Source organism: Myxine glutinosa, chromosome 5 (assembly GCF_964187855.1).
Source record: "Myxine glutinosa chromosome 5, kmMyxGlut1.1, whole genome shotgun sequence".
Taxonomy (NCBI): Eukaryota; Metazoa; Chordata; class Myxini; order Myxiniformes; family Myxinidae; genus Myxine; species Myxine glutinosa.
Window position 1 is genome coordinate 203,152,331 of NC_136265.1, and position 144,179 is coordinate 203,296,509.

General features: G+C 46.9%; 4 protein-coding genes across 5 annotated transcripts in view; 1 reads left to right on the forward strand and 3 right to left on the reverse strand.

Moving 5' to 3' along the window:
• The window catches only part of YIPF3 (Yip1 domain family member 3), a 37,998-nt gene extending 19,899 nt beyond the window's left edge, over positions 1-18,099 (reverse strand). The window contains exons 1-4 of the mRNA XM_068115103.2: positions 17,952-18,099; positions 13,246-13,479; positions 13,010-13,116; positions 12,799-12,844 (exon numbers count right to left, since the gene is read on the reverse strand). Of these exons, the coding sequence (XP_067971204.1) occupies positions 12,799-12,844; positions 13,010-13,116; positions 13,246-13,479; positions 17,952-18,014 (450 nt within the window). The 5' untranslated portion in view covers positions 18,015-18,099. The remainder of the gene's footprint in view (positions 1-12,798; positions 12,845-13,009; positions 13,117-13,245; positions 13,480-17,951) is intronic.
• Positions 18,100-28,193: 10,094 nt separating this feature from the next.
• On the forward strand, positions 28,194-57,126 carry TPP1 (tripeptidyl peptidase 1). Of its 2 annotated transcripts, none has more exons than XM_068115104.2 (13): positions 28,194-28,245; positions 32,170-32,270; positions 33,951-34,090; positions 34,208-34,358; positions 37,085-37,206; positions 47,772-47,998; positions 48,149-48,347; positions 48,709-48,897; positions 49,038-49,110; positions 52,038-52,158; positions 52,818-52,973; positions 53,078-53,215; positions 56,913-57,126. In XM_068115104.2, exons 2-13 carry the CDS (start codon positions 32,182-32,184, stop codon positions 57,111-57,113), a joined length of 1,806 nt encoding a protein of 601 aa, XP_067971205.2. In that variant the 5' UTR covers positions 28,194-28,245; positions 32,170-32,181; the 3' UTR covers positions 57,114-57,126. The 2 variants fall into 2 exon arrangements, with proteins under 2 accessions (XP_067971205.2, XP_067971206.2); XM_068115105.2 differs by lacking the exon at positions 28,194-28,245 and adding an exon at positions 28,253-28,292.
• Positions 57,127-61,436: 4,310 nt separating this feature from the next.
• On the reverse strand, positions 61,437-63,914 carry TMCO1 (transmembrane and coiled-coil domains 1). The gene has a single exon (XM_068115106.2). It carries the CDS (start codon positions 63,890-63,892, stop codon positions 63,326-63,328), a length of 567 nt encoding a protein of 188 aa, XP_067971207.1. The 5' UTR covers positions 63,893-63,914; the 3' UTR covers positions 61,437-63,325.
• Positions 63,915-90,687: 26,773 nt separating this feature from the next.
• Positions 90,688-91,645, reverse strand: LOC144892183 (galactoside alpha-(1,2)-fucosyltransferase 2-like). Its single transcript, XM_078777459.1, has one exon. It carries the CDS (start codon positions 91,633-91,635, stop codon positions 90,688-90,690), a length of 948 nt encoding a protein of 315 aa, XP_078633585.1. The 5' UTR covers positions 91,636-91,645.
• Between the last annotated feature and the right edge of the window lie 52,534 nt (positions 91,646-144,179).

Below are 144,179 nucleotides of genomic sequence, written 5' to 3' on the forward strand. Positions count from 1 at the left end.
AGGGCTCTGACCGAATCTTCAGCATCTCGTGGCTCTTCAAACTCAACAACTGCAAATCCAGGTGGGTTTCGAGCAACCCATACGTTGCGGAGTGGTCCGTAATGTTCGAAGACCCTCCCTAGCTCGGCTTTCGCTGCTCCATTGCCCAGGTTTCCCACATATACCTTAGCATTAGCGTTCCTGCTGAATCGCGACATGGCGGGAGCGGTCCCTGAGGAGCACGGCACCTGAGGGTGGCTTGACGGGAGGCTCGGGTGGACTTCAGCTGACGCAACGTCACCGTCGGGAACTGGAGTCGAGGCGCTAGGCTCCTCGGGCCAGAGTGAAGATATGTCTGACTCCGCCACTCTCTCCGCCTGTTTACTCTGGGATCTAGTGACCCCCCCCACAGGTCAGAGTCAATGACTCCTCCCTGGCCATGGCATCATTGCCAATCAGCAAGGAGACCCCGGGTATCGGGTAGTAGGGTACCACCACACAGGTCACTGGACCCTTAAAAATGTCACTCCGGACCTCGAGGAGGGCAAGGGGATACCGGCCAAGAACCCGGTCAATGCCCCGAAGGAGGGTATACTCGCCGGTATAACGCATCTGAGAGGCCGGAACTACCCCCGCCCGGAGAACACACCGTGTCGCCCCAGTATCCCGAAGGTATTGGGCCTCAAACTTCAGCATCGAATCAGGGCCACCCACTAAGGCTGTCCCTGAATAATCCTGGTACAGTGGATGAATGGAATTAGCCTCGGTGGCAGTGACCTCGGTCACCGATGCCACCGTCGTGTGCGAGGGCCCGGCGGATGAGCTCCACTGATCTCCCTCCGACTTAACAGGAGGGTTGCCTCGGTAGGCCGGACTAGCGGGATTAGAGAAGCAGCGGTTTTCACCATGCCCCACGCGTTTGCAGAAATCGCACCAGGGCCCTGCCCTGGTCTGCGGCTCGCGACCGCCACCAGTGGAGGGCATCGGAGAACCCCTCCCCTCGATCCAGCCGCCGGGCAGACGGGGGGCGGTCTTGATCGCAGACTCCTCCGTCTTACGACGCGACTGCGTGACTTGCAGCATTTTGCACGCCAAAACATGTTTATCAATAAGGTTGACGCAGTCTGCCAAGGAAACAGTGTCTTTGTCGACAAGAAACAATGCTAAGTCAGGCGGAAGCTGTTGATCGATACGGTAACGCACCAGGAGTTCCGCAACCGCTTGAGGTAACTCAACCTTGCTCCCCTTGAACCATCTCTGCAGCTGTTCCAACAAGGCCCGCGAATGTTCCTCATAGGTTTGACTGGACTCACGAGTCCAGCTGAAAAAATTTCTCCTATAAATACATGCGGACACCGCATAGGCGTTCAAAATCTCGGCCTTCAATGCCCTGTATTTGTTTGCGTCCTCGGTTGCCATCCTCGCATATACCTCCCTCGCCCTCTCAGATAGATGGCTCACAAGATGGCCGACCCACAAGCTCTCATCAATGCCACCGGCAGCCAACAACTTCTCCGCCATCTCCAGATACGCTTCTGGCTTCGTGTCTCCCGTCCAGTCCGGCAAACGAACATGAACAGTTTCCGGGACTCTTGCAGCAGACCCCTCTGCCCGCGGTCGTTCAGTCAACATTCGCAACTCATGCTCTCTGACGCGTTCAGCTTCTGCTGCTGCCGCACGCTCTCTCTCTCTCTCACGCTCTCTCTCTCTCTCACGCTCTCTCTCTGCTGCCGCATGCTCTCTCTCTGCTGCCGCAGCACGCTCTGCCTCTGCTGCTGCCGCACGCTCTCTCTCTCTCTCACGCTCTCTCTCTGCTGCCGCACGCTCTGCCTCTGCCCTGTCATTCTCCCTGTTATACATGTCAAGTTGTTGAACCGGAGTCAGCCCGGTCCAGAAGGGCGAACGCATGCATTTAGTCATGATGGAATCGCTTCCTAACATATCGGGTTTAGTGACTGGGTCAAGGCTGATTGCGTCGCTCGCATCGCCACCCACGCGACTGTCAACATGATCAGGTTGAACTCTCACTTCTCTGGTCGACATAGCTTGGCTACGAGTTATCATAAGACAAGGCACAAAACACAACGCTCAAACACAACGCTCTGTTGGGGAAATACGACACGAACTACACAATATCACCACCGCACATCAAATTGCCAATGAGAAAAATACCACGTACAAATACTCACGTTTTTTTTTTTTTGTCGGTTGTTTGGAGGGATCCGAAGCTATTCACTTATTCGGCAGTGAAGCACCACCCAAGACAGCGTCCCACGGCGAGAAGGCTCCTCCAAGACGGCGCCCGCTGGCGAGAAGGCTCCTCCAAGACGGCGTCCGCTGGTGAGAAGGCTCCTCCAAGACGGCGTCCGCTGGTGAGCAGATGCAAAGAAGATGCAGATGCAGAATTCCCGTCTCAATTCGAATGTCTCTTACTTGAATGATCCTAGGACGAGCAACCCATTTGTCGCGATCCCGGCTGTGAAATGGTTCCCAGCACGGAATACGGACGTTAATGTCCGGGCTTCAAGTAGTCCACGGAGTGGACAGAGAGAACTCAATAAACACAATTGTGTTTTAATCGGCCTTCTAGGGGTAAGGCACGATGCTTTATTGGCTCGATCACAAAAACCATAAATGGTAACAGAATGGAATACACTGCACAAAGCCTGCAGGAACTGTCGGCCCCAGAAGCTCCAAACAGGACGCAGGCAAGATCACTCGCGGTTCCAATCGACGATCTCCGGGACTCGGAGGGTAACAGAGTGGAATACACCGCACAAGGCCTGCAGGAACGGTCGGCCAGCAGCTCCAACACGACGCAGGCAATATCTGACTCACGGTTCCAATCCATGAGATCCGGGAATCACTCGTTCTCTTCCGGAGTTACTCACTCGTAAAATACAGAACGGTAAACGATCAGCCCAACGCGGCTGTCGTGAAGATTAAGGGAAATCCCTTTATCTATTTCCCACTCGGAGCCTTCGAGTCGCGTCCGTTGCATAAGATGGCGACCGCGCTCTCTGACCCTCCCCCAATCGCGTGCCGAATCGCCTCCCGATCGCGTGAGGCTCCAAGGAGGCCACGTCACGCGGTGGGCGGGGCACCAAATCTGGGTGAGAACAGGTGGTTTCACCGGTGGTTTCTCACAATATCTATTACCAGCACCGATCTTGCATATGGTATAGCGAGATGCGTATATCTATTACCGGCACCGATCTTGTATATGGTATAGCGAGATGCGTATATCTATTACCGGCACCGATCTTGTATACGGTATAGCAAGATGCATGTATCTATTACCGGCACCGATCTTGTACACGGTATAGCGAGATGTGTATATCTATCACCGGCACCGATCTTGCACATGGTATAGCGAGATGCATATATCTATCCCCTGGCACTGATCTTGTATATGGTATAGCGAGATGTGTATATCTATCACCGGCACCGATCTTGCACATGGTATAGCGAGATGCGTATATCTATCCCCTGGCACTGATCTTGTATATGGTATAGCGAGATGCGTATATCAATCACCGGCACCGATCTTGCACATGGTATAGCGAGATGCGTATATCAATCACCGGCACCGATCTTGCATATGGTATAGCGAGATGCGTATATCAATCACCGGCACCGATCTTGCACATGGTATAGCGAGATGCGTATATCAATCACCGGCACTGATCTTGTATATGGAAGAGCGAGATGCGTATATCTATCACCGGCACTGATCTTGTATATGGTATAGCGAGATGCGTATATCTATTACCAGCACCGATCTTGCATATGGTATAGCGAGATGCGTATATCTATTACCGGCACCGATCTTGCAAATGGTACAGCGAGATGCGTATATCTATTACCGGCACCGATCTTGCATTTGGTACGGCGAGATGTGTATATCTATTACCGGCACCGATCTTGCACATGGTATAGCGAGATGCGTATATCTATTACCGGCACCGATCTTGCATATGGTATAGCGAGATGCGTATATCTATTACCGGCACCGATCTTGTATATGGTATGGCGAGATGCGTATATCTATTACCGGCACCGATCTTGCATATGGTATAGCGAGATGCGTATATCTATTACCGGCACCGATCTTGCATATGGTATAGCGAGATGCGTATATCTATTACCGGCACCGATCTTGCATATGGTACAGCGAGATGCGAATATCTATTACCGGCACCGATCTTGCATATGGTATAGCGAGATGCGTATATCTATTACCGGCACCGATCTTGCATATGGTATAGCGAGATGCCTATATCTATTACCGGCACCGATCTTGCATATGGTATAGCGAGATGCGTGTATCTATTACCGGCACCGATCTTGTATATGGTATGGCGAGATGCGTATATCTATTACCGGCACCGATCTTGCATATGGTATAGCGAGATGCGTATATCTATTACCGGCACCGATCTTGCATATGGTATAGCGAGATGCGTATATCTATTACCGGCACCGATCCTGCATATGGTATAGCGAGATGCGTATATCTATTACCGGCACAGATCTTGCATATGGTATAGCGAGATGCGTATATCTATTACCGGCACCGATCTTGCATATGGTATAGCGAGATGCGTATATCTATTACCGGCACCGATCTTGCATATGGTATAGCGAGATGCGTATATCTATTACCGGCACTGATCTTGCATATGGTATAGCGAGATGCGTATATCTATTACCGGCACCGATCTTGCATATGGTACAGCGAGATGCGTATATCTATTACCGGCACCGATCTTGCATATGGTATAGCGAGATGCGTATATCTATTACCGGCACCGATCTTGCATATGGTATAGCGAGATGCGTATATCTATTACCGGCACCGATCTTGCATATGGTACAGCGAGATGCGTATATCTATTACCGGCACCGATCTTGCATATGGTATAGCGAGATGCGTATATCTATTACCGGCACCGATCTTGCATATGGTACAGCGAGATGTGTATATCTATTACCGGCACCGATCCTGCATATGGTATAGCGAGATGCGTATATCTATTACCGGCACCGATCTTGCATATGGTATAGCGAGATGCGTATATCTATTACCGGCACCGATCTTGCATATGGTATAGCGAGATGCGTATATCTATTACCGGCACCGATCTTGCATATGGTACAGCGAGATGCGTATATCTATTACCGGCACCGATCCTGCATATGGTATAGCGAGATGCGTATATCTATTACCGGCACCGATTTTGCATATGGTATAGCGAGATGCGTATATCTATTACCGGCACCGATCTTGCATATGGTATAGCGAGATGCGTATATCTATTACCGGCACCGATCTTGCATATGGTATAGCGAGATGCGTATATCTATTACCGGCACCGATCTTGCATATGGTACAGCGAGATGCGTATATCTATTACCGGCACCGATCTTGCATATGGTATAGCGAGATGCGTATATCTATTACCGGCACCGATCTTGCATATGGTATAGCGAGATGCGTATATCTATTACCGGCACCGATCTTGCATATGGTATAGCGAGATGCGTAGCTACATCTATTACCGGCACCGATCCTGCATATGGTATAGCGAGATGCGTATATCTATTACCGGCACCGATCCTGCATATGGTATAGCGAGATGCGTATATCTATTACCGGCACCGATCTTGCATATGGTATAGCGAGATGCGTATATCTATTACCGGCACCGATCTTGCATATGGTATAGCGAGATGCGTATATCTATTGCCGGCACCGATCCTGCATATGGTATAGCGAGATGCGTATATCTATTACCGGCACCGATCTTGCATATGGTATAGCGAGATGCGTATATCTATTACCGGCACCGATCTTGCATATGGTATAGCGAGATGCGTATATCTATTACCGGCACCGATCTTGCATATGGTATAGCGAGATGCGTATGTCTATTACCGGCACTGATCTTGCATATGGTATAGCGAGATGCGTATATCTATTACCGGCACCGATCTTGCATATGGTACAGCGAGATGCGTATATCTATTACCGGCACCGATCTTGCATATGGTATAGCGAGATGCGTATATCTATTACCGGCACCGATCTTGTATATGGTATGGCGAGATGCGTATATCTATTACCGGCACTGATCTTGCATATGGTACAGCAAGATGCGTATATCTATTACCGGCACCGATCTTGTATACGGTATAGCGAGATGCATATATCTATCACCGGCACCGATCTTGTATACGGTATAGCGAGATGTGTATATCTATTACCAGCACCGATCTTGCATATGGTATAGCGAGATGCGTATATCTATTACCGGCACCGATCTTGTATATGGTATAGCGAGATGCGTATATCTATTACCGGCACCGATCTTGCATATGGTATAGCGAGATGCGTATATCTATTACCAGCACCGATCTTGCATATGGTATAGCGAGATGCGTATATCTATTACCGGCACCGATCTTGCATATGGTATAGCGAGATGCGTATATCTATTACCGGCACCGATCTTGCATATGGTATAGCGAGATGCGTATATCTATTACCAGCACCGATCTTGCATATGGTATAGCGAGATGCGTATATCTATTACCGGCACCGATCTTGTATATGGTATAGCGAGATGCGTATATCTATTACCGGCACCGATCTTGTATACGGTATAGCAAGATGCATGTATCTATTACCGGCACCGATCTTGTACACGGTATAGCGAGATGTGTATATCTATCACCGGCACCGATCTTGCACATGGTATAGCGAGATGCGTATATCTATCCCCTGGCACTGATCTTGTATATGGTATAGCGAGATGTGTATATCTATCACCGGCACCGATCTTGCACATGGTATAGCGAGATGCGTATATCTATCCCCTGGCACTGATCTTGTATATGGTATAGCGAGATGCGTATATCAATCACCGGCACCGATCTTGCATATGGTATAGCGAGATGCGTATATCAATCACCGGCACCGATCTTGCACATGGTATAGCGAGATGCGTATATCAATCACCGGCACTGATCTTGTATATGGAAGAGCGAGATGCGTATATCTATCACCGGCACTGATCTTGTATATGGTATAGCGAGATGCGTATATCTATCACCGGCACCGATCTTGCACAGGGTATAGCGAGATGCGCATATCAATCACCAGCACTGATCTTGTATATGGTATAGCGAGATGCGTATATCTATCACCGGCACCGATCTTGCACATGGCATAGCGAGATGCGTATATCTATCCCCTGGCACTGACCTTGTATATGGTATAGCGAGATGCGTATATCAATCACCGGCACCGATCTTGTATATGGTGTAGCGAGATGCGTATATCTCCGTCAAGAGATATATCTCCGTCAAGCTACATACCGAGAAGACTTTAGAGGGTTGTGTACGATTGAAGCGCATCTCTAAACGCCCGTGCCTATTCAAAAATCATGACCAAAAATCACTACTTTCTAACCCAGCTCTGTTCCCTCTCCCCCTCAATCCTCCTCCTCGGTGATTTCAATATCCACATGGACTCCACTGACTCCACAATAACCACTGACTTCACTGATTTACTCACCTACTTAAACCTCACTCAACATGTCAACTTTCCTACCCATAACCGTGGGCACATTTTGGACCTTGTCTGCTCTACTGGATTAATTTTGCACCATCTCTCTGGCTCCGACCTCACCCTCTCTGACCACTTAGCCATCACTATGACCATCAACATCCCCACCCCAGCACCAAGGCATTATCGCACTATCAACTTCCGTAAGCTAAACGCTCTTTCACCTACATCATTCTCATCCACCCTCTCTGAAAAAATGTCCACTTCTCCCTTCGTTGACCTCCACACCCCTTCTGACCTCACTAACTACTACAACCACACTCTCTCCTCCTGCCTTGACCAGCTTGCGCCTATAAAAACCAAATCAGTTTCTTTCACCCATTCTGCTCCCTGGTTTACCCCTGAACTCCGCCTGATGAAAACTCGTGCTCGCCAACTTGAAAGACTCCGCAATAAAATAGGTCTCACAATTCACTCCCAAGCCGACAAGGACCACCTACAGCACTACAAAGATGCCCTCTCCCGCACCCGCTCCGCCTACTACTCTCAAATTATCCACTCTGGCTCCGGAAACCCAAATGCACTCTTCTCTACAATAAACAAACTCCTCAGCCCCCTGAACACCACCACCCAGTCATTCACAGTAGACAACTGCATCTCCTTCCTTTCATTCTTCCAAAGGAAAATTGACAACATCTACAACAGCTTAACCACCACCGCACCCGCTCCCCCTCAAACCACCTGCCCCCCCCCCCCTTATCCTGCCAACCCCTGTCTCAGTTCTCCCCAACTGACCTCTCTGAACTCCTCATAGGAATGAAAACTGCCACCTGCACTCTTGACCCCATCCCCTCCAGCTTTGTCAAGGCCTCCCTTCCTGCTCTCTCTCCACTTATCACTGCAACAATAAACTCCTCCCTGTCTACAGGCATCGTCCCACCATCCCTCAAAATTGCTGCTGTTACCCCCATTCTGAAAAAACCTGGACTAAACCCCGACACCCTACAACTTCAGACCCATCTCCAACCTACCCTTTCTGTCAAAAGTTTTGGAACGTGCTGTAGCCGCTCAACTCAAACATCACCTCTCTGCCAATAACCTGTATGAAACATTCCAATCCGGATTCCGCTCCAACCACAGTACTGAAACTGCTCTCCTCAAAATCACCAACGACCTTCTCCTCTCCTCTGACGCCGGCAACCTCAACATTCTCATCCTCCTCGACCTCAGCGCCGCCTTTGACACCATCAATCACACCATCCTCCTCACCCGACTTGAAACCACCTTTAACATTACCGGCACTGCCCTCTCTTGGATCAAATCATACCTCTCTGACAGACACCAGTTCATCTCCATCAATAACTGCAAATCCCCCACTGCTCCCCTCCCCCAAGGTGTCCCCCAAGGTTCAGTTATTGGCCCCCTCCTCTTCATCCTTTACCTGTCCCACCTCGGTCACTTAATCCGCCGTCATGGTCTCCAATTCCACTGCTTCGCCGATGACATCCAGCTTTTCATCTCCACCACGTCCATCTCCACCGCCACCCACTCTATCCTGACAAACTGCATCACTGAAATAAAATCCTGGCTTCAAATCAACTTCCTCAAACTTAACTATGATAAATCTGAAATAATCATCATTGGCCCATAATCATTGGATGATTTGCTTCAATTATGTAATGACTCGCAGAAGTACCCGGCATTGCTGGGCGGGGGAGGGGAGGGGGAGGGGTAAGGGGAGGGGAGGGGAACGGGGGGAGAGCGAGCCCCTTGGTAAAGCGAGCGATTTTTTTTTTTCATAGCGTCATAGCGTTCATAGCGTTCATATCGTTCATAGCGTCATAGCGTTCATAGCGTCATAGCGTTCATATCGTTCATAGCGTCATAGCGTTCATAGCGTCATAGCGATTTTTTTTTTCATAGCGTCATAGCGTCATATCGTTCATTGCGTTCATAGCGTCATAGCGTCATAGCGTCATATCGTTCATAGCGTTCATAGCGTCATAGCGTTCATAGCGATTTTTTTTTCCATAGCGTCATAGCGTTCATAGCGTCATATCGTTCATAGCGTCATAGCGTTCATAGCGTCATCACGTGATCGCTCTGAGCGAATCAGCGCCCACCTGCGCTGATTCCGTTGATTCCGTGCGCTGAAATGCGCTGAGGTAAATATGAATACAAAATATGGATCGTCAAATATTTTGAGTTCGGCCATGTTCGTCCCAGGCTCAATGGCCATGTCTGTGCCAAATATCAAGCACGTAAGCCTCTCCGTTTAGGAGTCTATCGGTAACATTACACACACACACACACACACACACACACACACACACACACACACACACACACACACACACACACACACACACACACACACACACACACACACAAACTGTGTTTTATATATATATAGATTAATCGATCGTGTTTCCAAGGCAAGGCACGTTTGAGTAGGCTGAAACAAAATGGCGGCTTAAGAACCCAGCGAGGTACAGTGGGCTTACCAAGATGGCGGGCCACCATATTGGTAAACCACCACATCGGTTTTTTACGGCGTCACCCATCAGGCAAAGCCGTCTGGAACAGTGTTTGTCCGTCCGTTTGTATGTATGCCCCCTCAAACGTATACCAATCAGAGCTGAGGATCTGGTCACATGACAGGGTGATGCGATTACGTCTGATGTCATTATGGCAGTATGGCAGCTGACTCTCCACATACCGCCATTTTGATTTATTTGCCGTTCATGCCGAACATATTTCCGAACCTGTTATATATCACAATCGCCATGCTCTACCTTTACCTTTTTCATTCAGTGTGAAACACAAACAAACCCATTGTTAAAATGACCATCAAATATCGAAAGCATCGGTGTTACGTCTCTTCCAGCAATATGGTACGTATAGGCCTTACGCGTTATGACTCATCTTCGGACTGCTTCGGACAAATTAAGCCCAGGTTTCTTGATACAGTAGTGTATCGCTTCAGTAATATCGTTTTCGTAATAAATGATGTTATAACACACCCAAACACCCAGTTTTCATTCTTGCAATCTGTTGGAGGTCCAGGTGTATGCATGCAAAGTTTGGGGCCGCTCGGTTTCATGGTTTTGGAGTTATGGAGGAGACAGATGGACAGACAGACACAGACAGACAGACAGAGACAGACAGGCAGATAGACGGACAGACAGACAGACGGACAGACACTGCCTTTTATTATTATAGATTTACAAACTGAAGTACTTCAACACATGATTTCCACTTGACTATTGAACCACAATTTACCACATGATTCTCTCCCGCCAATAAAAACAACAAAAACAAGGAAAAAAATATTTAAGAAAAATGAAAAACATGTCGGGATCGAATTTTTAAAAAACAAAAACACAAACAAACAAGGAATGACAAGAAAGTAATGACACCACAATCCTCTTACCGATCATCATCATGCCATCTTTTGCCATTTTTGTTATAGGTGGGAATAGACTTAGCAATTGCACGAAGATGTCTATACAACAACAACAAACAGGCATTTTAAGGCCATTTTCCCTACTAGAGCGGGGGTTAGCCTTGCGGTCCCCATGACAATCTTCTCCATTTTGCCCTATTTTCTGCATCTCTCCTTGTTAACCCCCTTGCCCGCATTTCTTCTTCCACCATCTTTAGCCAAGTCTTTCTCGGTCTTCCCCGTCCTCTACTTCCTTCTACATTAATTTACATCACTCTTCTCAACCAGTCACTTTCATCCTTCCTCAACACATGACCAAACCATCTCAACCTGTTCCTCTTCACAGCATCAATCGCAGGCTCTATTCCCATCATCTTTCGCAATTCATCATTTGTCGTCCACTCTCTCTCAACGATACTCCGCACATGCACCGAACCATTCGCATTTCCACCCTTTCCAGCCTTCGTTACTGCTCTACGTTCATGACCCATGTCTCGCTCCCATAAATCATAACACTTCTCACACATGCAGCATACACCTTTCCCTTCAGCTTCAGCGACACTCCCCTCCTCATCAGCACGCCACTCAGTTCCCGAAACTTCTTCCATGCACATCTCACTCGAGCAACCGTTGCCGAGTCTGATCCACCTTCTCCATTCAGCATGTCTCCGAGGTAGCAAAATGTTTTCACACCTTCCAGCTTCACGCCGTCTCCAAGATGTCTATGTAGATGTCTATGTGGGAGGGAATTGTACATTTGTAGTGTACGGTAATAATCAATAAAATAAAAATTCCTTTTACGCTGCGACACGCAAATGGCTGCGGTAGCAGTTCTGTTGGCCGAGGAGGACAATCCTGGAAGGGTCGAGACTCCGCCACACGATACTCGAATGGCTAAAAACCCAGGTAAGGATGGTACTCATTTTGCCAACCTCGAAAGGATGACAGGCTGAGTCAAACCACCTGGTGTTATTTTGACGGCACGACAGGGCCTCAAACCCAAAGACCCCAATATCTTATGCCAAACACCTTAACCGTTAGGCCAACACCTGGCATACATTTGTGGTGTGGGTCGGTGTAACTGCGTATTTTATTTATTGTTGAAATGGGACGGAAAATGTCAAAATACATTGTGATGGCGATCGGTAAAAGGATTACCATGTCGTTCCTTGTTACGTTTGTCATGTCATTCCAAATCCTGTGGGATTTTTTTTTTAATTTTTTTTGGAATTCAACACCGACATGCATTTTAACGTTTTTCCTGGCTTGTGATCTATCTATAATTCCAGTAATCTCTGTGTGTTTGTTTGTACGTTTGTACGTTTGTTTGTCTGTGACCGCTGTTTCTCGACAACCACGGGTCCGATATACTTTAAACTTGCCAGGTATATTGCTGGGGACCCGAGGATGTGCCTTTTCAAGGTTTCATATTAATCGGACAATTACTTACCGAGCTATGTCCAAAAAACGATTCAACCAATCAGAGAGCAGCGAGCTATCGCGTGTGCCGAACGTGGCGGACACACTCTGCCTCGGATGGCACATTTGAGAGCGTATTCATTTATTTCACGTTTGCAAACTATGTTGGCGCTATGTTGGCGTTAAACGATGTTTTAAAACTAATTAAAACCCCGGGGGGATTGTCACTGTACTCGCAAGCCGTTCGCCGTTCGCTTTGGCGTTGCGAATGGACCAAAACATTTCATGACCCAAACCATTTCATGTAAATAGAGGGGGGGATATAATTTTAGATATAGATATAGTACGGGCATGCCCTAGTATATTGAAAAGAAAGCAAACCAACCTGTGGCACCTTCATGTTCCGCTGAGGAACAAAAGATTCCAGGAGTCTACGAGGAAGCAAGCAGAAAAAGCACGCACCGAGAATTAGGCAGCTCGTGGTTTTGGTGCCACGGATAATAGGCAAAGGTGTAAATTCAGAAAGTCATCAAATGGATAAGTACTGGACAATGCAAAGTAAACTCGCAAGCGGCTCTCGTACAAATTTTCCTTACCTTTTCCTCACTTGTACAGTTTCCACGTCAAAGTAAGGACGCAGCAAATCGATGTTTGCATACAGAGAGAACGCCCGTGCGGCCTGCTGCCTTCCAGCTTCCCACACCTGCCAAAAGGAAGAGGCATTCTGATCTCCCGGTCCGATGTGATCAGACGCAAAGTGACTCGAATGTCAACTCGGTCGCGTTCACACCGAGCTAAACCCAACGTCCTGTGTTCAGCTTGGTCGGCGTACCTGTCCGGCTACTTGCTTCCCCAGCTGTCCCTTCAACCCCTTGATGCCAAGAAACTCTTCGTCTTCTTCGACTGCATCATCCTGACCGGTTTTTCCTGCTCTCCTTTCATCGCCATTAACATCTCCCAGTGCTGTCGTTCCCCCCGGTGCTTCGGCGATATCCTCAAAGCTGGAACCGGACGTGTCATCCATATTTTCCATGTCCACGATGGACGACGACCCAAAATGGGGCGACTGCAAGGAAACATGGGGGAGCCTGGTAAATGTGAGCACTTCATGAAAAATTGACAATCTGTTGCAATTGCAATACACAGGCTATTGATACATATAGATTCATGCATCAAAAGTAAGTAAATGTGACCAAAACCGCTCATTGGCGAAATCCTTAAATATCCATACATCCACTGAGCAACAAACTCACCTGCTCATTATCATCATGGAGCAAACCATGTGGAAAACAGTCGACGGCTACAACTACGAGTACTACGACTACTATTCGTCATTTGTATGCAGCACAAGGATGCGGGGTAGCATCACTGGCTGAGGGTGCAGCCATGCAGCCTACTACTACTACTACCACCACCACCACCACCACTACTACTACTACTACTACTACTACTACTACTTGGCGTTGTCATTTGTATGTAGCACAAGGATGCAGGGTAGCATCACTGGCTGAGGGTGCGGCCATGCAGCCTACTACTACTACTACTACTACTACTACTACCACCAACACCACCACCACCACCACTACTGCTACTTGGCGTCGTCGTTTGTATGCAGCACAAGGATGCGGGGTAGCATCACTGGCTGAGGGTGCGGCCATGCAGCCTACTACTACTACTACTACTACTACTACCACCAACACCACCACCACTACTGCTACTTGGCGTCGTCATTTGTATGCAGCACAAGGATGCGGGGTAGCATCACTGGCTGAGGGTGCGGCCATGCAGCCTACTACTACTACTACTACTACCACCAACACCACCACTACTGCTACTTGGCGTCGTCATTTGTATGCAGCACAAGGATGCGGGGTAGCATCACTGGCTGAGGGTGCGGCCATGCAGCCTACTACTACTACTACTACCACCACCACCAACACCACCACTACTGCTACTTGGCGTCGTCATTTGTATGCAGCACAAGGATGCGTGGTAGCATCACTGGCTGAGGGTGCAGCCATGCAGCCTACTACTACTACTACTACTACCACCACCACCACCACTACCACCACCACCACCACCACCACCACTACTTGGCGTCGTCATTTGTATGTAGCACAAGGATGCAGGGTAGCATCACTGGCTGAGGGTGCGGCCATGCAGCCTACTACTACCACTACTACCACTACTACTACTACTTGGTGGCGTCATTTGTATGTAGCACAAGGATGCGGGGTAGCATCACTGGCTGAGGGTGCGGCCATGCAGCCTACTACTACCACTACTACCACTACTACCACTACTACTACTTGGCGTCGTCATTTGTATGTAGCACAAGGATGCGGGGTAGCATCACTGGCTGAGGGTGCGGCCATGCAGCCTACTACCACTACTACTACTTGGTGGCGTCATTTGTATGTAGCACAAGGATGCGGGGTAGCATCACTGGCTGAGTGTGCGGCCATGCAGCCTACCACTACTACTACTACTACTACCACTACTACCACTACTACTACTTGGCGGCGTCATTTGTATGTAGCACAAGGATGCGGGGTAGCATCACTGGCTGAGGGTGCGGCCATGCAGACTACTACGACTACTACTACCACCACCACCACCACTACTACTTGGCGTCGTCATTTGTATGTAGCACAAGGATGCGGGGTAGCATCACTGGCTGAGGGTGCGGCCATGCAGCCTACTACTACTACCACCACCACCACCACCACCACTACCACTACTACTACTTGGCGTCGTCATTTGTATGCAGCACAAGGATGCGGGGTAGCATCACTGGTTGAGGGTGTGGCCATGCAGCCTACTACTACTACTACTACTACTTGGCGTCGTCATTTGTATGTAGCACAAGGATGCAGGGTAGCATCACTGGCTGAGGGTGCGGCCATGCAGCCTACTACTACTACTACTACCACCACCACCACCACCACCACTACTACTACTACTACTACTACTACTTGGCGTCGTCATTTGTATGTAGCACAAGGATGCGGGGTAGCATCACTGGCTGAGGGTGCGGCCATGCAGCCTACTACTACTACTACTACTAGTACTACTACTACTACCACCACCACCACCACTACTACTACTACTTGGCGTCGTCATTTGTATGTAGCACAAGGATGCGGGGTAGCATCACTGGCTGAGAGTGCGGCCATGCAGCCTACTACTACTACTACCACCACCACCACCACCACTACTACTACTACTACTACTTGGCGTCGTCATTTGTATGCAGCACAAGGATGCGGGGTAGCATCACTGGCTGAGGGTGCGGCCATGCAGCCTACTACTACTACTACTACCACCACCACCACCACCACCACCACCACCACTACTACTACTACTACTACTACTTGGCGTCGTCATTTGTATGTAGCACAAGGATGCGGGGTAGCATCACTGGCTGAGGGTGCGGCCATGCAGCCTACTACTACTACTACTACCACCACCACCACCACCACCACCACTACTACTACTACTTGGCGTCGTCATTTGTATGTAGCACAAGGATGCGGGGTAGCATCACTGGCTGAGGGTGCGGCCATGCAGCCTACTACTACTACTACCACCACCACCACCACCACCACCACTACTACTACATGGCGTCGTCATTTGTATGCAGCACAAGGATGCAGGGTAGCATCACTGGCTGAGTGTGCGGCCATGCAGCCTACTACTACTACTACTACTACCACCACCACCACCACTACTACTACTACTTGGCGTCGTCATTTGTATGTAGCACAAGGATGCGGGGTAGCATCACTGGCTGAGAGTGCGGCCATGCAGCCTACTACTACTACTACTACCACCACCACCACCACCACCACCACCACTACTACTACTTGGCGTCGTCATTTGTATGTAGCACAAGGATGCGGGGTAGCATCACTGGCTGAGGGTGCGGCCATGCAGCCTACTACTACTACTACCACCACCACCACCACCACCACCACTACTACTACTACATGGCGTCGTCATTTGTATGCAGCACAAGGATGCAGGGTAGCATCACTGGCTGAGTGTGCGGCCATGCAGCTGACTACGACCACTACTACTTTTACTTCTTTATTTATTTACATGCCCCAATTAATTAATTTATTAAACTAATATTATTTATTTATTTTACATGCCCCAATTAATCCCACACACGTGTGAGGTCAGCCAAAGGTGAAATTTAGCCCAAGTCTTTCACGAACCGACTGGCATGGACTGATGGCCCAGTGGAGCTGCTTCTGGCAGGAATTTGTGTTTTGTGCGAGGATAACTGCATACTTATAATAGGGATAACTGCAATGGGTGTCAGAGATAACTCTACCACACTTTGCGAAAGACATTCAAGGGATATTCAAGGTCCCGCCCAAGTACTGCGAGCACACAGGACACCCGGCTTAACGTCCATCCGAGGGACGGCACACTTAGTGTTGAAACATCCCACCTGCGAAGCACCAATCACGACAGGTTATAGTTGGGCCGGGAATCGAACCCCCAAGTTAACAGTTCAAAGGTAAGTGCGCTACATCTGCACCATCCTGTAGAAGTAGAAAGGAGCGAAATGCCATTTTCACATCACAGGAGTCATACCGACTACAGGTAACTCGTAAGGTGTGTGAGCGTTATACAGGTAACTCGTAAGGTGTGTGCGCGTTATACAGGTAACTCGTAGTAACTCGTAAGGTGTGCGTGCGTTATACAGGTAACTCGTAAGGTGTGCGTGCGTTATACAGGTAACTCGTAAGGTGTGCGTGCGTTATACAGTTTACATGTAACGTGTGTGTGTGCGTTATCCAGGTAACTCGTAAGGTGTGTGTGCGCGTTATACAGGTAACTCGTAAGGTGTGTGTGCGTTATACAGGTAACTCGTAAGGTGTGTGTGCGTTATACAGGTAACTCCTAAGGTGTGTGTGCGTTATACAGGTAACTCCTAAGGTGTGTGTGCGTTATACAGGTAACTCGTAAGGTGTGTGTGCGTTATACAGGTAACTCGTAAGGTGTGTATGTGTGTGCGTTATACAGGTTACATGTAACGTGTGCGTGTGCGTTATGCAGGTTACTTGTAACGTGTGTGTGCGTTATACAGGTAACTCATAAGGTGTGTGTGTGTGTGCGTTATACAGGTAACTCGTAAGGTGTGTGTACGTTATACAGGTAACTCGTAAGGTGTGTGTGCGTTATACAGGTAACTCGCAAGGTGTGTATGCGTTATACAGGTAACTCTCAAAACGAGCGGATATAAACAGCGCATAGGTAGAATGGCCTCCTGTTTGGCCCAAATCCTGTGGGATATTTAATATCCACAACATAATGTAATTTAGATAGGAGAACCGGCTTTATAACTATAACAGTACAAGTTCATACGATGGACCGAGTCGTTTTGTGAGTCGTGAGGAACCGGAGCCATTTAAAAGACAGAAACAAAGTTGAGTTTGCTGTAAACTTGTCTTGGCATTCCTGCCATCGTGTCGTCCGTGCGGCCATGACACGTCGCCCCCCGTGCCCCCTCAGGTCGATGCACACCTGTGCCGTGGGATCACGGTACGATGTCCAGTCCCCATTGGGATGACCCCGAGGATCGGCCATTTATGCTCTCGACGTCTCGCCAGCAGCCCAGATATGGCCGAATGGTGAGTACGAGGCAGCACTATCAACAGGAAATGACGTCATGCTGCCACGTACGTCATCGGCTATTTATTATTTTTTAAATAAGAAAATGGAAGCAAATAATCAAAATTTGGATGATTACTTATATTTAATCCTCATTTCATAGATACAGTATATTATATAACAACGAACGCTTTGTGCGTGGTGGATAGCTTGATGGGCGACGATCCTGGGGTTGGTGCAGCGCAGAGATGGTGGGCCGAATGGCATCCTCATGTGCCAAAGTTTCCTGTGTACATTATCATCATCATCATCATCACATCATCATCATCACATCATCGTCATCATCATCATCATCATCGTCACAATCATAAGCAAAATCATCACCATTGTCACCATCATCGTCGTCGTCGTGATCAGCATTATCATCATCATCGTCATGATCACCATCATAATCATCACCAGCATAATCACCATCACCATAATGCTAATAATCACCATTGTCATCATCATCATAATCATAATCACCATCACCATCATCGTCATGAGTATCATAATCATCATCAGCATCATCATCATGATCATCATAATCATAGTCATCACCAACATCATCATAATCATAATCGCCATTGTCACCATCATCACCATCACCATAATGATAATAATCACCATTGTCATCATCATCATCACCATCATAATCACCATCATCGTCATGAGTATCATAATCATCAGCAGCATCATCATCATGATCATCATCATAATAATCACCAGCATCATCACCATCACCATCATAATCATAATCACCATTGTCATCATCATCATCACCATCATAATCACCATCATCGTCATGAGTATCATAATCATCAGCAGCATCATCATCATGATCATCATCATAATCATCACCAGCATCATCACCATCACCATCATAATCATAATCACCATTGTCACCATCATCACCATCACCATAATGATAATGATCACCATTGTCATCATCATCACCATCATCATAATAATCATAATCACTATCACCATCATGAGTATCATAATCATCAGCAGCATCATCATCATGATCATCATCATCATAATCATCACCAGCATCATCACCATCACCATCATAATCATAATCACCATTGGCACCATCATCATCATCATCACCACCATCATCATCATCATCATCACCATCATCATCATAATCATCATACTCATAATCGTCACTATTGCCATCATCATGATCATCATCATAATTATCATCGTCATCGTCATACAGAAGTCAAAAGTAATCGTATTAAATCTCCCGATCATTTTTTCCAGTTTTAACTCGTATTGAAATGTATTTGTATTCTTTTACAATGGACTTTTGTACTTTTTACGTTTTATTTACTTTGCTCCTATTTAAATTAAATAAAAAATATCACATTAAGCGGTGTAAAATACTGCACTGTATACAAGTTTGCTAAAGAGGTGGAATCATGTCCACTGGCGGACTATAAATTCGCCTGCATATGATTACCTCCACCTCCAAAGGTAGATGGAGGTTGTGTTTTCACCCCTGTCTGTCCGTTTGTGAACAAAATATCTCAAAAAGTTGTGGACGGATTCGGACGAACCTTGGCAGAGATGCAGCGTCTGTCACAATGACGAAATGATTCGATTTTGGTGAAGTTCGGATTCGGATCCGACGACGAGAATTTTTAAAGTGACTCTTCACCATTGAGTGATATGGCCAACCAGGTGGAGGTGCTCTACCGAGTGCCGTTCTAGCTACCCTCGCCAGGGGAGAGGGTATTGCATTTGAGTCTGTCTGTCTGTTTGTTTGTCCGCACAGAATAAATGTGATTTTCTGTGCAACCGTTTGTCCGATTGACAGTAAATTTTCACCAAAGGTGCAACCCCACCTGTAGCATTTTAAAATAATTATGACGTCATAGGTCACGTGGTTCGGCCGCCATCTTGGAAAAACCGAAAACCCTTTGCACCTCTTTATCTCTGAAAGCGCTGAATAGAAAAAATTGACACATGGCTCAATGTAAAGAACTCTCCATTTGCAATAACATCTGTTCATGATGATGTCATAGGTGCCTCCGTTATGACGTCATAATTCAACAAGTACAAAAATTCATCCGATCAAGATGAAATTTATTCAGCATAATCTGGGGATAAATTGGTGGAGAAAAAAAAATGATGTCATTGGTCACGTGGTTCTGCCGCCATATTTGTTTGAACACAAAAGCCTTAAAAACCACTGAAAACACATCCTGGCGAGGGTTTGCAATCTCTGATTGCTCTTTCTTGTTATTACTTGCAAAATCGAAGATTTTTCAAGTATACGACTATTGGTCGGTTGCATTTGTTATTCTGTCTGTTAGTTTCTTTGTCAGCGGCCTTCAAGTCACAATTCCAAACCAATCATCACGAAACTTCACCAAGTTGTAGAGGTCGTCCCAATTGAGAAGCCGATTGCTTTTGAGGTCAAAGGTCATCTGGAGGTCAAATTTCTAAAATCGCCATTTTAAATCAGATTCACTTGAAAATTGAACAGCAATTGTATATTGAGTCAATAAATTTGAAAACCAACTATTTTTGAGGTCAAAAGGTCAAAGGTCAACTCAAGGGCAAACTTCCAAAATTATCAATTTTCATCTGACAAATGGTCAATTTTCTTCCAATTGACTTGAAAATTGAAACCCATTTGCATATTGCCTCACTGAATTGGGAAGCAAAGTATTTTTGAGGTCAAAAGGTCAAAGCTCAACTCAATGTCAAACTTCCAAAATTATCAATTTTCATCTGAAAACTGTCAATTTTCATCCGATTGAATTGAAAATTGAACAGCATTTGCACAGTTTTTTTTTTTTTTTTTTTTTTTTTTTTTTTTGTATACAAGATCGAGGCTCGTGAAAGAGCGAACATTAATCACACAGAAAGACAAACCGACACATAAAACATATAACAGAGGGAGCGGTAGACAAGATGGGGAGAGAGGGGGAAGGACACAAACACAACATTTGAGAGCAGGGACCGACAGACATGGAGACATCGAGAGATCTGAGAGAGGGCGAGGGCTTTGGGGGGGGGGGCGTGGGAAGGGGGCGGTGGGAGAGGTATAAAACATATGGACACTGCCAGGACTTCCAGGAAAGAAGTTGGAATTTCAAACAAGGTGGATCTGGGGTGAATTAGCGGGGGTAGAAAAGATCAAGGTTTTGGATGGGGGAAGATAAGAGATGGTGGTGAACAGCTGTTTTAAAGACCTGGAGGGAGGAGTGGGATTGAAGGGAGTGAGGGAGTTTGTTCCAGAGGCGGGAGAAAAGAGGAATGAAAGAGTGAAGGTGAGCAGAGAGCCGAGATTTCGGCAGTTTAACCATCAGAGGGTTGCTGGCAGATCTTGTGCGACCTGTAGGAATATTTGGGGGACAGAGCACAGAGAGAGCTGGGGGTGCAAGGCCGGAGAGGAGTCGGTAGAAGACAGAAAGACCACCTACCTGCCTGCGGTGAGTGAGTGAAAGGCCCTCAGAGATGGCTTCATCGCGGGAGATTCCAATAATTCTGAAAGCTTTGGTTTCAACAGCGTGAAGCCGAGCTAGGTGTGAGGCAGGAGCACCGGCCCATAGGGGAGAACAGTATTCCATTGAGCTGCGGATGAAAGCCTTGTATGTGGTGAGGAGCTCAGGTGTGCCGAGGAAGGACTTCGCACGACGGAGGATGCCCAGTCGGCGACTGGCTTTGGAGGCCAGCTTGGAAATGTGGTTTTCCCAAGAAAGATCATGGCAGAGAGTGAGACCCAAAATCTTGAGCGACAGAACTTCTTGGAGAGGATTGTTGAGAAAGTAGATGGGAGGGTTGTCCAGTCGATCTTTTCGGAGAGACATAGTAAGAGTGTGAGATTTGTCAGGATTGAAAGACATGTTCCACTTGTTTGACCAGTCTGTGATTTTGTCCAGGTCTTCAGAGAGTGAGGAGGCGGCAGACTGCCGATCTGAGGGAAGAGGAATGGAGCGGCAGAGAGTGGAGTCATCAGCAAAGAGATAGAGAGGATTTTCGAGAGAGTCAGAGAGATCATTGATGAAGACCAGAAAAAGCACGGGGCCCAGAACACTGCCTTGGGGAACTCCAGCCTGAACAGGAAGAGGAGATGAGAGAAACCCATTCAGGGCCACACGTTGACGACGACTAGAGAGGAAGTCCGCCAGCCATGCGTGGAGATTTCCATGGATACCAAAGGAGGAGAGTTTGGTGAGCAGAGCGGGGTGCCAGACCGTGTCGAAGGCACGTGATATGTCGAGGGAGACAGCTCTAATTTCCTGTTTGGCATTGAGGACCTCCATCCATTGTTGAGACAGCAGAAGCAGCATGTCCAGAGTAGAGTGACCTGGTCTGAAACCAAATTGATGATCAGAGATCAAGCCATTGGAGAAGAGGAAAGATTTCATATCCGAAGCAATGATGGATTCCATGACTTTGCTGATAATTGGGAGAAGGCTGATTGGTCTGTAGTTGCTAGGATCTGTTTTTGCACCTTTTTTGTGCAAAGCGGTGATGTTGGCTGATTTCCAAGCAGATGGCAGTTGACCTTGAGCAAAAGAGAGGGTGAAGAGAACAGAGAGAGGGTGAGATAGAGCAGCAGAGCAGGATTTTAGGACCCGTGGGCTGATGCCGTCGGGTCCAGTTGCAGAATCAGAGTCGAGGGTTGACAGAAACCTTTCCACCTTGTCAGGAGGAAAGGACACGGAGTCCAGGAGCAGCAGGGTACGACTGGGTATGGTGGGTACAGAGAGGGATGGGTTTGGGACACAAGATTTAGAGGCAAACACAGAGTTGAGGCATTCAGCTTTTTCACGTGCGGAGTCAGCTGTGTAGCCGTTTGAGGTAAGGGAGGGGATGGAGGGGGAACAAACACCAGAAACGGATTTGACCAGACGCCACCAGGATTTGGAAGAGGGAGACAGATAAGAGAGTTCGGTCTTGAGAATGGAGAGATATTGTTTCCTGGCTCTCCTGAGGGTGGACACACACTTGTTTCGGGCTTTGTGAAAGGAAATGAGATTACCTTCCGTTGGATTTGCTTTCCAGGAGACGAAGGCAAGTTGTTTCTGGGCAACAGCCTCACCACAAGATTCCGTGTACCATGGACGGGAGGAAGGGTATGACAACTGAAGACGAGATGGGATAAATCTGTGCATGAGAGAGAGCAATTTACTTTGGAAGAATTCCCAGGATGAGTTGATGTCAGAGGTGGTAGAGATGGGAGACCAGTCCAGATGATTGATGGCTGCTTGAAGACCGTGCCAGTTGGCCTGAGTGAAATGCCAGACTCGTCGACGCTGAGCAGGCTCCCTGAGGATGGTCAGAGAGATGTCCACTTTAACAAGGACATGATCAGATGATCCGATCGGAGCAGAAGAAGAGCAGCAGACATTTTCAGGGAAGTTAGTCATAACCAAGTCCAGAAGAGAAGATGTTCCGTTGACTGAGATCCGGGTCGGGAAATTGACAGATTGTGTCAGTCCCAGTGAGTCGCAGAAGTCCTTTGCTGAGGAGCCATGGCTGGTGAGAGAGGTACCCACACCCAGCCAACTGGCATGATGACAGTTGAAATCACCACATATGAGGAAGAGAGAGTTGGGATGAGTAGATAGAAGTTGGTCCATATCATCAGACAGCGAGATGTAGATGGAGTCATCACTGTTTGGTGGACGGTACAACACACATATGAACAAGAGGTGGGAGCGAAGGGGAAGCCGTAGCCAGAGGTATTCCTGGGGGTGAGGTGGAGAGAGTGCAGTGCAGGGCAAGTGAGGAAGAGAATTTTTGATAAAGATAGCAACCCCGCCTCCAGGACGAGGCTCAGGTCTATCATACCGGAGGAGGGAGTAGCCCGGGAGAGATACTATGGAATCAGAGACATCATAAAGGAGGAAAGTTTCTGTTAAGCAGATCACGTCTGGTTTGACAGAAGCAACCTGTATGGAGAGATCAGTTAAGTTTGAACGAAGGCCCCGGATGTTTGAGGTCCATACCGTTAATGAAGAGGAAGGGGGAGCATCAGATACAGAACAGGGGGGAGGAGGGGTAGGGTAAGATGTGGAAGAGGTGGAAGAGGTAGGGAGAGCTGTTGAAGGTGTGTCAGAGATTTCAGAATAGCTCGGAGAAAGGGAAGGATGGGGCGGACAAAAGGTTTGATGGTGATTGGGTGAGCCACAATGAGGTGTTATTTGAGGAGGGGGAAGAGCGAGGCAGAAGGTTGGGGGAGATGGAGGTGAGAGTTTGAAGGGGGAAGAAGCGGGGAGGACGCTTTGAGGAGGGGGAGTGAGAGGGGGGAAATTGAGAAGCAATGAGGGTGGGGAGATTTGAAGGGGAGGGGTGAGGGGGGAGTTTGGGAGGGAAGGGACAAGGGGAGGGATTTGAAAGGGATGGGATATGGGGGAGATTTGGAGGGGAGGGGTGAGGCAGGAGTCTAGGAGGGGAGGGGCGAGGGGGCGTCTTGGCGGGGAGGGGTGAGGGGTAGTTTAGGAGGGAGGGGGCAAGGGGGGAGATTTGAAAGGGATGGGTGATGGGGAAGATTTGGAGGGGAGGGGTGATGGGGAAGATTTGGAGGGGAGGGGTTATGGGGAAGATTTGGAGGGGAGGGGTGAGATTGGATTTTTGAAAGTGTACGATTTATGGGAAACGAACATTTATTGCAAAATGAGTTTCTTGTGACCTTCGAGTTAAAAATACGTTTAAGGACGCTGGATGGAGGATGGAGTGCAGGAGAGTTTAGGGAATGTAGAAAAAAGGCACTATAGGAGATGGATTTTTTTTTGGGGATGAATTGATTTGGTGAGCAAGTCGAAAGCAGCCTTTTAAAGAAGAAGAAGAAAAAGGTGTTATAAAATATGACGGAATACATAACTTGAGGGGAAAGTGTAAACATTGAAGGTTAATGAGTGAAAACTATCTGGGGAAATGGGGGAGAAACACGTGGTCGAAGAACGAACGAACGAATAAGAATGAATAAACGAATGAGAACAGAGAAGGAAATATATATATATATATATTTATTTTTTTTGAGTTGAGATTTACACAAGGAAGTATGGGTGAAAAGACTGGGAATACAGAGAACGAAAGTTATTGGATCACAAAACGACGGACCGCTGAGAGAAAAACAAAGCCTCAAGGTTGTACAGTGCACACTGTACAAGGCCTCAAGACACGACACGGCAAACAGACGATCAATTTATGAAAGATAAACACCGAGAAACAACCAGTTCCTCACTGAATTGGAAAACCAACTACTTTTGAGGTCAAAAGGTCAAAGGTCAACTCAAGGTGAAACTTCTATATTCAATTTTCATTTGAAAAATCGTCACTTTTCATCCTATTAACCAGAGCTTTGATCGAGATTGTCAATTTTAATCTGGATGAAATGGACAATTTGATGGATCAATGGTATTCTTTTGGGAGGGAGGGGGTGGATTTTGCAAGTATCGTGCTCTGCATGACGTCTTCTTGTTTTATAAATGAATTTTTCCATCCAATTTTTCCAATTTTCCAATTTTTCCATAAATGCAATTTTCCTATTTTTTAAATCCATGCATCTTGAATAGAATTATAATACATATTACATTTTGAAATTAGTTATAGAGACGTGTTCTGAATGTTTCAATATCAAATACTACTCCCTGATACTGTAGGTGGATGTTTTTGTGGAGCGGTGTATAGTCAAAATATAGTGCAGCTGCTTGGTTGAACTGATCGGAATGGATTAGCGACTTATCGGCAAAACATCTGCAGAAAGTTTAATAAAGAAAACTGAAACATGTTTTAAATGCTTCGGAGATCCAAGTGTAAACCCTGAAATCTCAAAAAATTTTCCTCTTGACCGTTTTGTAGATATAAATAAGGAAGTAGCTTTTTTTGTAATGCAATGGATTGACGCGACCTTGACTTACTTCCGGTTAGCAACGACCGCCGCCATGTTAGCGCGGTGTTAACAACTCCTTAGCAACGATTGCAACGCCATTTCTTTATGTGATCGTGTTGGTAATAATTGTTGTTGTGCAACCTGCCCAAATGTCGTTCAATTACCTGGAAAATGTTATTAACGATGCTAAACATCGTTGAGGTGAAAATTGATGCGATTGGGCTAGAAATGTCTCCTTATAAACATCCATTGTATGTCAGCATTGATAATCCCAGGTTTATGGCCTCGCATTAAGTCTGGTGTTGGATTAACGGTTAAGATCTTAGGGTCTTCAGTTTGAACCTCGGTCGTGCCGTTAAATAACACCAGGTGAGTTGACTCAGCCTGTCATCCTTTCGAGGTGGGCAGAATGAGTACCAACTTACTGGATACAGGTGGCGCTGTCAACATAAAGTAAACAAGCATTCTGAGTATTGCGCTGCAATACATGTCCCCTACCGGCAGTCTGTCGTCCGGAAAACTGTTGGGGAAATTACCAAGGTTCAAAGTGCCATAACTTTGTCAAAAATGATCAAAACGTCGTGAAGTTCGAACTTGATCTGTAACGTATCATGAGGAAACCATGTACCAAGTTTGAAATCATTAGCATTAAGAGTTTAGAAAAAAAGTCCGGAAAACTGTACTTTGCGTGACGGACTGACAGACTGACAGACTGACAGACGGAGGGACGGAGTGCAAACCTGTAGTCCCCTCCGGTGTACACCGGTAGGGGACTAATAAACGAACTACTAACTTATAATCTGGTGTGTGGGTGTATCTACGCATAAGGAAGAACGCTATTGAAAATTGGGTCGCCACATCAAAATCCAAGATGGCCGCCGCCATGTATGTCTGAACCTTGTGAGTGGAATATCTTGAAAAACAAGCATTCTGAGTATTGCGCTGCAATACATGTCCCCTACCAAAGTTCAAAGTGCCACAACTTTGTCAAAAATGATCGAATATGCAAATTTATGCACGGTTGATGCTGGTTTTCAAACTTGATCTGAGGTGTGCTGAGACACATGTGTGTCATGCCTCGCCTCGTTGATAAGCCCGCAAGGTCGCTCCGTGGAGCGGCCTGCACGTATTGCACTGTGTGAATTATATAATTACCAACTCATGGTCTGAGGTACAAGCGATTCAAGAGATATCCATTTTTTTTTCGTTTAATTAATGATATCCGCGTGCCCTATCGCAAATTCCAAAAGGACATTTTAGTAGACTGACATGCTGAACAGATCTGTGAAGTTTCCCCTCGAATGGATCAAAAATGAGGGAGGAGCTCGGTTTTAAAGGTTCATGCTTAAAACCGTCATAACTCTGAAAACATGTGATGCATGACGTCATGCTTGCTGACTTTTTTGTTCGTCATGGGGGTGCGATTCTGCCTGCAAAGTTTGGCCTCGATCTGTTCAGCCATTGCAGAGAAAAAGGGGTTTTCGTGTTTTCACGAAAAACAATATGGCGGCCGAACCACGTGACCTGTGACGTCATAATTACCATTAAAATATTCTACAGACCGAGTCCCCCCTACGGTGAAAATTTGATCTCAATCGGTCCAATTATTGCAGAGAAAATCTTTTTTAAAGGAAATTAAAACTTAAAATGGCACTGAGTTATGGGTCATCAGAATTATCAGAATTACCAAAGTTCAAAGTGCCATAACTTTGTCAAAAATGATCGAAATGTCGTGAAGTTCGAACTTGACCTGTAACTTATCATGAGGAAACCATGTGCCAAGTTTAAAATCATTAGCGTTAAGCGTTTCGACAAAAAGTCCGGAAAACTGTTCTTTGCGTGACGGACTGGCAGACGGACAGACTGACGGACTGACTGACGGACTGACGGAATGACAGACGGAGGGACGGCGTGCAAACCTATAGGCTATCGTCCCCTCCGGTGTACACCGGTAGGGGACTAATAATATCGCATAAAGCAATGGCGTTTAAATCGTTGCTAAGGGATTATTTTCACCGCGCTAAAATGGCTGCGGCCGTTGCTAACCGGAAGTAAGCCAAAGTTGCTTCCGCTCATAAAAATATATAATTAAATGAAAAAGATAATTCCTCATTTATAAAGCAGAAACCTTCGTACATTTTCGAACTCAACGTTTAATCATATATCTGAAGTGTTTCTTTGTTGCTTTAATCTTCGTTTTGTTGTTTGAGGGATTGTTAGAACGTTGACGCAAATCGTGCTAGCATTTCGTCATTACGTTACGCAGTTACGCAACATTTTCGCGTGACATTCATTAGCTGACGTGCTGTAAGTACCGTCCTCCTGCGTTGTATTTTTGCCATCAAACGATAAAGGTAGATGAAATATGAACAAGGGTCTCCTTGTCGTTATTCAGCAGACACGTGACTATGAATATATCGTCTTGTGTTTTTACATATTTTTTGTTGGAGTTGCGCCTTTTCCGTACAAGTGAATGTTTTCTAATAAATAACCTTGACAAAGCCAAATGTACAGTGCTGTCTACGGTTACCAAGTTTCTTGAGGAGCGCTCGCCAAATGGCTCAAGCACTCCACGCGAAACCGTTGATAAGGAACGGCCGGCTTGGCAAGCGCTAGCTAGCTGCTTGGTAACTGAACACATCCCTGGACGTAGTTGGAAAAAGTTCGATGCTCATTCTCTATTGATCAATATCAACGTACGTATTCAGCCAAACACTCTACCGGTAAAAATCAGTAGCACACTATTTTACCGGCAATACCTGTCTTGGTATTATTTTGCCGGTAAACATTCGCTTGACCTCTGTCCTCAGTTGTGGATACTATTCCATCTGTTTGGAAATCAGCCAAATTGCCGCTTTACACAAAAAATGTGTAAAAACAGATCCTTGAAACAACAGACCAATCGGCTTGCTCCCAATAATCAGCAAGGTCAAGGAATCCATCATCGCTTCCGATATGAAATCCTTCCTCTTCTCCAATTTGGATTCAGACCAGGTCAATCTACTCTGGGCATGCTGCTTCTGCTGTCTCAACAATGGATGGAGGTCCTCAACGCCAAACAGGAAATCAGAGTTGTCTACCTTGACATATCTCATGCCTTCGATACGGTCTGGTGCCCCGCTCTGCTCACCAAACTCTCCTCCTATGGTATCCATGTTAGGCACACACACATCAGGTACCCATTGTTAGGTTTGGCATACACGCTTGGCTTGTGGACTTCCTCTCCTGTCATAGTCAATGTGTGGCTGTAAATGGAATTCTCTCATCTCCCCTTCCTGTTCAGGCTGGAGTTCCCCAAGGTAGTGTTCTGGGCCCTGTGCTTTTTCTGGTCTTCATCAATGATCTCTCCGACTCTCTGGAAAATCCTCTCTATCTCTTTGCTGATGACTCCACTCTCTGCCGCTCCATATCTCAACCCTCAGATCGGCAGTCTGCAGCCTCCTCACTCTCTGCAGACCTGGACAAAAATCACAGCCTGGTCAAACAAGTGGAACATGTCTTTCAATCCTGACAAATCTCACACTCTTACTATGTCTCTCCGAAAAGACCGACTGGACAACCCTCCCATCCACTTTCTCAACAACCCTCTTGAAGAAGTTCTGTCACTCAAGTTTTTGGGTCTCACTATCTGCCATGATCTTTCCTGGGAAAACCACATTTCCAAGCTGGCCTCCAAATCGAGTCGCCGACTGGGCTTCCTCCGTCGTGCGAAGTCCTTTCTGGGCACTTTTGAGCTCCTCACCACTTACAAGGCTTTCATCCGCAGCTTGATGGAATACTGCTCTCCCCTCTGGGCTGGTGCTCCTGCCTCACACTTAGCCCCGCTTCATGCTGTAGATACCAAGGCTTTTAGAATCATTGGTATTTGATCGGTAAAATCATATCTTAGGAGATATGCTTTAGGTAAAAGCAAAGGACCCTATGAGTGTAAGAGCACTGATAAACCAAAAAAACAACCTTTCTTGGCCAGGGAAGAACAAAGCAATATTACCGTGCACGCTCACGAACAAGTTACTTTGATTCTGTTTTGGAACTCACATCGGAGTGCTTGGTTCAGGTCGCTCCCAAGTCCCTGATTATTATTTGCGTAAAGTGCATTCAATACTAGAAGGGATCTTAAGCCACGGTTGGACTTAGTCCGTCCATCCGTGCGTCTGCAACCATATCCGAGATGTATGTCCCAATTTTGTTTATACTTGGCAAAAAGACAATACATGATGGTATACATAGGCACATCATATTATTTTGCGATGCGATCAAAGATGGCCGACTGGTGGCCATTTTAGTTGTAAAAAAATCCCGATGATGGTGAACACGTTCTCAACCATTTCTCAGACATGCATTTACCGATCTTGTTCAAACTTGGCACACAGAAAAGGAATGATCGGTTACATAAGTACATCATTTATTTTCGACATCAGATCCAAGATGCCGGCGGCCATTTTGTTAATTAAACGTGTCCCCAACCATTTATTGACCTGCGCAGACCGATTTTGTTCAAATTTGGCACAAAGACGATACATGAGAGTATACATATGCAGAAGATTTTGTTTTGCAATCCGACTAAAGATGGCCGATTGACGGCATTCAACTGCGTACAGCAAAATTACTAAAAACCACGGGGGAGATGACATTTTGTGTCTTTCTCTTCCTGTTTCTGATGGAAGAAAACTTCAACCACAATACATTGTCAATCCAGGGACAGAACTCCACAGGGCATTATCATGGACCACCACTCACTCAGGGTGGTGTGCAATGTTCATATTGATTGTTCCAGGTTCACGTTTAGGCTCGTTCGCACCACATCTTCAAAGCCACTTGGGATTGGGGCCACAGTGACCGTGAAAATGCATTTGGCGCTCACACTTGAGTGTACCAGACCGACAATAAATAACATACATCACACGGATTTGTTGCGTGTAACATCACGTACTATTTTAGCTGGTGGTGTACAGATCGTCCAATCATGCCAAAGCCAACAGCTGTACTTGCCATGGTTTGCCAGGAACTGGGATGACCTATTTCCTTGCGCAGATTCGGGAATGTCTGCGATCGTTTTTTCTCCTTCTCTGAAATCGAGTAGCGTGATGACGTCACCACGATGTGGCGCGGCTCAGATTGACGCGGCTCGATTCGGCTGCGTTGGCCCTGGTATTCCTGCAGGTGACTCTCGCCACACAACTTTGGTTGTGAACGCAATGTCACTCGGCGCTGCCCCTCTCCCAAATGACCCGTAAATGAGCCGATGGTGCAAGACCTGGACAGCACCGATTCTGCCTCGATGGCTTCACCAGCAGAACAAAATGTCCTATCGGGTATTATACGACTTCGAGATCTGGTTATTCTTTTTAGAAGACCTCTCTCACAATTGTGTTCGCTGTACTTTGTATTATCAGCAAAAAGGTCCACTCATTGGGCGTTTTGTACATTGCTGTAACCTTGTACACATGGAAATAGAAACATGTAATAATAATAATAATAATAATATATAGCGCTTTTCAGGAAGCCCAAAGACGCTTTGACAGAGTGCAAAACATAAAAACAATTGCAAAAAACAACAATCAATAGGGAAATATTCAAAGCACAAAGGAAGGAGAAGGAGAAGAGATAGTCAGGGGTTAAATGCTGTGGGTTAAATGTTGAATGCAGTGTTGAACAGGTGGGTCTTGAGTGATGTTTTGAATGTGGTGAGTGAGGAGGAGTCTCTGATGGTGTGAGGTAGTGAGTTCCAGAGGGTGGGAGCAGCGATGGAGAAGGCCCTGTCCCCCCAGGATCTGAATTTGTTCCGGATGGGGGGGGCGGGGGGGGGTCAGGAGGTTGGTAACAGCAGAGCGGAGGTTGCGGGTGGGAGTGTGTCTGGAGAGGAGGTCAGCCAGGTAGGATGGGGCCAGGTTATGGAGGGCTTTGTAGGTCAAGAGGAGGATTTTGTACTGGATTCTCTGGGGGATGGGGAGCCAGTGAAGCTTGTAAAGGACGGGGGTGATGTGGTCACGGGTCCGGGAATGGGTGAGTAGACGGGCAGCGGAGTTCTGAATGTATTGGAGTTTATTGGTGATTGTTGAGGGTGAACCATAAAGGAGGCTATTGCAGTAGTCAATGTAACAAGTGATCCAAATTCTTCTTCAGTAGGAAACATGTGATCACTTGTCACTGCACATGTGTGTAACTAGATTTCCTTAAATGCTATGATCGTAAAACCGGAATCTGATGCTGTGTTTGCGACCTTTACAGACAGCCTTCCAGATGTGGCCCTTGTTGATCTCTGTTATTCATCTGGCTGTTGTCTCTGCACAATTTTCTGGCACGGTTCTGGAACCGGATCAGCCAACGAAGTGAGTTCGCACTGTTTTGATTGAAGCGCACTGGTAAAAGGCCCATGGCTGTTTTTGTCCCCCGTCGCACCGCGGAGCGAAAGGGGGACTATGGTTTTCCCCTCCGTCCGTGTGTCCGTCCGTCCGTGCGTGCGTACATGCGTAAGCGAAGGATCGCATTCGAATTTGGTGTGAGGGTGCAACCCACCTCAAAATCCAAGATGGCCGCCGCCATGTATGTCTGATGTCATGTATGTCTGAAACTTGTGAGCGGAATATCTTGAAAAATAAACGAACTACTAACTTCTAATCTGGTGTGTGGGTGTATCTCGGCATAAGGAAGAACGCTATTGAAAATTGGGTCGCCACGTCAAAATCCAAGATGGCCGCCTCCATGTATGTCTGAACCTTGTGAGCGAAATATCATATCATAGCATGTTTTCTTCGTCTTCCACTTTGTCAACTCACATTACTTCCCCGACGGGGGACCGAGGCGTAACGCTTGTTTTTCCAGCAATTGCTGCCTGTTTAGGTTCCTCCTCTTCTCCATGTTGGACTTCTTGGTTATCTGAATTTTCTGTTGTATTATTGTGTCAAAGCTATTGATGCTGCTAATCATGGAGCCTTTAACATTGTGTCATGCTATTTCAATTGTCCACTTGGTACAGCAGAGGAAGTATTGCAATTGTTTTTCTAATGAGTAGGAGCTTGCAGGATGTCCGAAAGGTATGCGCACTCATCTTTGAGCCATATAGTCCGAGTTTGAATCTCGACACAGCTCTAAAACCGTCGCCCTAGTGTTTCACGTGTGTGCCATCCATTGAAGGGCGTTAAGCTGGAGGACCGTCTGCCAACACTGGTCGTTGGTGGACGTGAAAGATAGCCTAGTCTTTCATGAAGACGATGCGAGTTAGCACCAGCACCTTGAACAAATTCCTGCCACCTTCAATCGAACGTCAGGTTTGGCCAGCCAGTTTGTGAAAGTCTAGGGCCAAAGAGGTTCTCCAGCTTACCTCACAATACAACAGGCATTTTAAGGCCATTTTCCCTGCGAGAGCGGGGGTTAGCCTTGTGGGCCCCATGACAATCTTCTCCATTTTACCCCATTTTCTGCATCTCCTTGTTAACCCCCTTGCCCGCATTTCTTCTTCCACCATCTTTAGCCAAGTCTTTGTCGGTCTTCCCCGTCCTCTACTTCCTTCTACATTCATTTCCATCACTCTTCTCAACCAGTCACTTTCATCCTTCCTCAACACATGACCAAACCATCTCAACCTGTTTCTCTTCACAGCATCAATCACAGGCTCTATTCCCATCATCTTTTGCAATTCATCATTTGTCTTCCTCTCTCTCAACGATACTCCGCACATCCACCAAACCATTCGCATTTCCACCCTTTCCAGCCTTCGTTGCTGCTCTACGTTCATTACCCATGTCTCGCTCCCATAAATCATAACACTTCTCACACATGCAGCACACACCTTTCCCTTCAGCTTCAATGACACTCCCCTCCTCGTCAGCACGTCACTTCAATGACAATTACTCAGTAACCCTAACCACTCAGTCACTCAGTTACTTACTCAGTAATCCTAACCTCACAATAAGATGGCAAAAATTGTGGCCCGTTAGAAAAGTCATAAAGTTTGTCTGGTTTTGGTTGTTCGTGTTTTGATGTTTGAGTCGGTGCTCTGCTGGTTGCAGCCCACCCCCTGGTTGGAAGGAAGCTGGTGTTCCTGACCCTCTTGCAGAACTACATCTAACATTTGCTTTGACTCAGCATGACCCTGACGGCCTCGAGACCCTGCTTGAGCATGTTTCTGCACCGACGTCCCACGGCTATGGTAGGAGGCGGGTGGGGAGAGGTCTTCAAGGGTAAATGACAGGGTGGATTTTTTCTTGGTGCAGTAGTTACTGTAAATGTCAGGTAGTGGCATACAGAGGTGTTTTGTGTGGTGCAGGGAATTATCTCTCTCTGGAAGATGTCTCCAAGCTTGTGCAGCCGAGATACGAGGTGGAAAAGGCCGTGCGTGGCTGGTTGAAAATGCATGGTGTGACCAACTGTGATTCGGTGGTCACCCGTGACTTCCTTGTGTGCATTGTGCCAGTGCGGTGAGTGTATCACACAACTACCAATGTCCATTAGCAATATAACGATTTTTTATCGGGGTGTGTGCTAGGGAGTTGTGATGAAACAGCAGGTCAAGGCATTTCAGGATGACCTTGAGGCAATTGCCATGTGCTCCTTAAAATAGAACCAATTATATCCTGCATTTAGTCACATGATATGGGGTCTCACTTCAAAGGAGTGGTGCCAGAGGGGTTATTATGCCCTTTATTTTTGATGGTTGGATGGATGGATGGATGGAGGAGATGGGGGTAGGGGAGGGAAGTGGAGAATGTAAAAACATTTTCCTGGTACTTACATTTGAGGCAACTTTCTTTTTTACCTGCGCCACCAAAGGTGAACGGAGGTTTTCCCTTCACACCTGTCTGTTTGTTTGTCTTTTTGTCTGCTTGAGTAGGACATCTCAAAACGTTGTGGACAGATTCAGCCGAAATGTGGACGTTGCGGACAGAAACCGATACATAACGTGATATCTCAAAAAGTTGTGGATCTATTCGGACCAAACTTGGTGGACAGGTTGGTTGTTTGACAAGGACGAAACGATATGATTTTGGTAAAGATCCGAATCTGGATCTGGGAGCGACAGTTTTTATTTAATTTTTAAAGCGGTTCTTCACCATTGAGTGATCGGGCCAAGAACATAATATAGCATGATTTTTCAAAAAGTTGTGGAAGACTAATGACAAAACTTGGTGGATGAGTTGGGTAAGTGACAAGAACAAGCAGATTCGATTTTAGTTCAGGTGCGGATCCAGTTCCGACCTATCGGTGGAAACAAAACATAAACTGTTCATCCTGGTGGACGTTTGTGCTCTACCAAGTGTCATTCTCGTTTATCGCGACATCATAAACTAACTGTTGCAATCATGCCGAGTGTTTCCTACAATCTTTTTCTTTACCTATCCGCAGATAATATATATATCTCCTTTCTTACCTTCTCTTTTACCAGACTGTTTAACCCCCGAACCAATCATCCCACACTATCCCTGAGATTGAGCATGTTTGTTTGCTTGTGCGATTTACAGCAGCGCTATAGTAAACACGTACTCCAAGTGTTGCTTTCTCTTCCTCCCACCCGTAAGGATGGCCTCTTTGATTAGTGATTAGCTTAAAGCGCGGTGTTACGCGCGCTGCTTGTAAGCAAGGAGGAAGCGGACAACGCGGTAATTTGTAAGAGTCTTTATTCAAGAGCTCACTGTAACACTGAGCTGCTCAGGGCTGCGCGCCCCGTGTATATCGTGAGGCCACGCCTCTCTCCCGGGCGTGGCCCACCCCCACTTGGTGTGCGGGGTGATGTCACCACGTCAGTGCTTTCGTGTCCGCCACACGCGCCCCCCCAGAATCCCCGCGCACCTGAAGGGTCAGTTTGCGGGGCAAACGGATGACCCGGCCGAAGCGCCCCCTGGCGACTGGCGGCGTCTGGGATGCAGGGATGCCATCTGGGATGCCTCCGGCTGCCCCTGGGATGGGTGCAGGACCGGGGGGCGGCGTGGCGGCGGGGCTGGGCGGTGCCGGGGTCCGCCCGCAGGGGGGCGGCCCCGACGCGGGGGTCGGGCCACTGGCGGTGGATGGTCCACGTCGAGGTGGGCCGGCTTGAGGCGGTCCACAGAAACGCGGTCGGGGGTACCGCCGATGTCCAGGGTGAGGTGCTTCACCCCGGTCTCCAGCACGCGGAAAGGCCCGTCGTACGGGGGCCGCAGTGGTGTCCGGTGGGCATCGTGGCGGACGAAGACGTACTCCGCCGTGCGAAGCTCCGGGGCGACGTGCGTCGGTGGGTGCCCGTGGCGTGCCGTTGGCACCAGGGCGAACCTCTGGGCGGTCTCCTGCAGAGCGGAGCGCTGCTGTGCCACGGACCATGGTGCCGTGGAGTCGAGGAGGAACTCGCCCGGCACCCGCAGCGGTTGCCCGAAGACCAACTCCGCCGCGGATGCGCGCAGGTCCTCCTTGGGCGCCGTCCGGGGGCCCAGCAGGACCCAGGGGAGCCTGTCGACCCAGCCGCCGTCGCGGAGGGTGGCCCGGAGCGCGGCCTTCAATGAGCGGTGAAATCGCTCACACAGGCCGTTAGCCTGGGGGTGGTAGGCCGTGGTTCGGAGCTTTAGTGCTCTGCTCATGGGTGAACATACTCTCATTGCACCAAAGAGCTCCCGAATATGCTCCGCGAGCAGAGTTACCCGGCGTTGCCCGGAAAATAAAGTCAGTAACACAATTTGGTTTTGATATTCTGTTTATTATACCCTTCTGTTAAGTAACACAACATTCTTTCAGCCCTTCATGATAAACTACATTTTGTGTTCTTCCGCAAGGTGCATAGACAATTTATAGTCAGAGGAAGCCACGCCCCTTGGGCACACCTTGCTGCCACGCCCCTAGTCTAAATCTGATGCGCCCATGTTTTTTCTCGTGAAAAGTTACCCCCATGTACCCCCTCTTACCTCTCCAAGTCGCTTCCTTAGGCTGTCCATGAGGCACAACCGAACAAACAGACGTTCACAAATAGGGATAAAAAAATTAACAAAATTAAAAATCAAAAACTAATTAAAACAAAGTAAAAATTAACAAATTAAGGGATTAAAAATTCTCAAAGTTCTTTTGAATTGCTTTCCTTTATTTTCCCATTTGTTCGAAAATGAGCTGAAAACATTTAAATCTTTGCAACCCTTCAGTATTTGTTTACACGCTTAGACATAGATCCTGTACTTTCCTGCATTAGGCTGGCAGAGAAACTGCTGCCAGGTGCACGCTTCCGGAGGTTTGAAAAGGATGACCGGTTTACCATCCGATCTATTTCGCCATACGCTGTGCCAATTGACATCGCCCGACATCTCGACTTTGGTGAGCTGACTGCTGAATAATTGTTATCGTTGTGCATGCACTGTCACGAGCCTTCGCTCAATGATAATGTGTAAAAGCTTTGTTGTTCCCATCACAGGTAAACTTCATCATCATCATCATCATCACAGGTAAAGGTAAACCTCATCATAGGTGATGCTTGTCATTCAATAACACTCCGATTATAGGCAACATGTTTCTGCTGCTGGAGCCTTACGATAGTGATGTGAAAGTGGTAGAGAATAAAGGTACGTGTTATCATCGGCGCCCTGGGTTACTGTGATTTGCATTTTCAACTATGTGTTACCATACCGGTATATTGTGTTATTCAAACTTGTTTTTGGTTACATTATGGCACTTGTTAACTAGCAGGTGATAAAAATACCTATTTTTTGCAAACTACGCCAGCCATGCTCAAATGTGTCGCAGAAAGGTGACATCATATACCCGACCTGCATGCGTAATAACACACGGCAACAGGTAAGATGGCAGACGACGATGAAGTGGTAAAAAAATAATTTGAGGAAAAAGCTGATGTGTGGAGTCGTTTTGGGTTAAAGAAGCGCAAGTGTGACATCATTGAAGAGAACATTGCAGTTAGTCACCTTTGGAATACAACAACAACAACAACAACAGGCATTTTAAGGCCATTTTCCCAGCTGTAGTGGGGTTAGCCTTGCGGTCCCCATGACAATCTTCTTCATTTTGCCCTATTTTCTGCATCTCTCCTTGTTAACCCCCTTGCCCGCATTTCTTCTTCCACCATCTTTAGCCAAGTCTTTCTTGGTCTTCCCGGTCCTCTACTTCCTTCTACATTCATTTCCATCATTCTTCTCAACCAGTCACTTTCATCCTTCCTCAACACATGACCAAACCATCTCAACCTGTTTCTCTTCACAGCATCAATCACAGGCAATATTCCCATCATCCTTCGCAATTCATCATTTGTCTTCCTCTCTCTCAACGATACTCCGCACATCCACCGAACCATTCGCATTTCCACCCTTTCCAACCTTCGTTGCCGCTCTACGTTCATTACCCATGTCTCGCTCCCATATATCATAACACTTCTCACACATGCAGCACACACCTTTCCCTTCAGCTTCAACGACACTCCCCTCCTTGTCAGCATGCCACTCAGTTCCCGAAACTTCTTCCATGCACATCTCACTCGAACAACCGTTGCCGAGTCTGATCCACGTTCTCCATTCAGCATGTCTCCTCGGTAGCAAAATGTTTTCACACCTTCCAGCTTCACGCCGTCTCCAAGATCCAACTCAACATTTCCTCCATCTGCAGCTCCCTCTGTGCACACCTTACACTTGAATGTAGCTGCCACACTGGTTAATGACCCTTTCAGACCACTACATTTTTGATGAACCTACTCAGCGCACATTGTACATTGAATGGAGTTCACCCCGACACCCTTCCTGCACACATCCTACACGGCCACTTCCCAGTTGTTTCCACCTCACCACATCCTTTACCACTTGCCTTCGTCTTTCCGATATTCACCTTCAGACCTTTTGTCTCCATACATTCCTTCCACTTGTTCATCTTCTCCTCCAGTCCATCCATACTCTCTGCAATCAACACCAGATCATCTGCATACAACAACTCCCACGGTAAACCCTCCTTTACATTCCGAGCCAGCACCTCCATCACAGCTACAAATAGTAGTGGACTTAGTACCGACCCCTGATGCACTCCCACCTTCACATCAAACTCACCACTGTTCCCGTCCTTCGTCCTTACAGCTGTGCGCGCTCTCTCGTACATTGCCATCATTACTCTGATCAACCATTCCTCCACTCCTAACTTCCTCATTGCCCATGTCACTACTTCGCGTGGAACCCTATCGAATGCTTTCTCCAGATCAACAAACCCAAGAAACAACTTCTTCCTCTTCTCCATGTACTTCTCTTGCAACTGCCTTACAATAAAAAGCGTGTCTGTCGTTCCTCTTCCTGGCATAAATCCAAACTGCATTTCGTCGATCTTCACTTTCTTCCTTATCCTCCTCTCCAACACCCTTTCCCAATACCTTTATTCCATGATGCTCCAATAACTTTATCGCTCGGTACGAGCCACACTCCAGAGGGTCACCTTTCCCCTTGTATCGAGGGGTGAGGGTACTCAGTTCCCAATTCACTGGAATGCAGCCTTCTTTCACCACCAGATTACAGATCTCTGTCATTCTCTTCATACCCCAACTTCCTGCTGCCTTCAACATATCTCCCACAACTCCCGTCGGCCCTCCCGCTTTTCTACTCTTCATTGCTTTTATCGCTTCCTCAACTTCCTTCTCAGTTATCTTGTCTGCCGGTCCTAAAACTGGGTTAATCTCTATGTTGCCGTCCCATTCATTCTCTGCATTCAACAGCATTTCCATATATCTCTTCCATCTTCCTTTATTTACTCCCGCCAGGGACTAATGCATTAGATCGTGTGTGTGTGTGTGTGTGTGTGTGTGTGTGTGTGTGTGTGTGTGTGTGTGTGTGTGTGTGTGTGTTCGTATGTTCGTGAACAAGATATCTGGAAAAGTTCTGAACGGATTTGGATGAAAGTTGGTGGGATGATTGCTCTTGGGATAAGGAAGAATTGATTAGTTTTTGGTGAAGCTCAGGATATTATTCCGGATCCAGGAAGTTTTTGAAGGATTTTTTTACCATTGGAAGATCGGGCTCCAACTTGACCCGTGGCGGGAGTATGCACTCTACTGAGTGGCGTTCTAGTTCCATCTGGGTCCACAATGATTTGTCCCACTTCATCCTTCGAGCAATTCACCCCCATCACATCACACCTCTCTTTCGCTATCTGCTTTGCAATCCTGAATACTGCTCTCTGACCCTCTTCCGAATCCAAGCGTTCTCCAAACATTTTCCTACATGCCTCCTGCGCCTTTGCTACCTCTTTCTTTGCAGCCTTCTTGGCTGCCTTATAACTTTCAAGCTCTGCTTTTTATGCTCCCGTACCCTTCACCTTGCCACTCCTTGAACTTCTTCCTCTTCTCGTCAATCCTCTTTCCAACTTCATCATCCCACCACCATGTTTCCGAGTGCCTCGGTGGTCCTTTTGTCCATCCACATACCTCACCAATGGCTCCCAACAGACTATCTTTCATTGACATCCAACCACTTTCAAGCTCAACCACATCATCCTCCACCCTACTCAGCCTCTCTTTTAATGCCTCCCTCACTGTCACCTCTTTCAACCTCCACACCTTCATTCTCGGTTGGTACTTCACCCGCCGAGCTCTCCTCGCACCTTTCACCCTTATGTCGCAGACAACCAAGTGGTGCTGTGAAACAGTCTCCTCCCCCGGGATCACCTTTGTGTCCCGGAGGTGCCCCCTATCTCGCCTACGCACCATCAGGTAATCAACGGTTGCCGTCGACCCACCTGACGTGTATGTAACAAGCTTATTATCCTCTTTCTGGAACTGAGTATTACAAATCAGCTCCATCAGCAAACTCCAAAATCCTTTCACCTTCTCCATTTCTCACACCATATCCGTAACCCCCATGAACTCCCTCAAAACCATCCATACTCCTTCCCACATGTCCATTTAGGTCTCCTCCCACCACAACAACTTCCTCATCTTTCACGTTTTCCATCAGCTTCTCTATCGCACACCAGAACTTGTCCTTCTCTTCATCGCTCCGACCAACCTGCGGAGCATATCCCGAGATGACGTTCACCAAGAGCTTTCCAATCATCATTTTCACCATCATCAACCTTTCACTCACTCTTGTCACACTCACCACACTGTCTACAAACTCCTCAGGAAACAGGACACCAACACCATTCACGCCCTCCGGGCACCCTTGCCACACAAACTTGTATTTCTGTCCCTGCCTACCCTTCACCATTCTCACACCACTTCCCTTCCATCTCGTCTCTTGCACACAACATATGTCCACTCTTCTTCTGACCAATACTTCCACCACTTCTCCTGATCTCCCTGTCATTGTCCCTACATTCCATGTCCCAAACCTCAGAAACCGATCTCCACTTCGGGCTGTACCCTGCCCATATGTGGTTGTAATTGACATGGTTCTCTTTTTGAGGCATGTTTTTATGGCCGGATGCCCTTCCTGACGCCAACCCTTTTAGTCGCCTCTTATGACACGCAGGGATACGGTGTACCTATTCTAAACCGGGGTACACACCGGGATAAAGCTTTGGAATGTCTTGTACAAATTTGCGCCGGAGGGATGATACGTTCATTGACTCTTCCGTCCACTTTGGCTGTCACATAGTCTTTACAAAGTCGGAGAGAAACAAGGACAAATGCCGTTTAAGCATTGAATTACGCAAAGGTCAACACTTGATCAAGGGTTCCACCTCTCAATCTGTGTCATGTCCGATCTCAAAGGTTCCATGGGTGTTTCCCTTGACAAATTAATGCCAGAATCGTTCACTCATGACACTGCCATGTCTCATAAATCTTAGATGACACTGCGATTTTTGTCATCAAAGGATTAAGCAGTCAACTACAAGGAATTTGGGGATGTTGCCAATTGTCTGCACCCAAAGTGCAGACAGAGCATTGAGAAAATTGTTTTCTTCTGTGATAATCTGGATATTGTGCAATGAAGTCAAAACGGTGAATACAAGAGCTGCAGGATGCAGAACAAGTAAATAAACCTCTTGGCCTATATATATATATATATATATATATATATATATATATATATATATATATATATATATATATATATATATATATATATATATACTGTAGTTATATATATATATATATATATATATATATATATATATATTTAAACAAAAATTATTGATTGCAATGCATTGTTTGGTACTTATGGCAATGCATGCTTCTGCACTACAGTATACTCCAATACAAACTGGAGTTAATGGAGTGCCCTTCCCCACATAGTCTTGAGAAAAGGGAAATGGGAAGAGGCTTTTGAACTCTTGTTTTGCATTTCAAGCACCATCTCGATTAGCTTTGTCCGTGTACTTTGAATAGCAGTCACGATGGCAACCATGTGTAGCCGGTGGGTCTAATGAAGTAGTCCAGAGCTGAACATTCTGCCAACTCTTCTCAGAGAAACTGGTCATTTTGTAAAAAAAAAAAATCTTTATAAAAAAAGTTAAGGTTATAACTTCAAATAAAATAACTTTTACATTTACTTGGAAGTACATTGTGTGTGTGTGTGTGTGTGTGTGTGTGTGTGTGTGTGTGTGTGTGTGTGTGTGTGTGTATATTGTCATATCCTGCTTCCCTCTTGGGACTACAGTGCAGTAATTGGTCTTCATTTTGATTAGCTCTGTCATTTGCATCGCTGGGAGCTGCCATTTTGTTTGCGCTCTGTTACTCCGCCCTCGGATTGTGTGGCAACTTTAATCCGGTATTGTACTTCCAAGGTATTTTTTTGCCCAGGTATTGCTAAACTGAAGGTGTTTGGATATATCATTTTCGTGTTTTCAAGTACATCATTCATTTGAAAGAAAGTAAAAAAAAAAAAAAAAAAAGCTGTAGGAAAAAATAAAAAGGATGACATTTTCAAGCGTTTAACGTACACCCCTTTATGAATAACGTGCACCCCTTTATGAATAACGTGCACCCCTTTATGAATAACGTGCACCCCTTTATGAATAACGTGCACCCCTTTATGAATAACGTACACCCCTTTATGAATAACGTGCACCCCTTTATGAATAACGTGCACCCCTTTATGAATAACGTGCACCCCTTTATGAATAACGTGCACCCCTTTATGAATAACGTGCACCCCTTTATGAATAACGTGCACCCCTTTATGAATAACGTGCACCCCTTTATGAATAACGTGCACCCCTTTATGAATAACGTGCACCCCTTTATGAATAACGTGCACCCCTTTATGAATAACGTGCACCCCTTTATGAATAACGTGCACCCCTTTATGAATAACGTGCACCCCTTTATGAATAACGTGCACCCCTTTATGAATAACGTGCACCCCTTTATGAATAACGTGCACCCCTTTATGAAGAACGTGCACCGCTTTATGAATAACGTGCACCCCTTTATGAATAACGTGCACCCCTTTATGAATAACGTGCACCCCTTTATGAATAACGTGCACCCCTTTATGAATAACGTGCACCCCTTTATGAATAACGTGCACCCCTTTATGAATAACGTGCACCCCTTTATGAATAACGTGCACCCCTTTATGAATAACGCGCACCCCTTTAGGAATAACGCGCACCCCTTTAGGAATAACGCGCACCCCTTTATGAATAACGCGCACCCCTTTATGAAAAACGTGCACCCCTTTATGAATAACGTGCACCCCTTTATGAATAACGCGCACCCCTTTATGAATAACGCGCACCCCTTTATGAATAACGCGCACCCCTTTATGAATAACGTGCACCCCTTTATGAATAACGCGCACCCCTTTATGAATAACGCGCACCCCTTTATGAATAACGTGCACCCCTTTATGAATAACGTGCACCCCTTTATGAATAACGTGCACCCCTTTATGAATAACGTGCACCCCTTTATGAATAACGCGCACCCCTTAATGAATAACGCGCACCCCTTAATGAATAACGCGCACCCCTTTATGAATAACGCGCACCCCTTTATGAATAACGCGCACCCCTTTATGAATAACGCGCACCCCTTTATGAATAACGTGCACCCCTTTATGAATAACGTGCACCCCTTTATGAATAACATGCACCCCTTTATGAATAACGTGCACCCCTTTATGAATAACGCGCACCCCTTTATGAATAACGCGCACCCCTTTATGAATAACGCGCACCCCTTTATGAATAACGCGCACCCCTTTATGAATAACGCGCACCCCTTTATGAATAACGCGCACCCCTTTATGAATAACGCGCACCCCTTTATGAATAACGCGCACCCCTTTATGAATAACGCGCACCCCTTTATGAATAACGCACACCCCTTTATGAATAACGCGCACCCCTTTATGAATAACGTGCACCCCTTTATGAATAACGCGCACCCCTTTATGAATAACGCGCACCCCTTTATGAATAACGTGCACCCCTTTATGAATAACGTGCACCCCTTTATGAATAACGTGCACCCCTTTATGAATAACGTGCAGTCGTGCACCCCTTTATGAATAACGTGCACCCCTTTATGAATAACGTGCAGTCGTGCACCCCTTTATGAATAACGTGCACCCCTTTATGAATAACGTGCACCCCTTTATGAATAACGTACACCCCTTTATGAATAACGTACACCCCTTAATGAATAACGTACACCCCTTTATGAATAACGTGCACCGCTTTATGAATAACGTACACCCCTTTATGAATAACGTACACCCCTTTATGAATAACGCACACCCCTTTATGAATAACGCACACCCCTTTATGAATAACGTGCACCCCTTTATGAATAACGCGCACCCCTTTATGAATAACGCGCACCCCTTTATGAATAACGCACACCCCTTTATGAATAACGCACACCCCTTTATGAATAACGCACACCCCTTTATGAATAACGCGCACCCCTTTATGAATAACGCGCACCCCTTTATGAATAACGTGCACCCCTTTATGAATAACGTGCACCCCTTTATGAATAACGTGCACCCCTTTATGAATAACGTGCACCCCTTTATGAATAACGTGCAGTCATGCACCCCTTTATGAATAACGTGCACCCCTTTATGAATAACGTGCACCCCTTTATGAATAACGTGCACCCCTTTATGAATAACGTGCAGTCGTGCACCCCTTTATGAATAACGTGCACCCCTTTATGAATAACGTGCACCCCTTTATGAATAACGCGCACCCCTTTATGAATAACGCGCACCCCTTTATGAATAACGCGCACCCCTTTATGAATAACGCGCACCCCTTTATGAATAACGCGCACCCCTTTATGAATAACGCGCACCCCTTTATGAATAACGCACACCCCTTTATGAATAACGCGCACCCCTTTATGAATAACGTGCACCCCTTTATGAATAACGCGCACCCCTTTATGAATAACGCGCACCCCTTTATGAATAACGTGCACCCCTTTATGAATAACGTGCACCCCTTTATGAATAACGTGCACCCCTTTATGAATAACGTGCAGTCGTGCACCCCTTTATGAATAACGTGCACCCCTTTATGAATAACGTGCAGTCGTGCACCCCTTTATGAATAACGTGCACCCCTTTATGAATAACGTGCACCCCTTTATGAATAATGTACACCCCTTTATGAATAACGTACACCCCTTAATGAATAACGTACACCCCTTTATGAATAACGTGCACCGCTTTATGAATAACGTACACCCCTTTATGAATAACGTACACCCCTTTATGAATAACGCACACCCCTTTATGAATAACGCACACCCCTTTATGAATAACGTGCACCCCTTTATGAATAACGCGCACCCCTTTATGAATAACGCGCACCCCTTTATGAATAACGCACACCCCTTTATGAATAACGCACACCCCTTTATGAATAACGCACACCCCTTTATGAATAACGCGCACCCCTTTATGAATAACGTGCACCCCTTTATGAATAACGTGCACCCCTTTATGAATAACGTGCACCCCTTTATGAATAACGTGCACCCCTTTATGAATAACGTGCACCCCTTTATGAATAACGTGCAGTCATGCACCCCTTTATGAATAACGTGCACCCCTTTATGAATAACGTGCACCCCTTTATGAATAACGTGCACCCCTTTATGAATAACGTGCAGTCGTGCACCCCTTTATGAATAACGTGCACCCCTTTATGAATAACGTGCACCCCTTTATGAATAACGTGCACCCCTTTATGAATAACGTGCACCCCTTTATGAATAACGTGCACCCCTTTATGAATAACGTGCACCCCTTTGTGAATAACGCACATCCCTTTATGAATAACGCGCACCCCTTTATGAATAACGCGCACCCCTTTATGAATAACGCGCACCCCTTTATGAATAACGCGCACCCCTTTATGAATAACGCGCACCCCTTTGTGAATAACGCGCACCCCTTTGTGAATAACGCGCACCCCTTTGTGAATAACGCGCACCCCTTTGTGAATAACGCGCACCCCTTTATGAATAACGCGCACCCCTTTATGAATAACGTGCACCCCTTTATGAATAACGTGCACCCCTTTATGAATAACGTGCACCCCTTTATGAATAACGTGCACCCCTTTATGAATAACGTGCAGTCATGCACCCCTTTATGAATAACGTGCACCCCTTTATGAATAACGTGCACCCCTTTATGAATAACGTGCAGTCGTGCACCCCTTTATGAATAACGTGCACCCCTTTATGAATAACGTGCACCCCTTTATGAATAACGTGCACCCCTTTATGAATAACGTGCACCCCTTTATGAATAACGTGCACCCCTTTATGAATAACGTGCAGTCGTGCACCCCTTTATGAATAACGTGCACCCCTTTATGAATAACGTGCACCCCTTTATGAATAACGTGCACCCCTTTATGAATAACGTACACCCTTTTATGAATAACGTGCACCCCTTTATGAATAACGCGCACCCCTTTATGAATAACGCGCACCCCTTTATGAATAACGCGCACCCCTTTATGAATAACGCGCACCCCTTTATGAATAACGCGCACCCCTTTATGAATAACGCGCACCCCTTTATGAATAACGCGCACCCCTTTATGAATAACGCGCACCCCTTTATGAATAACGCGCACCCCTTTATGAATAACGCGTACCCCTTTATGAATAACGCGCACCCCTTTATGAATAACGCGCACCCCTTTATGAATAACGTGCACCCCTTTATGAATAACGCGCACCCCTTTATGAATAACGCGCACCCATTTATGAATAACGCGCACCCCTTTATGAATAACGCGCACCCCTTTATGAATAACGCGCACCCCTTTATGAATAACGCGCACCCCTTTATGAATAACGCGCACCCCTTTATGAATAACGCGCACCCATTTATGAATAACGCACACCCCTTTATGAATAACGCGCACCCCTTTATGAATAACGCGCACCCCTTTATGAATAACGCGCACCCCTTTATGAATAACGCACATCCCTTTATGAATAACGCGCACCCCTTTATGAATAACGCGCACCCCTTTATGAATAACGCGCACCCCTTTATGAATAACGCACACCCCTTTATGAATAACGCGCACCCCTTTGTGAATAACGCGCACCCCTTTGTGAATAACGCGCACCCCTTTGTGAATAACGCGCACCCCTTTGTGAATAACGCGCACCCCTTTATGAATAACGCGCACCCATTTATGAATAACGCACACCCCTTTATGAATAACGTGCACCCCTTTATGAATAACGTACACACCTTTAGTAATAAGAAACACCCTTCCATAGTTTACCTTTTGTGGTGGATGTCATCAGTGCCTGAAATGAAAGTTTTGGTGAACACTCAGGTGTTCCATGTATACAATGTGCTACCTGTCCTTGTCATGCTTAACGTCGTTCCACATCTCAAGCAACCCCACAGACGATCCGATACACTAGTCACGTGTGCTGTCCCCCCCCCTCCCCCCCCTCCACCCAACAGTTGGAGGGGTGCATCGGTTTCCACGGCGACGAGGACTGACTGTAGAACAGTCGTTGGTCGGCGAGGAACACGGCGGTAACGAGAACCTTGTTGGTAAAGGGGAAGGTGGCGCGAGAGAAGGTGCACATTTTCACCTGGGGGTCACTCCGGCAATCATTCGTGCTCGATACAACTTGAGCAGCAGTGACGTGGGGAGACATCCCAACAGCAGCCAGGCCGTGGCACAGGTTCCTTGAAATCGGATTGCTTCTTCTTCATCACATCAACAATATATTATGTGTTCTGACAAACTTTCGTTTTCCATAGATGTCGCCATGTTTGTCGTGATGCCTGTTGGTGTAAAGCAATAACGGCGGTCACCATTATCCAATCCCAAGTTCCTCGAGCAGCATTTCCACGCACTGGACCTGAAAGAGTTCATGGGAATGTTCGGCAATGGCTTTGCCCATCGCTCCAGCGTCGCCAGAGTCGTGGGGCCCGACGGAGGACTGCACGCAGGCCTGGAGGCCAGTCTGGACGTCGAGTACGTCATGAGTACCGGAGCCAACGTTTCCACGTGGTTCTGGAGTACGCCAGGTAGGTTGAATGACGTGATATTTTGGCCGAAACGAGGAACACCTGGTGGACAGCCCTGTTTTGTTAAGCGAATTTCAACTCGATATTATTATTACAGTGAAAATGTAGAATCGTTTTCTTTATTGTCAAAATCCATTCGGCCATTGTGTAGACAATGTATAGCAATCTTGTGGCCGGTTCGTCAAGTGCTAATCAAATGAGACAGAGTGGCGTTCAATTAATTTTAAGAGTAATTTTTTTCATGGAGGGGGTTACCGTAACGTACCGTAATGTAACGTACCGTAACGTAACGGTAAGTATTTAAAGTTTCGTTGTGCATGATCCGGTTCACCCACAGTGGTTTGCGGTCTCGATGTTTCAGGTCTCCGGGAAGGCCAAGAGCCTTTCCTCCAATGGCTCGTCGCTTTGAGCAACATGTCGTCTTTGCCATGGGTACACAGCATCAGCTACGGTGATGATGAAGATTCCCTGTCTGCGGTGTACATGCAGCGGGTCAATCGTGAATTCATGAAGGCCGGCCTTCGGGGCCTGACTCTACTTTTTGCTTCGGGTATGGCATCAGAGGGTGAAATGATGCAAACTCGCTGGACCTCATGCAATTTTTGATTTTACACTTTTGTTTGCGTCCATAATCGTTCGATGTTTTGATGGGTTGCGGACTTCCCCCACCCCCTTATTACATCTGCACAGGAGACAATGGCGCAGGATGCAAGGAAATGAGCAAAGAAAGGAACGTTTTCAGACCCAGTTTTCCAGCTTCAAGGTAATTGGCCGATCCTAGGGTAGTCGATCGACCATGATCGAAAAGTACGCCAACTGCCGTGGGAAGCAACGAGCTGACGTTGCGAGTGCGAAAGGTTACCACTCCAAGCGTCAGCTTTTCTTTGCTTCCGACGACGTTGAGCATACCTCGATCAACGTGCTGTGGATTTCATCTTTTGTTCTCGGTCTGTTTGCCGATGCAGAATGACATTAGCCTTCACTTCTACTACTCTTGTGTAGCTCCGCAGACCACTACAACAAATTGTGAAATATCCCCAACCACATTCGACCTGCTCACAATAAAATATACAACTGAAGGAACTGCGCTCCAACGCGAGTCGAAAGAATTGACGCGACCAAAGACGGAATTCGTCCGAGTTGCTTTATTGAAACAAAACAGCTCAGGTATTCTCACAAGCCCGTTTATCGGGCAGCAATATATATACACATTTATGTCGGGAAGTTTGCCCGGCAAAAGCTATACCGGGCATGCCCGGGTGTCAAGGGCGAGCCTTGGAAAGGCGAGTCTGGACCTGCCCGGGCGTGTTTGGCTGCGGCCTGGCAAGTCGAGGCTGGGCGTGCCCGGGCGCTCTGGGCGAGCCCTGGAAAGGCGATAGCGGGCATGCCCGGACGCTCTGGGCGAGCCCTGGAAAGGCGATAGCGGGCATGCCCGGACGCTCTGGGCGAGCCCTGAAAAGGCGATAGCGGGCATGCCCGGACGCTCTGGGCGAGCCCTGGAAAGGCGAGAGCGGGCATGCCCGGGAAAGACGAGACCGGGCGTGCCCGGGAGGTTCGGGCGTGCCCGGGAACAGTGAGTCCGGGCATGCCCGGGAGAGGCGCGTCTGGCCGTGTTCTGGCCGGTGCAAGGCGATTGTGTGCATCCAGCGGTAACCGCTACACAACCCTCTTTTGAACCACTTTCTTCTCAAACTTATTTTTTGGAAGATAATCATTAGTCATATCCACTTCCTGCACCACGATGTTCCTCATAGTCGATAAGCTTACGTAACATTTTCCAGGTTTGTCATTTTTTTGAGTAGATTCTTGGCACTCACGTCCAAACACATCCAGAAACTTCACCGATTAAGAAAAAAAGGGTGCCAGTTTTTCCATTAACATTTAGGGCCTCCATTTTGAATTTCAAAATGGCCACCACCGAAACTCAATTTCTTTAAAAATATTTGCCAATTGATGATACTATTCATTCAAATGTCATACAATATTTATTCCATTTTATCTAAACTCATATATAGGGGTCAACAATTCATTGGAAACAAAATGAGAGCACTGGAAATATTCTAAATTAGCAAAAATCAAAGATGGCCACCAAATTTCAGACTTTTTTTTTTTATGCAAAATGCCTTAACCTTTGGACCAATGGACATAGGAAGATGTTTTTGGTGTCTAAGCATGTTTTGGCATATGAGGATTCCAATAGAACCACCTTTAGAGGCCATTTTTCCCTGCAAAGCAGGGGTTGGCCTTTTTCGGGCACCGTGGTCCCCTTTTTGAAGCAATGTTTTACGGCCGGATGCCCTTCCTGCCACCAACCCTAGAAGTACTTGGTGTCCTTGTGTTTTATACTTCACCCACCCCCACCCCCTTCCCACGCCTCCTCCCCCCAAGCCCTCTCCCTCCCACACATCTCCCTGCTCTTAAATGTTGTGTGCTCTCAAGTGTTTGTGTGCTTCCCCTTCTCTTGTCTCTTTTTATATATTTTGTTTGTCGGGTTGATTTGTTTGTGAAGTAAATGTCAGCTCTTTCACGAGCCTCGATTCAGTAGACAAAAAAAACAAAAAACCCTGTTGGTCGACTCTTGCAACACCCAGGGAATTACCAGTAAGCTGGTACTCAATTTGCCGACGTCGGAAGGATGACAGGCTGAGTCAACCCCCCTGGCGTTAATTCAGCGATCGACCAGGATTCAAACCCAGGATCCTAAGCCGCACCCTAACCACAAAGCCAACACCAGGCTCATGTGATATTTGCGTCTGATATTTGCACATCAATTATCATCATATCTGATATTTGCATATCAATTATCATCATATCTGATATTTGCATATCATATTTGATATTTGCATATCATCAGATATTTGCATTTGATATTTGCATATCATCATATCATCTGATATTTGCATATCATATCTGATATTTGCATTTGATATTTGCATATCATCATATCATCTGATATTTGCATATCATCATATCATCTGATATTTGCATATCATATCTGATATTTGCATTTGATATTTGCATATCATCATATCATCTGATATTTGCATATCATCATATCATCTGATATTTGCATTTGATATTTGCATATCATCATATCATCTGATATTTGCATATCATATCTGATATTTGCATATCATATCTGATATTTGCATTTGATATTTGCATATCATCATATCATCTGATATTTGCATTTGATATTTGCATATCATCATATCATCTGATATTTGCATTTGATATTTGCATATCATCATATCATCTGATATTTGCATTTGCATATGGCTCAATCCATATGAGGATTCCAATAATAACAACATATTTATGATTCGAACACTTCACCAATCCTCCAAAACATTTAATAGAAATAATGTAGAACATGTAATTCAATATAAATTTATTTGGGCGGCAATAGAACTTGAAGATGGATAATTTTTTAAAAAGGTACAACATGTATGAATCAGGAGTGTCAACGTTACGATTAAATGTTCCTAAAAATGGCCCGAAATGTTAATGGAAAAACTGGCGCACATTTTTTTCTTAATCAGTGATGATTCTGGATGTTTCTAAACATGAATGCCAAGAATCTACCCAAAATTTTGCTTTTTTTTTTTTTTACATAAGCCCACAGACTATTACCTTTCGCTACACCTGTCCAATATTCTCCCTCTCCACCACAACCTTTCTGCTGTGCAGCCCATACGTGACGACAGTTGGGGGAACAACATTTTCAAACCCGTACAAAGTAACAGAAGAGGTGTCCGATTACATCAGCGGTGGTGGGTTTAGCAACGTCTTCGCTCAGCCACAGTATCAGGTATGCTCGAGCCTTACTGTCGATTTACATTGGGAGTTTGTGTCGGTGCAACGTCGAGCTGCATGCTGTGTTGTAACCACCAAGAGGTATTTGAAATGGTAAAAACGGGACCGTATCACTTTTTCAGCGAAGCTAGTACATGAAGACATTCATTTCTACCAAGACCTTCAGCCATGAGACAGATGGCACTAACTTCCAAACTGCAAATCGATACGTCATGCTACGGGAAATACAACACATGCGCACACCTTTTATTTGATTTTCTTGCACGTGCCAAAGCCATTGTCGTGGTTCGTATGCAGCACGTGACTGAGGTTTAGTATCAGTTTTTACAGGGGTGTGCCAGTGCTGCCAATGCAGTGCCCACTGTAGGTTAGAGCAGGAATTTGTAATTTGTTTAGGGCACCAGCGATAGCTTGCCCACTCTTCGCAGAGCACACGTAATGTCCATCTGAGGGACAGCACACACACCGATGCCTCGATCTGCCTGCAAAACACCAGGATGACAGTTTATAGTTAGGCCTGAGGTTCAAACCCAGGCTAGACAGCTCAGGGGAACGAGCACACATACCTCCGCCTATCCTGCGCATTCCAAAAGTAGTGCCGCTGGTGCTCATTATGTTGAACCTGAAACAGAAAATGATTGTGTTATGTTTCAGGAGGAGGCAGTGAAGAAGTACCTGGCATCCGGATCTCTCCCACCTGCCTCATACTACAACAGCAGTGGACGTGCCTACCCAGACGTGGCAGCCCTTTCCAGCAATTACTGGGTCGTCGCGAATCTTATACCCATTCCCTGGGTGTCTGGCACATCGGTAGGTCTATCCGGAGGGTAAAATACATTTTAGGCAATGCTGACGTGAACTTCATCAGAAATTCAAAAAAGGTTAAACCTTCATTTTTTTTTTTTTTTAAACAGGCCTCAACACCTGTATTTGCTGGTATCTTGTCGTTGGTTAATGATAATCGTTTCTGGCTGGGCCTGCCTGCACTGGGCTTCATCAACCCCTTGCTCTACCGACTTCCTTCTCTGGGCCATGGTCGTGCTTTGTTTGACGTGAGGAAGACGCAAATATCGTTTAGGCTTTTTGGCCTATTCGCGAGTTCATTGCAAATACATAATATAAACATGTATATTTTATCTTAATTTTTGTTTGACGTGAGGAAGACGCAAATATCGTTTAGGCTTTTTGGCCTATTCGCGAGTTCATTGCAAATACATAATATAAACATGTATATTTTATCTTAATTTTTGTTTGACGTGAGGAAGACGCAAATATCGTTTAGGCTTTTTGGCCTGTTCGCGAGTTCATTGCAAATACATAATATAAACATGTATATTTTATCTTAATTTTTGTTTGACGTGAGGAAGATGCAAATATCGTTTAGGCTTTTTGGCCTGTTCGCGAGTTCATTGCAAATACATAATATAAACATGTATATTTTATCTTAATTTTTGTTTGACGTGAGGAAGATGCAAATATCGTTTAGGCTTTTTGGCCTGTTCGCGAGTTCATTGCAAATACATAATACAAACATGTATATTTTATCTTAATTTTTGTTTGACGTGAGGAAGACGCAAATATCGTTTAGGCTTTTTGGCCTGTTCGCGAGTTCATTGCAAATACATAATATAAACATGTATATTTTATCTTAATTTTTGTTTGACGTGAGGAAGACGCAAATATCGTTTAGGCTTTTTGGCCTGTTCGCGAGTTCATTGCAAATACATAATATAAACATGTATATTTTATCTTAATTTTTGTTTGACGTGAGGAAGATGCAAATATTGTTTAGGCTTTTTGGCCTGTTCGCGAGTTCATTGCAAATACATAATATAAACATGTATATTTTATCTTAATTTTTGTTTGATGTGAGGAAGATGCAAATATCGTTTAGGCTTTTTGGCCTGTTCGCGAGTTCATTGCAAATACATAATATAAACATGTATATTTTATCTTAATTTTTGTTTGACGTGAGGAAGACGCAAATATCGTTTAGGCTTTTTGGCCTGTTCGCGAGTTCATTGCAAATACATAATATAAACATGTATATTTTATCTTAATTTTTGTTTGACGTGAGGAAGACGCAAATATCGTTTAGGCTTTTTGGCCTGTTCACGAGTTCATTGCAAATACATAATATAAACATGTATATTTTATCTTAATTTTTGTTTGATGTGAGGAAGATGCAAATATCGTTTAGGCTTTTTGGCCTGTTCGCGAGTTCATTGCAAATACATAATATAAACATGTATATTTTATCTTAATTTTTGTTTGATGTGAGGAAGATGCAAATATCGTTTAGGCTTTTTGGCCTGTTCGCGAGTTCATTGCAAATACATAATATAAACATGTATATTTTATCTTAATTTTTGTTTGACGTGAGGAAGATGCAAATATCGTTTAGGCTTTTTGGCCTGTTCGCGAGTTCATTGCAAATACATAATACAAACATGTATATTTTATCTTAATTTTTGTTTGACGTGAGGAAGATGCAAATATTGTTTCGGCTTTTTGGCCTGTTCGCGAGTTCATTGCAAATACATAATATAAACATGTATATTTTATCTTAATTTTTGTTTGACGTGAGGAAGATGCAAATATCGTTTAGGCTTTTTGGCCTGTTCGCGAGTTCATTGCAAATACATAATATAAACATGTATATTTAATCTTAATTTTTGTTTGATGTGAGGAAGATGCAAATATCGTTTAGGCTTTTTGGCCTGTTCGCGAGTTCATTGCAAATACATAATATAAACATGTATATTTTATCTTAATTTTTGTTTGACGTGAGGAAGATGCAAATATCGTTTAGGCTTTTTGGCCTGTTCGCGAGTTCATTGCAAATACATAATATAAACATGTATATTTTATCTTAATTTTTGTTTGATGTGAGGAAGATGCAAATATCGTTTAGGCTTTTTGGCCTGTTCGCGAGTTCATTGCAAATACATAATATAAACATGTATATTTTATCTTAATTTTTGTTTGACGTGAGGAAGATGCAAATATCGTTTAGGCTTTTTGGCCTGTTCGCGAGTTCATTGCAAATACATAATACAAACATGTATATTTTATCTTAATTTTTGTTTGACGTGAGGAAGATGCAAATATGGTTTCGGCTTTTTGGCCTGTTCGCGAGTTCATTGCAAATACATAATATAAACATGTATATTTTATCTTAATTTTTGTTTGACGTGAGGAAGATGCAAATATCGTTTAGGCTTTTTGGCCTGTTCGCGAGTTCATTGCAAATACATAATATAAACATGTATATTTAATCTTAATTTTTGTTTGATGTGAGGAAGATGCAAATATCGTTTAGGCTTTTTGGCCTGTTCGCGAGTTCATTGCAAATACATAATATAAACATGTATATTTAATCTTAATTTTTGTTTGATGTGAGGAAGATGCAAATATCGTTTAGGCTTTTTGGCCTGTTCGCGAGTTCATTGCAAATACATAATATAAACATGTATATTTTATCTTAATTTTTGTTTGACGTGAGGAAGATGCAAATATCGTTTAGGCTTTTTGGCCTGTTCGCGAGTTCATTGCAAATACATAATATAAACATGTATATTTTATCTTAATTTTTGTTTGACGTGAGGAAGATGCAAATATCGTTTAGGCTTTTTGGCCTGTTCGCGAGTTCATTGCAAATACATAATATAAACATGTATATTTTATCTTAATTTTTGTTTGATGTGAGGAAGATGCAAATATCGTTTAGGCTTTTTGGCCTGTTCGCGAGTTCATTGCAAATACATAATATAAACATGTATATTTTATCTTAATTTTTGTTTGACGTGAGGAAGATGCAAATATCGTTTAGGCTTTTTGGCCTGTTCGCGAGTTCATTGCAAATACATAATACAAACATGTATATTTTATCTTAATTTTTGTTTGACGTGAGGAAGATGCAAATATTGTTTCGGCTTTTTGGCCTGTTCGCGAGTTCATTGCAAATACATAATATAAACATGTATATTTTATCTTAATTTTTGTTTGACGTGAGGAAGATGCAAATATCGTTTAGGCTTTTTGGCCTGTTCGCGAGTTCATTGCAAATACATAATATAAACATGTATATTTAATCTTAATTTTTGTTTGATGTGAGGAAGATGCAAATATCGTTTAGGCTTTTTGGCCTGTTCGCGAGTTCATTGCAAATACATAATATAAACATGTATATTTTATCTTAATTTTTGTTTGATGTGAGGAAGATGCAAATATCGTTTAGGCTTTTTGGCCTGTTCGCGAGTTCATTGCAAATACATAATATAAACATGTATATTTTATCTTAATTTTTGTTTGACGTGAGGAAGATGCAAATATCGTTTAGGCTTTTTGGCCTGTTCGCGAGTTCATTGCAAATACATAATACAAACATGTATATTTTATCTTAATTTTTGTTTGACGTGAGGAAGATGCAAATATGGTTTCGGCTTTTTGGCCTGTTCGCGAGTTCATTGCAAATACATAATATAAACATGTATATTTTATCTTAATTTTTGTTTGATGTGAGGAAGATGCAAATATCGTTTAGGCTTTTTGGCCTGTTCGCGAGTTCATTGCAAATACATAATATAAACATGTATATTTTATCTTAATTTTTGTTTGACGTGAGGAAGATGCAAATATCGTTTAGGCTTTTTGGCCTGTTCGCGAGTTCATTGCAAATACATAATATAAACATGTATATTTTATCTTAATTCCCCCCCCCCCCCCCCCCCCCCACTCCCCGCTAAGGTTTCCAGTGGATGCCACCTCGGGTGCCTTGATGAACAAACACAGCTGCAAGGTTTCTGTGCTCGGCTGGGCTGGGACCCAGTTACTGGGTGGGGCACTCCAAACTACCCTGCGCTACTTCGTGCTCTTGTAAAGCCGATAGAGATAAAGGAGGGCAACAAAGCCAGAGAAGGAATCTCTCCGATGCCATTAATAAATTGAAATTCTAACTCTATCTAATAACTATTTCCTTCCCCCAACCCATAATACTGATCGTCTAATGGATTTCTGGTGTCCATCTTGTAATTTGCAACAATCAAAGCATGGTGGCATACGTTAAACTAAGCATTATGATCTCTCGTTCCCCCAGGTGTCTTGTTACACCGACGAACTTTTATAACTTTACCAGCATCCCATTTTCAATACTCCTCATTTTGTCCATCACACTCGTACAGGTGACAAGTTAATTGCCCCCCCAATACAACAACAACAACAAGCATTTCAAGGCCATTTTCCCTGCTAGAGCGGGGGTTAGCCTTGCGGTCCCCATGACAATCTTCTCCATTTTGCCCTATTTTCTGCATCTCCTTGTTAACCCCCTTGCCCGCATTTCTTCTTCCACCATCTTTATCCAAGTCTTTCCTGGTCTTCCCCGTCCTCTACTTCCTTCTACATTCATTTCCATCACTCTTCTCAACCAGTCACTTTCATCCTTCCTCAACACATGACCAAACCAAATGGAATATGGTAATATTTGTTGGTGTAGGTATTTGGAATCGGCCTTCAAATAGTTGTCTGGTGGCCATGATTATTTGGGTATGCTTGCTTTTTTCTTGCAGGTATCTTTACCCCAGAATGTTATTTGCTAGGTGGAGGTAACAAGACAAACTAGAACGGGCACTCGGTAGAGCGCATACCTTCGCCGCAGCTACTGTTCTGTACTTGGCATGGGAGTGTAGGGAACAGAACAGTGAACAGTTTGGTGCTGATTTCATGCAAATCGGATAAGAATTGACCGAGTTATGACAAAAAACGCACATTTTGCAAGGTCGTGACCCCCTGACCTTTGACCCCCAACCGCTAACAAGGGTAATGTCTTCACTGGGTCATGTCGTATATCACAAGATCGGGCATTGAATTCTGAACATTTTGGCATTAGTTGCATGCCAATTGGATAAAAATTGACCGCGCTATGGTAAAAATACGATTTTGACCTTTTCGTGACCTTGACCTTGACCTTTGACCCGATTGCTCCCAAAATCTAATCAAATGTGTCCCGTATAATAACCAATCATCCCACCAAATTTCATGCAATTCGGTTTAATACTTTTTGAGTTATGCGAATAACATACACACACACACACACACACACACAGACATACAAATAAATACACAGCGATCAAAACAACCTTCCGCTTTTGCGAAGGTAACAAGAAAAAGAGCAATCAGAGATTGCAAACCCTCGCAGGATGCATTTGTGTTTTTTAAGGCTTTTGTTTTTAAACAAATATGGCGGCCAAACCACGTGACCGATTTTTTTTCCCCCAAACTATTTTTCTAAACTTGTCGAATTATGACGTCATAATGGAGGCACCTATGACATCATTAACATTTTATTCCCCCTGGATAGTTCTTTCCAATGAGCCATGTCTCAATTTTTTCTGTTCAGCACTTTCAGAGATAGAGGTGAAGTTTTTCGATTTTTCCAAGATGGCGGCCGAACCACGTGACCTATGACGTCATAATTATCATTTTAAAAATCTACAGGTGCAGTTGCACCTATGGTGAAAATTTCATGTCAATTGGACCAACGGTTGCAGAGAAAATCATATTTATTCTGTGCAGACAGACAGACTCAAATGCAATGCCCTCCTCTGGCGAGGGTAATGAACCATGTACAAACTCCCATGTTGATTTTGCTGTAGTAGCGTATCCCTGCATTTTTTGGGTTTACACAATCGAGGCTCATGGAAGAGGTAGCACACCAAAATGGATCAAGACATAACAGGATGCAAAAGAAACAGCAGAGTTGAAGGCCAAGAGGGAGATTTGGATAAAGAATGAGAGGGCAGGAAATGATGCAAGGGGTGGACAAGGTGGATCCTCTTCAGGAGGGCATACTGGAAATTTGGGGTGGATGGAGGAACGAGTGGAGGAGGTTTATGAGAATATAAAAGATCATGGTTTTGGATTGGCAACGATGTAAAATGTTTTGGGTGTCTATTTCAAGGTAACATGGTAGCGCAGGTGTGAAACCATGGCCCCTACCCCCCCCCAAAAAAAATCCTCAAGGATAACATTTATGGAAATGAAGTTTTTGCCAATTCTGAATTAGCCTGGTTTTTGACAACTTATCCTTACTTTTGGAATCCTAATGATGGTGACTTGGTACCAGGGAGGCAGTCATGGCAGAATAAATCAAGACAAGTACACGTGGAAAATAATAAGCATTATGATCTTCTACCGACTCCTCTCCAGCCTTGCCCCCCCCCCCCCCCAGCTCTCTCTGGGCTCTGTCCCCCAAATATTCCTACAGGTCGCACAAGATCTGCCTGCAACCCTCTTATGGTCAAACTGCCAAAATCAAGACTCTCTGCTCACCTTCACTCCTTCATTCCTCTTTTCTCCCACCTCTGGAACAAACTCCCTCACTCTCTTCAATCCCACTCCTCCCTCCACGTCTTTAAAACAGCTGTTCACCACCATCTCTTATCTTCCCCCATCCAAAACCTTGATCTTTTCTACCCCCGCTAATTTCACCCCAATTCCACTTTTTTGAAATACCAACTTCTGTCCTGGAAGTCCTTGGTGTCCTTGTGTTTTATACTTCTCCCACCCCCCCGCCCCCCCCTTCCCACGCCTCCTCCCCCCAAGCCCTCTCCCTTCCACACTTCTCCCTGCTCTCAAATGTTGTGTTTGTGTGCTTCCCCTTCTCTCCCCATCTTGTCTTCCGCTCCCTCTTTTTATATATTTTGTTTGTCTGGTTGATTTGTTTGTGAAGTAAATGTTAGCTCTTTCACGAGCCTCGACTCAGTATACAAAAAAAAAATTGGAGATGAACACAAATATCGAAGCTTGGAAAGGGTGGGTGGGTGGAAGTGGTTTTGCATCCACAGAATAATGTAACCATCCACTGGATTAAGTGCGTTGAAGATTTACAAAACTATGGAGTACATAAAACACGATACACCACCCAGTGTTGAGGTCTACACTTCAATTTAAATAATATAATCGATTGTAAAAGTTGTACAAAAAAAAAAAAGTCATCATGGTAACAGGACTTTTACCGAACATGACCTCTGACCTTGTGACCCCAAAATCTAAATCGGTCCATCTTTACCTCTATGCATACCTGCACCAAGTTTAACTAAGATCCCTTCAGCCGTTCAGGTTATCGTGGTAACGAAAACCTATGACGGACATTGGCAGGAAACGAATTCCGGGTTTCACCACCGTTGACGCAGCGACACCACCCCATAACCATAACACGTTGCGTTAGTCGTTGGTGTCCTTAAAAACTATGTTTCCTGTTTGGATTGATTTTCAGTTCTGTTCGATTGCCAGGTAGGCACACCGAGTAAAAAATATTTTCTCAGTCCTCTGTGGAAGTGTGACCAGGACGAATTCACAGCTAAAGTGGAAAACGGCGTTTGTTTTCCGATTCGTGTTCAAATTATAAGGGTCAATATCAAGAAACTGTTCCTCGATCATAAACTGACATTTGTAGATGGACGGACATTAACCAATCGCTTAACCTTGTTTTCGCTTTGCGTGCCACGGTAAACAAGATAGGAATTCTAACAGGTGGAGTGACAGGACTTTTGGGACAACAACAACAACAACAACAACAACAACAACATGCATTTTAAGGCCATTTCCCCTGCTAGAGCGGGGGTTAGCCTTGCGGTGCCCATGACAATCCTCTCCATCTTGCCCTATTTTCTGCATCTCTCCTTGTTAACCCCCTTGCCCACATTTCTTCCACCATCTTTAGCCAAGTCTTTCTTGGTCTTCCCCGTCCTCTACTTCCTTCTACATTCATTTACATCACTCTTCTCAACCAGTCACTTTCATCCTTCCTCAACACATGACCAAACCATCTCAACCTGTTCCTCTTCACAGCATCCATCACAGGCTCTATTCCCATCATCTTTCGCAATTCATCATTTGTCGTCCTCTCTCTCAACGATACTCCACACATCCGTCGAACCATTCGCATTTCCACCCTTTCCAGCCTTCGTTGCTGCTCTACATTCATGACCCATGTCTCGCTCCCATAAATCATAACACTTCTCACACGTGCAGCATACACCTTTCCCTTCAGCTTCAACGACACTCCCCTCATCATCAGCACGCCACTCAGTTCCCGAAACTTCTTCCATGCACATCTCACTCCAGCAACCGTTGCCTAGTCTGATCCACCTTCTCCATTCAGCATGTCTCATCGGTAGCAAAATGTTTTCACACCTTCCAGCTTCACGCCGTCTCCAAGATCAACTTTTGGGACAAACTTCAGAAAAAGAAAAACCAATCATGTGATGCATGTCCAATTTCGACTCATCTTCACGATGCATTCCATCTTTATTTCTTGAGTTCAGGAAAATCAACAGGAAAGCTCCTCACTCATGCCAACGGATTTGCCCGATCATGGCCTAATCATGCATGTATCCTTTGAAAACAATTGCCAAAGTTAACATATTCTGCTGCATAATAAACTTCAATCCCGCTCGGAAAAGCCAATGTTTTAAAATGATGCACAACGTTTAGATCCTTCATATTTTTGATGAAAGAGTTCATGTGTGTGCTGTTTGCACTTATTGGAAAGAAATAAAGTTGAACGTTCAAAGATGCTGGTGCACATGGTGTGGGTACAATCCCAAAAATGGTGTGAATCAAACATTTACCCTTCCACATTAATGGCTTTTTACATCCCAGTTTGATTAATTAAAATAAATAAAAATTAGTCAAACCAAAAAAAAAAAAAAAAAAAAAAAAATCAATGAGGGAAGAGGATAGAGCAGCTCACTCCGACAAATACCCAAAGTATCAATTTCATCTTAAAATGATGGATGGATGTAAACATGAATGTATAAACAGAATAAGCTACTGCGGACTAAAGATTAATCGAAAAGTGAGGTTACATATTTTTAGGAAAGTAAATGGAAATAGTTAGGAGAGATGTGATGAATTCGACATCTAGGTCAAGGGGTCTTTCATTTGCAGCAACGGAGAGGTCAAACTATTCCCATCTTTAAACCACAGCTACAATGAGGTGAGGCCACGTTTGACGACCCCCAACCAGTGAGGTGAGGCCATGTTTGACCCCCAACCAGTGAGGGAACCATGTTTGACCCCCAACCAGTGAGGTGAGGCCATGTTTGACCCCCAACCAGTGAGGTGAGGCCATGTTTGACCCCCAACCAGTGAGGTGAGGCCATGTTTGACCCCCAACCAGTGAGGTGAGGCCATGTTTGACCCCCAACCAGTGAGGTGAGGCCATGTTTGACCCCCAACCAGTGAGGTGAGGCCATGTTTGACCCCCAACCAGTGAGGTGAGGCCATGTTTGACCCCCCAACCAGTGAGGTGAGGCCACGTTTGACATCCAACCAGTGAGGTGAGGCCACGTTTGACATCCAACCAGTGAGGTGAGGCCACATTTGACCCCTCAACCCCCAACCACAGTGAGAGGTCAGTGTCTGACCCCAAAACCCCCAATCACAGTGAGGTGAGGCCATGTTTGACCCCCAACCACAGTGAGGTGAGGCCGTATTTGACCCCTCAACCCCCAATCAGTGATGGCAGTCCGTATTTGACCCCCCAACCACCAACCAGTGAGGTGAGGCCATATTTGACCCCTCAACCCCCAACCACAGTGAGGGGGGCTGTGTTTGACCCCTCAACCACCAACCAGTGAGGGGAGTCCGTATTTGACCCCTCAACCCCCAATCACAGTGATGGCAGTCCGTATTTGACCCCTCAACCACCAACCAGTGAGGTGAGGCCATATTTGACCCCTCAACCCCCAACCAGTGAGGGGAGGCCATATTTGACCCCTCAACCCCCAACCAGTGAGGGGAGGCCATATTTGACCCCTCAACCCCCAACCAGTGAGGGGAGTCCGTGTTTGACCCCTCAACCCCCAACCAGTGAGGGGAGTCCGTGTTTGACCCCTCAACCCCCAACCAGTGAGGGGAGTCCGTGTTTGACCCCTAAACCCCCAATCATAGTGAGGTGAGGCCATGTTTTACCCCCCAATCACAGTGAGGTGAGGCTGTATTTGACCCCTCAACCCCCAACCACAGTGAGGGGCCGTGTTTGACCCGTAACCACAGTAATCGAAAGGCTCTTTGAACCACAGCCACATGTACGACCACCAGACGAAGGGAGGGTCTTTAATCCACAAAGGGCGCCCTCTCAACGCGTCTTCTCGGCTCTAGGAGAATTTTGTGCCCTGTGTCGGTGAGCTCAAAAAGCCGCCAGCCTGTTTGGCAGCAGCACGAGAGGGGGCGAGGCCGAGGAGCTTCTGAATGTTCTGGCGGATGGACATGGTGCACAAGATGTAGAGAAAGATGAAAGAGCAGTCTGTGGGGTCGTCACCCAGCAAACCCCGATGCGAAAGACCTTGTAGCCAACCGAGCGGCTGGAAGGGCAGCTTGGCCACGACCCGGCCCTCGAATATCGAATTGAACATTCCCATGAGAGCGGTAAAACAAAATCCAATGGCCAACATGGATTTCATGCGAACCATGGACAAGTCCCGACTGTTCATCTTGAGCTTTTCCTCTTCACGCTCCATCTTCTTCTTCTGCAGCTTACCCGCAAACTCGGACACCGTTTCCCTCCTCTTCTCCAAACGCTTGCTCTGCCGCTCTACCTCATTCTTCAGCTTCGTGTACTTTTCCGTGCGGTACACGAGCAACCATGTTATACCCTCGGCAAGCAAAGCTGTGCACACCGAGATGAATACAATGAGCAACGTGTCCGCAAACATGGTCGCCATCACAAAACGCCCTGACGGATTCTTCCTCTTCTTTTACTTCTTCTTCTTCTGATAATATATGCTTCAAAATATAATCATTTATTAGTCCTACAGATCTGTTTTTAATAATATTGAATTGTTCGTGTCTTTGGAAATGTTTGTTTGTGTTAAAATATATATTAGTTTTCAAAAATTTCCATTGATTTTTTTGAGATCAAGTTTCTCCGCGCACATAATAATACCAGTAATTTACAGAGAAAAGAAATAATTATTACTGTACGACACAAGATTTTAACGCGTTTTTCAAAGATCGGTTGAGATCGCTTCAATAACCTACAACACACCGCCCAGCTATTATCAAGGGAACGTATGAACAGCGGAAGTGACGTAAGGTCCCGTCGCAAAGCGACAAAGCCGTTATGTGACGAAGCCATTTTTTTCGACCAACATTTTTATATCAATCGATTCGATTCTGTCTTCATTTCACATTATAAATCACCAATGTTCCAGAAAGCCGATCGCGTTTGCTGCGGTGCTGACGCATCTACTGTCTCGACCAATCACAGTTCGCCCATCCACGCTGTTTACAACCGTTGCCATGGAGACTGAGGAAAGATGGGAGACATACGTAACGGCGGCCACAGGCTGGACGTGTCACCTTTTTAACCGATTTATCCAAGCTGTTAGAATGCTGCCAAAGAAATAACACTGCGAAAACGTCTTATTTCGACACACCAGATTCATATTTTAAATAATTTTGTGTTTTTAACTTTACTTCCATTACCCAAGGTGGAGGGTGCTTGGTTGCGTTTTCACCTCCTGTCGATTTGTTTGTGAAGAAAATATCTCAAAATATAGAAATTGTGGACGGATTCGGATGAAATTTGGTGGAGAGGTTGAGTGTGTGACGCAGATTAAACTAGAACGGCATTCAGTGGAGAGCATACCTCCACCTGGTTGGCCATATAACTCAATGGTGAAGACTCCGTCGACTAGCTGGATACGAATCCGGATCTTCACCAAAATCGAATCATTTCGTCCATGTGATATACGCCACCTCTCAGCCAAATTTCGTCCGAATCCGTCCACAACCTTTTGAGATATTTTGTTCACAGACAGACGGGTGTGAAAACATAATCTCCATCCACCATTGGTGGCGGAGGTAATGATTAGAGTTTGGTGAAGATTCGGACCCAGATCTGGATTGAGAATTTTAAAGTGATTCTTCACCATTGAGTGATAGGACTAAAACCGACATATATAATTGTAATCTCCAATGGCTTGATCTCTGATCATCAATTTGGTTTCAGACCTGGTCACTCTACTCTGGACATGCTGCTTATGCTTTCTCAACAATGGATGGAGGTCCTCAACGCCAAACAGGAAATTAGAGCTGTCTCCCTCGACATATCACGTGCCTTCGATATGGTCTGGCACCCCGCTCTGCTCACCAAACTATCCTCCTTTGGTATCCATGGAAATCTCCACGCATGGCTGGCGGACTTCCTCTCTAGTCGTAGTCAACGTGTGGCCCTGAATGGGTTTCTCTCATCTCCTCTTCCTGTTCAGGCTGGAGTTCCCCAAGGCAGTGTTCTGGGCCCTGTGCTTTTTCTGGTCTTCATCAATGATCTCTCTGACTCTCTTGAAAATCCTCTGTATCTCTTTGCTGATGACTCTACTCGCTGTCGCTCATCCGTCAGATCCGTCAGATCATCCGTCAGATCGGCAGCCTGCAACCTCCTCACTCTCTGCAGACCTGGACAAAATCACAGACTGGGCAAACAAGTGGAACATGTCTTTCAATCCTGACAAATCTCACACTCTTACGATGTCTCTCCGAAAAGACCGACTGGACAACCCTCCCATCCACTTTCTGAATAATCCTCTCCAAGAACTTCTGTCACTCAAGCTTTTGGGTCTCACTATCTGCCATGATCTTTCCTGGGAAAACCACATTTCAAATCTGGCCTCCAAAGCCAGTCGCCGACTGGGCATCCTCCGTCGTGCGAAGTCCATCCTTGGCACACCTGAGCTCGTCACCACATACAAGGCTTTCATCCACAGCTCAATGGAGTACTGCTCTCCCCTCTGGGCTGGTGCTCCTGCCTCACACCTAGCTCGTATTCACGCTGTTGAAACCAAAGCGTTCAGAATCATTGGAATCTCCCGCGATGAAGCTAACTCCAAGGGCCTTTCACTCACTCACCACAGGCAGGTCGGTGGTCTTTCCGTCTTCTACCGACTCCTCTCTGGCGTTGCCCCCCCAGCTCTCTCTGGGCTCTGTCCCCCAAATATTCCTACAGGTCGCATAAGATCTGCTTGCAACCCTTTTATGGTTAAACTGCCAAAATCAAGACTCTCTGCTCACCTTCACTCCTTCATTCCTCTTTTCTCCCGCCTCTGGAACAAACTCCCTCTCTTCAATCCCACTCCACCCTCCAGGTCTTTAAAACAGCTGTTCACCACCATCTCTTATCTTCCCCCATCCAAAACCTTGATCTTTTCTACCCCCATTAATTTCACCCCAAATCCACTTTTTTGAAATACCAACTTCTGTCCTGGAAGTCCTTGGTGTCCTTGTGTTTTATACTTCTCCCACCACCCCCCCCCCCCCTCTCCCTTCCCACGCTTCCTCCCTCCAAGCCCTCTCACACATCTCCCTGCTCTGAAATGTTATGTTTGTGTGCTTCCCCTTCTCTTGTCTTCCGCTCCCTCTTTTTATATATTTTGTTTGTCTGGTTGATTTGTTTGTGAAATAAATGTTAGCTCTTTCACGAGCCTCGATTCAGTATACACAAAAAAAAAATAAAAAAAATTGTAACCTTAAAATATTTTTCACAACTTGTTCATTGCATGTTCGTGTGTAACAACTGTGTTATTTTTCAACGTAATCTCCATTGCGTTCATTGCATTTTTTCCAGCGCTTTACTAAGGCCTGGATTCCTCTAGAAAAAAAATTATTTTGGCTGCTTGTGTCGCCGCATTCGTGCACCGCCTTCTGGACCTCTTCGTCGGATCGGAAAGTGGTTCTACCATGCGCCTCTTTAAGTGGCCCAAAGATGGGTAATCTGAAGGGGTGAGGTCTGGCGAGTAGGGTGGATGAGGAAGACACTCAAAATGCAGGTCCTCAATTGTTGCAGCTGTGGCGTGGGCAGTATGGGGCCGAGCATTGTCATGCTGCAGCAAAACACCGGTAGTGAGTAGTCCACGGCGTTTTGATCTGATTGCTGGTTTCAGATGATTTTTAAGGAGGTCGCAGTATGATGCACTGGTGACTGTGGTCCCTCTTGGCATGTAATGCCCTACAAGTGGGCCTCGGCTATCCCAGAAGAGCGTCAGCATCACTTTTCCAGCGGACGGCTGTGTGCGGAATTTTTTGGGCTTTGGTGAAGTTGAATGGCGCCACTCTTTGCTTGCCCTATTCGTTTCTGGCTGAAAGAAGTGGACCCAGCTTTCATCCCCAGTCACTACTCACTGTAAGAAAGTGTCGCCTTCTGTTTTGTAACATCGCAGAAGTTCTTCACATGCATCCACTCGCCGTTCTTTCAGTTCGGGTGTGAGTTGTCCAGGTACCCACCTTGCAGACACTTTGCGGAACCCCAGCACGTTATGCATGATATGGTGTGCTGAACCATGGCTAATGTTCAATTCGGAGACAACTTCATCCAGCGTAATGCGACGGTTTCCCCTTAGCACACACTCAACTCCCGCGACCATTTCTGGTGTGTCGGTTGTGTGAGACCGACCTGAGCGAGCAGCGTCTGCCACACTGGACACTCCACGTTTAAACTTCCTGTCCCAGTCGTACACCTGCTGCAGCAATAAACATGCATCACCAATTCACCATATTGCATGTAAAACCACAAGGCCAGTTTTACATGTTGTATCCCTAAGGAATGAAACGAACGTTTTCCTGGTTTACTATTTTATTTGAAGTCACACGTGCCTCAAAATACACTCACTTATATATAATTGAACGCTGAATCCGAAAATGTAAGTGAAATTGCCTTGTTTTTTTTTTTTTACATTATCTTCTATATATTCTAAATATATATATCTGTGCAGTGTCTTGTCTTGTGTTGTCTTGTCTTGTGTTGCCACTGAACTACTCCCTCAAACTTCTGTGAAATCGTACTATTCTAACTCGACCCACGGCGGGAGTATGCGCTCTATACATAACGTTCTAGTTAAACTTGTTTTGGTGCCCAGGTATCAATCTGTCTGTTTTTTGTCGAATTGATTTATTTCCTCCACCACCAAATGTGAACGAAGATTACATGTTTTAACCTGTCTGTTTGTTTTTTCTTAAGATCGGCCAGGATATCTCATAAACTTCTTGATGGATTCGTATGAAACTTGGTGGGCAGGTTTAGTGTGTGCAGGGGCGCTGTAAAGGGGGGGGGGGGGAGGGGGGTGGGAAGTTAGGATGATTCCAAGAGCCCTGCACTGACAGGGGCCCTAAAAATTATTAGAACATTAAGTAAAAATTCTCAATATTAAATTATTAACCAGGCTTTGCAGTCTTGCCCTGCTGTCCATTGAAAGTCAGTTGGCTAGAAAGCTGGACTTCAAAGCCTTGATCAGTGACTTTGCTAGCAACAAGGCCCGGCGCTGGGCTCTTGGTGTGCGAGGCTGAGCGAGGACCAGTGATAACGAAATGGCGTGGCTGTGGATATTGGATCACTACACTTGGTGTGTATACTTGTATGTATACTCTGCTGCTAATGTTATTATTTTGTTTGTTATATCATTCTATACATGATAATGTTAATTTATTTTAATTGAAGAGGTTAATGTATGTTGTAATTCTTACCATTAAAATTACATTTAGACTGTAAAAGATGGCCTTCAGCACATTTCTTGTGGGGGTATCAGTCTTGCATCAAATAGTGAATTCCATACTATATGCAGAAATATATGCATTGTTTCAACCTCCTGGCAAACATGTCGGGGAAAAAATGTGCGTGCGTGCTTCATGGGGGCCCATTGTGATATCATTTCATGGGGCCCAAAATCCCTGGCGGCGCCCCTGCCTCTGGGCTGGTGCTCCTGCCTCACACCCAGCTCGGCTTCACGATGTTGAAACCAAAGCTTTCAGAATCATTGGAATCTCCCGCGATGAAGCTAACTCCAAGGGCCTCTCACTCACTCACCGCAGGCAGGTTGGTGGTCTTTCTGTCTTCTACCGACTCCTCTCCGGCCTCGCTCCCCCAGCTCTCTGTGGACTCTGCCCCCCAAAATGTGCGTGCGTGCTTCATAGGGGCCCATTGTGATATCTTTTCATGGGGCCCAAAATCCCTTGTGGCACCCCTGAGTTTGTGAGAAGGATCAATTGATTCGATTTTGGTGAATATCTGAATACGAGAATCTTAAGGGTGATTCTCGGATCAAGAGCTAGAGCCAAAACGATATATAGCAGGATATCTCAAAACCTATGGACGACTTATGACAAAACTTGGTGGAGGAGTTGGGTCGGTTACAAGAACAAGCTGATTCGATTTTGGTTCAGGTCCGAATCCAGATCTGGCCTATCAGTGAGATACAAAACGTAAACTGTTCAGCCAGGTGGAGGTTAACGCTTTACCGAGTGATGTTCTAGGTGATTCTGCGACGATCAAGTCACACAAGACTGTACAGCATCATTCTTGAATATCGCAGTGAACTATGGGTAATTGGAGGATCTATGATTTACAGTATGGAGGATCTGGAATGACAACCTCTGCCAACATGTAAGTTGGCCACGTGGGTTGACAGGATGGCCTGGAGGTATGTACACGCCTCTAAGCTGTCTAGTCAGGGTTAAAAGCTAAACTTAGCAACAAACTGTCATCCTGGTATTTCACAGGCTGTTGATTCATCAATGTGTGTGCTGCCTTTGGATGGACGTTAAACGGTCCAATCGGATGTACCAATCATTCATTGGTGGACTTGAAAGATCCCATGGTGTCCTTCGCGAAGAGTAGGTGAGGTATTGCAATCACCATGACCAAATTCCAATTTCCTGCCCTAACCAGCAGAGGGTGGGTGGCACAGTCGTGCCCTCAGCCAATTATAATGCTGTGGCGGACACAAAAGCCCACTGGCGTGGTGACATCATTCCGCGCACCAAGTGGGCGGTGGCCACGCCCGAGCGGTAGGCGTGGCCTCATGATATACACCGGGCACGCAGCCCGGAGCGCGCCAGTGTTACAGTGAGCTCCTGAAATAAATACGCTTATAAGTTACCGCTTGTCCGCTTCCTCCTTGCTCGCAAGCAGCGCGTGTAACGCCGCGCTTTACTGGTGACCCCCTCGACGTTGGATCTGCCGGAGCGATCCTTCCACACGCGACGCCATTGCCATGGCCAACTTCATCAAACTTCCCGAATTTTGGGAGGCTCAGGCCGAAGTCTGGTTCGTCCGGGCCGAAGCCCAATTTCAGCCTCGGCGCCTCACCGGCGATGACATGCGCTATTGCCACGTCGTCGCCTCCCTCGGGCCCGGCACGGCCGCTCGAGTTGTGTCCGTCCTTCGCCACCCACCGGACGGCCACAAGTACGAGGCACTCAAGCGGCTACTCCTAGCCACGTTCGGCCTCACGGATGACGCACGGGCCGACCGCCTCCTGGATCTCCCCGAGCTCGGTGACACGCGCCCGTCGGTCCGAATGGACCATATGCTGTCACTGTTGGGCGACGAAGCCCCCGGTTCTCTATTCCGGGCGCTTTTCCGTCGCCAACTTCCAGCGCAGGTTCGCCTCGCGTTGGCCGGGACCGGGCTAACGGAACCCCGAGCATTGGCGGCCGAGGCGGACAAGTACTTCTCCGCTTCGGACACGCGGGCGAGAGTCGGCGTGGCCGTCACGGCCCTCGTGGCTGATGCTGCTAATGCTGCTGATGCTGCTAATGCTGCTGATGCTGCTGATCCACAGCATCAGCTTATACAGCATACGCAGCATGCTGATACGCACCTCGTGACCGCCGCCACGCCCCGCCCACCGCCGCGGCGAAAACCGCCACCGCGGGGAAACCCGCCAACTCCACCGGCCTGGCAGAGCCAGCCGCGCTCCTCCAGCTCCACCACCTGGTGCTGGTTCCACGCCAAGTTCGGCCACGAAGCTCGGCAGTGTCATCCGCCATGCTCCTTCAACAGGTCGGGAAACGCCCGGGCCGGCGCTCAATAGTGGCGATGAGCGCCGGCCGTTCGAGCAGCCTGCTGTTCATAACGGACACCTTCTCCGGGCGCCGTTACCTGTGCGACACGGGAGCGCAGGTGAGTGTCGTTCCCGCCGGCATGTCAGACAAGCACGCCACGGGTGGGGGCCCCGCGCTGCTTGCCGCGAACGGGACGCCCATCCGTACGTACGGAAAACGCTGCCTCTCTCTGCGGTTCGGAGGGCAGGTTTTCCGATGGACGTTCGTCACCGCCGACGTGCCCATGGCACTGCTTGGCGCGGACTTCCTGTGCGCTAATGGGCTCCTGGTCGACGTCAAGCGCAGACGTCTTGTCCAGGCCGAGACGTTCAGCTCACTCGCTTGTGCGTTGCCCAGCTCGGCGAGCAGCTCAACGAGCTGCTTGCCAAGCGGCTTGCCGAACGGTTCGGTTCCGGCCACGTTGGTCTGTACGCTTCCGGCAGCGGACGCATTCACCCGCCTCCTCGCCGGCTTCCCGGCCCTCACGCGGCCCACCTTCTCGGCGGGGGCCGTCAAGCACGGGGTGGCCCATCACATCCCCACCGTCGGGCCACCGGTCTATGCCCGGGCACGCCGCCTCGAGCCGACGAAGCTGGCGGTGGCAAAAGCGGGGTTCGCTACCCTGGAGCGACTCGGCATCGTTCGGCGCTCAGAGAGCGCTTGGGAGTCGCCGCTGCACATCGTGCCGAAGCCCGGCGGGGGATGGCGACCGTGCGGGGACTATCGCCGTCTCAATGACGCCACGACTCCCGACCGCTACCCCGTCCCCCACATTCAGGACTTTTCCGCCCGTTTGGCGGGCATGTCCTTCTTCTCGAAGGTGGACCTCATACGCGGCTACCATCAGGTCCCCGTCAGGCCGGAGGACGTCCCGAAGACGGCGGTCATCACGCCATTCGGACTCTTCGAGTTCCTGCGCATGCCCTTCGGTCTGAAGAATGCGGCTCAGGCGTTCCAGCGACTGATGGACAGCATCCTGCGCGACTTGGATTTTGTCTACGTCTACCTGGACGATATCCTCGTCGCCAGCGCGTCCCGCGAAGAGCACCTACGCCACCTCCGCACGCTCTTCGAACGCCTGGGCCAGCATGGCCTGATTGTGAACCCCGCAAAGTGCCGGTTCGGTGCCGCCATAATCGATTTTCTGGGGCACCGTGTCACCAGGCACGGAGCCGTCCCCCTGCCGGCCAAGGTGGAGGCGGTGAAGGGGTTTCCGCGCCCCCGCACGATCAGAGGGATGCAGGAGTTCCTGGGCATGGTGAACTTTTACCATCGGTTCCTGCCCTGTATCGCCCAGCTCCTGCGCCCCCTGCACGAAGCTCTCCGAGGTAAGCCGGGCAAAGGCGACGTTACCTGGACCGAGCAGATGGACACGGCGTTCACGGGCGCGAAGCTCGCCTTGGCTAACGCCACCATGCTCGCGCACCCGGCGCCCGATGCACCGATCGCCCTCACCACCGAAGCCTTGGACTACGCGGTGGGCACGGTGCATGAGCAATGGGTGCGTGGAGCTTGGCAACCGCTGGCGTTCTTTAGCCGGCAGCTTCGCCCGCCCGAACGCCATTACAGTACCTTCGACCGCGAGTTGCTCAGGCTTCACTTGGCGGTCAGGCACTTCCGCCATCTGCTCGAGGGCCGTGTGTTCACTGCCTTCGTCGACCACAAGCCGCTGATCTTTGCGATGGGCAAGGTCACCGAGCCGTGGTCGGCCCGGCAGCAGCGTCACCTCTCGGCCGTGTCCGAGTACACGACGGACATCCAGCACGTCGCGGGGAAGGACAACCCGGTGGCGGATTGCCTTTCCCGGGCCGTCGCCCACGCAGTCCACCTCGGCATCGACTATGCCCGTATGGCAGCGGACCAGGCCGCTGACCCCGACGTCCAGGCCTTGCGGACCGCCGTCATGGGCCTCCGCGTCACCGAGGTGCCGTTCGACGGCGTGGGCGTGGCCCTCTTGTGCGACGTCTCCCTCGGGCGTCCTCGCCCCATCGTGCCCGCGGGCTGGCAGCGCCAGGTGTTTGACGCCATCCACGGCCTGTCCCACCCGGGCGCGAGGGCCTCCCAAAGGCTGATCGCCGACAAGTTCGTCTGGCATGGCCTCCGGAAGGCCGTCCGCGGCTGGGCCAGGACGTGCCTCGCGTGCCAGCGCGCCAAGGTGCACCGGCACACCCAGGCCCCGTTGGCCCCGTTCACGATGCCGGAACGCCGGTTTGACCACGGCCACGTGGACCTGGTGGGACCTCTGCCCCCCTCGCGGGGTTTCACCTACGTCCTCACCATGGTGGACCACACCACCCGGTGGCCGGAGGCCGTGCCCTTGGCGTCGACAACGGCGGCCGATGTCGCGCAGGCTTTCATCGCCACCTGGGTCGCCCGGTTCGGCGCCCCCTCAGACATCTCGTCCGACCGCGGCCCCCAGTTCACCTCGGAGCTCTGGGGGGCAGTCGCGCAGGGGCTCGGGGTCCGGCTGTGCCGAACCACGGCCTACCACCCACAGGCTAACGGCCTGTGTGAGCGATTTCACCGCTCATTGAAGGCCGCGCTCCGGGCCACCCTCCGCGACGGCGGCTGGGTCGACAGGCTCCCCTGGGTCCTGCTGGGCCTCCGGACGGCACCCAAGGAGGACCTGCGCGCATCCGCGGCGGAGTTGGTCTTCGGGCAACCGCTGCGGGTGCCGGGCGAGTTCCTCGCCGACTCCACGGCACCATGGTCCGAGGCACAGCAGCGCTCCGCTCTGCAAGAGACCGGCCAGAGGTTTGCCCCGGTGCCAACGGCATGCCACGGGCACCCACCGACGCACGTCACCCCGGAGCTTCGCACGGCGGAGTACGTCTTCGTCCGCCACGATGCCCACCGGACACCACTGCGGCCCCCGTACGACGGGCCTTTCCGCGTGCTGGAGACCGGGGCGAAGCACTTCACCCTGGACATCGGCGGTACTCCTGACCGCGTTTCGGTGGACCGCCTCAAGCCGGCCACCTCGACGTGGACCATCCACCGCCAGTGGCCCGACCCCCACGTCGGGGCCGCCCCCCTGCGGGCGGACCCCCGGCACCGCCCAGCCCCGCCGCCACGCCGCCCCCCGGTCCTGCACCCATCCCAGGGGCAGCCAGGGGCATCCCACCTGGAATCCCTGCACCCCGGACGCCGCCGATCGCCAGGGGGCGCTTCGGCCGGGTCATTCGTCTGCCCCGCAAACTGGCCCTCCAGGTGCGCGGGAATTCTGGGGGGGGCGCGTGTGGCGGACACAAAAGCCCACTGGCGTGGTGACATCATTCCTCGCACCAAGTGGGCGGTGGCCACGCCCGAGGGGTAGGCGTGGCCTCATGATATACACCGGGCGCGCTCCGGGCTGCGCCAGTGAGCTCCTGAAATAAAGACGCTTATAAGTTACCGCTTGTCCGCTTCCTCCTTGCTCGCAAGCAGCGCGCGTAACGCCGCGCTTTAATGCTACGATTCCAGGAGCCAACTCTCAAAAGGTAGCTCGGAATAGGGCAACATAGCACAGACTCTGTACACAGAAGGTTAGGGTCAGCACTGGATTTCTGGTGGTGGAGGCCCCGGAGCACACATGGGTGCTGGTGGCCCTTTCTGCCACCACAATGAAGTAAAGCAGTGGTTTTCAACCTTTTTCACTGATGGCACCATAAACTCTTATACTGTATATTATTCTGTGACACACCTATTCAATTTTCTATTTGTATAGTTGCCTTAAGAACGTTGCAGGCATATTACCTTCCGAACAAAAACGATACCTCCAATAACAGTATCGCTCCAGAAATCCAGGATAGACAGGACGTAAAACCTCAAAAGGCCCTTATATAAAATGCTTGAGGCATTTCTTGTTAAAAGTTGGTAACAAGTGTTTTTAACATAATTTGGGTATGCTGAATCCGAATCCGGTTGTTACCAAGCTGGCAAATGCTTTATAGTGGCTCAAAATCGCAATTTAAAAATGGCCGCCAAAATCACACATATTTGATGTGTCAAATTTTGTTATTTCATGCTTTAGGTTAAAACTATGTTAGCAGAGTAGGTATTTGGTCTTTTGAAAACACTTTCAGCATGGATAATTCAAACTAAGTTGATACCAAGCAAATACAAGCTGCTGGCACCCCGCCAGAGGACAAAATCCAAGATGGCCGCAGTAAAATTTGAAAAATGCATATATTTGGTTTCCCACTAGCCACAGATATGTTATTGGTGTCTGAATGTAGTACTTAAGGTTTAGAGTTAAAACAACTCATTAATCACAATACTGACTATTTCTACAACACAAACATATTGGATGATACCTGGAGTAGTGGTAGTTATACTGCCTCATTCATGTTATTGCTTTTCATAAGTTCTCTTTCAGATTATTGGAATCATTTTATGCTGGACGACAATCCGTGGACTTAGTTAAGGTGTTTAACATACTTCATCAGCGCAATGGCATTAGGTAAGATATACATGCTAACATTGTTGTCTAAGCTACAGTTTAAATGTGTACACTCGGAGCGACTTATTTAAGACTTAATTATAAGTATAGTATTATAACCTGTATATTTGAGAACATGCTTATTGGGTACGAGTGTTAACCATGGCTTATCTCTTTTCAGAAAAATGGACCCAGTGCTTAGTCTCAAGAGGCGATCTTCATCACCATCCCTGAGTCTCTGTATCATTTGTCAGAAGGACGACAAGGATGTGCACCAGGCTGGGAAGCAGGGTTTGCTGACACTCCGAGATGCCGTAACCGCACGAAGTAAACTCAGAGATGATAGCAACAGAGATGTTATTGATAGACTCGAAGTTGTGCTTCAGTCAACAGATGCAGAGTCAGTTGTGTGGCATAGACATTGCTACGCACAATTTACTGACGAGGGAAAAATTCAGCGGTTGCACCAGCATCAGAAAACATCAGGATGTAGTATGGACACAGATAGAGAACAAGCATCGAGCAGCAAAGAAACATGCATCTCTTCCAGATCAACACATATATTGCGAGGATCTGTCCTGGGTACTGACTGGGACAAATGCTTATTCTGTCAAACTGTGCATATAAAGCATAGACTTGTATCTGTAACAACACAGAAAATGAGTGCGCAGATAATCGAGGCGGCACAGTTTGATAAAGTGTTACGTATTCGAGTTGCATGTGTCAACGATCTGATTGCGTCAGAAGGCAAATACCACCTTCAATGCCATGTGAACTTTACGAGGTCCACACAAGATATTCAAAGCATTAGTCACAGAACTGATCTAGCCATGGCGTGGCTATGTTCAGACCTGCAAGTCTCAGCTCAGAAAGGACATGTATTGGAACTACATGATGTTTTCAATCGGTACTGCTGCCTGACCAAGGATGCAAACATTGAGATTCCACCATCGTTTCTCAGCCGCAGGGCTTCTTTCACAGAAAAGCTAAAACATCATTTGACGGAGATCTACGAGTTCATCCCTATGCTAGATAGGGCACCCTCGGGAAACAAAACGCTTCTCGTTCCCACAAAATATCGCCATATTCCCATTTCACAGATGGAAGATCAAGACAACGACGAACTATTCACGCCAGTCCATCAACCTGGAGATGACATTTTCCTTTCATTAGTCCACGTAGCCCTTAAGATTAGAGGAGACCTCGTGTCACAGCCAGGCCACAAAGGATTCAACGTCAGTGAAGATGATGCAGCTGCATGTATACCAGATTCCCTATATATGTTCCTTCGTCTTCTGTTTGAAGGCCAGTCAGCTCTTGATGGTGACAATGATGAAAATGACGACGAAGTACTTGAGGCAAAAGTTCGGTCAAACGTCCTAAACATTGCACAAGATATTGTATTTGCAGTCAGCCATGGGAAAAAGTGGACCCCAAAGCACATTGGACTTGGAAGTACATTGCACCAGGCAACGAGGTCCAAACATCTGGTGCAACTGTTTAATAGTGCAGGTCATGTCCTCAGCTACGATTCCATCCTACAAGTGGATAATGCTCTGGCAGAGCATACCATCCAGAACATGGATACTGAAAATGGTGCAGTCATTCCCCCTAATTTGACACCGGGAAAATTTGTACATTTTTCCACAGATAACATTGACATCAATGATTCATCGATGGATGGAAAGAACACGTTCCATGCCACTCAGATGGCTGTGTGGCAACGAGGTCCTGCTCCAGACTTCAACTTCCTTGATCTTGTACCATCGAAGCATAAGTCACTTTCAGTGCCAGATGCCATGAATAACATAATAGAAGCCAATGTCAGGGAAACACAACGTACACCAGCGTTTACTGCAGAAATCCAGCCAGAATGGCACACCGAAGTTGAACATGAAAGCGCAACTGGCGCGAGCTACAGATACGTCTTTCTTCATGAAACGGCAAAATGAAAATCCACAGTTGGGATGGACGCAACACAATCAGTTTTGCAGCACGACGGATCCAGAAATGACAACGATTGGCTACTTACCAATTATTCAAGCCCCGGCGCATGAGCTTGACACTCTTACTACGGTCATAAAACGCTGCATGCACATCAGCTCAGAGCTAGGTCAAAAGTATGTAGTACTCACTGTAGACCAAGCATTGTATTGCAAATTACTGGAGTTGAAATCTGCGATACCGGAGTCCAAGGAAGTTCTCATCCCTCGCCTCGGTGGTCTTCATATCTCCTTGAACTTTCTCAAAGCTATTGGTCAGCACATGCAGTCGTCGGGGTTAGCAGATATCTGGTCCGAGAGTGGAATTATGGGACCGTCCACCACAGAACACTGTATGGCAGGCAAGTCATATTCTAGAGGAATGCGAGCTCACAAACTAACATTGCAGGCACTTTGGCAAGTGCTTCTACCACAACTTACAAGCTACCTTGAGGAGCATGACGAGCAGCTGAAAAATGAACTGGACAATGCATCAGATTCGATTGATGATCTTACCGCAATTGTCAGGAGGACTCCTTGATCGTAACAGAATTCCACCAACAGATTGAGAATGACGAACTTTTATGAAATACCAATTACACAGATCTGGAGGAAAACGAAGACGTCTACAGCACGAAGGAACATCATGCCATGTCAACCTTCCTAAAAGCACATCGATTCACAGTTCATTTATATAGGGACACGCTTTATCAGAGAATCTCCGCTAGAGTCCGGGAGGACAAAGGAACTGGCAAAGGGTCCTCCCACCGTCATCCCCAGTGGGCCATGTTCCCCACCGTCATCCGTCCTTTCGTCTTGGAGGAGTGAAGCACGCACCGTTAGGATCCGGACCAGATGTGTTTTCAAGGCTCCGAGGTGACAGAAAATATAACTCACTGAAGGGGGATTGCATTCCTGGTTCTGATAAGGCCATAAAATGTATGAGGGCGTTCTGATGAGTTCCAGGTGTTGAATGTACCTTTCGGCTCACTTTCTCATTTAAACTTAAATCCAGAGCATATTTATCGTAACTCAAGCGTCACTTTGATTATACGAAGTATTAGTTAATGTCTTAACAGTCTATCAAAGGAGGTCTATGTCTACAATTCAAGCATCCTACGTAAGGTTCACAATTCACACATATATAATCCGCCTTCCTGCCCGCGGCTCGAGGCGCCGTCTGCGGATCAAGGAGAGAGTTTACGACTAGGCTATCTAGCCTGTAAGGAACGCACGTATACAACAAAGCCATCTGTTCTGCACAGATGAAGCGAGTATTTTCTCATTTTAAACTATGGCAAAGCGAAAACCTTTTTATTAACTATGAAATAACATTTTCCAACAGCATTTATAACAGAGCTTATGCAGTAACAAATCAGTCAAACGACCTTTATAACAGAGCTTTTGCAGTAACAAATCAGCTACCTGACAATTAACCTTCCTCTTGTCTCGTCGAGACAAAGTATCTCAAGAGACAACATGCCGCATCGGGCTTTATTGAAAGACAATCGTGTAATGCGGGTATCTCCCAAGGGCATACCGTGCGCCCATAGCGCCTCGCCCGTGCATTTGGGGAACGTTTCGTGTGGTGCGTGCTTGGAACCTGAGGGCTCAGAACATGAAAGTCCATTAACGTTTCGGATCCACAACGAAGGCGTCTGGTCCAGATGAGGTTCTGCCCCGCCAGGGGGCCCGTTACCTCCCCTGCGGAACTTGCTCCCCCCACCCTTTGCAGACGCGGTCCTTGCAGATCTTCGAAGTTAATCAACGACCATGCCCATGAGATCTCTCACGTGCTGCTGTTCTGGGGAATACATAATATTGTCAGTATCTTGTGTCTCATGTTCCTGGTCAGGGTACAGAGCGTTAAAATCCGAATCACTTGAAGCAAAGAGATCCGAAACATTTGAAGCAAAGAGAGGGACTTCCTTTATGTCAAAGTCTCCCATGGACGCCTGGTCGGCTTGCGGGTCTAAGATATCCACGTCGGGTCCCTCGACTGCCAGACCCAGCGTCGCAATCAGATCCATAGTTGGGTCGGAAGGGGGTGTACCGCTGTGAGCTTGTAATACATAAGAGGCGTTAGCCAGTACACGCAAGGGGTTTACAACACAAGTATCACAGTCATCACAAACATCAATACAGGCAGCAGCCAGTTCCCACAAGGGATTTTCAACACAAGTATCACAGTCATCACAAAAATCAATACAATGTTCTGAAGCGCCGGTCACATCTGCCTTGTTGAAGGACCCATTCAGGTCGACGGCCTCTGTGGTCAGAACCATAGTCGTTGTCGGCGGCTTCTTCATTTTCCATCCTGTAAAGTACTTTCTCATACAGAGGAGGACTAAAGATTTCATTAGTGCCCCCCAAATTACTACCCCGATTATCACGGCCAGTGCGGTCAATAACCACTTCACTATAGTGCCCGTCCATCCCCGGAACCAGTCAGTGAGCCAGCTAAATTTATAAGAGTTCTCGCGCGCGATCCGATCGATCGTCAGGGCGTGGCTAGTTTCCCTTAGTCTCACTATTGCGGCTGACACTCCTTTGGCTGGATCAGGTATGTAAGTGCAACATTTTCCCTCTATTATTCCGCATACCCCTCCTTTCTCTGCCAGGAGCATGTCCAAAGCCACCCGATTCTGCATCACCATTGTACGCATGTGAACTACCGTGTCCAATAGTATGTCATGAGCCGTAGCGGTGTCGTTTGCCACCTTTTCTAGGGCCAAAGCCAATTTATCTATCCGGAAGCTGTTCATGGCTGTGCCCGCACCTGGGAAGAAGAAACCTAACACCTTTTCCCATAGGCTCCCGTGTAGTTTAGTGGTTCCATCTTCGTTCATGACTGACCTCTTATGTCGCCTGTCCAAGGACTTTGGGTCTAGCTCATCCAGTATCTCAACGTCAGGAAGGACTGAACCAAGATAACATGTGCCCCCCCAATTATTTGGTAAATAGGGGTAAGCCTTGTCGCCGCATATAAACATTGTCCCATGGGGTGGGACCAGGTGGGTGGATAAGCACTGGAGTCCCTTTATCACCCCATTAATCCTACTAACCCCCCTAGAGAATGTTATAGCCGTTATGTTGTGGTTGTGTTTATCTTGCAGTACTATTCGTAGTGTAATCCCAGCGCTCCCTTGTCCCAGCTTCCCGGGGAGAGTGTAGGCGCATTCTGATTCTCCCATAAGCAAGTGGCCGGAACCCTGGAGGCAGACCATCCCTTTCTGTGGTTTGACCCAGACGGGGGCAGGCCTCTCGGCCACATGCTTATGTGGAGGGCGATAATCATTGAAGGGCGATAATTAAATTGTCGATTGCAACTCTTGCCGTTGCCAACCCCTTCTCTTTCCAGCGTGGTGACTAAACATGGGGAATCGATAGGTTGTGAGCAACGGTCATTGAGGGACAGAGGTAGCACTATCATGTGTATTCCTGTGGTGCCTGCTTGGGGAAAGTGCATGCACGACCAGCAGTGTGTCCTATTTTGAATTGTCGCCACCTCTCTTGCCACTTTCCAATATGTGTTTTCACCCTTCTTTGGGGCCTTGTCCTGGGGTTGCGGCGTGAGTATGTATTCGATGCATGGTGTGTATTTAGTTTCGCCACTGGCCGCACCAGGGGTCCAGACGCTGCACTGGATCTGCATAGTCATGCCTTTCTCTAGGCGTGTGCGTGTTTGTAGCTTAAAATCAGGGGTTCCCCATTTGTATCCTGGTTGGGCCAAGGTCTTAATGCTAGCTTGCCCGTTCTCCCGGAACTCTCGTTGCTTTCGTAGTACAATGCCAACTCGTCCAGGCCCTGCCGACAGTGCTAGCCATCTTACGCTTACCCAATTTGTGTGCAGGGCTTTCTGTTCGAAACATGGTAGTGATACTCTTTGTCCCCATGTTACGGTGAGGTGTCGGGTTTCGTTTTCACATCTATTGTAATCGGAGCTTCCCCTAGCTGCTGTCGCTATCAATAGTATCGTACCTATGATTAGGCCCATCCTTACTGTGGTTGCTGTGGTGTAGTGTCTGGTGCTTGTATGGCCAACTTACAGTGCGTGGCGTGGATCCACGAGGTCTTGCCCTCGCAAAAGACAGCCGTTGGTGTAGTCAGCAACACCTGGACTGGTCCCGTCCACCTTTTCCAGGGCGTTCTTGCGGGTGAAGTGCTCCACGAACACCTGGTCTTTTTCCTCTGGTGGAACACCTGGTCACCAATTTCCTAATCCACTTTTTCCAAGTGGATCCAATTTTATCCAATATTCGATTTTAAATTCAATCCAATTTTCTCTAATCCTTCTCTCAGCATCCCATTTGCCTGTTTCCTACATCAATAATAAATAAAAATAAAAAATAAACGAAAATTATTTCAGCTAGAGTTTCAACTAGAATTACCACAACCAAACCACCATTAACCTCCATGAACCTCCCCCTATTATTTATTTATTTTCGCGAATAAACAAATAATAGAAATAACCTGGTCTATTTATTGGAAATATGTCTTACTGTCTGGTCAATTCCAATTCCAATTCTGGTCAGTTCTGGTGTCTGGTCACACACAATGTTTTTCTCACCCACTGTGATTCGCTCAAAATAGATTCTCACTGTTGTTATGTCTGAAATTCGTCTCATGAAAACCCATTCAAGAGTCCGGTGTAACAGACAGACAAACACATAGACACGCCGAAGACCCCAGGGTACCCATCAAACTAGCTTGTCCCCAGATCCACAACACAAAACTTGTAACTTACTCAATTTTTTTCTTTTCAATTGTCATCCCAATTGTCATTCCCTGTGCAAATTAGAGCACTCCAGACTATGTCAACAACTGAACTTCCAAGACAACAACGATAACACACACCACCCGTCATTCACAGTAGACAACTGCATCTCCTTCCTTTCATTCATCCAAAGCAAAATTGATGACATCAACAACGGCTCAATCACCACAACCCGCTCTATCCTGACAAACTGCATCACTGAAATAAAATCCTGGCTTCAGATCAACAACAACCAACAACGACCTCAACCACCCATAACTCTGCCCTCAACATTGATGGTTTCCCAGTATCCACCTTCCCTCACATCCGGAATCTTGGCATCATCATTGACCAAACCCTCTCCTTTGACAAATACACTAAACAGATCATAAAGACAGCCTTCTTTCACCTTAAAAACATCGCCCGTCTCCATCCATCCCTCTCCTCCACGGCTGCAGAAACCCTCATCCACGCTTTCATCACCTCCTTCCCACACACTGCATCATTTAAGCTGACTACTCCCTTCTGAGACTTGCGCTTCCCAGTCGCCTCTTATACTATTGCGCTCCCCCGTCATTATAATCCACCAATCTGTTATGTCCCCTACTACAGGTAACTCTTCCTCAGCGAGCTTACACTGCCATATTTACCTCCATGGAACAGTTGGTGGTCCTCCCAAAGGTGCATTCCGATGTTTAATACAATGACACCTGAGCACTCAATTAGCCCTCCATCGTACCACAGACTTACAATCAGACAGACAGACAGACAAATAACAGAGGCGTGTCACCAGCCTCAGCACAGGACATCACCTCTCCAGACAGGCACAATATAATCCACAGTATCGAAATGCCAACTTCTATCTGGAGCCTCGCAAATCCAAAAGTCGGGCATGTTCACTGCATTTCACGCAATTGCAACCTCCAACCACACGGGGTGTTCCACCCTGCTCCATGCTCCATGCATGCTCCAAGCTCCACGCTCCATGCATGCATGCTCCACCATGCAACCCGATCTCTACTTGGTGCGCCCCCCATAATCAGCAAGTTATAATAACCACAATACACCTGGGCACCCACCTCTTGATACCACAACTTAATCCATGTTACTTGCATCTCTTTGCATCCTCCCAAATGTCCTCCATTTAACATGACTATCCCCAGAGCTCGATCAAACACGTCACTGTACTCGGCCCGGTTAAATTAAATTCAAAGCATACTGTACCTGACGCTTCCGGTCGGCACCGGAAATCTGTTTATTTCTTGAGTCCCCTGAATCACCTATTGAGACGTCAACGACAACCACAACAACAAAAAACAGAACTCGATATTCTCTGTTCACTAATTACGTACATAATTTCAGTTTTAACCAACAATATATGTCCTTTCTTTCCAGATTTAAGTTCTATATCCTGCCGTTAAAGCAACACCCAGTAGATTGGCTCAGCCTGTCGTTCTTCCAAGGTTAGTGAATTACCTCTGACCTCTTTCCCTTGCATATCTCGAACAAAGGTCAAATAAACTTCAAAAGGTCAAACTTCAAACGAAGAAAGGTGGTACAAACGTCGAATTGGGGTAACCAGCGCTTTCATCCGACAAATAATACAAGTCCGGCGACATCCCGCCCCTGCAAGAACTCCACATCCGGACAGACAAACGACCATTATTGAGGCTCCACATTGCAAAATGCTAACACCCTACGAATCAAACAACCGTCAACAATCCGCCCAGGAACTTCCGTGGGAGGCATGCTCTACCATGCAGCACCCTCACTACCTGGTGCACACCTTTCGCACATCCCTCCTCGTTCGCACACTTCATCAACACACCTCCTCGCGCCCACTCCCCCTGCACTCTCCTGTGCGCCCACACAACTACAGCCCCCAGTGCCCACCCAGAGTGCCCAATCCACGACCCACAATCTTCTCAGGGCATACACCTCCTCCTTGAAATCCATGCCTCAGAAATATAACTCCACAGACAGACACAGCAATGAAACCACAACCTCCGCTCTCCCTTCAGATCAAAGGTGTGTATTTCGCACCTCTGACCGCATTTCACACCATGACATAATTTCACACCAGCAAAACTGTAATCTTTCTCATTACACGACCCCTTGACTCCCAAGGTCACATCGGCCTCAGGGATATACTCATACAATCCACAAGTCACCAATACACAATATAATCGTTAATCGCATAATTCCTGCAGGCAATTCAAGAAACCTTTTGTCAACCATTCACGGACCTCCCACCGTGCGGGGCACATCCTTTTTGAGTAGGCAGGTTATCACCTGCACTCTGAGCAAACTCCGTATTCTAAATTCAACTTCTGAATTCAGTTGAATTGACTGAATTCTTCAATCTGTCATTGAATGAACTCTTCAATTCAAGTCAAACACTCATTTCAATTCAAATTCTGGATTTAATTCAACAAATTCCAAATTTCTGCCCGACTGCCGCTCGAAAGGCAAAGGCAGCCCATCTTGTAACCATCTCCAAGAAACCGCTTCATATCAACGTTCCTCCGAGTGCTCTCCTGACCCGATTTATATCAAATCGCTCCCAAACACTCCCAAACAAATGAAAATCCGGACTCAGTTAAGGACCTCACCTGGTCCCTCGGATAGACGCTAAAATCGACATTCCCGGCCTGGATTTCCTGCACGTCAAGCAGACCACTTACAAAGCTTCACACCGAAACCCTCTGCTTTGCATATGTCATACAGACAAATACATTGGCCAGATACACACGTCAATTAATATCCCAATATACATTCATTCCTCATTCGTATACCAGTGAGTCTCCCAGACGTCGCGCGAACACCAGATCGACTCAAATCATGCCCCTCCTCCAGCCACTCCCATGTACAATCTTTGTTCATTCATATTACGTCTCTCATTCAAGGAAAAAGGATTTTTGGGACGGGTTGGACGGGGTGGGTTGAGGTGGAAAGGGTATGGCAGGGCGGGGGTGTTGGGATGTTGCCTAGAGCCCCGGGACTGAGCTCAGGTCTTGGGGGGGGGTGGGGGGTCTTGGTCCGGATCTTGGACCAGAGGCATCAGCCGCTTATTTGCTTGCTTAACTACCTCCCTCATTGTTTATCCTGAACTTTGTCTGCTTGCTACCTTTGGCTCTGAAGCTTCAAATTCCTACAATGCAGCTCCTGCTTCAATTTTCAATATTTCAAAACCCACTTCCGTTCTTTCTACCTGAATTTCTGCTGCTTATTTCCTCTGTCCCTAAAGTTTTAGCTCCTTTCCTGCCCTCCTGTCTAGAACCTTGTCTAGAGCTTCCTGGCTTGACCTAGTAGTCGTCACTACCCTCCTGTCCAGCTTGTCTGGTACCTGCGCGTTTCCCTATTCCTGGCCATGTTCCTTTGGCCCTCTACGTTAGCCACAGCCCTTCTTTCCCTGGCATGCAATGGCATACCCCATCTTGTCTCTGGGCTGATCCTTCCTGGAAAGTTCTTGGCCACCGGCGCAGCCTTATGGCTGTCCGACCTCACATTTCCCCCTCCTCCTTGCTAACTGTAACGTTATCCTTACTGTTATCCTGCGCAAATTCTACCCTTAACGTTAACCTTAATGTTATCCTGCGCAAATTCTATCCTTAACGTTATCCTTAATGTTATCCTGCGAAAATTCTATCCTTAACGTTATCCTGGTGAATTTAACAAAGGCTCGTCATTCTGAGGCTTGAAAATAGCCTTTACTTACAATTTTCGTTCGGAGAGCAGGCAGTGGCAGATGGCAAGGAAGCGGACTGAGCCCGCTCGAGGGAGGGAGGTTCGAATTTGGAAAAGTAGCCCTTTAATACAAGACAATGCTCACCTTAAAACAAATCAGCATGCCGGCGCCGGCCTCAGGCAGCCTCCCTCCTGTCGTTCAGGGTCCGCTCCTCTTGTCCTCCTCTGCTGCAATCCGAGTCATGGCACCATAAAATGTCGGGAGGACTCCTTGATCGTAACAGAATTCCACCAACAGATTGAGAATGACGAACTTTTATGAAATACCAATTACACAGATCTGGAGGAAAACGAAGACGTCTGCAGCACGAAGGAACATCATGCCATGTCAACCTTCCTAAAAGCACATCGATTCACAGTTCATTTATATAGGGACACGCTTTATCAGAGAATCTCCGCTAGAGTCCGGGAGGACAAAGGAACTGGCAAAGGGTCCTCCCACCGTCATCCCCAGTGGGCCATGTTCCCCACCGTCATCCGTCCTTTCGTCTTGGAGGAGTGAAGCACGCACCGTTAGGATCCGGACCAGATGTGTTTTCAAGGCTCCGAGGTGACAGAAAATATAACTCACTGAAGGGGGATTGCATTCCTGGTTCTGATAAGGCCATAAAATGTATGAGGGCGTTCTGATGAGTTCCAGGTGTTGAATGTACCTTTCGGCTCACTTTCTCATTTAAACTTAAATCCAGAGCATATTTATCGTAACTCAAGCGTCACTTTGATTATACGAAGTATTAGTTAATGTCTTAACAGTCTATCAAAGGAGGTCTATGTCTACAATTCAAGCATCCTACGTAAGGTTCACAATTCACACATATATAATCCGCCTTCCTGCCCGCGGCTCGAGGCGCCGTCTGCGGATCAAGGAGAGAGTTTACGACTAGGCTATCTAGCCTGTAAGGAACGCACGTATACAACGAAGCCATCTGTTCTGCACAGATGAAGCGAGTATTTTCTCATTTTAAACTATGGCAAAGCGAAAACCTTTTTATTAACTATGAAATAACATTTTCAAACAGCATTTATAACAGAGCTTATGCAGTAACAAATCAGTCAAACGACCTTTATAACAGAGCTTATGCAGTAACAAATCAGCTACCTGACACAATCATTGGATTTTGATTGGATTTTGTCCTCTGGCGGGGTGCCAGCAGCTTGTATTTGCTTGGTATCAACTTAGTTTGAATTATCCATGCTGAAAGTGTTTTCAAAAGACCAAATACCTACTCTGATAACATAGTTTTAACCTAAAGCATGAAATAACAAAATTTGACACATCAAATATGTGCGATTTTGGTGGCCATTTTGAATTGCGATTTTGAGCCACTGAAATGGAAGGCATAATGATTGTAAATACTGTATACCGCCTCCCCAGATGGCTTGGGTCGACCCGAAAAAGAACATGGTGGCCGAGGCCAGCTGTGCAGCCAATGGGGGTAAGGCAGTCCTTCAATGGTCTGCCTACTGATTTACTCACACTAATACATAGTCCATCTGTCCATCAAATCAAAAACCACAGTTCAGCTATTTAGTATGTACAGTATATGTATATACAGTGCATTCAGAAAGTATTCAGACCCCTTCACTTTTTTCACATTTTGTTATGTTGCAGCCTTTTGCTGAAATCGTTTAAATTCATTTTTTCCCTCATCAATCTACACTCAATATAATGACAAAGAGAAAACAGGATTTTAGAAAGTTTTTCAAATTTATTAAAAAGAAAAAACTGAAATGTCACATTTACATAAGTATTCAGACCCTTTCCTTTGACACTTTGACACTCAGGTGCCTCCCACTTCTCTTGATCATCTTTGAAATGTTTCTACACCTTTATTGGAGTTCACCTGTGGTAAATTCAATTGATTGGACATGATTTGGAAAGGCACGCACCTGTCTATATAAGGTCTCACAGCTGACAATGCATATCAGAGCAAAAACCAAGCCGTGGAGGTCGAAGGAACTGCCTGCAGAGCTCAGAGACAGGATTGTGTCGAGGCACAGATCTGGGGAAGCCTACAAAAAAAATCTCTGCTGCATTGAAGGTTCCCAAGAGCACAGTGGCCTCCATAATTCTTAAATGGAGGAAGTTTGGAACAACCAGGACTCTTCCTAGAGCTGGCCGCCCGGCCAAACTGAGCAATCGGGGGAGAAGGGCCTTGGTAAGAGAGGTGACCAAGAACCCGTCGCGCCACACTTCAGTACTGTATATCTATACTATAAGAGAGCTGTTTGCCTGTCTGTCGCTATTTTTCTCAGAAATGGCTGAAGAGATCTTCGTCAAACTTTCAGAGGTTCATGAGTGAGTGTCGGGGATTGTTTTGGGCAAAAAAAAAAGAAAAAATCTTGAAAAAAAATTGTTCATTTTATTTATTTATTGCTCTGTAGTGCCTAATACTTTGTAGCTATAAGAAAGGTAATAGTAGATGGTCCCCAACCACATTCCATAGTCAGAGTGGGTGTGTGTTGCAAAGTGTTTTAGGCACCCACAAAAAAATAGAAAAAAAACAACAAATTGATTTCTTCAAAATGCCAACAGGATTAGAATATCACCGGGATTAGAATATCTAATGCCAACAGGATTAGAATATCACCAGGATTAGAATATCTAATGCCAACAGGATTAGAAGCCGGTTCCTCCTGCTAGTTGTTTATAAAAGAAGTCATTAGAAAAGCACTTATGAGTGTTTAGTTGATAGTATTGTGCTGAATGTGGAGAGGTTTGCATGTTTTTCAGGATTTCCATGCTACTTAGCAAACCCTAAATAATAGTACCAATGAAGAATCGATTCTGTGATTGCGAGCTATAATGGTCATCCACAGAATAATATTTTGCCATCTGTTTGAACCAAGTCAAGAAGATCATATAACGTTCTGGCCATTTGGTGAGACGTCCACTCTTATTCAAAATTCATTAAAGTTACGTTTTCCGAGCTCGATGCACTATTTCATAAAAAACAAGTTTTATGACAATTAAAATGTATCTTAAATTAACAATGCAAACAATGCATGATGTCTATAATATGTGTGTACACATTCAATTCATTAAATGAGAGAACTTGTTCGATAAATGTCTTACAAAAGTTTTAATAATTCCCAGAGGCGGACTGAGGGTATTCTGGGCCCTCGGGCAAAATGGGTCTTGCCCCTCCGCCCCCCCCCCCCACTTCTTCCTCCACCCCCAGATTTCAATGACACTTTCTTAAATTTGTGCATTTGTGCAGTTCCTAAAACAAACAGTTGTGCATAAATATGCAGAATAACGAGACTCTGAATGAACAAGAAATACATTGTAATTTACGAACCAGAAACTGGTGCACCTCGTGTTGCAGGTACAGTAAAGGTCTTACAGGTCTTAAAGGGTTTTGGGGTTGGTAAAAACGGTCAAAATGATCTTGCGGTGTCTTGAATTGTCTTAGAGAGGTCTAAAGGATTTTAGGGGTACTAGTGCGTGCCCGTTGCCCGTACGTGCGGGGAGGTAAGTACGTGGACATACGTACGTACCAAAAATAAGGCCTCACTGTCCGGAAGTTCGCATATCGCAGTTACGATTAATCGCAAATTAGTTTTAATGGCCAATTCTTCAATTAGCGCCAACATATTTTGCCATTTTGCAATTTCATCGCAAGGAAAAGCACAAAGAGAAGAGAACAACAAACACACACGGTTCCTTCGCTGTAGCTTGACCGTACGTGCAAAAAAAAAAATTTAAACTTTCATCGTTCCTTCGGTCTTCGCCCTCGTCCTTCGCCGTTCCTTCGCTCTCGTCCTTCGCCGTTCCTTCATTCACGTGCGTGGCCGTACGTGCAAACAAAAAACGTATGTGTTTGCTAAATAAATGGCCATAACTTGGTAACCACTTGTCCGATTAATATCAAACCTTGAAAAGGCACATCCTCAGGTCCCCAGCAATATACCTGGCAAGTTTCACTTAGATCGGACCAGTGGTTGTCGAGAAACAGCGGTCACAGACATACACATAGACAGACACACAGAGATTGCTTGCGTTATAGAGAGATTAAGGATCTTCAGGTTTTAAAGGGTTTTATGGGTCTTATGGATTGTGAGTGTCTTAGGGATCTTAAAGGGTCATGGGGGTCTTAAAGGAGGTTAGAGGTCTAAGGGGTCTTCAAGTATCTTAGGATCACAGAGGGTCTTAAATGGTCTTTGGGGTTTTAGGAGTCTTAAAGGGTCTAAAGGGTCTTGGCGGTATTATGGGTGGGTCTTGGGGAGGTGGTGGAGTAATGGAGGGCATAAGGGTCTAACATATTTTCGGGGTCTTCAAGTCTCTTAGGAGTCTTAGGGTTACTAAAGGTATTAGGGATCTGAAAGGATCTTGGCAGTTTTAGGGGTCTTCAAGAGTCTTAAGGGTCTTGGAGTCTTCGAGGTCGATTCTAAGTCGACGATTCTAAAATTATCATGACACCGTTGGATCCTTTGCATTCGTTAACTGTTGCGAGGAAATAGAACATCCAGCTTACGGTAAGTCTCTCTCCAAGGGACGGCACACCATGCGACGCAACGCCTACATGCAAAGCACTAATCCGACAGATTATAGTCTGGTGTGGAATCCAACCCAGATTAGACACCTGTAAAACTTTATGTCAAAAAGCTCATGGTAATCACTATCAGTTAAACTTTGCTCTTCCATGAGGCTCGTTGTTGTATTAAAATAAATAAATAGAGAATTTGACTCAAGTTCATCAGGGTGATCACAAGAACCTGAATATGCAATACTGCACTTCAATCATTTTTGAGAGCTAATGAATTGGCTGGGATACCTTTGCAATGAGGGAGGTAAAAAGCTTCATACCGAAAAACTTTCAAAAATCGTGAATTTGGCAGGACATATTTGTCCAGGTATATGACATCACCACCTGATAGGTACCCAGCCCAAAACCCGAAAGTTCCAATTGTCATTATGGTGTGATTACAGGCCGCCAGGACTGCAAGGTCCTGTCCTGCGCTTGCGTTAGGGATGCCATCAGCTGCAAAGTACACATCTCCTCGTGATACGTTGATGTTTTGACGACACCACGTTACATCATCACTCGCCACCACAAACACAGAGTCAGGGTGGCGCCCGCGCATGTGCGTCATTGCCTTGATTAAGTACTGTGCATCTGCTACGACACCTTTCCATACATCTTGCATAGTCCTCACGTAGTCTCCTCTTCGTACATGCACACCTACAAAAGTCATATTAGCACCTGAGAGTTGGCTACTGCTTTTTGCTGCAACACTCCTGAGGAATGTGTCTGCTGTTTCACGAATCACCGGGCGGAATGTGAATTCCCGAAGAATTGCATCGCGGTAGCGGTCATAGAATGTCCAGGAGTTTGGATACCCTGTCAAATGAACACGCATTGGGGAGATATGTTCATACGATTCCTCCATCCAATCATGGAGCAAGAAATTGATAAAATCCTTGTTCTCGTTCTCAGGTAACCTCGGTAGTGTCAGCTGAAAAATTTCTCCCAGTTCATTGGCTGAATTAACTGACAGATACGCTTGACGTCCATTCATTTGTGCAAGTCCATAAAGTGCTGCATATGCACCCATCTGGTTTCCAAGTCGTCCATTTGTTGATGAAATCCACACTCCAGGCAGTGGGTGCAGCATGGAGTTCTTGAAGCTCGTATTTCTACGCCATGGCACTGAAAGAAAACGTGGGATTAAAAAAGGGACCATCTGTGCAGAACTACATAGTGTAGCAGCATAGCAAACCTGTTGTGCATTTTGTGATACAAGCACCAAATTTGGCACAAATGTACATTAATATGTTGCGAACATTTTCAGATATTGGGCCACTTGAAATTCCGTAATTTTTTTTTTCAAATTTTTTCAAATTTCGTAATTTCAAATTTTTCGGGTGACACCGTCACAATTTCGGTCTTCGAGGCCGGCCGATATCGTGGGGCGGCTTAGCCCAAATATTCAAAAGAATTGTGCATTTTGTGATACAAGCACCAAATTTGGCACAAATGTACATTAATATGTTGCGAACATTGTGTGGTCAGCAATGAAGACGAGAGTCTGAATTACATGTATGCAAAAGACCTTGTGAACCAGTGAAGCAAATACACGGGTAAGCATGAATTAAATCTAGGGCATGATATAATTTCCATGATGTTTACCTCTACACTCAATGGTGGAAGGAGGTAATGTTTTGATCCCAGCTTGTCTGTATGTCTGTTTGTCTGTTAGTCCACAAAATTCCAGACAAAGCTTGCAGTAGTGGTAGTTGTAGTGGTAGTGGTGATAACAGAAATTGTTATATAGAACTGAACTTATATTATTATTATATGCAGAAAATAACTTCATTTCTATATGCCCTGCAGAGGACAGGTTAATTGGTTTATGCACTGAAGGGGTCACCCTGGTGTGCACTGCTGTGTTCTGCCTCACTGAGTTGTTCAGGTATGATGTACTCAGCACAAGCTTCCGGTCGGCCCGGAGGTGGGGGTGCGGGGCCTGTCACGGAACGTCAAAACAAACGGCCTGCCGGGGCCGCCCAAAAGTCGGGCGTGAGGGGCGCGTCCACTAATGGAACGCCTCTCGCTTCCCAGATCGAGGGCCACGTGGTCAGGAGAACCTCGTCCCTTCCGGTCACGCTTTGCCTATCGGCCGGCCTCGAAGACCGAAATTGTGACGGTGTCACCCGAAAAATTTGAAATTACGAAATTTGAAAAAATTTGAAAAAAAAAATTACGGAATTTCAAGTGGCCCAATATCTGAAAATGTTCGCAACATATTAATGTACATTTGTGCCAAATTTGGTGCTTGTATCACAAAATGCACAATTCTTTTGAATATTTGGGCTAAGCCGCCCCACTAACAGTACATTACTCTTTATACTTGTTACAAAACGAATGAAGTCGGTCACCTACCCTGCTTCTCCTGGTGTCTGCCATGCTCCTGCCTGCCTCCCCATCTGCCTATGCCATCAGCCAAAGCGGCTAGAACAATGCTGCATTGACATAACACCTACCTGCTCTCAGGTCTGTCGTGCCACCTACTTGCCTGTCAGCCACTTATGCCACCGGCCAAGAAAATTCCCAGGCAGTTTGTCTTGCTGGGAAGACTGAACTGATTGCAACTGTTTTGAAAATGGGTTTGTAGAGAGTGATGTATGATTTTGTGCTCACGTCCAGTGAATGTGATGTATGTGCTTCGTCGTTTAGGCTAGTATTGCTTTGCTTGTTTGGTGTATAAATAATGTGCCATTGAGTTTTGTGGAAAACAAAACGTTTGGTGTACTTCTCTGTGTTTAGGAATGTTAACAAAAATGTGACATGCAGGGTGTTCCAAAAATACCTGGACGACTTTGCTTTATTAATATTATATTTAGTACCACAAATGATACAACGACACCCTTTGTTTTATATGATACAGAAACTCAAAGTTTTCTTTATTTTCAGGTCTGGTGGTATAGTTTAAAAGAAAATGGCGACTCCACAGGAGAAAGCTCAGTGCGTTGCATGGTTCATCAAGACGAGATCCGACATACAAGTTCAGCGTAACTTCAAACCAAAGGAATGGAAGGAACCCACCATTGCAGACGACTATCAAAGAGTGGTACAGGAGGTTTAAGGAGACTGGAAATTGTCAGAAACACATTGAGCTGCGGATGAAAGCCTTGTATGTGGTGAGGAGCTCAGGTGTGCCAAGGAAGGACTTCGCACGACGGAGGATGCCCAGTCGGCGACTGGCTTTGGAGGCCAGATTTGAAATGTGGTTTTCCCAAGAAATATCATGGCAGATAGTGAGACCCAAAAGCTTGAGTGACAGAACTTCTTGGAGAGGATTGTTGAGAAGGTAGATGGGAGGGTTTTCCAGTCGGTCTTTTCGGAGAGACATAGTAAGAGTGTGAGATTTGTCAGGATTGAAAGACATGTTCCACTCGTTTGACCAGTCTATGATTTTGTCCAGGTCTGCAGAGAGTGGGGAGGCTGCAGACTGCCGATCTGAGGGATGAGGAATGGAGCGGCAGAGAGTAGAGTCGTCAGCAAAGAGATAGAGAGGATTTTCAAGAGAGTCAGAGAGATCATTGATGAAGACCAGAAAAAGCACAGGGCCCAGAACACTACCTTGGGGAACTCCAGCCTGAACAGGAAGAGGAGATGAGAGAAACCCATTCAGGGCCACACGTTGACTACGACCAGAGAGGAAGTCCGCAAGCCATGCGCGGAGATTTCCATGGATACCATAGGAGGAGAGTTTGGTGAGCAGAGCGGGGTGCCAGACCGTATCGAAGGCACGTGATATGTCAAGGGAGACAGCTCTGATTTCCTGTTTGGCATTGAGGACCTCCATCCATTGTTGAGACAGCAGAAGCAGAAGCTAATTCACCACAGATCCAGTTTTTTGAAATTCCAACTTCTTTCCTGGAAGTCCTTGCAGTGTCCATATGTTTTATTCTTCTCCCACCTCCCACCAAGCCCTCTCCCTCCCACAGTTCTCTCGATGTCCCTGCTCTCAAATGTTGTGTTTGTGTTATGCCCCCTCTCTCCACATCTTGTCTCCCGCTCCCCTTATTTTGTGTTTTATGTGTCGGTTTGACTTTTTGTGTAATTCATGTTAGCTCTTTCACGAGCCTCGATCTTGTATACAAAAAAATAAATAAATACTGGATCATCGTCCTGCTCATTCAGCGTTACCTGTACCCCTCTCAACCTTCCCAAGGCGTTGTTTTCAAACAACTCAGGGTATTGCCTGACGATGTCATCGGTGGTGATGGGAACTGAAACATTGAAAATATTTTCCTTGGGAAGGGAAAATTTTGAAATAATATCTCCACCCAGTAATGAAGGTCCTGCTCCATCGACCACCGCACTGTAACAAAACCACATTTCTCCCCAATTTGAACACACATTTTTCTCACCAAAGCATTTGATGACATCACCTGTGTAGCTCTTCAATAATATTGAAGTTGGTTTCAAGGTATTGATGTCACCGGACAGACGTTGAAAATGACGACTGTTTAGTTGAGTAACTGAACTTCCCGTATCAATTTCCATCGAAATCTCTGTTCCGTCGATGGAGATTTCGAGTTGGTAGTGAGGAGTCGTGTTTTTTGAAACAGATGTGGAGTTAATATGCATTAAATGCATCGTATCCAGTCCAGCTCGTCCTCTGACTCATCGCTCGAAGCTATAACATGATGGGTTTGTTTCAAAAGACGTTTTGCACTTTTGCTGTTTCCTCAAACACACCTTAACCTAATGACCCTCATGCCGGCAGTATCCGCAGATGGTACGAGGATGTTTGTATGTATCAGCCAGATGTTCCGTAGAGCCACATCTGTAGCAACGTTCTTCCTTTGGAAACGGTAGGGTCGTTTTTCCGACTGATCCTTGAAACGAGGACCACGATGCGAATTGTTTTGTTTTTTTATACTCGCTGTAAAGCCCACGGAGTCCGACACCCCTGGCTCTCCATAGTTGAATTGTTTTACTTCCTTTTCATCCGTTTCCTCAGCCGCAGCCAAAGCTTGTTCAAATGTTCTGTCCTCAGAAAGTAACTTTTTCCTGGTGGAATGGCTGTATGCACCTCCAACAAACTGGTGTTACATTCATGGGGTGGATTGTTTAATGATTGTACACTCGTGGGGTTGGGCTTTGCAATGACGAGAAGCTGTGATCGTTTGGGGGTGTATCTTATGTGAAATTCAGGACCGGCTATGAAACCAGATTTGCTCTTTTTTTCTTCCTTCCTTTTCGACTTTATTTTTATTCTTTTGTTTAAAAAAAACAAACAAAGATCTTCCTTATCGACCTTCTCCCTCCCACCGGAGCTCTACATAATTGAATAGAGAAAGAACCTCTGGGAAGAAAAAAAAGAAAAGATAAGATGAGGTGGAAGAAGAGTGCGTCGGATCGGTGGAAAATGGTGAAAACGAACGCAGGATGCACGGTCCAAGTTTTGACGAGAAACTCGGCCTGTGTGAGCTTTTTGCGGCTTTGATTAATAATCTCTGAGGGCTGCCTGTTGGAGACACAGTCGGTGCCGGAGACATTGGGGTGGAGGAGGATTTTCTTGGTACACGTGCGATCGTGAGCAAGAAATGGGAGAGGAAGCAGAAGCTTTTGCTCCTCGTCAAGTTTCGTCTGAGCCGGCCGGAGGCAACGTGCGGCTTCGTGGTCTTGCAGGAACTGCTCTGGGCAAGTCGTTCATGGAGTTTGGGGGACACCCACTGAGAAAGAGCAGAGTGGAGTGGAGGCGCCACCCTCGGGACATGTGGTTGGGGTGAGGCAGCCAGGACGCCATCTGAAACAGGCCTAAATTCCCCTCCTCCCATCCTCCCCTACCCTCCCGGTTTTATTTTACTTTTCATTTTCTTTATATCTTGGCGAATATTTCTTTGTTATTTTGCTACCCTCTCCCTCTCCTTTGGGATTAGCTAGGGATACCGGGTGGGTCGTTTAATCGTCTTGTCTGTTTTTTCTTGGCACCTGTCTGTCCTTTAATTACTTGAACTTTGCCGCTGCATATCAGCGGGATTTCTTTTCCTTACGATTTAGCTTTTCCTGGGTGTTGTACCCTGTGTTTTTTTCTTGATTCTGAGTGAAGGATTTGCATTTATTCCCCTGTTTTGAATTTGCATTGCATATCTTGATTGGCATACTGTGTGCTGCATTTTGGGGGTGGGTGTAAAATTGCTTCAGCATTTCGATGGTAACTTCGCTCGGTCATTTCTGACTGCTCATATGGCACGACCCGCCCATGGCGAACGTATTGGTCTCCCGAGCACATCGATTAGCATCTCCGGTGCAATAGGCAGTACCCCGAGCCCTTCACGCAGGGGCCAGGTCGTAACAAGTGGTGTCAGGAGTGGGACGGCAGATCGTCTTAGGGAGGCAAAGAGAAAGGAGGAGAGTATTGATATGGACAAGTCCAACGTTCAATTTGAGGAAAAGGGGGAAAGGGTAACTGATTCCAGCCAGCTGGAGGGTGCTAAAACAATTTCTCCCGGCCACCCATTGGATCACAGTAGCCCAGGAACAGGCAGTGACAGCAAGTTGGTGTCGCCCATGCTGAGGGACATCGGCCAGCAGTTGAGTTCCATAATGGCCATACTGGGGGTGCAAACTGGGAAAATGGATGCTCAGAGGGCTGAGATAAATGAGAAGATGGATGTTCAGAGCACAGAAATAAGTGAAATGAATGAGAAGATAGACGTTCAGAAAGCTGAAATAAATAAGAAGATGGTTGCTCAAAGAGCTGAAATGACCGATAAGATTGATGCTCAGAGGGCTGAGGCCAAAGACATGAAAGGACAGATGACGGGACTTAAGGAGGAAATGGAAACTCGTTTCCAAGTAATGGAGAAGAAGTTGGAAGGGATTAGGACAGATCAGATTAAAGAACAGAATACTTGGCATATGGAGGACATATCACAACCCGGGAATGCCTCAAAATCTGCTGTAGAGCTAAGCGGGCTTAATGCTTCCGTTACCATGGGGACGATGGCGGGTAATGCATGCAGTCGAGACATTGCATGTGGCCCTTATAATGGGGAAGAAAACTTAGAGGCGTATTTAGCACAATTTGAGTGCATTGCCAGGTTGAACAGTTGGAGAGTTAGTCAAAAGGCGGCTATGCTGGTAGCGTCATTGAGAGGAAGGGCATTGGGGATACTGAATGACCGGCTATAAGACCCACTGGGCTATGATGAAGTGGTACAATGCCTCACAAGACGTTTTGGGACAGCACATCAGATCGAGTTGGTACGGGTACAGCTCACGCAGCGGAAGTGGTGACCCCCGGAAACATTCCAGAATCTGGCGGGTCACATTGAATGCTTAGTAAAGCGGGTTTACCTGGAGGTGAAGGGACCGGGATTTGAAAATCTGGCTCGTGAGTATTTCATAGCAGCCATAGGTGGGTAATTGCAATCACAAGTTCGTCTACAATGGCCTCAGGGTCTGTATCATGCGGCGGAGATTGCTTCTGAATTGCGGATCATTAATACACAGCGGTCGCCCCATATGCAACGGGCAGTAATTTGTCAGGCACATCACCCAGAAACCGAAGAGGTGGAGACTCCCAAGCGGTATGAAAGACCGGCTGACGGTATTGAAAGGTGAGAAGGTTACGCCACCAAACAGGATGTGCAGAGGCTTCATGAGGTGATACAGCAGGGTTTTGGGACCTTAGGGAAGCAACCTTGGGGGGGACCACCAGGAAACAGGGTGTTTTCTGATCCCCAGGGAAGGGTCCCCACATGCTGGGGGTGCGGAATACGGGGCCACTTGCAGTCGGAGCAGTAGCGGACTGGGTCTTAAAACCGGCCCGGGCATCGTTCACCTAGGTCGGCCCATTATTCATTTATATGACACCGCATTCAACCCCTGACCGTCTCTTCTCCTTCTCCGTCCTTTCTGTTTGGTTATTTAATTATGTATTTTTGTCTTTTTTGTCTTTGTTTTACGTACTATGTCAAAGCGTCTTTGGGTTTCTTGAAAAGCGCTATACAAAATAAATGTATTATTATTATTATTATTATTATTATTATTATATGTTGCTTATCTGAGAAAATAGATGAAATGCTTGAAAAAAATTTAAAAAAAGAAAAATACACTAAAAATTAAATTTATTTTCAGTAACACAAGCACATGTCATGTCTAAGAGAGTAGGTGCCTGCGCAGTTTGCTGCTTCTGGCAGCCACACCATCAATGATATCCTTAGTTCAAGTTTGGCCAAGATCCCTTTTTCCACAGACATCAACATGAACGCCTCAAGATGTTCTTGTGTCATTGTACTTCGCAGACGGCTTTTGATTTTCTTCAAAGCAGAGAAAGACCGTTCACATGCCACTTGTGACACAGGTAGCGTTAGCAGCAGCTTGTAGACAAGCCCAATGCGCTTGTAGGCATCAGTGAAGAGGTTCAACTTGAAGAGCACCTTGTAGCAGCAGAGAGGACAGGCTTTACATGACTTACATGTACTTGGCAGAGTCTTCCTGTCCTGTTCAGACTCACTGTCCTACTGCACTGTATAAGCATCTGCTACTGACTGTTTCAGTGTTGACCATTGTTCTCCAAGGCTTCGCAGTTCTTTTCGTAGTTGTTCCGCAGTGACACCATCATCAAATCTCAGCAAATGTTTATGCAGCTCTTCCATAGCTCCCGATGGAACTTGGTCAAAGTTCCTTGGGTGAAGAAGTGAGAGATCAGCATACAATGTTGATGTTGCTGATCTGTCAAACCGCTGCTCAATGCTGCTCACAATAGTGTCCACTATTCGGTTGTACACTTCAATGCGATACTTCTTTATTGGGTCAGAAGCTGATGTAGCCTCATATATGGACAGTTCGCCATCAATACGTTTGTGCTGTCTTTGCCGTTTTATAGGAAGGGACTCTTCCATAACAAGATTTACATCCATTTCATCCAGCTGGTCATTAGCCCAATGAACAAACTTTGCTGCTGCATCATGACAAGCTTGGAAGTCATCCCGTAGCATCTGCATATTCTCTAGCAATTCATCCACCATCCGGTGCACAGTCAGCAGATCCAATTGCACAGTTTGTAGATACTTGGAGAGCGCTGTAGTGCGGGAGAATACTTGCAGATATACTTGTGCAGTCAGAATTGTTTCAAACTGCAGGAGACTGGCAATGTATCCCTTCCCCTTGGCCTTAACAGCTGCTTGGATCTGGTCAGCAACTAGTATGGCATTAAGAGTGGTGATAACTTCCATGAAAAGCACTCCAGTTGGGTTGTTGAATGAACCAAAAACCTTCTTCAAGGTGGCATCCTTTGACCACCATCTAGTTTCTCTGATAGTTCCCATTCGTTTAGTGGAGTGGAGTGTCGCACACTTCACAGTAGACACAGACACTTCACAGAAGTGGAGTGTCGACTCCAGATGTTCATTCGCTGATGAGATTCCCAAAAGAATACTGCAATGTCATTCAGTAGTGAGAACAGTGATGCGCTAGTCACCACAACACTTGTAGCTTCGGTCACAACGAGATTTAACACATGCACGTGGCACCAAACATGGATCTGCATTGGAGCTTCCTTTGATAGCAGAGTACTGAAGCCTTTGTAGCACCCCTGCATGTTTGCTGCACCATCAGTTGAGTTTCCAACACAGTTTTTGAGGCCAAGATTCAGTCCTAACAAGTCTTCAGAAACAAGTTGCACAAAAGCTTCGCCAGTAAATTCCTCACATTTCACCACACTCACTAATCTTTCTTGGATAGTGCCAGTGCTATCAACATATCTTAGAACAACAGAGCACTGGTCTTGTGTTGAGACGTCTTGAGTGGTATCAATTTCCACAGCAAACATGTCTGTTACTTCTTCAGAAATCCACCGACGTACCTTATCCCGGATAACTGTGATAACAATTCACTGTAGTTTTAGACAGCAAAGTTACCAAGGAGCCTCGACCTCATGAACTCTTTGCCTTCTCATGTTGCTTCTTGCTGTTCTGGACAACGTGAGAGTGATGATCGGCTCTGCAGGAATCGTACTTCCGAAGTAGTTTTACAACCTCCAGAAATGTACCATGGTCTATCTCCTCATTGTCAAGTGTGTATGCTGCTTCTTCATTACTTCCTCTGTAGCTCAGTCCCCTCTTACCAATGAGTTTGACCACATCCACAACTCTTTCCATCACTTGTCATCTCTTTCTAACCTCATCTTGATGGCTACGTGCGAGCAGGTGAGAAACGCTGGACTGTTGTCGATCGACCAGGTATGCTGTAGAGCATCTCAAATGAAAAGAAGAGCGTTCATGTTCTTCATCACGTGTATGTACATGTCGCCAGTCAGTCATTCCCTCGATGAACGTGGACCAGTCTGAGGTGCTGGAAAACGCCAAGCACACTGTGAAGAGAAGTGAAGAGAATGATTGCCATTGTTGTATGACAACCACCATCTGTTTGTACCATCTTTTCGCATGAAACACCTCTTGACCACTCGGTTGTCAATTTTTTGATTAGGGTGGTAATTCCAAAACAGCAAACAATCTTCATCTCTACATGGTTTCTTAAAGTAGTTAATGGAGGGGTATCCCTCCTCTGCAAGTGTAGCAGCTGCAGCAGGTACATCTCTCTCAGCTGACCGCACCTGTTCGTGTTCACCAATTTGCACCAATTCTGCCGATTCAGCTGCTAATTGGTCATCTACTGATTCAGCTGCCATTTGGTCATCTACTGATTCAGCTGCCAATTGATCATCTACCAATTCAGCTGCTGATAGTCCAGCTACCGATTCAGTATCCTTATCCCCGTGTTCACTGACTTCACCAGGCCCAGTATTAGTACTCTTGAACAGATCCAAAAGGTTTCTGCACTTTGAAGCACTATCTGACAGTTTCTTCTTCTTTCGATCACGTTCCTTCTCAGCACCTCCTTTGCTTCTCTTCTGGTTTGCTTTATCCATTGTTGGTTACAGATGCAGATGCTGAAAAAAAAAAAAATTAGCATCGTAAGTCAGTTCGCGACATTGTTATCAATACTAGATCAGTCGTCAGTAAACCTATCTAAACTTACTTGGCCTATCGGCTCAAAATCCTGTTTACTGTTGACTTGGTAGTTTTTACAATGAAGGAAACACGTGTCGGGAGTACATACGACATAGCGATTGTGAATGTAACAGCTCTGAGGCATCTTTCGCTTCGCATCGCAGTGACAGTGAGCACCAACATGGCGGCTGTAAGACTAAAATCTGGCTTCAAACCCCTCACCTCACAGCCCACAGCCTTCAACCAGACATATTAACATGCTCCTCCCCCTTCATTCCCGTTCTTCAAAGCAAAGCGGTAAAAATTGTTGTGTCGCCATTATATATGACGAGCAACGGCACCCACCCTAAGGGCTGGGCTTCAATTAGGAGGCGCGATTTATTTTAACATCCGTTAAATATCACACGCAAATCATCAAAATCTAAACAGTATTTTTAGAATTTCAATAAAAAAACCACATCACTGTTCATATCGGTAAATATTGTTCCATCGTGTTTCAAATCGTGATTAGTGATATCAACTGTTCGCTTTTTTTAGGAAAAAATATTGAATGATTTTGTACGGTACCTCTTCTTCAGCTCAGAACTTCAGGATACACGACATTGCTGATAAAAGTTCCTTTTCTCTCTTTGAAGTTCTTGGCAAACATTTTTATATTGTCACTGCTGCCAACGCGACGCCATGGCATTATTCATAACATTCATTCATTCATCTATTTGATCATTAAACATTATTCTTACGCTCATTAAACGTTCATTAAACGTCCATTAAACGATTACGAAAATAAAAACGAAAAACATTACGAAATGACGTTCACACCGTCACATAAAACACTACCGTCAACACAAGTCACAAACATCGTCACAAACGTTACGTTACGTAATTCAAACCGTGAACACATCGAATATTGGAGAGCCCATTGCGCAAACGATTTGTTTTCTCTGGTACGTGTTACTGGGCGGGTACCGTTGCTACTAATTATAATGAGGCGTCAGGGGCGACCTCTTGAACTTTTGATATCTCGCGGGGAATCCCCGGGGATGGAGGCAGAAGTTTTCCGTGAGATTTTTTTTCAGCAGTTTTCTTATCCAACCCAGCGGCCCATTTTTTACCCAGCGGTCCCAGCCCACCGGGCATTGCCCAAATGCCCTATGGCCAGTCCGCCCATGAGTCGGAGTGTAGGTGGCACGGACGTCAATGGGAGTTCGCAGGAGGAAGGGGACCGAGACTGGATGTAAATAAAACATCCATGGCAGTCACTCCGATAGGGGGGGTGTTAAGCCATATCGCAGAAGGGAGATCAGAGGCCCCAAGACGAGATGGAGCTAGTCATTCGGGAAACCGGACGTAGCCGGTCATGTGGGGCGACAGCCGGCTGTGAATGGGAAAGCCTCAGTCATGGTGCTTGGTTTGAGTGGAGTTGGGGAACAGCTGCAGAATGTTGCAGTTTCTTGTACAGTAGAGGGGAAACAGATTCGAGCAATTGTGGATACGGGGGCGAATGCAACCGTTGTACATCTGGACATGCTGCGACACACAACAAAGGGATGGAAACCACTCACCCCTGGAGCAGGGTATCATCTGAAATTGGCCAATGGGGAGACAGTGCCAATACTCGGGAGTTGAATCATCAACTTGCGGTTGGCTGGGATGGAGTATAACACAAAGGTGTGGGTGGCGAAACTATGTGACCCGTGCTCGATTGGACTTGATTGTTTGGCCGAGAATGGCTGCCAGTTGAATTTTGATTGGATGTGCTTGAAGATTGGAAAGGACATGGTTCTATTTGAGGAGCAGAGAGAAAAAGATCCAAAGGATGCAATTGTAATTGCGCCTGTGTGTGTGACTGTACCGCCAAACTCAGAAATGCTGATCATCGCTCAGCGAGCTGTCCTCAGGTGTGAATCATCCCCGCTGGGTCTAGTGGAACCGATGGAAGAGCCAATGACTTACGGAATCGCAGTAGCACGAACGTTAGCAGGGTCCAAAGGAACACGGGTACCAGTACAGGTGCTAAATGCCACCAATCAGCCAACGGTTGTGAGAGCAGGCACCCAGCTAGCTACCTGGACGTCGGGGATAGAGGCGGTAGATTGTAATGGGAGGTCCGGAGTAGAGGATCCCACAGGGCACGACGATGGTGAGTGGCCTGAAGAACTCGCAGATCTGGAACAACGCAGTATTGCAGGACTCGGTGAGGATCAAGTCAAACAAGTCCACTGGTTAATTGCCCATAACCGAGACTTGTTCATGCTAGTGGATAAGAAGCTGGGCCGCACAAAAATGGTAAACCATCGGATTGAGACGGGGGCGGCAAGACCGATTTAGCAACTGCCAAGACGGCTACCATTTGAAAAAAGGAAAACTGCTGAGGAGGAAATTGCCAGAATGTATGCTGAGGATGTAATTTAACCCTCTGATGGAGCATGGGCATCACCAGTGGTCCTAGTGCAGAAGAAGGATGGGACAGTTCGATTTTGCGCGGATTACAGGAAATTTAAAGATGTGACCAGAAAGGATTCATATCCTCTTCCTCGAATCGATTAGACATTTGATGCGTTAGCTGGATCGAAGTGGTATAGCACTTTGGACCTAAAGAGTGGCTACTGGCAGGTTGAAGTTGACCCGGCCAGTCGTGAAAAGACCGTATTTTCAGTGGGAACAGGTTTATGGCAATTCAAGGTTATGCCATTTGGTCTGTGCAATGCTCCCGCCACGTTTGAAAGGCTTATGGACAGAGTTTTGGAAGGGTGGCATTGGAAATCCTGTCTCGTCTATCAGGATGACGTTCTAGTCCATTCATCAACATTTGACCTTGCTATTTCCCAACTGGAACAAGTTTTTTCATGCTTTCGGGAGGCGGGGGTTGACATTGAACCCCGGGAAGTGCCAGCTATTTCGGGCGAGAGTCGCCTACCTGGGACACATTATCAGTCGAGAGGGTGTGTTGACCAACTTGGACAAAATCTCAGCAGTGCAAGATTGGCCTACTCCCACGAATGTACGACAGGTACGGGCCTTTCTGGGGTTATGCTCGTACAACCGACGATTTATAAAAGGCTTTGCAGACATCGCACGACCCCTACACAGGTTGACAGAAAAGAAAAACACCAAGTTTGTCTGGGCCAATGACTGTGAGGATGCGTTTAGAGCCCTAAAGGATACATTGACGGGGAGCCCCATACTGGCATTCCCTGAAAGTGAGGGAGAGTTTATCCTGGATACAGACGCGAGCCACTTGGGCCTGGGCACAGTACTTTCCCAAGAGCAGGGCGGCACAGAGAGGGTAATCTCCTACTTCAGCAGGGCTTTGTCTAAACCGGAAAGGAACTATTGTGTAACACAAAAAGAGTTGCTGGCATTGGTGACCGCGGTTGATCACTTCCGACCGTACCTCCTCGGAAAGAAAATTGAGCTTCGCACAGACCATGCGTCTCTAAGATGACTAAGGAACTTCAAGTCGCCAGAGGGTCAAGTGGCCCGCTGGTTATAAAAGTTACAGGCTTTTGATTTCAACCTTGTGCATCGCCCTGATCGGTTCCATGCCAACGCTGATGCCTTGTCTAGAAGACCGTGCACTTTTTTTTTTTTCTTCTTCTTTTTGTATACTGAATCGAGGCTCGTGAAAGAGCTAACATTTATTTCACAAACAAATCAACCAGACAAACAAAATATACAAAAAGAGGGAGCGGAGACAAGATGGGGAGAGAAGGGGAAGCACACAACCACAACATTTGAGAGCAGGGAGAAGTGTGGGAGGGAGAGGGCTTGGGGGCAGGAGGCGTGGGAAGGGGAGGGAGGGGGGGGGGGGGGGAGGTATAATACACAAGGGGACCGAAATTAGCAGGGGTAGAAAAGATCAAGGTTTTGGATGGGGGAGGATAAGAGATGGTGGTGAACAGCTGTTTTAAAGACCTGGAGGGTGGAGTGGGATTGAAGAGAGTGAGGGAGTTTGTTCCAGAGGCGGGAGAAAAGAGGAATGAAGGAGTGAAGGTGAGCAGAAAGTCTTGATTTTGGCAGTTTAACCATAAGAGGGTTGCAGGCAGATCTTGTGCGACCTGTAGGAATATTTGGGGGACAGAGCCCAGAGAGGGCTGGGGGGGGGGGCAAGGCCAGAGAGGAGTCGGTAGAAGACGGAAAGACCACCAACCTGCCTGCGGTGAGTGAGTGAAAGGCCCTTGGAGTTAGCTTCATCGCGGGAGATTCCAATGATTCTGAACGCTTTGGTTTCAACAGCGTGAAGACGGGCTAGGTGTGAGGCAGGAGCACCAGACCAGAGGGGAGAGCAGTATTCCATAGAGCTGTGGATGAAAGCCTTGTATGTGGTGAGGAGCTCAGGTGTGTCAAGGAAGGACTTCGCACGACGGAGGATGCCCAGTCGGCGACTGGCTTTGGAGGCCAGATTTGAAATGTGGTTTTCCCAGGAAAGATCATGGCAAATAGTGAGACCCAAAAGCTTGAGTGACAGAACTTCTTGGAGAGGATTATTCAGAAAGTGGATGGGAGGGTTTTCCAGTCGGTCTTTTCGGAGAGACATCGTAAGAGTGTGAGATTTATCAGGATTGAAAGACATGTTCCATTTGTTTGCCCAGTCTGTGATTTTGTCCAGGTCTGCAGAGAGTGAGGAGGCTGCAGACTGCCGATCTGAGGGATGAGGCATTGAGCAAGGTTACCACTATTGTGAAAGAAAGGACAAGAGGGAGGAGGAGGAGGAGGAGGAGAACAACCAGACTGATCATGTGTGTGTAATGCGTGGAAGTGTGCAACCCACAGAGTGATAATGATCTGCTGACGGACTTTGGTGGAGCACAACGAGAAGACTCTGACTTGAACATGGTCATTACCTGGAAGGAGGCAAACAGACGACCGGACTGGGAAGAGGTAGCGACTCTTACGCCAGACTTGAAAGTGTACTGGGGACAATGGGACAGTCTCGGTTTAGGTGATGGAGTACTTTACCCGAGGTGGGCAGTGGCAGCCACGAACAAGTATGTGTGGTTACTGGTAACATCACAGCAGAAGAAGTCTGAAATATTGGGGTGCTATCACAGACCAAAGGCAAGGGCCACTTTGGGGTAAATAAAACGCTAAAGAAGATCTGGCAAAAAAATTTTCGGTTCCATTGCAAAAGAGACGTGGAGGCCTGGTGGCGCAACTGTGATAAGTGTTCTGCTAAGAAGGGCCCCTCGAGGAAAGAATTAGCCCCGTTGCAATTATACAAAGTGAGCGCACCCTTGGAGAGAGTGGCCATGGATATTACAGGACCTTTTCCAGAAACCGCCCGGGGAAACTGGTACATCCTAGTCGCTATGGACTATTTTACGAAGTGGCCCGAGGCTTATGCGTTGGCAAGTGTAGATGCGAATACAGTCGCGCGGGCACTTGTGGATGGTTTCTTCACCCAGTACGGCATCCCTTCTGAGCTACATTCAGATCAGGGCAGCAATTTTGAGTGAGGTTTTTCGAGCAATGTGCAATCTTCTAGGTATACAGAAAACTCAAACCACTCCTTACCATCCTCAATCCGACAGCATGGTAGAACGTTTCAATCGAACCCTTGCTACCCAGCTGGCAATGTATGTGAATGATACTCACACCGACTGGGATGAGGGGTTACCGCTGATTCCACTGTCATGCAGAACGGCGGTGAGCGAAGCCACCGGTTACACACCCGCACTCCTGATGTATGGTCGAGAACTAAGACTCCCCCCAGATTTGATTTACGGAGGACCACCCAATCAACACGTCCAGACCTGGCCCCACTCTGTCGAAGGCCTACAACGTGATATTGAACAGGCGCATCAGTTTGCTCGGGACAGGTTGCAGCGCTCCGGACAGCGCATGAAAACTAAGTACGACACACAAGCCTGAGGAAAGCAGTTTAAGGAGGGAGACCTGGTGTGGGTGAGCAACATGAGGCGGCGGAGAGGGCTCTGTCGCAAGTTTGCCGATCGTTTGCAGGGTCTGTGTCTAGTGATGAAGCAAGAAAATGATGTCATTTATCATGTTCGACAAGGGCAGCGAGTTGCGCCACGCGTCCTCCACCGGAACAGGCTGAGGGAATATAATGGGGACTCCATCCCTGAGTGTGTACGATTCGGCCAAAATAAGTTGGGGAAGGGACCGAAAACCCACACTCCAAATAACTGTACCCCACCAAAGCATGACCCAGGGGATGAAATCGGTAAAAGCAATTTGGCCGGCCAAAGTGGAAGGGCAAAACGCAATATTCAGCGTCCAGCTTATCTCCGCGACTATGACTTGACTTGAGAGGATGCGCGGATAGGTTTATCGGGAGGGGTTGTTGTCCTTGTTCCCCCCTTCCCACACCTAGATTCGGCGGAAACTACTTGCAATATTCCTCATGGCGTTCCCCATCTTTGCCTCAAGCTTGGAAGAGAGAGAGAGAGGGATGCAAGTTGGTTACCTTGCTTGCTGTCGCTTGAATTCTGTAAACCATCAGGACACAACAGTTTTTTGTTGTTGTTTCTTCTTATAATTATTATTTTAACTGTGCCATGTGACTATATTGTGATGGAGGACCATGGTCCCTATGTTTTGAATTTTGTGTAAGTATATGTTCTGTGTTCTAGGACTAAACAAGGGTAGAGTAGGGACAACCGCATTTACTTCAATTAGATTATACTAGCAACGGTACCCGCCCTATATTCAATTGGAAGGCCCAAATGAAAAGGTAAAATATCAGAAATTGAAGGCTTTTTTCATTTTAAACGATTCATATAAACATCCGTGAAATCATATCACACGCAAATCATCAAAATATAAACAGTATCTTACTATAATTCACCAAATGTCCCACAGTGATCGATACACTATGATCGTGATGATCGTGATCGTGAATCGTGATCGATAATCGTGTTCACAATTGCTATGTCGTATGTACTCCCGATATGTGTTTCCTTCAGTTGAAATGGGTTAGAATTCTCTCAAGCAGGGATTCAACCCGTGTCCTTATAAAAGGTCTTTGTCCGAGGTCACCGAGTCCGATCGGTGCAGCTGTGCAGCGATCGGTGCAGCCGTTTGTGCGGCACCCGGGAAAACAACATCGTCACAATGAGAACAATGAACGTTATGTGAACGCGAATGTTATGCGGGAGTCCAAACCTGAGAATGCTGGAGACTAAAGCTGAAATTGGGAAAACTAAATAGCCTATTTTACTCCTGGAGATCCCAGGATTATCCACCCAAAATATCTTTGCGATCGGTTCAGCAATTTTTACGGTACCTTCGAACAGACAGACAGACAGACAGATGGATATTTGGTGAATTATAGTAAGATAGTAGAGCCGGGACGGCTCTGGAAGAAGGATGGGAGCAGTGTTACATTAGTGGGGTGGATTGTTTAATGATTGTACACACGTGGGGCTGGGCTTGCAATGACGAGAAGCTGTGATCGTTTGTGGGTGTATCTTATGTGAAATTCCGGGCTGGCTGTGAAACCAGATTTGCTCTTTTTTTTTCTTCCTTCCTTTTCGACTTTATTTTTATTCTTTTGTTAAAAAAAAACAAAGATCTTCCTTATCGACCTACTCCCTCCCACCGGAGCTCTACATAATTGAATAGAGAAAGAACCTCTGGGAAGAAAAAAAAGAAAGAAGATAAGAAGAGGAGGAAGAAGATTGGGTCGGATCGGTGGAAAAAGGTGAAAACGAAAGGACGCGCGGTCCAAGTTTTGACGAGAAACTCGGCCTGTGTGAGCTTTTTGAGGGTTTGATTAATATCTCTGAGGGCTGCCTGTTGGAGACACAGTCGGTGCCGGAGAGATTGGGGTGGAGGAGGATTTTCTTGGTGCACGTGGGATCGTGAGGAAAACGTGGGAGAGGAAGCAGAAGCTTTTGCTCCTCGGCAAGTTTTGTCTGAGCCAGCTGGAGGCAAAGTGCGGCTTCAGGGTCTTGCAGAAACTGCCCTGGGCAAGTCTTCTTGCAGAACAAGTCCTGGACAAGAAACTGCCCTTCGTGGAGTTTGGGGGACACCCACTGAGAAAGAGAAGAGTGGAGTGGAGGCGCCACCCTCGGGACATGTGGTTGGGGCGAGGCAGCCAGGATGCCATCTGAAACGGGCCTGAATTCCCATCACGGTTTTATTTTACCTTTTATTTCCTTTATATCCTGGCGAATATTTCTTTGTTATTTTGCTACCCTCTCCCTCTCCTTTGGGTTTAGCTAGGGATACTGGGTGGGTCCATTTAATTGTTTTGTCTTGGCGCCTGTCTGTCCTTTAATTAGTTGAACTTTGCCGCTGCATATCAGCGGGATTTCTTTTCCTTACGATTGAACTTTTCCTGGGTGTTGTACCCTGTGTTCTTTTCTTGATTCTGAGTAAAGGATTTGCATTTATTCCCCTGTTTTGAATTTGCATTGCATATCTTGATTGACATACTGTGTGTTGAATTTTGGGGGGTAAGGGGGGTGGGGTGATGTAAAATTGTGTCAGCATTTGGATGGTAAATTCGCTCGGTCACTTCTGACTGCTCATACGGCGCGACCCACCCATGGGGAACGTATTTGTCTCCCGAGCACATCGATTATCTCCGGAGCAATAGGCAGTACCCCGAGCCCTTCACGCAGGAGCCAGGTCGCAACACTTGTCCCGTAAAGCACGTGGGAGGTGATTTCCAAAATTACAAGTTACGGCCAAACGTTTGAGCTTGTTTGCATCGTCTGTGACATTCTGGTTTTCACTCTGGGTCGTCCGGTGAAAGCGATAAGTTTCCGCCACTTCTAATACTCGAGGCTTGAAATGATTTCGTAGCATTTCACACAACTGCTCGTATGTTTTAGCAGAAGCTATTTCCGGGAGACACAAGTCTTTCAAAGTATTGTAAGTACTCTTACCGGTCAGTGAGATCATAGTGGCCACCTTCTTCCTGTCAGCTGCTTGGATCACGGCAGCAATGGTGCCCACCTCGACTTGTCCGATGTCGTTCGCGATGAAATAGGCTTCCAAGCATTCTTTGTATGCTTCAAAATCGTCGCCCTCCAAAGTCTGCAATGAGCCTACCGCCGTCATTGGTCGCTAGAAACGTTTACCTCGTCGCCAGTTGTCGTGTCCGTAGATTGAGTAAACAGCAACAGGAACGAGAATCAAGAGGTTTTCTTTATTCAGCATTTTCTCTCTTCTGCGCATGCGCACCCTTCCCCCATTAACCCCCAATCATGTGGGACCCCAAACCAACAGACACAGCAGTATAGGCCTCAGGATTTATGCCTACCCTTCGACCGCTTCGGACAAATTAAGCCCAGGTTTCTTAATACAGTAGTGTATCGTTTCAGTAGTATCGTTTTCGTAATTCTATATACTAGGGCATGCCCGTACTATATCTATATCTAAAATTATATCCCCCCCCTCTATTTACATGAAATGGTTTGGTCCAAAGCGAACGGCTTGCGAGTACGGTGACAATCCCCCCCCCTCTATTTACATGAAATGGTTTGGTCCAAAGCGAACGGCTTCGGAGTTTGGTAAAGAAATCGCCATAGCGTGCCCAAACGCGCAGGAAAGCGAAAGAATCGCAAATTTAAGGAAATGCCCGTACTTCCGTAAGGAAGAGAAAAGAAATGAAAAGGAAAAACATTCCAAACCGCGAGGGAAAACAACACGGCACGTCGACACAACAACGTGTCCTGTGATTGGCCGTACGTCGCTGCCAGTAGCTGCCCCCAAAAAAAAGCTTTCACCGTCCGGCGACTGAATTTAAGGGGAAAAATAAAACGCTCTTCGCTTAAAACAACGCCTTTCGCTCTGACTGAATTGGGACAATGTTTTTATGTTTTTAATTGAATTACTATCCGTAATGGCGCACGCTCTCACGGGAGCTCCGGAAGGTCGTATATCGCAGTTACGATGAATCGCAAATTAGTTTTTATTAGTTTTAAAACATAGTTTAACGCCAACATAGCGCCAACATAGTTTGCAAACGTGAAATAAATGAATACGCTCTCAAATGTGCCGTCCGAGGCAGAGTCTGTTCGCCACGTTCGGCACACGTGATAGCTCGCTGCTCTCTGATTGGTTGAATCGTTTTTTGGACATAGCTCGGTAACTGCTTGTCCGATTAATTTCAAACCTTGAAAAGGCACATCCTCGGGTCCCCAGCAATATACCTGGCAAGTTTCAAGTATATCGGACCGGTAGTTGTCGAGAAACAGCGGTCACAGACAAACATACATACAAACATACAAACATACAAACATACAAACATACAAACATACACACAAAGATTGCTGGAATTATAGATAGATAAATGGAGCAAGTGTTTATGTATGTATGTATGTATGTATGTATGTATGTATGTACAGTATGTATGTATGTATGTCCGCACTTCACCCATTGGTTGGACAGCTGACCTGACTCCACCCACAAATGTTACCTGAAATACTTAACCTAAAGTACACAGAGGACCCAAAAGACCCCCTCCTCCCATCCCCCACCCCCCACCCCGAGGACCCAAAACACCGAGAAGACCCCGAGAACCCAAAATACCCCAAGGACCCTAAATACCCCCAAACGACCCCCGAAGACTGAAAAGACCCAAAACAGCCCGAAGACACTAAAGACCCCGAAGACCTAAAACCCTAATGACCAAAAAGACCCCGACGACCCAAAAGGCCCCAATGACCCAAAAGGCCCCAAAGACCTAAAAGACCACAAAGATTGAAAAGACCCGAACACCGAAAAGACCCCAAAGACCCAGAAGACCCCAAAGACTGAAAATACCCTGAATACCCAAAAGGGCCTGAAGACACAAAAGACCCCGAAGACCTAAAATACCCCAAAGACTGAAAAGACCCAGAAGACATAAAATACCCCAAAGACTGAAAATACCCCAAAGACTGAAAAGACCCCAAAGACCTAAAAGACCCCAAAGACTAAAAATACCCCAAAGACTGAAAATACCCAAAAGCTCCCAAAGAGCTGATCACCGAAAGGACCCCAAAGACCCAAAATATTGAAAAGACCCTGAACACCCAAAAGGGCCCGAATACACAAAAGACCCCGAAGACTGAGGAGACCCAGAAGACCTAAAAGACCCCAAAGACGGAAAAGACCCAAAACACCCCGATGACCCAAAATACCCGAAGATCCAAAAGACCCCAAATACCTAAAATACCCCAAAGACTGAAAATACCCAAAAGACCCCGAAGACCCAAAAGATCCGAACACCGAAAAGACCCCAAAGACTTGAAATATTGAAAGGACACTGAAGACCCAAAATATCCTGGAGACCCAAAAAAAACCCGAACACCGAAAGACCCCGAAGACCCAAAATACTATAAAGACCTAAAAGACCCTGAAGGCACCGAAGACCCAAAAACTCATAACACCAAAAAGACCCAAAAGACCCTGAAGACCGAAAATATTGAAAAGATCCTGAAGACCCAAAATATCCTGAAGACCCCAAAAAAACCCAAAGACCCCAAAAAACCCTGAACACCGAAAATACCCCGACTACCCAAAAGACCCCAAACACCGAAAAGACCCTGGAGACCCAATGGACCCCAAATACCCAAAATACCCTTGAAGACCCTGAAGACCAAAAGACCCCGAAGACTGAAAAGACACCAAAGACCAAAAAGACCAAAAAAAACCTGAAGACCGAAAAGACCAAAAAGACCCAAAATACTGAAAAGACACCGAAGACCCAAAAGACCCTCAAAGGGGAACCCAAATGCAAAATAAAATTCTTCTGAAATCCATTGACAATCACAGTCTAACTTGAAGGGGATTTTATTTTATTTGTGAATCATAAAGTGCTGAAAATGCCCTAGAATGTCGATTTTCGAGTTGCCAGTGACATGACATTGTGAACTCACTGTGATCCTGCTGGCGACAGCACATGGAGACAGTGCATTCCGAGCTGCTCGGATTCCGATAATGATTGGGGATGTTGGAGGGGCGGGGTGTTTGGGTTGGTCGTGGGTATTGTTTAGTTAGTTTTTTTTTTTTTGGATACAAGATCGAGGCTCGTGAAAGAGCTAACATTAATCACACAAAAAGTCAAACCGACACAAACCGACACATCAAACCCAAAATTAGGGGAGCGGGAGACAAGATGGGGAGAGAGGGGGAAGGACACAAACACAACATTTGAGAGCAGGGACATCGAGAGAACTGTGGGAGGGAGAGGGCTTGGGGGAGGTGGGAAAGGTATAAAACATATGGACACTGCAAGGACTTCCAGGAAAGAAGTTGAAATTTCGAAAAAGTGTATCTGGGATGAATTAGCAGGGGTAGAAAAGATCAAGGTTTTGGATGGGGGAAGATAAGAGATGGTGGTGAACAGCTGTTTTAAAGACCTGGAGGGAGGAGTGGGATTGAAGGGAGTGGGGGAGTTTGTTCCAGAGGTGGGAGAAAAGGGGAATGAAAGTGAAGGTGAGCAGATAGCCTAGATTTTGGCAGTTTAACCATAAGAGGGTTGCTGGCAGATCTGGTGTGACCTGCAGGAATATTTGGGGGACAGAGCACAGAGAGAGCTGGGGGAGCAAGGCTGGAGAGGAGTCAGTAGAAGACAGAAAGACCATCAACCTGCCTGTGGTGAGTGAGTGAAAGGCTCTCGGAGTTAGCTTCATCGCAGGAGATTCCAATGATTCTAAACGCTTTGGTTTCATCAGCGTGAAGCCGAGCTAGGTGTGAGGCTGGAGCACCGGCCCAGAGGGGGGAGCAGTATTCCATTGAGCTGCGGATGAAAGCCTTGTATGTTGTGAGGAGCTCAGGTGTGCCAAGGAAGGACTTCACACGATGGAGGATGCCCAGTCGGCGACTGGCTTTGGAGGCCAGCTTGGAAATGTGGTTTTCCCAAGAAAGATCATGGCAGATAGTGAGACCCAAAAGCTTGAGCGACAGAAATTCTTGGAGAGGATTGTTGAGAAAGTGGATGGGAGGGTTTTCCAGTCGGTCTTTTTGGAGAGACATAGTAAGAGTGTGAGATTTGTCAGGATTGAAAGACATGTTCCACTTGTTTGACCAGTCTGTGATTTTGTCCAGGTCTGCAGAGAGTGAGGAGGCTGCAGACTGCCGATCTGAGGGATGAGGAATGGAGCGGCAGAGAGTGGAGTCATCAGCAAAGAGATAGAGAGGATTTTCCAGAGAGTCAGAGAGATCATTGATGAAGACCAGAAATAGCACAGGGCCCAGAACACTACCTTGGGGAACTCCAGCCAGAACAGGAAGGGGGCGATGAGAGAAATCCATTCAGGGCCACACGTTGACTACGACCAGAATGGAAGTCCGCAAGCCAAGCGTGGAGATTTCCATGGAAAACATCGGAGGAGAGTTTGGTGAGCAGAGCGGGGTGCCAGACCTTATCGAAGGCACGTGATATGTCAAGGGAGACGGCTCTGATTTCCTGTTTGGCATTGACGACCTCCATCCATTGTTGAGACAGCAGAAGCAACATGTCCAGAGTAGAATGACCTGGTCTGAATCCAAATTGATGATCGGAGATCAAGCCATTGGAGAAGAGGAAGGATTTGATATCCGAAGCAATGATTGATTCCATGACTTTGCTGATAAATGGGCTGATCTCTTTTTGCACCTTTTTTGTATAAAGCAGTAATGTTTGCTGATTTCCAAGATGCTGGCAGATGATCTTGAGCAAAAGAGAGGGTGAAAAGAACAGAGAGAGGGTGAGATGGAGCGGCAGAGCAGGATGTTAGGACCCGTGGGCTGATGCCGTTTGGTCCAGTTGCAGAATCAGAGTCGAGGTTTGACAAAAACTTCTCCACCTTGTCAGGAGAGAAGGACACAGAGTCCAGTAGAAGTTGGGTTTGACTGGGTAAGGTGGGAACAGAGAGAGATGGGTTTGGGACACAAGATTTTGAGGCAAACACAGAGTTGAGGCATTCGGGATTGGTTCCTGATCGTGCCGAGATGAGGGGATTGGTCCCTGATCGTGCTGAGATGAGGGGATTGGTCCCTGATCGTGCCGAGATGAGGGGATTGGACCCCGATCGGTAATCCCGTGCACGTCCCGACCTGATAAAATAATTTTGTGGTCATTGAAATATGTCAAGTGACTTGGATTATTTAAACTTCGTCAATAATTGGTTCACGATTTATTGGTTCACGAGTTATCAAACAGAGTGACCACGATATTCGTCATGGATGTGTTTCTGTCTCACTGTCTGTCTGTCTGTCCGCAGCATAACTACCCGATGATATCATCCGATCTTGATGAAACTTGGGTGGGAGGTTGTTGATATCATGATCTAGTTGTGCCCTGCCTGGAGTGGGTGTATTGCGCCCATTCTGGGCGTAGCCACGCCCGAAAAAGATGTCTTTTTAATGGGTAATCGAGTTCAAGCTACATCTTCTCCGAGGGAGTTGGTGGAATCTGACAGGAGTTTCGGTATTTGGTTCGGCCAATGTCATGTGTCTAGCCCCACGGAGCTCGATTTTTGCATTTTCGCCCCAAGGTCAACGTCACAAGGCAGGGCCGGATTTAGACATGTGGAGGCCCCTGGGCAGCCTTCAGTAGTGGAGGCACACCCTACCTTAGAATACTAAAAATGTGACAAGACATAGTTTCAGTCATCCATAAAGTATATTCTTCAAGTACAAAGAAAATGAATAAAAATGTACATCTATAAACATCATGACCAATCAATATAAGAATCTAGTTCCTATGTTTCAAGCATAACGAATTTGAATAAGCAAGCAGGCACATCTTTAAACATCATGATCAATCTATAAGAATCTACGAAGTTCCTATGTTTCAAGTATAAAGAATCTGCATAGTGAATAAGCAAGCAGGTCAATCATGATCAATCATAAGAATCTCGTAAAGTACCTAATACCTATATTTACAGACCAGGCACTTTACGAGACTTGACCCTTGCAAAGTCTTGGTTCAATTTGTCGAAGTCAATTTCTCCGAGAATGTCACATTCAATACTCATCAAGGCCAGGTGACTGAGCCTATCATGACTCGTTGTAGTATGGAGTCTGTTCTTGGTGAACTTCATTTTAGTGAATGAACGTTCTCCAGAACAGTTTGTGACTATGAGCATCAAGTACAGTCACGTGAAAAAGTAAGTACACCCCAGGTAAAGTTTTGACTTTTTCAACATATTTCAACATACAGCTATTTGATCTTCATTTCAACAATATTGATAGATAAAGGTGATATAATACAAAAATATCATGAAACATTTACATTTTGTAGTCCATTGTATAATTTAAATAAACATAAATGCAAATTTCGCATGTGGAAAAACTAAGTACACCCCTACATTTATCATTACTTCAAATACCTAAAATTAGAATCAGGTGCACCAGCTCAGGTGAAAATGATTAGAAAATCGTTAGAGAAGATCTTGGAGGAACCTGTGGCGCTATGCTCGCACAATAAAGCCGGACAAAATGGACGACACCAGGAACAAAGTTTCACTGAGCTATTTATTTTAGCTCAACTCAAAAGAACTCAAAAGCACTGAATAGCCCATTAACACGGGCGGCAATTTATATCAAAAGTTCACCACACAAAAGCCACGCCTCTCAGGTGGGGCGTGGTATGCAAATAAGTCAGCCACACCTCTCAACGGGGCGTGGTATGCAAATCGAGAGTCCGCCCGGGCAAGGCAAGTCCGGACACGTCCGGGTGAGTCCGGGCACGTAACCGCCCGCCGGTTACGTCATAGGCCGGTGCAAGGTGATTGTGTCATGCTTCTGGTAACCGCGACATGCGCCCCCCCAGAATTAACTTGCACCGGGAGAGTCAGTTTGAGGGGGGTCTTGATGATCCGGCCGAAACGACCCCTGGCGATTCGTGTGGGGGTGGTAGGTGGCGTGGCGGTGGATGGTCGGGCAGGGGACTTGGTTGACGGGGGACGGCCCCGTCGTGGAGGAAGGGCCAACCATGGAGGTTGGTCGAGGTCCAAATGGGCCGGCTTGAGGCGGTACATGGAGATGCTGTCCGGTTTGCCGCCGATGTCAATGATGAACGACTTGTCGTCCCTTTCAGCCCCCGGACAGGTCCATCGTACGGCGGCCGGAGCAGTCCCCGGTGTGCGTCGTTCCGGATAAAAACGTACTCCGCAGTGCGCAGTGCTGGGGGGACGTGGGGTTGGGGGCAGCCGTGGTGGGACGTGGGCACGGGGGCAAATCTCCTGGCGGCCTCCTGGAGGACCAAGCGTTGGCGAGCCGCGGACCAGGGGCCGGTGGCGTCAGGGATGAACACACCCGGCACGCGCAGTGGCTGGCCGTAGACCAGCTCGGCGGTGAAAGCCTGGAGGTCCTCTTTAGGGGCCGTTCGGAGGCCCAATAGGACCCACGGGAGCCTGTCGGCCCAACCGTCGTCCTGGAGGCTGGCCCTGAGAGCAGCCTTCATCGAGCGGTCGAACCGCTCGCACAAGCCGTTGGCTTGGGGGTGTTAGGCTGTGGTGCGGTGTAGCTTGACCCCCAAGGCCTGGGCGACCGCGCCCCAAAGCTCAGAGGGGACATCGGCCAACCGCAGGCCTGTGTCCGCTGTCCAGAGGGCTGGCACCGTGGGGTCGGCCGTCTGGTCGGCCGCCATGTGGGCGAAGTCCACACCGAGGTGGATGGCGTTCACGCCGGACCGGGAGAGGCAATCGGCCACAGTGTTGTCCTTGCCCACGACGTGCCGGATGTCCGTCGTAAATTCGGACACGGCGGAGAGGTGGCACTGCTGGCGGGCCGACCACGGCTCTGCAACCTTGGCCATGGCGAAGACCAGGGGTTTGTGGTCCACAAACGCCGTGAACGGGCGGCCCTCTAAAAGATGGCGGAAGTGGCGAACGGCCAGGTAAAGGCCGAGGAGCTCGCGGTCGAAAGCACTATACTTGCGCTCGTTAGGGCGAAGCTGCCGGCTGAAGAAGGCCAGCGGTTGCCAAGCCCCGTTCACCCACTGTTCATGCACGGCACCCACCGCGTAGTCGGAAGCGTCCGTGGTGAGGGCGATGGGTGCGTCGAGCGCCAGGTGCGCCAGCATGGTCGCGTTGATGAGGGCCAGCTTAGCGCCCGTGAACGCCTCGGCCATCTCTTTGGTCCAGGCGACGTCGTGCTTGGCCGGCTTGCCCCGGAGGGCTTCGTAAAGGGGGCGCATTAGTTGGGCGGCGCGAGGCACAAACCGGTGGTAGAAATTTACCATCCCCAAAAATTCCTGTAGGGCCTTGATGGAGCGGGGACGCGGGAAACTTGACTGCCTCCACCTTGGTATGCAGCGGGACGGCCCCACGCTTTGTGATGCGGTGCCCCAGGAAGTCGACGGCCGTTACGCCAAACTGGCATTTCGCCGGGTTGATGATGAGGCCGTGCTGGCCGAGGCACTCAAAAAGGGTGCGCAGGTGGATGAGGTGCTCCGCCCGGGAAGTGCTGGCGACGGGAATGTCGTCCAGGTAGACGAAAAGAAAGGTGAGGTCGCGCAGCACGCTGTGCATCAGCCGCTGGAAGGCCTGGGCCACGTTCTTAAGGCCGAACGGCATGCGAAGGAACTCGAAAAGGCCAAAAGGTGTAATTACCGCCGTCTTCGGCACATCGGCCGGCCGGACGGGTATCTGGTGGTAGCCCCGAATGAGGTCGACCTTGGAAAAGATTACCCCGCCCCCCCCCCAACCTGCAGAAAAGTCCTGTATGTGTGGTATTGGGTACCGGTCGGGGGTGGTGGCGTCGTTGAGGCGGCGGTAATCGCCACATGGTCGCCATCCGCCACCCGGTTTGGGCACGATGTGCAGGGGCGAGGCCCATGCGCTATTCGAGCGCCGCACAATGCCCAATCGCTCCAGCGCGTCGAATTCTGCCTTCGCCACGGCGAGTTTGGTCTGGTCGAGGCGACGAGCCCTGGCATAGACCGGTGGACCTGTGGTCGGGATGTGGTGTTCGACGCCGTGTTTGACGGCGATGGCCGAAAGCGTCGGCTGGGTGAGGGCGGGAAACTCGGCGAGCAGGCCGTCCCGATAATTTCACCCCAATTCCACTTTTTGAAATACCAACTTCTGTCCTGGAAGTCCTTGGTGTCCTTGTGTTTTAAACTTCTCCCACCCACCCCCCCCCCTTCCCACGCCTCCTCCCCCCAAGCCCTCTCCCTCCCACACATCTCCCTGCTCTTAAATGTTGTGTGCTCTCAAGTGTTTGTGTGCTTCCCATTCTCTTGTCTTCCGCTCCCTCTTTTTATATATTTTGTTTGTCTGGTTGATTTGTTTGTGAAGTAAATGTCAGCTCTTTCACGAGCCTCGATTCAGTATACAAAAAATAGCTGTATGTTGAATTATGTTGAAAAAGTCAAAACTTTACATGGGGTATACTTACTTTTTCACGTGTCTGTACATCCGTAGCATCATCTCGACATTTGTAAATGTACCCGGAACGTTCTTGTCCATCAACAGTTTGTAAAGGAAATGTTCTCTCCCTATCTTAACATCTTCGTATTCCAGTAAATGAGTGAAGAAGGCTGAAAACTGCACAAGTTCGACACCAAGTGTTTGATCTAGATTATCCTTGTACTTAGCAACCAATTTTGCTGCAGCTGCTTCGATTTCATCGCAGTCCAGTGATTCCAGTTTCCGCAAGAAACCGAAAAGAGAACAGGTGTTCTCACAGACTTCCAATCGTTGCTCCAATGAACTCAGAAACTGATCAATTACTGGAAGAAAATTCTGAACTCGAAATTTTCAGACAGTGAGAGTGCAGCTTCTTCTGATCGTCCATATGTGGAGGCCCCCTGATTGTGGAGGCCCCTGGGCAACTGCCCAGCTTGCCCATTCCTAAATCCGGCCCAGTCACAAGGTCACGAAATTTAGAAAAGTCGATTTTTTATGGTTTTATTACATTGTTCGCTTCCTGATAGGGTGAAATGTCCTACATGATCTTATATTATCACTTACATCATGAAATACAATTTTTCCAACAAATTTCAGAATCTTCGACCTTTGACCTTTGAAGGTCACAAAGGTCAAATTTTCAAAGTTGTCGGAATCGAACCGAATTTTCGGTATTGTGTAGCTGACTAGTCTCATAACAGATTAATACATTATTTTCTATTTCATTTCAAGGTCAGTAACCTTCGTTTTGACATTTTCAGGCCAGCACCACACACAATTACGTACATTTAGTATACAAAAAAAAAACTCTGCTCACCTTCACTCCTTCATTCCCCTTTTCTCCCGCCTCTGGAACAAACTCCCTCACTCTCTTCAATCCCACTCCACCCTCCAGGTCTTTAAAACAGCTGTTCACCACCATCTCTTATCTTCCCCCATCCAAAACCTTGATCTTTTCTATCCCCACTAATTTCACCCCAATTCCTCTTTTTTGAAATACCAACTTCTGTCCTGGAAGTCCTTGGTGTCCTTGTGTTTTATACTTCTCCCCCCCCCCCCCCCTTCCCACGTCTCCTCCCCCCAAGCCCTCTCCCTCCCACACATCTCCCTGCTCTCTAATGTTGTGTGCTCTCAAGTGTTTGTGTGCTTCCCCTTCTCTCCCCATCTTGTCTTCCGCTCCCTGTTTATATATATTTTGTTTGTCTGGTTGATTTGTTTGTAAAGTAAATGTTAGCTCTTTCACGAGCCTCGATTCAGTATACAAAAAAAAAGAAAAAAGAAGAAGCTGGCTCTCAAAGGCCTGCGCACGCAGCGCATTGGGGCCCTTTGTAAATAGGCATGTCCACCGCATGTCGGGGGCCGACACCTGTCACGTGGGCCCCCGACCCCGCAGTCCGGGCCTGTTTCGGTTATAGTCCGTCCTTAGTCATTGAATACCGCTCGCTCGTGAACCATCGTCGTCTCCCGACTTGTAAATTATAATCGACACGAATTATGTCTTTTTGTTTTTTTACTTCAAAGACAATTGAAGTTAAAAACTTTTCCGTTTCATTTTAACTACATGCAGTCCAGGTAAATTATTCAAATATCCTTTCGTGTTCCACTTTGAATGTTTGGTTCTTCGTGTAATCCAAGCAAACATAATGTGACGTTACCGATGAATAGTCTCATGTAATGTGAACGTGTTGAAGTAGGTATATATGTTGGAACCCATCTGTGGATCGGTCCCATCGGCCGATGGGTTTGACCCGTTTGCGGATCAGCAGATGGGCGACCCATCTGTGGATGCACGAGAAATGACAATGCAGACCCATCGGCCGATGGGACCGATCCACAGATGGGTTCCAACATATATACTGCATTATATGGGAACTCAATTTAAAATAAATCTATTTTTCTGCGAACAAAGAAAAACACGTCATTGTATGAAGTTGACAAATAAAACTTAAACAGCTTCTCAGAACATCGAATTTATTTGATAGCTTGGACTCCAAGGTTTATAAGTAAATGTGGTAAAAGTAAAAGTAATACTACGGTGACTTGAGACCTGGCTCAAGTGACAATTATTCACATATCTGGGTAGAATGAACGAACACTTTCTGGTGAGACCCTCTCACAAACATTCTCGACAACAATCTCTAGGACCACATGTATACAATGACCCATACACATACAGGCTCGACCAATCAGGCCGTACCAATCTCCGCATACCCCTTTGTCCCCAACACTTTTGATTTACTTACGACTTGCGAATGCTCGTCATTCAGGTGTCTCCACCAAAATAAACCAAGGGCGACACGTAAAAACGTATCTGTATTTTGTGGCAGGTGGGATGGACTTTCGGTTTTGTAAGAACAGATGTTGTCATATTTAGATACGACTCGTCACAAAAAAACACGATGAGGCATGCGAGAAGATTTTTTTACCAAGCTGAACAAATCTGAATAAAGTATTTCCTCCCCTTTCTCCCCCACCGTCCTCCCATCTCCCCTAACTACAACCTCCTCTCTCGCTTCCCCTCCTCCTGTCCCTCACTCAAACTACCCTCCTTGTTGTAAAAACCAGAGTTACAACATTGTCTCAGATCGTGAGTTTTATTCTGAATCGATCTCTAGCAATACCTGTAAGAAAACCAACAAGCAACATATCAATATTCAGCATTCATAGGAATCAGTAATGGATTTGCAACTAGCACAAGCAAGCCTGGGACGGAGGAGTAATACGCACCACCGACGGATGCACAACAATACACACGATAAATGTCACAGGAATGATCGTAGCGCTGTCTGTCTGAGTTCTTATAACTGCCGCGCAGCGGACAGAGGCCGCGTAACACCTGCGTTCAACTTGGGCACAATTTCATTACATTCTCCCATCTCTCCCTTCAACTTCCAATCCATTCCCTCTGCCCCACTCCTTCCTCATCCTCCCACCCATCCCCTCCCCTCATCTCGGCTCCCCTCTTCCCTCTCTCCTCCTCCCCCTCTTCTCTCACTGCTCCTCCCCCCCCCGCCCCCCACCTCCTCCTCTTAATATTCCCATCACAAAGCGACTCTGCGTTGCTAGGCAATGTCGGGTACTTTTGCTGATGATTAAATAAATGTGATGTTCAATAACCTCCTCCACATTTGCCTATAATAGTAATATGGACACAAGAAAACCAATCCGTGGACACTTTCGCAACAATGGGAATCAAAGTTGTTCACATATATTTCAAACTCTGTTTGAATAATGCAATAATAATGATGTATAATCGGAGTGGGGAGGGTGGTATAATCGGAGTGGGAAGGGTGGTATAATCGGAGTGGGGGAGTGTGGTATAATCTGAGTGGGGAGGGTGGTATAATCGGAGTGGGGGAGTGTGGTATAATCTGAGTGGGGAGGGTGGTATAATCGGAGTGGGGAGGGTGGTATAATCGGAGTGGGAAGGGTGGTATAATCGGAGTGGGGAGGGTGGTATAATCGGAGTGGGGAGGGTGGTATAATCGGAGTGGGGGAGGGTGGTAAAATCGGAGTGGGGGAGGGTGGTATAATCGGAGTGGGAAGGGTGGTATAATCGGAGTGGGGAGGGTGGTATAATCGGAGTGGGAAGGGTGGTATAATCGGAGTGGGAAGGGTGGTATAATCGGAGTGGGGAGGGTGGTATAATCGGAGTGGGGGAGGGTGGTATAATCGGAGTGGGAAGGGTGGTATAATCGGAGTGGGGGAGGGTGGTATAATCGGAGTGGGAAGGGTGGTATAATCGGAGTGGGGGAGGGTGGTAAAATCGGAGTGGGAAGGGTGGTAAAATCGGAGTGGGGGAGGGTGGTATAATCGGAGTGGGGAGGGTGGTATAATCGGAGTGGGGAGGGTGGTATAATCGGAGTGGGGGAGGGTGGTATAATCGGAGTGGGGGAGGGTGGTATAATCGGAGTGGGGGAGTGTAACGTATTATTCTGACTTGTATTTGCATTGTTGTTGTGGTTTATCGGACGCGCTTATTCGTCAGACACGAGTGAATCATCACCGCGTCAATAAACGCGCTTTCCGCTTCCGGCACGATGGAGTCTGCTTGAGTTCGTTACATGGTGTCAGAAGTTCGTTGATATTCACGCCATAAGCCGCCATTCGTCTCCATAAATATGGCATCTCCGAAATTTGATCATCCCTCGATCGACTGGGAGAGTCTGGATCTCTACCAGGAGTTTTGCCGGTTCAGAAATCACGTCAGTTTTGTCTTGTCAGGGCCGCTCGCAGACATAACGAAGCCTCGTCAAGCAGGATGGCTCGGAACGTGGATCGGCGAACAAGGTCGTCAAATCTACCAAACTCTATCTTGGGAGGAAGGAGAGAAAGACGACCCGCAGGAAGTGCTGAACAAATTCCAGAACTATGTGCAGCCCAGAAAGAACAAAAGAGTTGCCAGACACCGACTGAAAAAAGGCGCCAGCGGAGTGGTGAGTCTTTTGATCATTTCATAAAAGATCTGAGGATAATTCTCATGGATTGCGATTACCAAGACCCAGACGACATAATCGTCGATTGCATCATTGATGGCAGCCATGATAAGAGGGTCCAACAGAAATTACTCGATAGGGGTGAGGAGCTCTCACTAGCTAAAGCTATAGAAATTGGCCAACAGCTAGAGCTCTCGCAGAAACATATGAGAATAGTCCGAGATGAAGATGCTCTCATCTCAGCCCTCAGATCTGAAAACGAACGAACTCAGCACCAGACTCAACGTTGTAAGAGCAAGCCTGATAGGCATACACAAGCCACCGAGCTGTTCAAAGCTGAGAATCGGTTTCGGAATGACGGTCCCTGCAGCAAATGTGGCCAGTCAGTGCACAGGCAAGCCAAGTGTCCAGCAATTAATTCTAGCTGCTCCTACTGCAAGAAGCCTGGTCACTGGTTTGCGGCGTGTCGGAAGAGACTGCGCGACCTAAAGTCCCTTGATGAGGAGACCAGTCTAGATCATGTAGATCTTCCTCAAGAACTCGTCAAGGAATCTGAAATTTTAAGGATCTCCGCTCTACAACCAAGCATCAATACGGCTACTCATGACAAGTGGGCACAGACCGTCACGTTGCTGGGTCAGCCGACTCGGTTCCGGATTGACACGGGTGCAAGGTGCAACACACTAACACTCAACGACTACCAGTTAGTCCAGCACCTCGCAGGCGATCTACAATCGTCGCATAAAGTTCTTAAAACATACTCGAACCATACTATCCATCCTGTCGGTACCGTGACACTCCCTCTCTCTCACAAAAACAAGACCGTTAGAGCCAGTTTTGAGGTCATTGACCTCGATCAGGAGAATGTAATGTCAGGCGCTACCTCGGAAGCCCTAGGCCTCATTGTCAAGCTCGATAAGTTGTCTCTTGTTCAGCCTCTAGTCAATGTGTCTCAGGAAGCAGTAATCTCTGAGTTTCCAGAAGTTGCCAAGACAACTGGAACTCTTCCCGGAACTTATCGGATCAAGCTTGTAGAAGGGTCACAGGGAGTAGTTCACGCTCCTCGCAGACAGCCTGCAGCATTGAGAGAGCAAATAGTTGACAAGCTACAAGAGATGGTCACCGAAGGTCACATCGCGAAGGTAGAACGACCGACTGAGTGGGTGAGTTCCATGGTAGTAGCTCTTCGCAACGGCAAAGTCCGCATCTGTATAGACCCCAAAGACTTAAACAAGTGCACAAAACGTGAGCACTACCCAATGAGAACTGTTCAGGAAGTTTTAGCTCAAATCCCTGGAGCCAAAGTATTTTCTGTGCTTGACGCCCGCAGTGGGTTCGTGCAAATTCGCCTTGACGAGCCTTCTTCATTCTTGACCACGTTCAATACACCTGTAGGGAGATACCGCTGGCTGCGTCTCCCTTATGGATTGAGGTGCTCGCCGGAGATATTCCAGCGAATCATGGACCAGATGCTAGAAGGGATAGAATGGGCAACAGCGGTAATGGATGACATTTTAGTTGCTGGTCGTGACATCACCCACCACGACTGTGTACTGAAGCGAGTTATGCAACGAGCTACAAGTTATAACCTGCAACTAAACTTCCGAAAATGCCTCATCCGGCAAACCTCAGTCCCTTATGTAGGCCACCTGCTTACTGCAGAAGGAGTGCTACCAGATCCATTCAAGACGAAGGCAGTTGAGAAAATGCCACGTCCAACAGACAAACAAGGCGTCAAGCGTTTCCTTGGATTCGTTCAGTATTTAGGGAAGTTTATTCCCAACCTAAGTGACACAAGCAAGCCTCTCCGTGATCTCTGCAAGGCGGACGTGGAGTTCTCCTGGCAGTCAGCTCAGGAGCTGTCCTTCAAGAAGCTGAAGCAAGCATGTATTTCGGCCCCGGTCCTTCAGTACTACGATGTAAGTCAGCCAGTTGAAATACAAGCCGATGCCAGCCAAAACGCTGTAGGAGCCTGTTTGCTCCAGAATGGCAACCCTATAGCGTTCACATCACGCAGTATGACCGATACTGAGTGTCGCTACGCTATGATTGAGAAGGAAATGCTCTCAATCGTCCATGCAACAGAAGCATTTCACTACTATATCTTTGGAAAATCAGTAGTGGTATATAATGACCATAAACCCCTTGAGGAAATCTTCAAGAAGCCTCTCCTATCTTCTCCCATGCGTTTACAGCGTATGTTGCTCAAGCTTCAACGGTATGACTTGGAGGTTAACTACTGCCGTGGTTCTGAGATGGTGCTCCCCGACACATTGTCCCGTGCACCTCTACCGGACACCGACTCAGAAGCTGGGAAAGACCTTGAGCCTGTGAACATGTTCCAGTTCCTTGCGATCACGAGTGGGAAATACCTCGAAATCCAGGAAGCTACTCTGAGTCAAATGAGCCTTCTCTGCGGTGTCATTGCAAGTGGATGGCCTGACTCCCGAAAGGAAGTCCCAGCACAGGTCCGTCCGTACTTTGACTCCAGAACGCAATTGGCAGTCTCAGACAGTGTTGTCTACAAAGGCATGCGCCTTGTCATCCCGCCAAGCCTCAGACCCAGAATGCTGAGCTTGATTCATGAATCACACCTCGGAGTGAACAAGTGTAAGCAGCGTGCTCGCGAGGTCATGTATTGGCCCTCAATGAACTCTGACATCGAAGAAACTGTACGGAATTGTTGCAAGTGTGCAGAGTATCAAAGCGCTCAGCAACGGGAGCCTCTCTTGCCGACTTACACGCCTGATCTTCCATTCATCGAAGTTGGAAGCGACGTTTTTGACTTCGAATCAAAGCAGTATTTGCTCACGGTCGATTATTACTCCAAGTTTGTGGAGGTGGATTGCCTCAAGGACATTACAGCTCGCTCTGTAATCGAAGCTCTCAAGCAGCAGTTTTGTCGACATGGTATTCCAGAGAAGCTGCGAAGCGATTCCGGAAGTCAGTACACGTCAGAGGAATTTTCTCAGTTTTGCAAAGAATATGGCATAACTCACGACATTGTGTCCCCCAAGCACCAACGTGCCAATGGAGAGGCAGAAAGAGCGATCCAGACAGTGAAAAGGCTCTGGAAGAAGTCAGCAGATAAGTACTTAGCCCTGCTAGACTACCGCACCACTCCACTTGAAGGAATAAACTTGTCCCCGGCTCAGCTCCTAATGGGAAGACGCCCCAGAAACACACTGCCTTGCAACCGCACTCTTCTCATGCCTGCGCGGTATGACCATCACCTTGTGAGATCACGCCTTGACACACAGAAGGAGAAACAAAAATACTATCATGACAAGCCATCTATGTCAGATTTGCCACCGCTCCAGCCGGGAGACAGTGTTAGGATGTTGCCAAACCCGGAGGCCAGGCATTGGATTCCGGCTGTAGTTGAGGCGCGCCACAACAGCCCCCGGTCATATTTGCTGAGGACCCCAAACAATGTGTACCGGCGTAACAGGCTCCATCTCCGCAGAGTGCCTCATTCAGCCAATGTTGGCCCGGTGGGAAGTCAGCCACTCTCTCGCTTTTACTCTTCCCAGGACATGAGGGACTTCCCTGATCCCACCACTCAACAGGACACCCCAGTGGGGAACTGCTGCAAGTCCCCAAGTCCAAGTGAGCAAGCATCTGAATCCCAAAGTCTCCCAACAGTGTCATCGCCTCGAGCCACTGCATCTCCCAGAAATACCAAGTTCATCACAAGGAGCGGCAGAGCGGTTAACCCTCCCAGACGTATGGATCTTTAAATTTAAATCAATTTATTCACGTGATCTGAATGTGATGCTGTTTGTTAATTAATTCATTGTAAGTTTTACTTTATAGAGTTATTTGCTTTGCTGGTTTCCTTTAAAGTGGCTTCCTTGAAAGAAAGGAGGATGTAACGTATTATTCTGACTTGTATTTGCATTGTTGTTGTGGTTTATCGGACGCGCTTATTCGTCAGACACGAGTGAATCATCACCGCGTCAATAAACGCGCTTTCCGCTTCCGGCACGATGGAGTCTGCTTGAGTTCGTTACAGGGAGGGTGGTATAATCGGAGTGGGAAGGGTGGTATAATCGGAGTGGGGAGGGTGGTAAAATCGGAGTGGGGGAGGGTGGTATAATCGGAGTGGGGAGGGTGGTAAAATCGGAGTGGGGGAGGGTGGTAAAATCGGAGTGGGGGAGGGTGGTATAATCGGAGTGGGGAGGGTGGTATAATCGGAGTGGGGAGGGTGGTATAATCGGAGTGGGGAGCGTGGTATAATCGGAGTGGGGGAGGGTGGTAAAATCGGAGTGGGGGAGGGTGGTAAAATCGGAGTGGGGGAGTGGTATAATCGGAGTGGGGGAGGGTGGTATAATCGGAGTGGGAAGGGTGGTATAATCGGAGTGGGGGAGGGTGGTAAAATCGGAGTGGGGGAGGGTGGTAAAATCGGAGTGGGGGAGGGTGGTAAAATCGGAGTGGGGGAGGGTGGTAAAATCGGAGTGGGGGAGGGTGGTAAAATCGGAGTGGGGGAGGGTGGTATAATCGGAGTGGGGGAGGGTGGTATAATCGGAGTGGGGGAGGGTGGTATAATCGGAGTGGGGGAGGGTGGTATAATCGGAGTGGGGGAGGGTGGTATAATCGGAGTGGGGGAGGGTGGTATAATCGGAGTGGGGGAGGGTGGTATAATCGGAGTGGGAAGGGTGGTATAATCGGAGTGGGGAGGGTGGTAAAATCGGAGTGGGGGAGGGTGGTATAATCGGAGTGGGGAGGGTGGTATAATCGGAGTGGGGGAGGGTGGTATAATCGGAGTGGGGGAGGGTGGTATAATCGGAGTGGGGGAGGGTGGTATAATCGGAGTGGGGGAGGGTGGTATAATCGGAGTGGGGGAGGGTGGTATAATCGGAGTGGGGGAGGGTGGTATAATCGGAGTGGGGGAGGGTGGTATAATCGGAGTGGGGGAGGGTGGTATAATCGGAGTGGGGGAGGGTGGTATAATCGGAGTGGGGGAGGGTGGTATAATCGGAGTGGGGGAGGGTGGTATAATCGGAGTGGGGGAGGGTGGTAAAATCGGAGTGGGGGAGGGTGGTAAAATCGGAGTGGGGGAGGGTGGTAAAATCGGAGTGGGAAGGGTGGTATAATCGGAGTGGGGAGGGTGGTATAATCGGAGTGGGGGAGGGTGGTATAATCGGAGTGGGGGAGGGTGGTATAATCGGAGTGGGTAGGGTGGTATAATCGGAGTGGGGAGGGTGGTATAATCGGAGTGGGGAGGGTGGTATAATCGGAGTGGGGAGGGTGGTATAATCGGAGTGGGGAGGGTGGTATATTCGGAGTGGGGAGGGTGGTATAATCGGAGTGGGGAGGGTGGTATAATCGGAGTGGGGGAGGGTGGTATAATCGGAGTGGGGGAGGGTGGTATAATCGGAGTGGGGGAGGGTGGTATAATCGGAGTGGGGGAGGGTGGTATAATCGGAGTGGGGAGGGTGGTATAATCGGAGTGGGGGAGGGTGGTAAAATCGGAGTGGGGGAGGGTGGTAAAATCGGAGTGGGGGAGGGTGGTAAAATCGGAGTGGGGGAGGGTGGTAAAATCGGAGTGGGGGAGGGTGGTATAATCGGAGTGGGGGAGGGTGGTATAATCGGAGTGGGGGAGGGTGGTATAATCGGAGTGGGAAGGGTGGTATAATCGGAGTGGGGAGGGTGGTATAATCGGAGTGGGGGAGGGTGGTAAAATCGGAGTGGGGGAGGGTGGTATAATCGGAGTGGGGGAGGGTGGTATAATCGGAGTGGGAAGGGTGGTATAATCGGAGTGGGGAGGGTGGTATAATCGGAGTGGGGGAGGGTGGTAAAATCGGAGTGGGGGAGGGTGGTAAAATCGGAGTGGGGGAGGGTGGTAAAATCGGAGTGGGGGAGGGTGGTAAAATCGGAGTGGGGGAGGGTGGTAAAATCGGAGTGGGGGAGGGTGGTATAATCGGAGTGGGGGAGGGTGGTATAATCGGAGTGGGGGAGGGTGGTATAATCGGAGTGGCGGAGGGTGGTATAATCGGAGTGGGGGAGGGTGGTATAATCGGAGTGGGAAGGGTGGTATAATCGGAGTGGGGAGGGTGGTAAAATCGGAGTGGGGGAGGGTGGTATAATCGGAGTGGGGAGGGTGGTATAATCGGAGTGGGGAGGGTGGTATAATCGGAGTGGGGGAGGGTGGTATAATCGGAGTGGGGGAGGGTGGTATAATCGGAGTGGGGGAGGGTGGTATAATCGGAGTGGGGGAGGGTGGTATAATCGGAGTGGGGGAGGGTGGTATAATCGGAGTGGGGGAGGGTGGTATAATCGGAGTGGGGGAGGGTGGTATAATCGGAGTGGGGGAGGGTGGTATAATCGGAGTGGGGGAGGGTGGTATAATCGGAGTGGGGGAGGGTGGTAAAATCGGAGTGGGGGAGGGTGGTAAAATCGGAGTGGGGGAGGGTGGTAAAATCGGAGTGGGGGAGGATGGTATAATCGGAGTGGGGAGGGTGGTATAATCGGAGTGGGGGAGGGTGGTATAATCGGAGTGGGGGAGGGTGGTATAATCGGAGTGGGTAGGGTGGTATAATCGGAGTGGGGAGGGTGGTATAATCGGAGTGGGGAGGGTGGTATAATCGGAGTGGGGAGGGTGGTATAATCGGAGTGGGGAGGGTGGTATATTCGGAGTGGGGAGGGTGGTATAATCGGAGTGGGGAGGGTGGTATAATCGGAGTGGGGGAGGGTGGTATAATCGGAGTGGGGGAGGGTGGTATAATCGGAGTGGGGGAGGGTGGTATAATCGGAGTGGGGGAGGGTGGTATAATCGGAGTGGGGAGGGTGGTATAATCGGAGTGGGGGAGGGTGGTAAAATCGGAGTGGGGGAGGGTGGTAAAATCGGAGTGGGGGAGGGTGGTAAAATCGGAGTGGGGGAGGGTGGTATAATCGGAGTGGGGGAGGGTGGTATAATCGGAGTGGGAAGGGTGGTATAATCGGAGTGGGGAGGGTGGTATAATCGGAGCGGGGGAGGGTGGTAAAATCGGAGCGGGGGAGGGTGGTAAAATCGGAGCGGGGGAGGGTGGTAAAATCGGAGTGGGGGAGGGTGGTAAAATCGGAGTGGGGGAGGGTGGTAAAATCGGAGTGGGGGAGGGTGGTAAAATCGGAGTGGGGGAGGGTGGTAAAATCGGAGTGGGGGAGGGTGGTAAAATCGGAGTGGGGGAGGGTGGTAAAATCGGAGTGGGGGAGGGTGGTAAAATCGGAGTGGGGGAGGGTGGTAAAATCGGAGTGGGGGAGGGTGGTAAAATCGGAGTGGGGGAGAGTGGTGGAATCGGAGCGGGGGAGAGTGGTGGAATCGGAGCGGGGGAGAGTGGTGGAATCAGAGCGGGGGAGAGTGGTGGAATCAGAGCGGGGGAGAGTGGTGGAATCAGAGCGGGGGAGAGTGGTGGAATCAGAGCGGGGGAGAGTGGTGGAATCAGAGCGGGGGAGAGTGGTGGAATCAGAGCGGGGGAGGGTGGTGGAATCAGAGCGGGGGAGGGTGGTGGAATCAGAGCGGGGGAGGGTGGTGGAATCAGAGCGGGGGAGGGTGGTGGAATCAGAGCGGGGGAGGGTGGTGGAATCAGAGCGGGGGAGGGTGGTGGAATCAGAGCGGGGGAGGGTGGTGGAATCAGAGCGGGGGAGGGTGGTGGAATCAGAGCGGGGGAGGGTGGTGGAATCAGAGCGGGGGAGGGTGGTAGAATCAGAGCGGGGGAGGGTGGTAGAATCAGAGCGGGGGAGGGTGGTAGAATCAGAGTGGGGGGAGAGTGGTAGAATCAGAGTGGGGGGAGAGTGGTAGAATCAGAGTGGGGGACAGTGGGAGAATCAGAGTGGGGGAGGGTGGAGGAATCAAAGTGCAGGAGGAGGGGGGGGGGAGAATCAGTGGGGGAGGGTGGTAGAATCAGAGTGGGGGAGGGTGGTAGAATCAGAGTGGGGGAGGGTGGTAGAATCAGAGTGGGGGAGGGTGGTAGAATCAGAGTGGGGGAGGGTGGAGGAATCAAAGTGCGGGAGGGGGGTAGAATCAAAGTGGGGGAGGAGGGTGGAATCAACGTGGGGCAGGGTGGTGGAATCAGAGTGGGGGAGGGTGGTAGAATCAAAGTGGGGGAGGAGGGTAGAATTAGAGTGGGGGAGAGGGGGGTATAATTGGACTCCAGTTGTAAAATTTTGGGACTTGTCACTTTACAAAATTTACTTGCGACTCGGAGTTGGGTCTTGGTGTCTGAGGACTTGGGACTTGCTGGCGACTTGAGTTTCAACTGACTTGTTGACAATGTTAAAAAAATAATCGTTGAATAAACATTAAAACGGGTTTAAAATAAATGGTAAATGATTTGCAGTCGTGGGCGTACGTACCAACTCAGGTTAATGACGACAGATGTATATATGGGCTTCCGTGTACGTGCACGTGCACAGACAGGTGTCGCTTTTGGCCGGAGGTCGTATCTCATACCGTTTATTTGAGGTTAAGATATTCACAGATACCATAATCCACCAAGCCTTTTTTGTGTACAAGATATCATTAGGCTCGTGTAAGAGGTAACATTAATCACATAAAAATAAACTGACACATAAAACATATGATAAAGGGAGCGGTACACAAGATGGGGAGAGGGAGGGAAGCACACAAGTACAACAGTAGAGAACAGGGACATCGGGAGATCTGTGGGAGGGAGCTGAAGAGATTGATTTTTCTTTCTTCCAAGATATGACCACACACAACAATTGTCCAGAATATAACGGCTATAACTCGAAGATGTCTCAAGAGCAAGAACACACTTTGAAACCATAGACTAAAGTAGTATATCTACCTTTGATTGACCTGCCTCCCGCTGACCCATCTACGATGATGCTTGCAATGAAGAAAGCCCAGAAGGTGTCTGAAGAAGTAGAACAAGACTATGTGATATTCACAGCTGACCAGCAACTATACCGACTAGCACTTCATGTCCAGTGGGAGAATGAGGCACAACTGGGCAACGTCTATCTGAGACTTGGTGGCATGCACCTGCTCATGAGCTACTGTGGTTGTGTGGGTACACTAATGGCTGAAAGTGGTAGAGTAGAAATTCTAAGCACTGCATTCGGTGGCCTATTGAAAATGTTGAGCAGCAACAAATATCCCCAAAACATCAGAGCCCTCAGAATGCTTGTTGAACAACTTCTCCGTCCACTGTTTGCCAAGGTCCAGCTGGAGAGCATGGCTTGTTTTTTCTTTACTTTTTCGTGATATTGAACTCCTGTCGGACTCCTCGTGTCTGAAAACATATAAAAAGATGTTTTCATGACGTTTCTATGTCAATTAGTAACCATAATATGGAGAAAAGAGATTTCACGAATTTTATGGCGGCCATCTTGGATTTTGTCATTTTCTTCAACTTCCTTTCTTCCTTTCTTTCTTCAAAATTTTCTTGTCATTTTCTTTTCAAAATGTCAAATTGACATTTTCTTCAATTTTCAAATTTTTCAAAAGAATGAAGCAAAACGGTGCAATCTCCTGCATTTTGAGACCACAGTTCGCTGAAATATATCAACATATTTTTAGAGTGAAAAAGAGAAAACCTAACATGGTTGAGCTACTCACCAATCTTTATTTTTCTAAGACATCATGATCATCAGTCACGTTTCCATAAATTACTCACTGTCCAAGCTCTACATGTATGTGCCCATACACGTACACAAGAGTTTACATAAACTCACTGATACATCTTTATGAATGAAATGACTGGCCACTCTGATTTCATAACATATTTACAGTTTCACACATATTTACATTTTTAGCCGCGTCGCAGACGCTGCTCATAGAGTGCCCTCTGCTGTTGTTGTTGTTCTTCTTGTTCTTCTTCTTCTTGTTCTTGCAGAGAAGACAAAACCTCAAAGCTCCACCCATTCTGGGAACCATAGCTCCACCCATTGTGGGAGAGGCTTCATATAAACAAATATCCACCATTTTATTAACTCGCATAGCTTTGAGGCCTGTTTTGTAGGCCCGTGGTGTCTTCCTCTCTCACACAGTTTTCTTTCAAATCAAATTCGATATATCATTTCATTTTTCACAGTCGCTAACATAGTTTTAGACTCGGTTGAAAAAAAACGGGAAGAAAATCCGATGAAACTTGCCCTTTATAGAACGAAATGAATTCTCAAAGGCCTGTAACTTCAAGTCCATTGAGATTTTTTTTTTTAAATCGCGGCATGGTCAGTCATACACCGCCCGAAATAACAGACGGGAAAATGCCGAGATATATATATTTTGTTTAAATCGCGGCATGGTCAGTCATACACCGCCCGAAATAACAGACGGGAAAATGCCGAGATATATATATTTTGTTTAAATCGCGGCATGGCCAGTCATACACCGCCCAAAATAACAGACGGGAAAATGCCGAGATATATTAAAAATTCGTCCATTTGATGACAATCGTCACGATGAAATATTTAATTTATACGTCGTCACAATAATGTGGAGAGAGGAGCATAGCTTCGTTCACGTGTCGCCACATACGGGAAATTGCCGAGATATATTTTCACTTTGCACAAAAATAACATCAAGTAATCGAATCAATAGGAATGTCCTGTGCCTATAACATCGACGTTATAGGCACAGCTGCATCTAGGCATTGTGTAACATCGACGCGGCTTTTGTTTTAATTAAAACTTTTTGTACTTGTTCAGGTTTGAACAGTTAAGATGCACATTTAGCTATTCAGAGCCTGGGAGGTGGCAGGTTTGGCCTTCTTAAGAAGGTCGGCATCCGGCCTCCACGAGAAGCAGCTGACTCCATCCGGCTTGAAGATGTTCATCTTCCCTGCCAGCAAACCACACAGAGTGTTTCTGACGCCATGGCTGTCCTCGTACACGCTTGACTTGGCGTGACCTTCCTTGCCGCGTCCCAACGTGCTCCTCTGATCAGTTGTCGTTTTCTTCACCATGCTGAAAAGGGAGTCACAGTAGGCGTTACTGTGAGGGATCAGCAGGACGTGTTTGGCCAGTCTACAGAGCGATGGGTAAATGGGCTGGCTGGTGGCAGGGTCCATATCACATTATCACAAGAAGAAGTCTGATCGACACATATCACAGGAGGCATGTCCGTCTCCCTTACGCGAAGCCTTCATACACTTGAACTCTGTTGTCCAACTTGGCTTAAACTTGTGGACCCAGCGTGGGGGTGGTTTTTTCTTTTCTGGTGTTTGCATTGTTGTCGTGCACTGAAGCGATGAGTACTCTCTGTTAACTGCAGTCTTTGATCATGCTGACGAGATGAGAAATCAAGGTCAGGCACGCGTTTTGTAGAATGTAGAAGCAGCCGCGTGTAATACGATCTTGGCAGTGAGAAACCAACGCAAAACTGAAAAAAATACAACTATTAATTTTTTTCCAATAACAATTTCCAAATGCGGTATGTCTGACTAATAAAATCGGTATGCGTTGGGAGCTATAGAAAATCGGTAGGCTACGCGCGAATCGGTCGGGTTGGTAGGTGAGAAGAGCGAGCACGTCAAACACATATTAGCACAAAAAACATAAGCGGACACGTAAAACAATAGACTCCACTACCTGCAGCTCCATTCCTCATCCCTCAGATCGGCAGTCTGCAGCCTCCTCACTCTCTGCAGACCTGGACAAAATCACAGACTGGGCAAACAAGTGGAACATGTCTTTCAATCCTGACAAATCTCACACTCTTACGATGTCTCTCCGAAAAGATCGACTGGACAACCCTCCCATCCACTTTCTCAACAATCCTCTCCAATAAGTTCTGTCACTCAAGCTTTTGGGTCTCACTATCTGCCATGATCTTTCTTGGGAAAACCACATTTCCAAGCTGGCCTCCAAAGCCAGTCGCCGACTGGGCATCCTCCGTCGTGCGAAGTCCTTCCTTGGCACACCTGAGCTCCTCACCACATACAAGGCTTGCATATCTGGTCACTGAATTCAACCACGTATTATATTTTAGGTAAACACAGGCCAAAAGGTCAACATAGGCCAAATTTCTAAAATCACCAATTTTCATTTGATTGACTTGAACTTCCAAGAGGATTTATATATATGGTCACTGAATTCAACCATCATCTATTTTTGAGGTCAACATAGGCCAAAAGGTCAACATAGGCCAAATTTTAATACCCTCAATTTTCATCCGATTGACTTGAAAATTGAACAGCATTTGCACATTGAGTCACAAATAGGGAAACTAACTATTTTTGAGGCCAAAAGGTCAAAGGTCATCTCAAGGTCAACCTTCCAAAATCATCATTTTTCATCTGAAAAATCGTCACTTTTCATCCTGTTGACCCGAGCTTTGATCAAGATTGTAAATTTTAATCTTCATGAAATGGACAATTTGCTGTATCAATGGAAAACTTTTGGGGGGGGGGGGGGGCGGATTTTCCAAGCATCGTGCTACGCACGATGTCTTCTTCTTAATTTGTTTGTTATATCATTCTATAGATGATAATGTTAATTTATTTTAATTGAAGAGGTTAATGTATGTTGTAATTCTTACCATTAAAATTACATTTAGACTGTAAAAGATGGCCTTCAGCACATTTCTTGTGTGGGTATCAGTCTTGCATCAAATAGTGAATTCCATACTATATGCAGAAATATATGCATTGTTTCAACCCCCTGGCAAACATGTCGGGGAAAAAATGTGCGTGCGTGCTTCATAGGGGCCCATTGTGATATCATTTCATAGGGCCCAAAATCCCTGGTGGCACCCCTGTCTCTGGGCCGGTGCTCCTGCCTCACACCCAGCTCGGCTTCACGATGTTGAAACCAAAGCTTTCAGAGTCATTGGAATCTCCCGCGATGAAGCTAACTCTGACGGCCTTTCACTCACTCACCGCAGGCAGGTTGGAGGTCTTTCTGTCTTCTACCGACTCCTCTCCGGCCTCGCTCCCCCAGCTCTCTCTGGACTCTGCCCCCCAAATATTTCTACAGGTCGCACAAAATCTGCCAGCAACCCTCTTATGGTTAAACTGCAAAAATCAAGACTCTACTCACCTTCACTCCTCTTTTCTTTCGCCTCTGGAACAAACTCCCTCACTCTCTTCAATCCCACTCCTCCCTCCAGGTGTTTAAAACAGCTGTTCACCACCATCTCTTATCTTCCCCCATCCAAAACCTTGATCTTTTCTTCCCCCGCTAATTCACCCCAGATCCCCTTTTTTGAAATACCAACTTCTTTCCTGGAAGTCCTTGCAGTGTCCTTGTGTTTTATACTTCTCCCCCCCCCCCTTCCCACGCCTCCTTCCCCCAAGCCCTCTCCCTTCCACAGATCTCTCGATGTCCCTGCTCTCAAATGTTGTGTTTGTGTGCTTCCCCATCTCGTCTACCGCTCCCCTTATTATATGTTTTATGTGTCTGTTTGATTTTTTTGTGTGATTAATGTCAGCTCTTTCACGAGCCTCGATCTTGTATTCAAAAAAAAAAAAGGGGAGGGGGGGGGGACAAGATGGGGAGAGAGAGGCAAGCACACACGCACAACAGTAGAGGACAGGGACATCGGGAAATCTGGTGGAGGGAGAGGACTGCTGTGGGCTGTGAGGACTGCTCGTATTGGTGGCATGCACCTGCTCATGAGCTGCTGTGGTTGTGTGGGTACACTAATGGCTGAAAGTGGTATAGTAGAAATTCTAAGCACTGCATTCGGTGGCGTATTGAAAATGTTGAGCAGCAAGAAATATCCCCAAAACATCAGAGCCCTCAGAATGCTTGTTGAACAACTTCTCCGTCCACTGTTTGCCAAGGTCCAGCTGGAGAGCATGGCTTGTTTTTTCTTTACTTTTTCGTGATATTGAACTCCTTTCGGAGTCCTCGTGTCTGAAAACATATAAAAAGATGTTTTAATGGCGTTTCTATGTCAATTAGTAACCATAATATGGAGAAAAGAAGATTTTACCAATTTTATGGCGGCCATCTTGGATTTTGTCATTTTCTTCAATTTCGCCAAGGGTTAGAGGTCTACACCCACCTGGATCTTATTATATAAACCCTTGTGAGTAATAATTAACATTAAAAAAAAACTTTATCCGGTAAGAAGGGGTTAGGTGAGAAATGGTCGTTTCACGGAAGGAGTAATGCGTATGTGCATATGGACAAGAAAAATGCAGAAACAGAAGAGACTAGGACTTAATCAGAGCAAGAATGAATACCAAAGCAATGAGTGGATGGACAGAAAGGAGGAACAATTCATAATGATTTTGTGTGCTTATTTCAAGAAATAGTCAAACAAAACACCCCACTGTACTGCAGAACAAAGAAAGGTGTTGGGTTTCCGGAACAACTGTTTCCAATATTGATCTTTTGTATCTAAAACTCCGTGTCGGTAAATGAGGGATATTGCACAGGTAAAGCACTGCGAAAGTAAATTTCAGCTACTTTGCAGCTAGATCCCAGGTACCGGGTGCAAGATACCATTCTGGTGTAGGTTAAGTATTAATTTGATGGACAAGATTACACTCGAGATTACACTCGTATGCATTACTTCCCCCCACATACCACACCCAACCAGTAACACTCATATACAATACACCCCCCAAATACCCCACCTCACCTGTAACACTCATATACAATACATCCTCCACAAATACCACAGCCCACCTGTAACACTCATTTACAATACATCCCCACAAATACCACACCCCACCTGTAACACTCATATACAATACATCCCCCCCAAATACCACACCCCACCTTTAACACTTGCAGACAATACATCCCCCTAAATACCACACCCCACCTGCAACACTCATATAAATACATCCCCCTAAATACCACACCCCACCTGTAACACTCATATACAATACATCCCCCCAAATACCCCACCTCACCTGTAACACTCATATACAATACATCCCCCAAATACCACATCCCACCTGTAAAACTCGTATACAATACATCCCCCTAAATACCACACCCCACCTGTAACACTCATATACAATACATCCCCCCAAATACCCCACCTCACCTGTAACATTCGTATACAATACATCCCCCAAATACCACATCCCACCTGTAAAACTCGTATACAATACATCCCCCAAATACCACACCCCACCTGTAATGCTCATATACATTACATCCCCCCAAATACCACACCCCACCTGTAACACTCATATACAATACATCCCCCAAAATACCACATCCCACCTGTAACACTCGTATACAATACATCCCCCCAAATACCACACCCCACCTGTAATGCTCATATACATTACATCCCCCCAAATACCACACCCCACCTGTAACACTCATATACAATACTTCCCTCCAAATACCACATCCCACCTGTAACACTCATATACATTACATCCCTCATATACATGACAGGTCTCGCGAGATCTCGGAGACGGTGGGAGGGATTTTCGAAGCTCCACACGGTCTCCACGTTTTTCGAAGTTAAGTCTGTTCACAATTGTATTTTGTCGAAACTGTATTTATCTTTCGGTGTGTGAAGTTATTGTGTGCAACTTTGGTTGTTTCTCGGTGTTTATCTTTCATAAATTGATCGTCTGTTTGCCGTGTCGCGAGCAAGGCTTTTGCCGCGTCGCGAACGATTTGAAATCGAAGTTAAGTGATTGTTCCCATTTGTATTTTCGTTAAAACTGTATTTATTTATGGTGTTGTACATATATTGTGTACCGACGAAGATTTTTCGGTGCAAATCTTTCATACCTGTATTGAAAATCGTGTTAATTCGTGTCGTGTCTTGAGGCCTTGTACAGTGTACACTGTACAACCTTGAGGCTTTGTTTTTCTCTCAGCGGTCCGTCGTTTGTGATCCAATAACTTTCGTTGTCTGTATTCCCAGGCTTTTCACCCATAGCCTACTTCCTTGTGTAAATCTCAACTAAAAAAAAACAAACAAAAAAAAAAACAAAAAACAAACAAACAAACAACAACAACAACATTTCCTTCTCTGTTCTCATTCGTTTATTCATTCTTATTCGTTCGTTCGTTCTTCGACCACGTGTTTCTCCCCCATTTCCCCAGATAGTTTTCACTCATTAACCTTCAATGTTTACACTTTCCCCTCAAGTTATGTATTCCGTCATATTTTATAACACCTTTTTCTTCTTCTTCTTTAAAAGGCTGCTTTCGACTTGCTCACCAAATCAATTCATCCCAAAAAAAATATCCATCTCATATAGTGCCTTTTTTCTAAATTCCCTAAACTCTCCTGCACTTCATCCTCCATCCAGCGTCCTTAAACGTATTTTTAACTCGAAGGTCACAAGAAACTCATTTTGCAATAAATGTTCGTTTCCCATAAATCGTACACTTTCAAAAATCCAATCTCACCCCTCCCCTCCAAATCTTCCCCATAACCCCTCCCCTCCAAATCTTCCCCATCACCCCTCCCCTCCAAATCTTCCCCATCACCCATCCCTTTCAAATCTCCCCCCTTGCCCCCTCCCTCCTAAACTACCCCCTCACCCCTCCCCGCCAAGACGCCCCCTCGCCCCTCCCCTCCTAGACTCCTGCCTCACCCCTCCCCTCCAAATCTCCCCCATATCCCATCCCTTTCAAATCCCTCCCCTTGTCCCTTCCCTCCCAAACTCCCCCCTCACCCCTCCCCTTCAAATCTCCCCACCCTCATTGCTTCTCAATTTCCCCCCTCTCACTCCCCCTCCTCAAAGCGTCCTCCCCGCTTCTTCCCCCTTCAAACTCTCACCTCCATCTCCCCCAACCTTCTGCCTCGCTCTTCCCCCTCCTCAAATAACACCTCATTGTGGCTCACCCAATCACCATCAAACCTTTTGTCCGCCCCATCCTTCCCTTTCTCCGAGCTATTCTGAAATCTCTGACACACCTTCAACAGCTCTCCCTACCTCTTCCACCTCTTCCACATCTTACCCTACCCCTCCTCCCCCCTGTTCTGTATCTGATGCTCCCCCTTCCTCTTCATTAACGGTATGGACCTCAAACATCTGGGGCCTTCGTTCAAACTTAACTGATCTCTCCATACAGGTTGCTTCTGTCAAACCAGACGTGATCTGCTTAACAGAAACTTTCCTCCTTTATGATGTCTCTGATTCCATAGTATCTCTCCCGGGCTACTCCCTCCTCCGGTATGATAGACCTGAGCCTCGTCCTGGAGGCGGGGTTGCTATCTTTATCAAAAACTCTCTTCCTCACTCGCCCTGCACTGCACTCTCTCCACCTCACCCCCAGGAATACCTCTGGCTACGGCTTCCCCTTCGCTCCCACCTCTTGTTCATATGTGTGTTGTACCGTCCACCAAACAGTGATGACTCCATCTACATCTCGCTGTCTGATGATATGGACCAACTTCTATCTACTCATCCCAACTCTCTCTTCCTCATATGTGGTGATTTCAACTGTCATCATGCCAGTTGGCTGGGTGTGGGTACCTCTCTCACCAGCCATGGCTCCTCAGAAAAGGACTTCTGCGACTCACTGGGACTGACACAATCTGTCAATTTCCCGACCCGGATCTCAGTCAACGGAACATCTTCTCTTCTGGACTTGGTTATGACTAACTTCCCTGAAAATGTCTGCTGCTCTTCTTCTGCTCCGATCGGATCATCTGATCATGTCCTTGTTAAAGTGGACATCTCTCTGACCATCCTCAGGGAGCCTGCTCAGCGTCGACGAGTCTGGCATTTCACTCAGGCCAACTGGCACGGTCTTCAAGCAGCCATCAATCATCTGGACTGGTCTCCCATCTCTACCACCTCTGACATCAACTCATCCTGGGAATTCTTCCAAAGTAAATTACTCTCTCTCATGCACAGATTTATCCCATCTCGTCTTCAGTTGTCATACCCTTCCTCCCGTCCATGGTACACGGAATCTTGTGGTGAGGCTGTTGCCCAGAAACAACTTGCCTTCGTCTCCTGGAAAGCAAATCCAACGGAAGGAAATCTCATTTCCTTTCACAAAGCCTGAAACAAGTGTGTGTCCACCCTCAGGAGAGCCAGGAAACAATATCTCTCCGTTCTCAAGACCGAACTCTCTTATCTGTCTCCCTCTTCCAAATCCTGGTGGCGTCTGGTCAAATCCGTTTCTGGTGTTTGTTCCCCCTCCTTCCCCTCCCTTACCTCAAACGGCTACACAGCTGACTCCGCACGTGAAAAAGCTGAATGCCTCAACTCTGTGTTTGCCTCTAAATCTTGTGTCCCAAACCCATCCCTCTCTGTACCCACCATACCCAGTCGTACCCTGCTGCTCCTGGACTCCGTGTCCTTTCCTCCTGACAAGGTGGAAAAGTTTCTGTCAACCCTCGACTCTGATTCTGCAACTGGACCCGACGGCATCAGCCCACGGGTCCTAAAATCCTGCTCTGCTGCTCTATCTCACCCTCTCTCTGTTCTCTTCACCCTCTCTTTTGCTCAAGGTCAACTGCCATCTGCTTGGAAATCAGCCAACATCACCGCTTTGCACAAAAAAGGTGCAAAAACAGATCCTAGCAACTACAGACCAATCAGCCTTCTCCCAATTATCAGCAAAGTCATGGAATCCATCATTGCTTCGGATATGAAATCTTTCCTCTTCTCCAATGGCTTGATCTCTGATCATCAATTTGGTTTCAGACCAGGTCACTCTACTCTGGACATGCTGCTTCTGCTGTCTCAAGAATGGATGGAGGTCCTCAATGCCAAACAGGAAATTAGAGCTGTCTCCCTCGACATATCACGTGCCTTCGATACGGTCTGGCACACCACTCTGCTCACCAAACCCTCCTCCTTTGGTATCCATGGAAATCTCCACGCATGGCTGGCAGACTTCCTCTCTCGTCGTAGTCAACGTGTGGCCCTGAATGGGTTTCTCTCATCTCCTCTTCCTGTTCAGGCTGGAGTTCCCCAAGGCAGTGTTCTGGGCCCTGTGCTTTTTCTGGTCTTCATCAATGATCTCTCCGACTCTCTTGAAAATCCTCTCTATTTCTTTGCTGATGACTCCTCTCTGCCGCTCCATTCCTCATCCCTCAGATCGGCAGTCTGCAGCCTCCTCACTCTCTGCAGACCTGGACAAAATCACAGACTGGGCAAACAAGTGGAACATGTCTTTCAATCCTGACAAATCTCACACTCTTACAATGTCTCTCCGAAAAGACCGACTGGACAACCCTCCCATCCACTTTCTCAACAATCCTCTCCAAGAAGTTCTGTCGCTCAAGATTTTGGGTCTCACTATCTGCCATGATCTTTCTTGGGAAAACCACATTTCCAAGCTGGCCTCCAAAGCCAGTCGCCGACTGGGCATCCTCCGTCGTGCGAAGTCCTTCCTCGGCACACCTGAGCTCCTCACCACATACAAGGCTTTCATCCGCAGCTCAATGGAATACTGTTCTCCCCTATGGGCCGGTGCTCCTGCCTCACACCTAGCTCGGCTTCACGCTGTTGAAACCAAAGCTTTCAGAATTATTGGAATCTCCCGCGATGAAGCTATCTCTGAGGGCCTTTCACTCACTCACCGCAGGCAGGTAGGTGGTCTTTCTGTCTTCTAGGTCTTTCTGTCTTCTACCGACTCCTCTCCGGCCTTGCACCCCCAGCTCTCTCTGTGCTCTGTCCCCCAAATATTCCTACAGGTCGCACAAGATCTGCCAGCAACCCTCTGATGGTTAAACTGCCGAAATCTCGAAACTGCCGAAAACTGCCATCCAAACTTCTCCCACCCGCCCCCCCCCCTTCCCACGCCTCCTCCCCCCAAGCCCTCTCCCTCCCACACATCTCCCTGCTCTTAAATGTTGTGTGCTCTCAAGTGTTTGTGTGCTTCCCATTCTCTTGTCTTCCGCTCCCTCTTTTTATATATTTTGTTTGTCTGGTTGATTTGTTTGTGAAGTAAATGTCAGCTCTTTCACGAGCCTCGATTCAGTAGACAAAAAATAGCTGTATGTTGAATTATGTTGAAAAAGTCAAAACTTTACATGGGGTATACTTACTTTTTCACGTGTCTGTACATCCGTAGCATCATCTCGACATTTGGAAATGTACCCGGAACGTTCTTGTCCATCAACAGTTTGTAAAGGAAATGTTCTCTCCCTATCTTAACATCTTCGTATTCCAGTAAATGAGT

Excerpts from the sequence above, each read along its gene's own strand:
- TPP1 (XM_068115104.2), top strand. The coding sequence starts at position 32,182 with ATGTGGCCCTTGTTGATCTCTGTTATTCATCTGGCTGTTGTCTCTGCA. Across the intron at positions 47,999-48,148 it reads GCAGCCAGGCCGTGGCACAG|TTCCTCGAGCAGCATTTCCA; the intron begins GTTCCTTGAAAT and ends TCCAATCCCAAG. Across the intron at positions 52,159-52,817 it reads TCGCTCAGCCACAGTATCAG|GAGGAGGCAGTGAAGAAGTA; the intron begins GTATGCTCGAGC and ends GTTATGTTTCAG.
- TMCO1 (XM_068115106.2), bottom strand. The coding sequence starts at position 63,892 with ATGGCGACCATGTTTGCGGACACGTTGCTCATTGTATTCATCTCGGTG.
- LOC144892183 (XM_078777459.1), bottom strand. The coding sequence starts at position 91,635 with ATGGTCCCTTTTTTAATCCCACGTTTTCTTTCAGTGCCATGGCGTAGA.